This window comes from Narcine bancroftii, chromosome 4 (genome assembly GCF_036971445.1).
Source record: "Narcine bancroftii isolate sNarBan1 chromosome 4, sNarBan1.hap1, whole genome shotgun sequence".
Lineage (NCBI taxonomy): Eukaryota > Metazoa > Chordata > Chondrichthyes > Torpediniformes > Narcinidae > Narcine > Narcine bancroftii.
This window is the reverse complement of record NC_091472.1, coordinates 253,382,600-253,524,244: the sequence shown is the minus strand read 5'-3', so window position 1 is coordinate 253,524,244 and position 141,645 is coordinate 253,382,600. Positions and strand designations below refer to the sequence as shown.

Below are 141,645 nucleotides of genomic sequence, written 5' to 3'. Positions count from 1 at the left end.
TAAGTTTAAATCTTTCATTAAATATTACAGTTTTAGCTGCTTTAGATTTAACTGTTATTCTTGAAGATCCATCTAATGAAGGATCCAAACAAAAATTAAAATCACCTACTAAAATACTTTCAAAAGCATCCACCAAATTTTAAAATATATTATATGAATTCCTCATCTAAATTCGGTGCATAGATATTTAATAAAATCCGTTCCTTAGAAAATATTTGACAATTTACCATTATATATTTACCTGCAGGATCTGTAGTCAAACTCTGAACCTTAATTGGTATTTCTTAAATAAAATTGCTACTCCCTAGTTCTTAGAATTAAATGAAAATTACTTTCTCTACCCAATCTCTCTTCAGTTTTACATGTTCTTTTTCAGTTAAATGAGTTTCTTGTAAAAAAGCAATATCCACTCCTAACTTCTTAATATAAGACAGCATATTCTTCCTTTTTATTTTCACATTAATATTAAAACTTATAATCTTAATTGCTTTATTCTTTTTTCCTTATTTTTTTTTAAAGAAATTCCTTTCCATCACTTCCATCCAGGAAGAATTCCTATAAAACAGTTTGATCCTGAGTGTCACCATCTGCAATCCAAAAATGTTAAAATAATTAAATATAACAAATTGAATTATTAAGAGGAAAAAAAGTAAAGCAAAAATTCCCACGCAATAACCACCATTTTTTAAAAAAGCACCATCTCCCTCCATTTTGCAGGTCACGGCCAAGCTACAAAACCCATGTATCCAACTTAACACATCCTCCAACCTACGCAGAAATAAAACTTGATTTAATCAATCAAAGCATCAATTCCATCTTACTTAATAGATAATATGTTATCAATTCTTCATCCAAAAAAAAAAATCGGTACATTAAGTTCATTGCAACAAATCAGTGTCTTTTGTTACTTGAGCTTTGGACAAACTGAGCATATTCTTCAGCTTGAACAAAAATTGTGAAAAAAAAATCACTGTTGACCTGGTACAAAAATTTTCAGAGTAGCAAGGTAACTCGACACATCTATAACCTTTATTATACAAAACTTTAACTGGATTAAATGCTTTCCTTCTCTTTAACAAAGTTTGACTCAAATCTGGATAAAAGAAAATTTTATTCCATTCATAGTTCAAAGGTCCATATTCCTTAGCCCTTTTCATTGCCAAACCCAGAAGCCTCTCTCTATCCTGGTAATTCAAAAATCTAACCAGGATAGATCGGGGGTCTCTGGTTCAAGCCTGGCTTTGGTCTTAAAGTTCTATGGGCTCTTTCAAATAAAATAAAATGTTCCTCTCCAAATATCTTCAGTATCCACTCTTGAAAGAAGCATATTACATTTTCTCCTTTACCTTCAGATAATCCCATTATTTTAAGGTTATTTCTTCTATTATTTTCCAAGATATCAACTTTCTCCAACAATTTTTCTTTTATGTAATTAAGGTAGTCATCAAATCTTCAGATTCAATAGATCCATCTTCAACACGCTGCATATCCCCCTGAACATCTTGAACCTTATTTTCCAATTTATCAATTCTTTTTGCAATGTTATTCATCACCTTCAAAGCTTTATCTGCTTTAATTATTGTCCATTTAACTTGCTTCAGTTCTTCTGATAGCAATTTAAAATTATTTTCCAAAGTCAAATTTATTTTAATTTGAAGTACATTAATCTTACTTTTTTCTTTAAGTCTTATTTCTCTCTGGTTTGTTCCTTTTCTGAACTTGGAAGTATCTTGTTCAGCTTCATACTCTTCTGAAGCTTCCTCCATTGAACTTGTATCTCCTTCATGGTCTGAAGTTGACACACTGAACTGTTGGAATTTTTTTTCTCAATCTTCTATTCTATTGCACCATGCATGCCAGACTTCTCGCACTGTGCCTTTAAATTTTCCTCTGGTGCCATCTTTGCGGCTTGACCTGAAGAGGGCTCCAGAGGAAGGTCCCTCTCCTCAGTCTTTGCCGGCGGATCCAGAAAGTACCTCAGTGGCCTGCTTCAACACTAAGGTTGGTCCCATTTCTTTTTTCTTCTCTTCCGACTTCTTAGTAGGAGTTAGCTTAGAGGTTTTCTCCTTCTTCAATTATGTCTTCAAAGTTTAATTAGATGCTAAGATACTTTACTTCAAAAAAACTTTTCTAAATAAGTACTTTTTTTAAAACTAATTTCACAGGAGCCGTGAGGTCGTGCATTGCCCCTCACGGCATCAAGTGACGTCCCTCATCATTCAACTTCATTGGTGTTCCACTTCCCTAATGTCAAACCAATGCCAGCTACATTTTTGTTCTTTATTATTATCAAAAAATTCTAGGTAGGCTCCTTTGATACATCATCTGTGATTACAAACTCTTTGCCTCTTCAAATCCACATATTATGGGTCTGTAACTGAAGACAATCTGCTTCTTAATTGCTGTACCCTGGCTACGGCCGGTGTATTAATAAAAATGCACAAGGCTCTAAAAGTAGATAAACAACAGCATAATGACGTAAAATATCAGCACTACATTTGGCATATTTGTGAGGTTCAAAGTGTGTCTGAGCCAATGACATCTGAAGCACATCATGCTGATATATTGGAGCTGCTTCAATAGACCTCAATATTCCTACTCTCTTAGGTGCAGACAGGAAGGAGAAATCATCAATGTTACCATTTGACATTAAAACTATTGCACTTCACAAGTTATAACATACAACCTAATGATTTGCAAAATGGTCAGCAGGGAAGTATTCAGTTGCAACATTCATTGATAGCAAGTGTTGAATTATCACCCATCAACAAAATAATGCTAACTATTTGACAAGTAGGGAAGTTTATCTATAAACCTAACTGTAGCATTATAAGATGTGTCACAAATAAAGTCATTTCAACATGGCCAAATGTGAAATATGACAAACTACTAATTAAATATGAAAGTAACATTTAAGAAGATCACCTACAGCCTCAAACAGGTATGATGTATTTTCAAGAATATGGAATTCATACAAAAGGTACATCAGGGTAAATCTTTCACAATTCCCCAGTCCTCACAGCACTGAGGAGCTGAGATGAGTCAAGTTATTTGTCCCTTGATGGGAGTGGAGCTTATCCTAGATGAAGCCAATCTTTTTCTTATTCTTCTTTTCTTGCTACTTTCCTCTTGTTTCTTGGGAGGGGGTGGGAGGGTTCCTTTTATTTTGTTCTTACTATTATTTTTTTTCTTCCTTTGGTTCAACATGAACACAGAATTTGCATTTTTGTCATATTATTGTAATTTTTCTTTATAATGACATGTTGACCTTTTTCCACTTTAACATCAACAATCAGATTGATATTTGCATTATTTTGTTAATATTGAGGTTTTTCTTTTTTATTATTCTTTGTTTTGACTGCATATTGATTGAAAATTCTCAAAATATTCCAAAAAAGTAATATTTAAAATTATCAACACAACAAAAAATTTAAATATCCAATCAAACATTAAATTTAAAAAAGATAAAGATGTTGATGGAAATATGACCATCTGTGAAAGTGATGAAGCACACATCTTAAATTTCAGTGTCTGAAAACCTTGAGGCTATTTTGTCGAGAAGCCTCTTATCATGGCCACATCAAAAAAATATTTAAATGTTCTTACAAGTTCCAGGATAAAGGATCTTAATGGGTTTATTTACAAACATTTTCATTCCAGCTCTGATCATGAATTATTATATTTTTATTTTCAAATTTGATGTCATTGACTTTAATATCAATATCTTCACTTTTGAAGATGGTGTCAAGTATCTGCAATAAAAACACACTGAAATGCTCAGGCAGTCTTTCAGCATCCATAGGAGACAAAGATATATTGCTGACGTTTCAGACCCGAGATCTGCAAGTCCAATTGTCTTTTTTTTAAATCCTGGTTCATTAAAAGTCTTCATTGTTACTTGAAAGTTTTGACATTGTCCTAATTTTTGTATATTCAACATCCTATATGTATATATACCAAGTAAAAACAATGCTGGAGAAACACAACTGGCCAAACAGTGTAACTTATATAGCAAAGACAGATATATAACCAACATTTCATCAAGGAATGAGCAAAATGTAGACAAGCACCCAAATAAAATGGTATGGGAGGGAAGAGGGGCAGGGGAGGAGCACAGTCCAACAGGGAGAAGGTAATAGGTGGATGAAGGAGGGAGGGCACACCAGTAACAGGTGGAGGGAAATGGCTCTGTGAATGGAGAGGGAAGGGGTGGAGAACTGGAAGAAAGTCAGAGGGATAGGGAAGAGAGGGTGAATGGGGAGTCGGCTAGAAGAAACTGGATAAGTCAATGCCATCTGTTCGGAGAGTTGCTGAATAGAAAATTGGGTGTTGTGTGACAGATTATAGATCGGTTTTAAAGGAGATAAATTGGGATAGGCCCCTGCCCCCTGCCCCCTGCCCCCTGCCCCCTGCCCCCTGCCCCCTGCCCCCTGCCCCCTGCCCCCTGCCCCCTGCCCCCTGCCCCCTGCCCCCTGCCGTGTTCAGAATAGGTTTGACAGGTTCAAATGGGCACACACTCAAAACATATACACAGAAAAAACTACATATTGGGTACAAGTAAATTACTGTTAAACAATCTCAACTCCTGATTGTGAAACAAGGGTTTAACCCACAGGCAGAGTAAACTAATCACAACTAACATGTACATACGCATGAACCGGCTCTCCAGCATCACCCATGGTTTGGGTTCCAGGAATGGCCCATCAGAGTCAGCCCTTCAGGGCTGCCAGTAGCCCACAGAATGGAGCTCAGCAACAATCTTGAGGGACCAGCAAAGAAAGAACCAGCTGCTCTACATGATGAGCTTTTTCAAGGCAGGGCCCATCAATGTGACCTGGAAGAAACAATTGCTCATCAGCCTCACCTGTGGGGAAATTGAACTATTGATTAGCTCGTGGAAGACCAATCACACATAAGCTGCAAGGAGCCTCTCAGGTGGGCAGATCTAACCCTTGATTGGCAGGTGAGGTCACTCCAATCGCTTGCTTGCTGAAGAGGTCATGTGATCCTTTCATTACAATGTTGGAAAACTATTCAAAGTCTTTTCTCAAGATGACCACTTGACTGTGGTACTATTCAATACCATATTCATTTAATCATACCACTACTGGTATACAGTGGTACAAACTGCACTGCTCTTCTACCAATACCTCATTAAACTGCAGCCACTACCACAAAAGAGATTAAGACCATTGCCTTGTAGGGTCCCCTCTGGGACTCATGATTTGAAATTATATTATAATTTCTTCATTGCCACTGGTCCAAAATTCTGGAACTTCCTGACCAACAGTTCAAGAATGTACTCTACCATTTTCTTTAGAGCAGCTGGAAACAGATGATAAATGCTGGCCTTGCCAGATTCTGAAAAAAAGAATTAAAAGGGATATTGATTTTTTCTTCCATCCAGCCAAAACTAAGCTATTCCACCAAGTCATCTGTTTAAATACGACTACCTTGTCAGTTTAGATGTGAAATTAAGCTATATGCCAAGGAAGAACAATGAGCTTTTTCACAGGGCTATACAAATCAGATTTTACCACTTCTACTCTGAATCAAACTTGAAAGTGGCCATGACCTAGCCGAGGCTAATACAGCTAATATCGCTTGTTCAGCGTAATTGGCCCACCTTGGATTGTCCTGTACATATTCAATGAAACATATTCAGGCATTATTACAGCTATCTGCTGACCATAAACTCCACTGAAGCATACACAAATATTCCAAGTGCCTCAAAACTAACCCCTGATCTTTAACCAAGTTTAGAATATCAATAACACTGCTTAATTAAAATCCTTTCCATAAATGGTCATCGATATTTTATGTCATATTTGAAGGAATTGAAAGCAATAGGTGATCCACAGTTCCTCTGAATATTGAAATGCTAATATATTCACAAAATAATTATCACCATATCTTTTTTGAGTTGCTTCATTGAATGTCTAAATTAAGAATGTGTGCGTTCTATGCCAAGAATAGAAACATTCTGACCTTCATTCCACAATATTATTATTTCTATCAGAGACGTCAGATAAAACTAAACAGTAAAAATAATTATATTTTCACTGAGATAGATCCTCCAAAATAATGTGTCAGTTAGTCTCATTATACTGCTTAGATTAGCCAAGGACCGCATTCTGAAATACACTGAGAAAATTATTCAAGGTGAAATAAAATGAAAATGCTGGGAATACTCAGCAGGCCAGTCTGCATCAATGGCTTCCAGTGGCCACCCATTCGCTTCGTTGAGCACCTCAGCTCTATTTCACTGCAATAGTGTGGATCTCCCATTGGCCACCCATTTCAGTTCCCCACCCTATTCCCTTGTTGGCATGTTTGTTAGGTCTCATGCACTGTTAGACTGAGACCAACCATAAATTGTGGAACAACACCTCATATTCTGTCTTGGCACCTTCCAAACAGATGCCATTAACATCAACATCGACTTTTCCTGTTTCTATTAGCCTGCTCCAACCCTCCCCCTCCCATTTATCCCTTTATCTCCTCACCTCTTGCTCCATCTATCTCTCTTTCTTCCTTTTTCCCTCTGTCTCCTTCCCCATAGCTCTGCATTCAGAGCTAACCCCTCCTTCCACCAATTAATTCTCACCTTTACTCTCTCCTAGACTTTTATCCAATGAACACCTTTTGTCTGTTGGATCATTCTCTTCCCCTACCCCTTCTTTGAATTCAGGTCCTGTATGCTTTTTAGTCATTCCTTGAAGAAGAGCTCAGGCCCAAAATTGTCAATTATATATCATTATCTCCTATGGATGCTGCAAGATCTGCTGAGTTCCTCTAACATTTCTGGGTTATTTCTTTCAGGGAGAAGGTCCTTCTTCTGAACTGGGAAAGAGACAAAAGAGTATTATCAAGCCACAGAGAAGGTGAGGGAGGGAGGATGTCTCTGGTTGGTTCAAACTGGGGTGATCACGGTGATAAGTTATGAAGAGTTATTTGGTCAATCAATGAATGGGAGCCATTAGACAGTGAGGAAATGGACAAAAGGATATGAAAGTTGCTAAGTATAGAGATGTGTCTTCCACTTCCAGAAGAAAAGAAGAAAATAAAAAGAGATAAAGAAATAAACAAGATGAGCCAATCTCACAGATTGAGAAATCAAGTTACCTAAGCTTGCCCACTTTAATGAGCAAGATTCACCCACTGCTGCAGGTTAGACATTGGAATAAACATTGAGCCTCTTATGGCCCTGACATATCTATCCACAAATATAACTCAATAGTTATAATATGATCTCCAGAATCTGATCGCTAAGTGTGAGGCACTCTTCAGATATGATGTTCAATGGCCAACGTCCTGATTCAGGGTCTCGACCCACTAAGTTGATTTGTTGATATTCTTCTTGCCTCCACTGATGCCGCCTGACCTGCTGAGTTTCTCCAGCAGTTTGTTTTTGGCTCCAGATTCCATCCTCTGCAGTCCCTTATATCTCATAATGCCAATTGCTCGGTAGTTTGGGATTAATTATTATAATTTTTTTGTCATATCCCAAAAGAAAATGCAACTAAAATAGGGAGTGATGGTCAATATTGTGATCAACAAGTTTGAAATTATGAAATTAAAAAATTGCAAACTGGAATAGTGATTCTTCATGATCAATGCAGAGTTGGTTGCAGGAGGGGCAAGACTGGCAGCTTAATGTTCTGGAACTCTGCTGCTTCAGATGTGACAGAAGGGGAGGGATAAAAAGGGGTAGGAGTGGCATTGAAAGTTAAGGAAAATATCTCAGCTGTGCAAAGTCAGGACAGCCAGGAGGGTTTGCCTACAGAGGCCATATGGATGGAGTTCAGGAACAGGAAAGGTGTGACCACACTGAAATGGCTGACTACCCAATAGTCAGAGAGAACTGGGGGAACAAATCTGTAGAAAGTTTTCTAAATCAGTATATAGAGGAGCCAGTGAGGAAGGACGCAGTACTGGATCTCCTATTAGGGAACAAGACAGGTCAGATGACAGATGTATGTGTAGGTGAACATTTGGGTCCAGTGACCTTAATGTCATTAGCTTCATTAATTATGGAAAAGGATAGGTCTGGTCCTCATGTTTGGATTCTAAATTGGAGAAAGACCAATTTTGTGGAAATGAGAAAGAATCTAGGAAGAGTGGATTGGGATAGATTGTTTTCTGGCAACGGTGTGTTAAGTAAGTGGAAGGCCTTCAAAGGCGAACTTTTGAGAGTGCAGAGTTTGCATGTTCCTGTTAGGATTAAAAGCAACGTTAACAGGCATAGAGGACTCTGGATTTCAAGGGATATTGGTGATCTGGTTAAGAAGAAGAATGAGGTGTATAGCAAGTATAAGCAACAAGGAGCTAATGAGGTACTTAGAGAAGAGAAAATGCAAGAAGATGCTCAATAAGGAAATCAGAAAGGCAAAAAGAAGACATGAGGTTGATTTGGCAGATAACATAAAGATAAGTCTGAAGGGTTTCTACAAGTATGTTAAGAGTAAAAGGATAGTCAGGGACAAAATTGGTCCCCTAGAGGATCGGAGTGGTCGTCTATGTGTGGAGATTCATATAATGGGGGAGATCTTAAACAGATTATGCATCAGTATTTTCTCAGGAAACTGAGATAGTGTATAAGGAAGGAAGGGAAACAAACAGAAGTGTCATGGAGATTAAGGAGGAGGAGATGCTTGCTGCCTTACAGTGAATAAAGGTAGCTAAATCCCTTGGGCCAGATATGATATTCCCTCAGACTTTGAGGGAGACTAATGTAGAAATTGCAGGGGCCCTGGCAGATATATTCAAAATGTCTTTAGTCATGGGTGAGGTGTCAGAGGATTGGAGGATAGCTCCTGTTGTCCCGTTGTTTAAAAAAAAAGGCTCCAAAAATAAACCAGACCAGTGAACCTGACATCAGTAGTAAGTAAATTATCGGAAGGATTTGAGAGATAAGATATATAGGTATTTTGACAGCCCTGGGCTGATTAAGGAGAGTCAGCGTGGCTTTGTGCGTGGTAAGTCACGTTTAATGAAACTTAGAGCTTTTTGAGGTTACCACATAAGAGAATAGTTCAGAAGTTTAAGGCACTAGGTATCTTAGGAAAGGTTGTAAACTGGATTCAAAATTGGTTGTGTGGGACCAAACAGAGTGTGGTAGTGGATAATTGCTTCTCAGACTGGAGGCCTGTGACAAGTGATGTGCCTTAGGGATCAGTGCTGGGATCATTGTTGTTTGTTATCAATATCAATGATCTGGATGATAATGTAGTAGATTGGATCAGCAAGTTTGCTGATGACACAAAGTTAGGAGGCATTGTGGACAGTGAGGAAGGCTTTCAAAGCTTGCAGAGGGATCTGGTCCAGCTGGGAGAATGGGCCAAAAAATGGCAGATGGAGTTTAATGCAGACAAGTGTGAGGTGATGCATTTTGGAAGGGCAAACCAAGGTAGGACATACACGGTAAATGGTGGGGCACTGAAGAGTGTGGAGGAACAAAGGGATTTGGGAATACAGATCCAGAAAGGTGGCGTCACATGTGGACAGAGTTGTAAAGAAAGATTTGGCATCTTAGCTTTTTTATATCAAAATATCAAGTATTGGAGTTGGGATGTTATGTAGAAGTTAATACGAGACATAGGCGAGGCCAAATTTGGAATATTGTGTGCAGTTCTGGTCATCTCACTACAGTAAGGATCTCAATAAAATTGAAAGAATGCAGAGAAGATAAACAAGGATGTTGCTGGATCTTCAGGAGTTGAGTTACAGGGAAAGATTAAACAGATTAGGACTTTATTCGTTGGAGTGAAGAAGAATGAGAGGAGATTTGATAGAGGTTTACAAGATTATGAGAAGTATAAACAGAGTAGATGTAAGTAGGTTTTTTCTACTTGGATTGGGGGAGATAAATATGAGAGGTCATGGTTTTAAGATGAAAAGGAAAAGGTTTATGGGGAACATTAGGGGAAAGTTCTTCACTCAAAGTGTGGTGGGAGTGGGAATGAGCTGCCATGATGTGGTGAATGTGGGCTTAACCTTAATTTTTAAGAATAAATTGGATGGGAGAGGACTGGAGGGTTATAGAATAGGGGAAAGTCAATGGATCTAGTGAAATAGTGGTCAGCACAGACTAGAGGGACTGAATGGTCCATTTTCTGTGCTGTGTGTTCTATGGTTCTAATAAACTCCATTTCATGTTCCATTCAAAGTATTGTGATTATCAGAAAGTATATTTTAGTAAGTCTGTCTACTCTTTTAAATGTGACAGAAACGAATAGGTTAACCAAATATGATAAAGACTTCAAAGAGTAAGAACCTCCTGCAGCAAAGGTTATTCGAGGTAGTCAGTGTGTATTACTTGCCAAGGAATTTATAGAAGCAGCACTATAAACCTCTCAAGAATGGAAAACTACAGCTCAAAATTGATGATGATGTGTCTTATTTAATAACCAATATACCCATGATTTATTGGCAAGAGACACACAATGATGTATTAAAAAATTGAACTAAGATGCCTTGCTCTGACTCCAAATGTATAAAACAGACAGGCATCTCAACATAACTCAGCTTTTGTTATTAATTCATTCATTTCTCCATGATTAAATGACATGTCTGTAATTAAATGTCCTTATTTAATAGAGTTTTTAGTAATATGATTCCAGCATGTTATCAGACTGACCATTCTACTTCTAGCATCCAAAGGTTCGCCTAATTAACCTGTTTCAGGGTACGATGCTACAGCAGAATAATGGTAAGACCCTATCCTTAGTCTGGAACAGAAACCACACATCTCTGGCCTATTCAGTAATCTTATTTTGATTTATGAATGTAAGAAGCAGCCATAATCAATATAACACAATTACTGGCTTTATATATTTACCATCCATCAAGCATTTGTTGCAGTTTCTTGGATAACAATAACTCAGAATCCCACACAGGGATCACACCAGATTGATCTTTGCAGAACCATACTCTACCTTTCTAATAGGGGAAGAAAAACTAAATGATGCTTGCATGGAGAGAACAGTTCAGTGATGCCTGCAGAGAATAACTTGCATTGCAGTCCCAGTTTTCTCAGCATTCTTCCTAATGGCAGACTGGGCAGGTTGTCTCACTTGCCTCTCTCACAGTCTCAGTACTAAGGACCACAAAGCATACCATTCCTACAGTCTTTACTGTCTCTGCAGACTGCTCAAGTGACATTCGCAGTGTGGAACAGATCCTGTAAGCAGGAACTACAAATCAATCCAAGCTTTTCTTGGGCAATGATGATGTCAGTCTTGAGGATGCCCCCTGGGATTATGCAATTGCCGCAATAGCAGCAATAATCAAGTATAAGTGGTGGGTAGGTTAAATCTCCAAGCTGAGATAATAATGAGAAAAGGTATGATTTTGCTTAACAAAACTGTCTTCAGATGTGATTTGCTGTGAAATATAATAAGCAAATCCTCAAGCACACTTCACACCGCATAAATCGATTACTTGTTCCTATATAAAGGCAAAGAACCAACACAAGTTATATTTTCCTTTAGGGAGTAATTGTAAATATTAAATATTGTATTGACAACAGGATCCAGGAAGTCCCCAATATCCCTCTGTGATTAGGTTTTTGATTTATTTTGTTGTATTTTGATTTGATAGGATGTTATCTCAGGCCACATTTGATGCAATTTTAATGATAATTTAATTTGTTTTATTGTTTCCTCCCACTCCCCCCACCCTGCCAAATCTTGTAATTTGCTTCTGAAATTCTGAATATTTTAGTGAATTCAGAAACACTTTGGTGTTCGGATTAAAATAAAAGGATTTTTAAAAAATTGCTAGAAATACTTATCAAGTCAGGCAACATCTGTGAAGAGAGAAACAGTTAATTTTTTCCAGTCAATGGCCTTCCAGCAAAAGTTTTAAACTGCAGAGACCAAGAGGGTTAGAGGGAGCACAGTAAATGTCCATGATGGGATGGAGATCAAGGCAAGGGAATCTGAATGACATAATATAGTACTGGCCCTTCAGCTCATTATATCGTGCTGACCTATATAAACCTACTCAAAAAACAAAACCTTCCCTACCTCATAACCGTCTACCTTTTTACATCCTTGTGCCCATTTTCAATATCCCTACTGTACCAGAGCCCACCACAGCCCCCGACAAAACATTCCAGGCACCCAATACTCACTGTGTAAAAAAAAGTGCCCCTGACATATCCCCTAAACTTTCCTCCCCTCACTTTGTACAGATGACCTCCAGTGTCTGCTACTCTAGACCTGGAAAAACTTGTTGGCTTCTACCTTATCTGTGCCTCTCATAATCTTGTAGACCTCTATTAAGTCACCTCTCATCCTTCATCGCACGAAAGAGAAAAATCCCAGCTCTGCTAACCTTGCTTCAGAAGATATGTACTCCAATCCAGGCAACATCCTGTAAATCTCCTCTGCACCCTCTCCATAGCTTCCAAATCCTTTCTGTAATGAGGGGACCAGAATTGAAAACAATATTCCAAGTATGGTAAAATGAAGGTTTTATAGAGCATTACCTCTGGACACTAGAACTTTCGAAGCCCCTGACTAATGAAGACCAGCATACCATAAGCCTTCTTAACTACCCTATCAACCTGTGTGGCAAACTTGAGAGATTTATGGATTTGGACCCCAAGACCTCTGTTCTTCCACACTGTTGAGAATCCTGGTATTAACCATATACTCTGCCTTCAAGTTTGACCTTCCAAAATGCATCACTTCATACTTATTAGGATTGAATTGCATCTACCAGTTTTCCACCCAACTCTGCATGCAGTCAATATCCTATTGTAAACTATGACAACCTTTCACACTGTCCACAGCACCTCCAACTTTACCTCATCTACAAGCTTACTGACTTATACCTCAACTTCTTCCTCCAGGTCAATTATAAAACTCACAAAGAGCAAGGCTCCCAGAATAGATCCCTGCAAAATTTCAGTAATGACTGATCTCCAGGCCGAATATATTCCAGCCACTACTACTCTCTGCTTTTTGCAGGAAAGCCAATTCTGAATTCACACAGCCAAGGTTCCATGCTCGTAATTGGAAGGCATTCAAAGACAAAATTTTTAGTGTACAGAGTCTGTATGTTCCTGTCAGGATTAAAGGCAAAGTTAACAGTGGAGATTTTTGAGAGATATTGGGGACCTGGTTTGGATGAAGAGAGAGGTGTATAGCAGGTACAGACAATAAGGAACAAATGAGGTACTTGAGGCAATAAAAAAAATGCAAGAAAAACCTCAAGAAAAAAAATCAGGAAGGCTGAAAAAAAAGACATGAGGTGGCTTTGGCAAACAACATGAAGGGAAATCCAAGGGTTTCTACAGGTATATTAAGAGCAAAAGGTTAGTAAGGGATAAAATTGGTCCCCTCGAAGATCAGAGTGGTATGTATGAAACCAGAAAAGATGGGGAAGATCTTAAATTGGTTCTTTACATCAGTAGGGAGAGGAGAGGAGAGGAGAGGAGAGAAGAGAAGAGAAGAGAAAAGGAGAGAGGAGAAGGACAGAAAAGTAAAGAGTCCGGGGCAGGTAAGATAACTTTTAAAAAAGTCTCTTACCAGGGCCTGAGGGGAGGAGTCGGCGTCGGAGGCAGCCATTGGTCGAGCGAGCGTACAGGAAAGTGTGACGGGAAGGTAAGGTCTTTTTAAAGACTCTTACTGGGGACAGAGCCTAGCAGTAGGGAGAGGAGAGGAGAGGAGCGGAGAGAAGAGAAGAGAAGAGAAGAGAAGAGAAGAGAAAAGGAGAGAGGAGAATGACAGAAAAGAAAAGAGTCCGGGGCAGATAAGAGAACTTTTTTAAAAGTCTCTTACCAGGGTCTGCGGGGAGGAGTCGGCGTCGGAGGCGGCCATTGGTCGAGCGAGCGTACAGGAGAGTGTGTAGGGGTTAATTGGTAAAAGGCCAATAAATAAGAGGGACAGCGAGCGGCCCAGCGAGTGAGTGGCCCAGTGAAGGAGTGGGACTTCCAGGCTTTGGCTCATCAGGCTTCGGCGAAAGCAGGCGGAGAGAAAGCTAAGATAGTCTTTATTACTACTTCATTGGGGTAAGGGATGAGTGTTAAGGCTGTGTGTTGTCGGGAGTGCTGGATGTGGGAGGTCCTGGAGTCTTCCAGACTCCCGGATGTCCATATCTGCACTAGGTGTGTCGAGCTGCAGATTGTCAGGGACCGTGTTAGGGAACTAGAGCTGCAGCTCGATGACCTCAGGCTGGTTAGGGAAACAGAGGTAGTCATAGACAGGAGTTACAGCCAGGTGGTCACGCCAGGGCCACGGGAGGATGAAAGGTGGGTAACTGTTAGGAGAGGGACAAAAGAACGTAAGGTGCCAGAGACGAGCCCTGTGAATGTAACCCTCAGCAATAAGTACGGCTCTTTGAGCAATGTTGAGGGGGACATCAAGGTTGGGGGGAGTGACAGTGGCTGTGCTCCGGCACGAGGTCGGCCCCTGTAGCTCAGAAAGGGAGGGAAAGGAAGAGGAGGGCAATTGTGGTAGGAGACTCCATAGTTAAGAGGACGGATAGGGGATTCTGCGGACGCAACAAGGAGAACCGGATGGTGGTTTGCCTCCCTGGTGCCAGGGTCCGGGATGTTGCTGCTCGTGTCCCAGATATCCTAAAGTGGGAGGGACAGGAGCCAGAGGTCGTGGTACATGTAGGTACCAATGAAATAGGGAGAAATAGAGAGGAGGTCCTAAAAAGTGAGAACAGGCAGTTAGGTAGGGAGTTAAAAAGAAGGACCGCAAAGGGGGTAATCTCTGGATTACTCCCTGTGCCACGTGACAGTGTGAATGGAAATAGAATGAGGTGGAGGATTAACACGTGGCTGAAGGGGTGGAGTAAGGGGCAGGGTTTTAAGTTTCTGGATAACTGGGACCTTTTTTGGGGGAGATGTGACCTGTACAATAAGGATGGGTTACACTTAAATCCCAGGGGGACCAGAATCCTGGCAGAGGTATTTGCTAGGGCTACTCAGGATCCTTTAAACTAGAATGGTTGGGGGGAGGGAACAAAATAGTACAGAGTAGTAAGGAGAAGGTTAGAATGCAAACAAAGAAAGTTTGTAGTAAATATTTGAATATGGATGGGCAGGTGATAGAGAAGGGAAATGCTCTGGAAGAAGATGAAGGGCAATTGGCAGGAAAAGTAAATAATGTTGTTATTAAAGATGAGGGAAAACAGGGATTAAAAATTGGGAAATCTCTGAAATTCATATATTTTAATGCCAGGAGTATTGTAAAAAAGGTGGATGAGCTGAAGGTGTGGATTGATACTTGGAAGTATGATGTGGTAGCGATTAGTGAGACATGGTTGCAGGAGGGATGTGATTGGCAACTGAATATCCCTGGGTTTCGTTGTTTTAGGTGTGATAGAGTCGGAGGGGCAAGAGGAGGTGGGGTTGCATTGCTTGTCAGGGAAAATATTACAGCGGTGCCTAGGAAGGATAGATTAGAGGGCACATCCACGGAGGCTATTTGGGTGGAACTGAGGAGTAGGAAAGGAGAGGTTACACTTGTAGGGGTGTATTATAGACCACCCGGAGGGGACCGAGACCTAGAGGAGCAAATCTGTAGGGAGATAGTAGATATTTGTGATAAGCACAGGGTTGTAATTATGGGAGATTTTAATTTTCCACATATAGATTGGGAAACACATTCTGTGAAAGGACTGGATGGGTTAGAGTTTGTGAAATGTGTGCAAGATAGTTTTTTACAACAATATGTAGAGGTGCCGACCAGAGAAGGAGCAGTGTTAGATCTACTGTTGGCAAATGGGATGGGTCAAGTGACGGAGGTTAGTGTTGGCGAGCACTTCGGGTCCAGTGATCATAATGCCATCAGCTTCAATGTCATTATGGAAAGAGAGAAATCAGGGCCAAGGATTGAGGTTTTTGATTGGGGAAAAGCTAGATTTGAGGAGATGCGAAAGGACTTGCAGGGTGTGCATTGGGACAATTTGTTTTATGGGCAGGATGTAGTAGAGAGATGGAAGTCTTTTAAGGATCAGATTTTGAGAGTGCAAAAGCTTTATGTTCCTGTTAGGTTAAAAGGAGGGGCAAAAGGTTTGAGAGAGCCGTGGTTTTCAAGGAATATTGGAAACTTGGTTCGAAGAAAAAGGGAGGCGTACATTAGATATAAGAAGCATGGAGTTAAGGAGATGTTTGAAAGATACATTGAATGTAAGAGGAATCTTAAGAGAGGAATTAGGAAAGCTAAAAGAAGGTACGAGAAAACTATGGCAAGCAGGGTGAAAACTAATCCAAAAGAGTTCTACAAATATGTTAATGGTAAGAGGAAAGCTAGAGACAAAATTGGTCCCTTAGAAAATCAGAGCGGAAAACTGTGTGTGGAGCCTAGAGAAATGGGGGAGATATTGAACAGTTTCTTTTCTTCGGTATTCACTAAGGAGAAGGATATTGGGAGATGTGAGATAAAAAAAAAAGCAAATTGGGTAAATATGGGGAATATAGAGATTACAAAAAGTGTAGTTTTAAGGCTTTTGAAGAATATAAAGGTGGATAAGTCTCCGGGACCAGACGGGATCTTCCCCAGGACATTGAGAGAAGTGAAGGAGGAAATAGCAGAGGCTCTGGCGGTAATTTTCCAAATGTCATTAGATATGGGGATAGTGCCGGAGGATTGGCGCATTGCGCATGTGGTTCCGTTATTTAAAAAGGGTTCAAGGAGGAAGCCTGGCAACTATCGGCCTGTAAGTTTGACGTCTGTGGTAGGTAAATTAATGGAGAAAATTCTTAGAGATAGTACTTATAAACATCTGGATAGACAGGGTCTGATCAGGAGCACTCAACATGGATTTGTGGGAGGAAGGACATGTTTGACCAATCTGATTGAATTTTTTGAAGAGGTGACTAGGAATGTGGATGAGGGTAGCGCAGTGGATGTTGTCTATATGGACTTCAGTAAGGCCTTCGATAAGGTACCACATGGAAGGTTAGTTAGGAAGGTGCAGTCTTTAGGTATAAATTTTAAGATAGTCAAATGGATTGAACATTGGCTGAAAGGGAGAGGCCAGAGAGTGGTAGTGGATAATTGTCTGTCAGGTTGGAGGCTGGTGACCAGTGGTGTGCCTCAAGGATCTGTATTGGGCCCATTGTTGTTCGTTATATACATTAATGATCTAGATGATGGGGTGGTGAATTGGATTAGTAAATATGCAGACGATACTAAGATAGGTGGAATAGTGGATAATGAAGAAGGTTTTCAAGGATTGCAAAGGGATTTGGGCTGCTTAGAAAAGTGGGCTGAAAAATGGCAGATGAAATTTAATGCTGATAAGTGTGAGGTGCTTCATTTTGGTAAGAAGAATCAGAATAGGACATACGTGGTAAATGGGAGAGCATTGAGGAATACAGAAGAGCAGAAAGATTTAGGAGTAACGGTACATCGTTCCCTGAAGGTAGAAACTCACGTGAATAGGGTGGTGAAGAAGGCTTTTAGTATGCTGGCCTTTATCAATCATTGCATGGAATATAGGAGTTGGGAGGTGATGTTGAGATTGTATAAGACGTTGGTGCGGCCTAATTTGGAGTTCTGTGTGCAGTTCTGGTCGCCTAATTATAGGAAGGATATAAACAGAGTGGAGAGAGTGCAGAGAAGGTTTACCAGAATGTTACCTGGGTTTAAGCATCTAGAGTATAGGGAGAGATTGGACAGATTAGGTCTTTATTCTTTGGAGCGTAGAAGGTTGAGAGGGGATTTGATAGAAGTATTTAAGATTATGAAAGGGATAGACAGAGTGGATGTGGATAGACTATTTCCGTTAAGAGGAGGAAAGATTAAAACAAGAGGACATGAGTTAAGAATTAAGGGGCAGAGGTTTAGAGGTAACATGAGGGGGAACTTCTTTACTCAGAGAGTGGTAGCCGTGTGGAATGATCTTCCGGGAGAAATAGTGGCGGCGGAGTCAATTGTATTATTTAAGAAAAGGTTGGACAGGTTGGAAGAAGATGGAGGGTTATGGGCATTGTGCAGGGAGGTGGGACTAGAAAGGGGTGTTTGGTTCGGTGCGGACTAGAAGGGCCTAATGGCCTGTTTCCGTGTTGTAATTGTTATGTTATGTTAACTACTCAGGAAACAGGCTAGGGAAGTAAGGAAAACAAGCAGTGAGATCATTGAACTTTAAGAGATTTAAAAAGGAGAAGGTGCATGCAGTCTTATAGGAAATAAGGGTGGATAAATCCGAAGGGCCTAACAAGTTATTCCCTCAGACCTTGAGGAAGGCAAGTGTAGAAAATGCAAGCCCCTAGCAGAAATATTTAAAGTATCCTTAGCTACGGGTGAGGTGCTGGAGGATGGGAGGATAGCTCATGTTGTTCCATTTTTTATAAAGTAACACAGGAAATTTTAGCCATTGAGCCTGACATCAGTGAAAGGTAACATTGGCAGGTATTCTAAGGGATCAGACAGTCCAGTATTTGGCCAGGGACTGATAGGAATAGTCAACATGGCTTTGTGCATGGTAGGTCATGTTTAATCAATCTTAGGGAGTTTTTCAAGATTACCAGAAAGGTAATGAAGGAAAGACTGTGCATGTTGTCTACATGAACTTTACTAAGGCCTTTGACAAAGTCCCACAAGGGAGATGTCAGAGTACATATATGACATTACATACCACCCTGAGATTCTTTTCCCAGTGGGTGATGCAGAATCACCCTTATTGGTAGTGCAAAAAAATCAGAGGTCTGAGAAAATATCTTGTCAGGGCCTGCAGATTTATCCACCCTTATTTGCTTTAAGACAGCAAGCACTTCTTCATCTTTTAATTCCTCGACTTCACTGCTTCTTTTCCTTACTCTCTATGACTCTGTGCCCATTTCCTGAGTAAATTTCTTCTTCTTTTCTTTGGCTTGGCTTCGCGGACAAAGATTTATGGAGGGGTATGTCCACGTCTGCTGCAAGCTCGTTGGTGACTGACAAGTCCAATGCGGGACAGACAGGCACAGTTGCAGCGGTTGCAAGGGAAAATTGTTTGGTTGGGGTTGGATGTTGGGTTTTTCCTCCTTTGTCTTTTGTCAGTGAGGTGGGCTCTGCAGTCTTCTTCAAAGGAGGTTGCTGCCCGCCGAACTGTGAGGCACCAAAATACACGGTTGGAGGTGATATCAGCCCACTGGCGGTGGTCAATGTGGCAGGCACCAAGAGATTTCTTTAAGCAGTCCTTGTACCTCTTCTTTGGTGCGCCTCTGTCTCGGTGGCCAATGGAGAGCTCGCCATATAACATGATCTTGGGAAGGCGATGGTCCTCCATTCTGGAGACGTGACCCACCCAGCGCAGTAGGGTCTTCAGCAGCATGGATTCGATGCCTGCAGACTCTGCCAGCTCGAGTACTTTGATGTTGGTGATGAAGTCATTCCAATGAATGTTGAGGATGGAGCAGAGACAGCGCTGATGGAAGCGTTCTAGGAGCTGTAGGTGATGCCGGTAGAGGACCCATGATTCGGAGCTGAACAGGAGCGTGGGTATGACAACATTCCTGTCCCATCTCTTTTTGCTCCATACAAGGCCAACCACTCTGATCTCAAGGGGACCAGTTTTGTCCCTCACTATCTTTTTGCTCTTAATATAGCTGTAGAAATCTTGACATTGACTGCCAAAGCAACCTCCTGATTTTTTTCTTGAGTTTTTTTTAAACACTCGTCAAGTACCTCATTTGCTCCAGGCTGCCAATAGCTGCTATAATCTCTTTTATCTTCCGATCCCCAATTTTTCTCCAAAACTAAGGTTCCCTAGGTCTGCTAACCTTGCCTTTAATCCTGACTGGAACATACAAACTCTGTACTCTCAAAATTTTATCTTTGAAGGTCCTCCACTTACCTCACACATCCTTGCTCAAAAACATCTTATCTCAATCGATGCATTCTAGATCCTTACTCATTTCTTTGAAATTGGTTTTCCTCTCAACGTGATGCCCGACCCATCTTCTCCAAAATTAATTTGAAACTAATGGCATGGAGGCACGGCTGTAGCCCACAGTGGCCTCTCCTGACCAGGTGCATCACGAACCCCCCCCACCCCATCCCAAGTAGGCGCTGTGCTCAATCTTTGAGCAGACGAGGATGGAGACTGGAATACAGGGAGTTGGATATTCAAATTTGGGGAATGCCAAGCAAGAGCAGACCTCCAAAAGAGGCCTTGAAGTATACAGACTCGACTGCCGAGGGACGGAGCTTACGTTGTGGACTCGACGGCTGAGGGGATCAATGCTTCTGCTGGGGTGATGTGTCCTTAAGTTTTCAACGCCAGAGTTGTTGCCTGTTGCCGGGGTGGAGATGGTGTGTTTACAGCGGCGGAACCGACCAGAGGAGCTGTCCTGAGGTGTCCGGAGTGGCAGTCATGGGCACTGTTCAGAGGTCTTGAGAATGTGTGTCCAGGATCGCTAGGGCCTCGTGGGCGAGATGCCGTGGCTTCGACCTCGAGAGACGGTGAACCGTGAGGTGGTTTCCCTTTAAAAAAATACAATTGAACTTCCAGAGTCTAGCAGATGCTGGGAAACCTAGCCTTGATGGCAGCGTGGTAGTAATCTGCAGTGGCCTCTTTGGATCGGGTGAACAGTCTCTTGCCAACATTTTGACATCTAAAGACATATTTCAACCACTCTCTTCTGTAACCATGGCCCAGCCTATGAAAATCCATGTATTGTGGGACTGTTCTTTTTATATACATTTTAAGTTGTTGTGTGTAATTGGAGATGTGTGTGTGAGAGAGATCGCTTAAGTCTGTAATATTTCACTGTCCTCTGGGGAGATAGCAGTAGCTAAGGTCTAAGATGCTGGCACTCCCAGCGGCCACTTCAGGACCTGCTGCTTCTGTTCCTATGCTGTTTGTAGATATGTTGTTTTTATGTAGGGTTCGGGGAAACTTTGTCTCATTTTTTTTAAAATCAACAAATAAAGCCTATTACTACTACATTATGATCACTGGTCCCAAAATGTTTCCCCATACATACTTCTGTCACCTGTCCTGTCTCATTCCCTAAAAGGAGACCCAGTAGTGCATTCTCTCTGGTTGGTACCTCTATATATTTGATTTAGAAAATTTCCCTGAACACATTTGACAACCTCCATGCTAACCAGCCCTTTTTCAGTATTGGAATCCCAGTCAAAATGTGGAAAATTAAAATCTTCTATTATCACAACCTTATGTTTCCTGCAGCTGTCTGCTATCTCTTCACAGATTTTCCCCTCCAAATCTCATTGACAATTGGGTGGTCTATAATAGTCATACCTTTCCTGTTCCTCAGCTCATATAGCCTCAGTAGATGAGCCCTCTGGTCTGTCCTACCTGAGCAGAGCTGTGATATTTTCCCTGACAATCAATGCCACTCCCTCCCCCCAACCAACCCCTGTTCTATCATGTCTAAAGCAACGGATGTCCTGAACATTGAGCTGCCAGTCCTGCCCCTCCTGCAACCAAGTTTCACTAATGGCCACAATGTCATAATTCCACATGCCAATCCACGCTCTTATCTCGACTGCCTCTCCTACAATACGCCTTGCATTGAAATAGATGCACCTGAGATCATTTCATTCTGTACTTTCCACCAAGAACATCTGTTCCCAATTTACTATCCCCATTCCTTCCTAACCCCATTGTAATTAGGCCTTCTTCAACACTACCATTTTTTCCTGTTCTTATCCTTGTCCATAGCTATGCAAAAGCTCAGGGAGTTGTGGTCACTTTCATCGAAATGCACCTCCACGAGAGGTCTGTCAACTGACCAGGTTTATTACCCAGTTCTATATCCAATATGACCTCTCCTCTAATCAGCTAGTCCACATACCATGTCAAGAATCCTTTTTGGACTGACCTGATGAATTCTGCTCCCAATTTTCTTCTTGCAGTAAGGAGGTGCCAGTCAATAGGAAGTTTAAGTCTCCCATACAACAACCCTGTTATTTCTGACTACTTATCTGTTCCAGTGTCCTGATGGCTATTTGGGGCCTTTTCGATCACTCCCAATACAGTGATCGCTCCCTTCCTGTTTCTGACTTCCGCCATACTGACTCAGTCACCAATCCCTCCATAACATCCTCCCTTTCTGCAGTCGTGATACCATCCCTGATAAGTCATGCTACTCCCCACCCATTTTACCTCTCACCATTTCACTCTTAAAACACTTAAACCCCAATACCTGCATTAGCCAAGCTTGTCATGACCACAACATCATAATTCCATGTACTGATCTATGCTTTAAGTTCAGCTTCCTTATTTCTAATCTTGTATTGAAATGAACATGTTTCAAATCCTTCAGCTGACTACCTTTATACTTCCTCCACTGCCTGTCCTTCCTCACAAACTCACAGCACATTACATCAACCTTTCCACCACCTTCTCTACTCCTACCTTCACATTCTGGTTCCCAACCCCTTGCCAAACAAATTTAAACCCTCCCAAACAGTTCTAGCAAACCTGCCCACCAGGATATTAGTTCCCCTCTGGTTCAGGTACAACCTGTCCTTGTTGTACTAGTCATACCTTTCTCATAAGAGATCCCAATGATAGACTCATCTGAACCCCTGCCCCAACTCTTCAGCTACACATTCATCTGCCATTAACTTCCCATTCCTGCCTTACTGGCATGTGGCCCAGGTAGAAATCCAGAGATTACCACCCTTGTGGTCCTGCTTTTTAGCTCCTTACTAACTCCCTATATTCCCTCTTCGGGACCTATCTATGTCATTGGTACCAGCATGTAGTATATCATACTGTATAGTTCTGGTTCCAGTTGGGAGAGGATGGTGAAGGTTTGTTAATTGAAGCAGGCCTGTCTGGAACATTCATGAGTAGAGGGAAGTGAATTAATGTGGTGAGGAGGGGAAGAAAGGAAAATGACAAGCTTAAACTGTGAGGTATAGAATGTTGCTGAGAACATGGAACTAAAGAGATTGCTGGAAATAGTAACTCAATTTTGAAAGTAACACTGTTTCATATATATGTGTCAATAAAACTTGTTATTGATGCAGACTCCAAATCAAATTAGCGGGCGTTTTTTTTCTTCCTGAAATTGTAGCATTATCCAAGTAACAAAAATCTAATTTTTCAGATACAGTGTACAAGCATCTGGGTTGAGTTGGCTAACTTAGGGAGTGTTCTTCAGGGTATTAAAGAGTCAGAAACTGCTGATATTGGATAGAAAAGTCTAGAGTTAAAGCAACAGGATCTAAAAATTACAACCAAGCCTTTTAGGATGGAGTTTGAAAATAAATTCTACCACAGTGTGGTAGAAATGTGGAAATTTACTCCAATGGCAATTGATGTTTGCTCAATTGTTGTGCTAAGACATAAAGGTATTTGAGCGTAAAAGCTAATATGCAGTATTATGGTCACAGAATATTATGGTCACAGAACAACCATATTTTCTTTGAACCATGGAATCCTCACCTTCCAATACTCCCAATCATTGGGTTATTTTTTAGGCTTCAGTTATACTGTTTAGTAAGAATTACAATTGACATTGCATTATTTTGCACTTCTCACGACTAAGTTCATTCAGACTATAATATGGTACAGCACAGGAACAGGTGCATCTGCCCAAAATGTTTGCACCAAACATGATACCCAATTAAACTAAAGGTCGACCCAAAAGATCTCCGTTAAATTTCCCCACTGCCCAACCACTTCACTCCCCCACCCTCCTCAAAAGCATGACCTCTAGTGTTTGAGATCTTTACCTTGGAAAAAAAAGTTTGTCTTCCTTATCTATGTCTCTCATCATTTAAAAAAAAAACTTCTATCAGGTCTTGCCTTATCCTCTGGCACTCCAGTGAAAACAAACAAAGTTTATCCAACCTCTTCCCATAGCTCATACCATCTAATCCAGGTAACATCCAGTAAATCTCTTCTGTACCCTTTAAGAAGCTTTCACATCCTTCCTGGAATGGGACAACCATAACTGAATACTCCAAGCACATCCTAACCAAAGTTTTATATAGTGCAACATGACTTCCTGACTTTTATACTCAATGCCCCACCCAATAAAGCCATGCAAAAGATACACCTTCTTTACCACCTTAACTACTTGTGTGGCCATTTTCAGGCACATATGGACATGAACGTCCCCATCCCACTACACACCAATGTTTTAAGATTCCTGTAACTGCATATATTTCCCAAACATTTGATAACAACTCACACCAATCCAAATTAATTGTAATTAATTTCACATTACAAATTATTCAAAACAGTCCATTGCAAGAGTTTATTCGCCATGTAATTATGTGCAATCCAAGGTTGTAAATAAAATTTCCTTAATAAAAATTAAAAACCTGCATAATTTGCAGCTTACAGCTTTAGTGTAACCAAATTTAGTCTTAGCATCCAATATCAATATCAAATAATGACAGCAGTGCAGTTTTTAACAGAGTGCAGTAAATGGTGTCTGTACTCTTGCCTCTGTGCTGGGCACCAATAAAGATGTGGGAGGAGGAGTTTTGAGACAGAGGCTGGTTGGGTGATAGGTGGAATAGATAGGAGAAAAAGAAAATGTAAATAAGGTACAACTTCTCAGTGGTGGATGAGAAATAGGGACAAGTGAAACAAGTTTGAATCTTAAATGTCCTATGAATAAAATAAAATGTTATAAGCAGTTCAATTGTTAAGAAGCAGTGAAAAACTTTGTTCTGTTTGCTATCCAGGCAAGTTAACAGATACTTAAGTACATCAGATAGTCCAAAATAAAAGGATAGAGTATGGTGTTACAGAGTTTTTAAAAATCAGTTAAAACAGTGCAAGGGCAACACCATTTTACCAATGAGAGGTTTATTAAAGAGTGAGAACAGCAGGAAAGAAACTATCCTTGAATCGTTTCATCTTCTACCTGATGGGAGGAGGGTGAAGAGACGGTGGCTGGGATGAGTCATTTAATACATTGGCTGTTTTTCTGTTGTAATATGCCTGTTGCAGCAGAAGTTATAGAGGGATAACTCTCAAGATACTTGCAAGTACCTTCAAGATGTTCTATCTTCTTTATCCTCCTCTTGAAAGTCATCATTTGGAAATGTTATGACATTATTGACCTACAAGCTTACTAATTTATGAATGCTCAAGGCATACATACTCTCAGAGTCTTAGTTTAATGCAATGGTTTGACTCTTTTACCACTTCCTCTCTGTAAAGTTTGGGATCAGTATAGTTACAAATTATTTATCTTTATCCTTGCACCTGACAGTTGAAGACCAAATGCTAAGTTAAAAAATGAAAGGATAACTGACCAGGGATAAGGAAAAGGAAAATAGAGAGACGAGATCAATGGTGGAGGAAGGAGGAGCAACAGGCTTCAGATGTGAGAATAGGAAAGGAAGAAGAGAGAGAGGGATGGGGAAAATGGAAGTGAAAGAGAACTCAGAAGATAGGATGGGATGTTTGCTTAGAGTTTAAAAAGGCTGCAGGTAGATAAAAGGACAGAGTGACTAGTTGGAATTAAAGGGTGTGGTGAACTATCCTTCCATGCTACACAGTGGTGGCACCTTAGCTCTGCCACTGTCCCATCATGGCAAGGATTTTGCACCCACCATGGTTACACCAGGGCAAGGATCTTGCACCAATTCAGTGCTTCCATTTTTTGTCATAAGAAGAACAGTGCAACATTCTGGCTTCTGTCTCGATTCTATCATCCAGTATTCTGTCTTCCTTTGATGCATTTTCAGAGGGATTCTGTGATTTTATTTTTGATTCAAGTTTTAGATCCAAGATCCAGCTGAAACACGAGTGGTAAATGCGGCAAATCTATCTAGACACAGCAAGCAAGAATTTCATTGTATCTTTAGCATGAATCTCATCTCATCTTTGTTGGAGATAGGAGGTGGTGAAATCAAATAGGCACCAAGGTCATGCAAACTAGATGTCAAAAGGTCCCAGATGTGGTTATAACCTAACCTAAGACAGATTACCTTGATGAAGAGCTCAGGCCAAAACGTTGGTTATGTATCTTTAGCTCATATGGATGCTGTAAGATCTTCTGAGTTTCTCTAGCAATTTTGTTTTTACTACAGTCACAGTGTCTGCAGACTTTTGGGTTTCATTTCTAAAAGAGGTGGATCTCTATTAAAACTAGTGACATGAAAAGGCCCATCAATAAGTTCAGTCTGTTATCGTCAGTTGTTCTGTTACATCTTTATTCCTTTTGGAGGGAGGTGGACAAAACCTGAAGAACAAGTTCAGCAGGGCCCAGAGTTTAAGATGTTTTGTTGTCAGGAAGATGAGTTCTTCCTCCATTTAAGTTCAAGAAGCTGGTCCATTCACTGGTTTTGCAATGGAGCTGCATGCTGACATCCATTTTGAACTAGGTTTATGTGAAATGTTATCATTGAAAAGCAGGGTGCTGTGTACGATCTATTGACCATTGGGGGATCAGAGGTGGAGAGGGTGAGTAAATTTAAATTTCTGGTAGTCACTATCTCAGAGGATATTTTCTGAACCCAACACATTAATGTAATCCTGAAGAAAGCACACCAGAGCCTTTACTTCTTCAAGAGTTTGAGGAGGTATGGTAAGAAATCGGAAACATTGGTAAACCTTGATTAACTCGCACCTAAGTAAAGATCTGGACCCTCTGCAATTCACCTACCATCACAATTGCTCCACAGCTGATGCAAATTCACTGGCTCTCCACTCAGTGCTGGACCACTTGTATATCAACTACAGGTCAGCTTTCAATACCATTATTCCCTCAATGCTGGTCAACAAGCTCCAAAATCTGGGCCTCTGCACCCCATTCTGAAACTGGATCCTTGACTTCCTCATTGGAAGACCACAGTCAGAGCGAATCGGTAACAATACCTCCTCCTTATTGACAATCAACACAGGCACCTGTCATGGATGTGTGCTTAACCCACTGTTCTATTCGCTCTATACCCATGACCAAGTGACTAGGCACAATTCAAATGCCACCTTTAAATTTGCTGATAACACCACGGTCTACGGTAGAATCACAGACACCAATGAGGAAGTGTTCAGTAGTGAGATAGATCAGCTAGTTGAGTGGTGTCACAACTTTGCAGTCAAAATCAGCAAAACTAAGAAACTGATTGTGAACTTCAGGAGGGGGAAATCAGGAGAACACAAACTAGTCCTCATCGAGCGGCCAGCAGTGGAAAAGGTTAAGAACTTCAAATTTCTCTGAATATCTGTCCTGGGGCCTCCATTGTCAATGCATTCATGAAGAAGGCTTACCAAGCAGCTATACTTCTTGAAGAGTTTAAGATCTAGTATGACACCAAAGAACAGCAAATTTCTACGTGTCCTGGGAGAGCATTCTAACTGGTTGCATCACTGTCTGGATTGGAGGTGCCTATGCACAGGTCAGGAATAGGCTACAGAGTTGTGAACTCAGCCAGCAGCATCATGAGCATCAGTATTCACTCCATCGAAGCCTCTATTGTCAAGGACCCTCACCACCCAGGCCATGCCCTCTTCACACTGCTACCATCAGGAAGCAGATACAAGAGCCAGAAGACGAACACCCAGCAGTACAAAAACAGCTCCTTCCCCTCTACCCTCGGATTTATGAATGAACAATCAACCACAGACAATACCTCACTCTCTCTTCTTTTGCACTCATTTATTTATTTTTGAATGTAATTTATAGCTATACTGTATTTGCACGTGTGATGCTGTTGTAAAACAACAAATTTCTTGTGATGTGTTTATGACAATAAATTCTGATTCAGATACATCTACAGAAGTGGAGTGGAAAATGTGCTGACCGGCTGCATCTCAACCTGGCTTGGGGGCACCAATGCTTCTGAGCAGAAAACCCTGCAAAAGACAGTGGGCACACCCACTATGTCATAGGCAAAACTCCTACAGCATTGAGGAAATCTACATGGAACACTACCGTTGGAGAGCAGATGCAATCATTATGGATCCCATCCACCCGGGGCATCCACTGTTCTCATTGGTTGCCATCAGGAAAGAGATAATAGGTGCAACAAGACTTGTACCATTCAGTTCAGGAACAGTTGCTCCCCCTCCAGACTCCAAAACAATAAACTAAATCAGATACCCATTTAAGGACTCTTACTGTGTACATTCTTTATTCCTGAATATTTATTTGTTCTTCAATATTGCTGTGATGTGAGGAACAAGTTCAGCAGGTCTGAAAAGCAACAAATTGAATATAACAAAAGATCTTTATTGACCTTGAGGAAAAGTCAATACAGAGATCACAAGCACACACACACTCAGACAAGGCACAAGCAATACAGTCGCAACTGAATAATCAATACTTGCTACCGAGCATTACTTGCAGTTCCCATGGTAAATGCACAGATTTTAAAAAAACAGTAACGGCCACCCTCAACCCGGTACAGTTACAGCACTAAGATTAATCGGAAGATGAGAAATACGTTACAATGATTTGTTAGTGTGCACCACAATATATCCCCCAACCAGTTATTGGTTCATAACCTGGAGTTATCTGCTCTATCAGGTGGACTTTATGCAGCGGCCAGCTGGAGGGGCCAGCTCAGGTATGCTCAGGTGATTAAGGGAGCCAGTGGCGAGGTGTATGTACATTCAATGGAGCCAATAGCAAATGTGTGACTAACTGATTGATATGGGGAAGTGACTTTCGATCTGTCTGCTCAGATAACCCTCCAGGTGCAAGCACGTGGATTGTCCTTTGTTTGGAGCGGTTTCCTGTCTGATCTGTTTGATAATTCTCCAGATAACAATTGCACAGTTTGTTTATATTTCTTTCTTTATTTACATCTTTTCTTGAGTAGTTTTTTGCACAACGAGTAAAGTGAAATTCTGCCTGGTTCCCAAATAAATGAATTTCAGAATTATATATGATGTCATCTATGTATATACTCTTACTGTGGAGAGCATTCTGCCTGGTTGTATCACTGCCTGGTATGGAAGACCAGAATAAACTCCAGAGGGTTGTTAACTCGGCCGGTGACATCACAGGCACCAGACTTCACTCCATCGAGGACATCGACATGTCTTAAAAAAGAATCCTCTATCCTCAAAGTCCCCCACCACCCAGGCTGTGCCCTCTTCAATCTACCACCAGGTACAGGAGCCTAAAGATGAGCACTCAGCGGCACAGGGACAGCTTCTTCCCGCTGCCATCAGATTCCCGAATGGTCAATGAACCGCCTTACATTTTACACACTATTATTGGTAATATTATTTTATTTAATTTTTTTATAGTAACGTTGTAAGATGGTTATAATATGAATGTTTACCCTGTGATGAGGCTGCTGCAAAACAACGAATTTCATGTCTTGTTCATGACAATCATTCCTGATTCTGATAATAAATCTGAATTTTGAACTTTGTGCTATGACAGAGGCCATTGGAATTTCTAAAACTGCATTTTCCTCTTACAAACCCTGACATGTATATTTTCAACGTAGTCTGGAGTGGAACAGTATAACCCATTTACTACTCATTTATCATAAATTATGTACATCAGTTTACAAAATGCAGATCTTACTGGAATCTGCAGTTAATCTCTCAAGAATATGATGCTTGTCAGATCGGCACCTGACACAATGCAGTCCAGCTCAAAAAACAACATATGTTGGGAAGTTTTGAAGTGGTCGAATTTTGTACACAATGAGCTGGACATGTACAACAATACATGTTGTGTATTATAATACAACAAGAAGACAAAGATATACTTACATTTAAGAAGCACCTCTCACAGCTTCAGGGTGTTCCAAAGCATATTGCAGCTGTAACTGAAGTAATCTGAAGTGCAGACTCTGTTGGAATATCGTGAATGTGGTACCCAATTTCATCATGAGAAAATCCCACAGTGATGATACTCAAGAAGTCATTTATTTCTAATGTATTGATCGAGGTATAACATTGACCAGGACACCAGAAGACTTTCCTGTTCCTTTTAATGGGGCAAATAGATGTTTTATATTGTCTTGGGATGGCATTCACAACAAAAAGTTGACACTATACTAAAAAAGGAAAAAAAGAAAAGAGGAAGATACATTCAGCCCATTATGCATGGATATGGAATTTTTATTACAGCAATAATAAAAAGCTTAAAAAAAACTTAAGGAGGATTGGTACACCTGTAATGATAGCCCTTGGGAAGTATGAAACCTATACGTGTGCCTTGCAAGCTTCAGTTTTTTAAATCTATGAATCATTCTCGAGACAGGGGTGCAGAAGGACAATGATTTCATCCAAACCTTTAAAAAGTTATTAGTTTGAAATGCAGCAATTGAGAGGAAAATTGAACCTCTTCATTTTTTTCTAATGAATGAGCATTTTGTAAACTGCAAGAGCCCAATAATCAAGTAGACAAATAGCCATTTTTGAAAATTTTGGGGAGATGTTGTCAAAATACAAAGTATTTATTTCAGCCACAAATTTTGAATCTGACCCTGGAGGATCTGTAAATGTTATGAAACACTTCAAAGTAGGTATGATCTTTTAATCTACGTATTAGTAGCAATAAGTATCACAGTTATTGTGATGTGATTTTGATCTGGTATAAAATCATAGTACCAACAGCAGAAAAGTGGACATTTGGCTCATCTAACATGTGCCAGGGTTTTGAAAGGACAACCATTCTTAGTTTCATTTCTTTTAAGCACTTAGCAGTCTTAGAAATAGCCAACATTGTTTCAATTCTATAGGTTTTCAACAAGTCTTCTGCATGGTACATTATCAAATACCAGAAAAAAATTATGGTAATGTTTCCTGGGGTGAAGGACTACAAAGCGGCAACAGGTCTGGACAGACCAGATAGTGAGAAGCTTAAATCCCCATAATCGAGAGTCTGAAGACACGAGGTCACAGGCATAAAGGGGAAGAAACAAAAAGGAGCACTGACTGCGATATTGTGGAGGCAGATTCCATTGTTTATTCATCAAAGATTTCAGTCAAGGTACAGAACTACAATTTTGCATAATGGATCCCCCTTCATTTCCTGATTTCTTCCCACAATACGCCTATTTTATACCTGATAGTGAAACACAATAGTTTCATTGCTAAGCTTAAACTATAAGATTAGAATCAGCAGATCTTAGAATCATGCAACACAGGTGTGGCCTCTTACAGCCCATCTCGTCCATGATGCCTATCTACACTACTCTCATTTGTCCACATTAGGCTCTATCCTTCTCTGACTTTCATACACATACCTCTCCAAATGACATTTAAACATTGTCAGAGCATCTTGCAGCTCATTCTGAATATCCATCATGCTTTAGCCACCTTCTTTTGCTGATTTCGTTAGGTGAATATACATTGAGTAGATTCCAAAACTCCGAATATATCTGACATTTTATCATTACATATCTCCCTGCTGGATCTATTATTTCCTCTTCTATTTTAATTGGTACATTTTTACTGATTAATATATCTACTCCTTTAGCTTTTGAATTATATGACGCTGCTGTTACATGTCCTATCCAATCTCTCTTTAATTTCTTGTGCTCCACTTCAGTTAAGTGTGTTTCTTGCACGAATGCTATATCAATTTTTTCTTTTTTCAGTAAATTTAGCAGTTTCTTCCTTTTGATTTGGTTATGTATTCCATTCATATTTAAAGTCATATGGTTCAACGTAGCCATTTCATACTTTGTTTATCTTTCCTTTCCGTTTCCTCATCATCACCTTTCCTTCTTATCCATTTCTGCTTTCTTGTTTTGAACACTTTATAAGACAACATTTCTAAAACATCAAAAATTTCCCTTATTCTCCTATCTAAAATTTCTTTAACCCCACTATCCCCTCCCCTTCCTGAGTTGCCCTTTATCCCTTGTCGGGCAACCACATCTCCCCTCTCCATTTGGATTTGCGAATTCACTCCTTTACTGATTTCAACGTGTCTTCCAAGGCAAATTGAAAGATTTTGACCAATGCATCTGCTATTTCTACCTTTTAGCAAATTGGGATCAATTCCCACTGGAACCAATATGTTGTCCACGTAGAATAAGCTTTTTAGTCTTTCTATATCAATTAATCTTCTGCTGGTTTTAGTCACTTGTTTCACCTGCAAAGTAATTGAAGAGTACACAGTTAGTGACAAGAAAAAATTGGAAATCTGAAACAAAACCAAATTATTGAAACCACCCAATGATTTCATGAGGTTTCATCAGAAATATTTTCACCAAATCCATCAGTAGTATATGAAAATTTCACATCGCATCTTTAATATTATCATTGCCTTGCATGGCTGATTGTTTAGACTTAATGGAATATTATTGGGCTCCATTAACAATTATGTGCTTATTGTTGTCTCTGATTAGTCCTTGCATTTACAGTATTGATCTAGCTGGTCAACTTAGTCAATGGTGACCTCCAAGATGTTGATGGTGGAAGATTTAGCAATGGTTATCACTGAATATCTAAAGGAAACAAATACGATATATTCAAAATCACATGACACAGAAGGACATAAAACATTTACATTTGAATTTTAAATCTAATATGAATATACAATAGCCCCTTTTACACAGCCATTTTGATCTGGGATTGTTGCCGCTTTATTGTGCTAAGTCTGTTTAAAAGATATGAACATAGAATGGTGGGGGGGGGGGGTGGGGGGGTGGGGGGGAGGTCATTTCAGTCCCAGCTTTTTTCTAGCACCAGAGGTAGGAACAGTGCAAAAACCATGACTGTGTAAAAGTGGAGATCTGGCAGCCTGAGACCATGACGGGTAAGGATGTGTATGTGTACCATTTTTTTTTTCAGTGTATTTATGGGTAAGTATTTATAACTTGGACAAAACATGCAACCAGGACCACAGGAAATATCTTTTTAATAATAATACCGCTGTCCCGCTCTCTCAAGGTGACCCACTGTCCCGCACTCTCCCGGCAACCCGCTGTCCCGGTCTCTCCTGGTGGCCCGATGTCCCACATTCTCCCAGTGGTCCACTGTCCCACTATCTCCCAGCAACCTGCTGCCTGCTCTCTCCCGGCAGCCTGCTGTCCTATGGTCTCCCGGCAGTCCACTGTCCTGCTATCTCCCAGCGACCCACTGCCTGCTCTCGCTTGGCAGCCCGCTGCCTGTTCTCTCCTGGTGGGACCAGAGCGGGGACCCACAGCGGGCTGCTGGGAAAGTCTCCTGACAGCCCGCCATCAGCCCCCTGTGGCGCTAATAAAAGCTCACAACTGGAGGGAGAACACATGCTTTTATTAGCTTATAACAAAGGGTAGGGTCTTACAATGGTCTTAGTAGGGCTCAGGTTTTAGGTGGGAAACTTGGGTTATATATGAGTAGATAGGGGCGAAGCCTGAGGGAGGAGCCAGCCATCAGCACAACCCATCACCAGTGAATCTCAGTTCACTGAGCCCCCATACTGATCCCACTGCCCTGCTCCCAGCTGTTCCCAGGTGTGTCTAGTCAGTGAGCTGGTCTGTGGGTATGTCCTCAGTTTAAACAGTCTGAAGCCCACTTGCCACTCTTGCCCCCCCTCCATTTGGTGAAAGAAATGGAAGCCTTGCAGTAGTTGGGATCACCCAGATGCAAAATGTTAATGTTGCTGCGGGCTGTTCATTGAGAGAGATGAAGGGAATTACCAATGTGGCTGAGTCCAGCATCAACCCGGCAGGTATCACTCCAAGTATATAATTGATTTGACACTAGGTCTACCAGACTGAGCTGCAATTATACAGCAAAGGTAAAAGGCAGAGTTGATCTGGCTGACACTGAGCAGTTTACTGAGGAAGGTGTGTATGCTCAGTTACTGAATGTATTCAAGACAGTCACTGACAGACCATCAGATATTAACGGAGAGGAGGTTAGTGTTAGGGAGTGGCATTGTGGTAAATGACCATCCCCCACACTGATGCCACCACCTTGAACTCAGCTGTCCCCATGTGTCCCTAGTCACCTTGTGCTGTGAGAACATTGGTCTGTGGGTTTGGCCTCAGTTTAAACAGTCTGAAGCCCTCTGTCCCACTTCCCTCGACAGCCCACCACCAGCCCCCAACGATAGATAGCGGTGATGCTTGTGAGTAACACAGCATTGAAGATCACTGTCAGCGTTACTCACCATTATCGCCCTAATTTCAACTACGCATACAAGACCCAGGGGGAATATTTTTGAACCATTTTTTGGGAAAAAAAAATGGGTCTAACATGCCGTCAAATTCACTTTGTTATATGTGAAACTAGACGCCAACGCTGTTGTGTTATGCTGTTGCTTCCGAAATGCCGGCTTGCTACGTTAAATGATGCACCGACCTGGCATTATGCCGACTTTGTTTGGTTCAGTGTAAATGACCAAAGCTTCTTTAAGGCAATATTGCATGATTTCTGTGTAAAAAGCTCTGATGTTTACTCACAACTGTATGAAGAAAAAACACAAAAGAAATTATGTAACACAGACAACTAAATACTGTATGTGTATAACTTTCATAAAATTTGTTCAAATATACTGTGATAGTACAGACCTATCACCAATGTATATAGTTACAGTATCTAGAGTATGTAATGACTGTGCTTACAGCGATTGGCTGAGAGCTTAGCCACACCTACTGTCTGAGCCTTAAAGGGTTGTGTCCCTAGTCAGGTCGGATCATTCCGGACTGGTCGGCCACCTGTGAAGAGCTCCGGTCTTTTGTTAATAAAAGCCTTGGTTTGGATCAACAAGTCTTTGGTTCTTTCGACGAGCTCTACAATTTTATTAGCAAAAAGAATTTTTTTAAAAAGGGATGGAGCGTCTGACTCGGCCAGAAAAACTTGACATCGACCCACAGTCAGCTACAGCCTTCAAAGCCTTTAAGTTCTGGCTGTTGAACTTTGAAAACTTCCTAAGGGTCATTGAGGTGGAGGAGGATAACCAGCGTCTAACAGCATTGCTGTCTATGGTGTCCTTGAGAGTCTACGAGAACATCCAGGATGAGAACACTTACACCGCAGCCATAAAGGTACTGAACGAACTGTACGATCAACCAATGAACAGAGTTCATGCCCGGCTTGTGCTTGCGTCGAGGAAGCAACAGCCCGGTGAGTCCAGCAGGGCATATTTACAAGTAGTAAAGGCATTGGGCAAGGACTGTAACTGTGTGGACAAAACTGCTGCCGAGATCACAAACGATCTCATCCGGGATGCCTTTGTGGCCGGGCTCTGATCGAACGAAGTGAGGCTGCGCTTGCTCGAACAAGGGGTAGAAAAACTAGAGGACGTGGCCCGGATTGCAATCACGATGGAGGATGCAAAGTCAAACAAGCTCTCTAGGGACTGGACCCCACATTCTGATGTGAGTAGAGTGCCCTTCCACCCTACCACCCCCCGAGATACTGACGGCCTGTCGGCTGCTGCTACACTGCCCCCTGCGAACCCAAAATGTTATTTCTGCAGGAGGGACAAGCACAGCAGGTCCCAGTGCCCAGCAAGAAAAGCCAGGTGCCAGGTGCCTTAAAAACGGCCACTTTGCTGCAGTCTGTAGGTCTAAAATGGCTGCCGGCAAACATAGTGCCTCGTGTGAAGCCCAACTGCCACTATCCCATTCAAACTCTTCTTCCCCAAAGCTCTCGTCCAATGAGAGCGAGGGTTCCCCTGCATGGCAACGCCTGAGATCACAGAGACGCCGAACCCGGAAGGGGCAGCCCACCCTCACAACCATGACGTTGGCCCGCCTCTCGCCCCCATGCAGAACACTCGACCCGGCCTCGGTCCCTATTGTAGAGCTCATCGAAAGAACCAAAGACTTGTTGATCCAAACCAAGGCTTTTATTAGCAAAAGACAGGAGCTCTTCACAGGTGGCCAACCAGTCCAGAATGATCCGACCTGGCTAGGGACACAACCCTTTAAGGCCCAGACAGTAGGTGTGGCTAAGCTCTCAGCCAATCGCTGTAAGCACAGTCATTACATACTCTAGATACTGTAACTATATACATTGGTGATAGGTCTGTACAATCACATATACGATCCTTCACTTTTCAAAATGCAGATACTTTAGGTTAAAGTCGAGAAGCTGATGTACTACATGCTATTGAAAAATTACTGATGTAGTGACCATTTTACATCATCCCTGATGCATCCATAATAATGTCATTCACTTATAGTTCCAAGTTGACAAACCTTGATGGCACAATGAATAATTTATCACCGTGAAGAAATGAATTCAAAGGGCACGTGGATGTAGTGCACTGAGGAGACACAGCAGTACATTTCTTGTTTCCTGGAAAATCTTAATAACTATGAAGAAACCAGTCCAGCATTAAATTTTTGCAAGAACGTCATCATGTTCCTTCAGATTTTAATTATTGTTGAAAATGGTATTCTTGGATCTTTTTTATTTTTCTCTCTCTTTATCCCAACCCTAGACACTCGGCCTACAATGCCCAATTACACCTAATCAACCTACAATGTTTTGAACTGTTGGAGGAAACTGGAGCACCTGGAGGAAACCCTCGCTGACACGGAGAGAATGTAAAAACTCCTTACAAACAGCGTTGGATTCAAACCCCGGTCACTGGCGCTGTAACAGTGTTGCACCAACCACTACGCTAACCGTGCCACCTTCTTTATCTGTATCATTTTTCACACGGGTTAAAGTAACTTTTTCTCATTCGTACGTACCAACTTGCAGTCTGGGCCTCATTGAAAATTCTTCATCATGACTGGTTAGTGACAGCCACTGTTCCTTGTTCTGATTGCGTAAATCCAGACCCCTGTGATGGGTGCTGTACTTTTCAAATTTCCATTGTTTTCAACAGAGTACTGGAAAAGAAATTAGTGCACAAATGAAAGTGTATTAGATTGAGAAACTGATTGCAAAATCCAGGTTAATCGATTATAGATACATACAAGGTAGCAATTAATTCAATGGATAAGCTGTAAAGAATACAATCTGAAGCTTGTGATTCATTACAGGCAAAAGAAAATATAATTGATAACACTGCAAGTTTTCATTTTAATGCATTTTCACTGTCAGAATTATTTTTCTTTAACAACGTTCTATTACCAGTATATTAGCTGGTTTTTTTTTATATACAGGCTGTTGAATTTACAGTGAATTTCAAGCAATTTTTTTTCATCTGCCTTTATATTTGACAGAGATATTTAATTCTTTATAACAAAATAAGGCCTATATGACATTCCCCTCTTTACTGCCAGGCACTATCCCCTTAAACTGAAGGTGTAACAACTGTCCCTACTCTTCCTTCCTCACCTTCATCCAGAAAAACTAAACAACTCTTCCAAGTGAGGGAGATTCACAAGCTTTGCCTCCTATTTCATCTCTTGCATTCTCTGCTCTCGAGGTTGCTTCCTCTACATTGGTGATTCTAAGTGTTACACCAGAGGGAATTATAGATCCACAGAATTTCAATTTTTTTTAATTAAGGCAGCATTCTTCTCTTGCAAAAGCAGAATCAGTATCTGTTTAATTAGTTTAGGTTCCATTGCAATGTTTACATTGATACCAGCAAACTTATTATTCCTACTGAATTAAATTTAAATCGTATCTCTCACAGTTCCTAGGCAACTGCTTTGCTCTGGCCCCCAATGGCCTCTTGATATCCTTGTTGTAAGCAATTTATTCACCTCCCCATCCCCACATAGATCTGACTTTGCTTTCTCCACTGCTAGGATGAGGCCAAATACAGGTTAGATGACAAGCCCCACATCTTCTCTCTAATTCTGCTTGTTTCCAACTTTCATAAAGGTAATGGTCCTGGTGCTCTATCACAGCAGTGGCAATGAAATGCATTACATATGGGGTGCATAGTAGTCTTCTTTGGCTTGGCTTCGCGGACGAAGATTTATGGAGGGGGTAAAAAGTCCACGTCAGCTGCAGGCTCGTTTGTGGCTGACCAGTCCGATGCGGGACAGGCAGACACGATTGCAGCGGTTGCAAGGGAAAATTGGTTGGTTGGGGTTGGGTGTTGGGTTTTTCCTCCTTTGCCTTTTGTCAGTGAGGTGGGCTCTGCGGTCTTCTTCAAAGGAGGCTGCTGCCCGCCAAACTGTGAGGCGCCAAGATGCACGGTTTGAGGCGTTATCAGCCCACTGGCGGTGGTCAATGTGGCAGGCACCAAGAGATTTCTTTAGGCAGTCCTTGTACCTTTTCTTTGGTGCACCTCTGTCACGGTGGCCAGTGGAGAGCTCGCCATATAATACGATCTTGGGAAGGCGATGGTCCTCCATTCTGGAGACGTGACCCATCCAGCGCAGCTGGATCTTCAGCAGCGTGGACTCGATGCTGTCGACCTCTGCCATCTCGAGTACCTCGACGTTAGGGGTGTGAGCGCTCCAATGGATGTTGAGGATGGAGCGGAGACAACGCTGGTGGAAGCGTTCTAGGAGCCGTAGGTGGTACTGTGTATGTATTACACAATGTTCAAGTATGAGATAGCATGCTGCTTAATGATATGATCGTTGTCAAGACCATAATGTGCTTCACAGAATACTTAAGTATCCACAGAATTTATATTTGAAAATCATTAATAGTGGTTAATTAATAACTCAAATATGCTATGATATTCCATTTTTTTAAAAGCAAGATGGAGCTTTGTTTTAATTGTACCTGTGGTCTGCACCCAATGCACTCCAATTTTATGACATTTTTCATGGAACATGGCAGTGAAGTGATTCTGCTGGCATCTGCCTAATTTCAAGAGTCACATTGCTTACAGCCAAGTTGAATAATATAATAACATTATATCTCCAGGAGCATTTAAGAGGTATTCTGAAATCTAGAGTCTTGTTGAAAAAGACAATTCACTCAGTGCTACCCACGTCAATCAAAAAGATCTGAACTAACATCTTCTGACATACAAACCAACTTCACAGTTATTTAAAAGCAATGTTACATAGCATAGAAACTCACATTTTTTCTTAAAGATTTTATTATTGCAGATTTAGTAACCCATTTATTTACCCATTATGCAAACAATATTTTATTCACTCAGGTCTGGAGGAGAAATCTGAATGCATTTTTGTAACTGCCTGGATTCAGTAACATCAAAAATCATGTACTTAATATCCATTACATCTATAGAGTATAGTAAATGACAAAGCTCTTCCTCCCTTGAATTTTTCCAGCAAGTTTTTCAATAGTTCCTGAGTTGTGCCACAGGTTTTGCAGTTTTGCCTCCATTGCAGTTTATCACACTAATTTCAGATGGCTATACGTTATTGATATGGAATTGGAGAAGCACATGGGCAATTCAACTGGTTTGCCTCCTGATAACAATGGGACTCGTACAGAATGCTGGCTCCATTGTCTTGATTTGAGACAATTCTGGGACAAAAGATGAACACTTCTCCGAGGCATGTTGCATAAAATTAAGTTGGTTTGCTCACATCATAGACTATCAGTCTCCTGCATTCTACTTCATGGGGAATTTGAAGGCCAAAATGGGCATCAGTTAACATATCTTACACTTGAAACCAACCATCATTTTACTTTTGAATGAAAGTAGGCTAATTAGTTAGTAAGTAATTAGTTAGTAATTAGCTGAAATGGAGTACAAGGCATAGCATAATTTCCCATAGCATCTAGTAGATCCCACTCCTGTCATGGTACTTGGACAGCTTAGCCTGAGACACAGCTAGTTCTGGAGCATATTTCTACACCAGTGTAGAAGGACAGTGCAGATCGTCTGGTCACAGCCTATGCAATAGTCAGTGATCTAAGCCATTTCTTGGTATCACGTGGATAATATTCAACTGTCTAGTTTATGTGCTGGTGGGGTTCTCAGAAAGAAGATGATTTGGATCATTGGTTTAGCATCTCCGGCTACATATGATTGTTAATGCTTCACTCTTGGTTTTGGTGAACATGCCATGGGCATCACCAACTGTTGGGTTGGGAAGAGTATCAGGTTCAGTGGGTTCACAGAGAGACGAGTCTGGACACAAGTGTTACAATCAGATGTAACTTTTATTAACACGGGAAAATAACAGGGGAGAACACAATTACTAATTCACATGAATGATAATACAAACATTCACCCCGGACATCAGTTAGATGTCCATGTGCTTCTCCAATTCCATTACAATGACGGATAGCCACCTGAAACACAATTTCATTTAAGCGACGATATAGACCCTTGACCTCAGACATCAGTTGGACTCTGACAATGGTACGAAAATTCCAACACACTCACACACTATAAACAAGGATTCTTACAAACAGTCCTGGTTCCCTGATCAATGGGGGCACAGCTCTACTACAAGTATTGATCTATCACAATACAATGGCTCAGCTTCAGTGTAGTTGACACCTTGTGACCCTTCCACCGACGTCCACAGTAGTGACCTGGCATGGAGCACTGTCTGGGGCTTGGAACATGAGGCAAAGAGAACAAATATGCTCTGTGCTGATGCTAAATACAGTGCTAATCTGTGCTGCTAGCCAACGATGACCCAGGTGATTCAAATGAGCCGACAGCGAAGTATGCACTATTTAGTGGCCAGAGTCCAACCTTGATTGACAGGCGGTGACTTCCAAATAAGTTTCAGATGGGGAGGGCACATGACCATCTGCCATACACACATTCCAGCCAGGCAGGGAGGCCATGCTTCCTCCACACACACCAACCATGAGGGTGGGAGTGTTCCTGGCTCTTCAAACCTCACCACCATCCAAAACTACATATGGCAGAAATGCAGGTGCTTGATCTGATCAATCAATTGTGTGGTCACACACCTTTGTCCATTGGAAAATGGTCTAGCTGTTCAGCAAACATATCACCAGGTCAATATGTGACCTTTCGATCCAGTATGTCCTCCTCTACTCTTCAATGAACCATTATGGATACCTTGGTTGGATAGTAAAGGCAGTGTGAGGAATACCAGGGGTACATGGAAATGGTGGTGGTAATGTGAAGGAATTAACAAATGCTTGTAATAAATGCACATCATGAAGTGTTTAAAAAGGTTTCAAGCTGAGTCCATTGCCTGTCAAAAACTTTTCGGGTATACTATGTGTGGCAAAGATTCGGCTCTCTCTTCAACTACTCTCTTCCCTCTTAAACAGGAGTCCACATTTCAAACTTGAATTTATTTTGCATGTGTCAATAAGAACTAGAGAGAAGTTGTTGTCTTTCTAACAAAAATCCGCACGAATTCTCTGAAATGGTAGTGTTCAACTTTTACCACATTTGTAACGTGTCATTGTATTGTGGTGGAAAACCCCACACGTCGACACAAATTCTTCTGAATCCTTATCTACATTTGGCCAAAATTCAGAGTTTTCATGGTTTCAGCACAGTATACCCTGTGTGTAACTCATCAGGAAGCAATTTCTCAGCAAACTCGGAATGAATGTTCCATGTCCACTCTTCAAGTAATGTCAGTCAATGGAAAATTTAAATCTTCCGTTATGGAGTTGTGCAGTTAAACGTGTCCAGACTGCCTAATCTCTTGACAGTATGTCAGTAGACTTGGTGCATAGGACATCCTGTTGTGGCACCTGAACAATTTGTTCAGCTATGTCTAGAAAGTCATCTGTAACTTGAGGATCAACATTTCATTACCCATGTAAGAGATGTCATGTGATAATCTGGATAAACCATGTGGTTGAGCAGATTGGTTGGTTTTTGTCACCCAGAAACAAGACCTTTGGCCCACTATGTCACCATCAAAGACCTATCTACGTTAATCACATTTATCAGAGCTTGGTTTGTTGCCTTCTATGCCTTCTTAATCCAAGTGCTTTTCTGGATATATTTTCAGATGCCGCGAGAGTACCCATATTCAACACTCACTCATGAAGTCTATCCCAGATTCCAAACATCCTATGGATGGAAAAAGAAAATCCTCAGATCCCCTATGAACCTCTTCCCCCTTACCCTCAACTAATGCCTTCTTCCTTTTGACATCGCTGAATGGGGAAGAATTTCCTTTGATCCACTCTGTCCACCACCCTCATAATTTTGAACACCTCAGTCAGGTTTCTTTATCAGCCTCTTACTCTTCATGGTAAACAAACTTAGTCTCACCTTGTGACCAAAACGATCCATCCTGGTCAATATCCTTTTGTACCTCCTCCAAAGCCTGTCCAATGCCACAACTTCTTTCCACAATCATGGAACATCATTTGTATTTTACCCAATTCCTTCAGAATAAGAGTTGAGACAATGCTTTGTGCTAAGGGTAAGTGACTGAATTTCATGACAAAAATATCTTTGTCCCTCATACAAGAAAGGATTGGATCAAAATCGGAGGGGGCATTCTTTTTTTTAATTTTAATGATTAAAAGGTAAAATATTTCTGACTATTAAACCTTGTGCTGGCCAATAAACCTACCAACCCCATAGGTTTTTTGGAACGTGAAGGAAACTTGAACTTGACCTGTGGTCATCTGAATAAGTTTATACCCTTTCATTTATACTTTATGGCCTGAAATTATGTTGCAAGAAGATCAAGTAATCAAGGAACCTCCATTTTATTTTAAAATTTCTTAATTGTATCTTTAGTGCATTTGATAGACAAATATTTGCTTTATTCTTTCATAGGCTTTAAAATTTCAAAGTATTTAGACTTATTTTTCAGATTATTTTTGTTCCTTCTTGAAACCTGCTGAATTTTTTTTTACACTCTTTTTGTCCAGTGTAACCGGCAATAATAAAATATTTAATCAATACATCTAACACAACATATTTTGACATTGGCCTTCAACATCTATCATCGCTAACCTTCACAGTTCAACCTCTTGTAGAGTAAATGGGGGCACTGTTGAATTCTTGACACCCCTGAGAGCATTGAACTCCTACCTGTAAGTGAAGAACAGAAATGATGTGGCAAGAAGATACCTTTATGCTCCCCAAAATGAAAGCAAAACGAGTGAGCAAAATATGATCTGCTGGAGTAACTCAGCAAGTCAGATGGAGGCAAGAGATGGTTGATGTTTCAGGACAAGACCCTGCATCAGGACTGATGCCAAACATGTCTTTGCCTCCACAGAAGCTGCTTCAAAGTTTAAAGTTCAAATTCATTGACCTAATGCTTGACCTGCTGAGTTCTTCCAGCAGGCTCATATTTGCTCCAGATCCCACTATCTGCAGTCTCTTGGGTCTCCAATACAAATGATGCAGTGGAATTGTTAAAATGAGCTTGTCCCTAACAGGACCCATCTAATATTCAGGTAATATGCAAGAACCATATTTGCCAGAAATCAATTCAGTTGCTTTCTCCAGAGATATATGTGGTTTAATATTACTGGTATTAAATCATTAAAGTGAGGGATGAACATAATTTTGACTTCAAATGCTTTTAGTGGAGAATTTAGAATTTCTACACATCAATTTTCTGAGTAAAATACCATTCAACATCAAACAGGCTGATTATCATATCGTTGCTTTAGACCTCATACCCCCACTTGCACTCTTCTTTCCTACCCGTATTCCTTTACTGAGATGTGAAAATGTCGAACTAGACCTTGAAGGATCTTGAAGAAAATTCCCCTTAACCTTCAGGGCTTGCCAAGGTTGAAAACAATTAATGCACAACGGAGCACTGAAAGACAAACTATTTACTACCACGAGCTGCCTCTCTTTCTTCTTCCAAGATGATACACAAGTTGCCAGCAGCAAGCATTTAGGCTAGAATTGTATTTTATTTGAGATTGCCATGTTCGAATGGGCAGTTTAAATTGATATTTGCCCCTTTTTATTTCAAGCCCTTGGTGCTTGCTTCCACACTCTGTTAAGCACCTGGTTTTCATTTCCCATCAGGGATTATCTGTCATTCATTTGAATTCACACTTAATGTGTTTGGAGAATTATGAGTAGAGTCAAGACTGACATTTAACTGGTCTGCCTGCAGGAATCTCATAATTAATTTGTAATGCCCGTCAGTCAGCGCTCGTCCAAAAACACTACTTACTTGAAATATCCTCTGAATATCTAACTCTGGACAGCACACATCAACAGAGCATGCCAGAAATAGCAGGGAAGATGCTTTCCTGCAAAGTACATCCATGTTACATTGTTCTAAATAATCAGTTGAGAGAAGCTAAATTGAAGCATGATCATAACAGGCTCAAAACCTGACCATTCAGGTTTCACATTTCATGCATTTGTTACAGGTTAACTTGACCCTCAAGAATTGTGAAGCTACTGATCAAATATTTAGCACTGTATTATGACTAGACTAATTCAACAGAGGGGTGGGAAGAAGAACAGCAGTGCTGCAGGTGGGGAGAAATATGTAAAGCAGATAGCAAGAAAATCCAATGGACATCTCAGGCAGAGCAGGTTAAGGCATATGGGGTGGTTGGCAAGCTGAACAATGCTTATCACAATTCAAGCATGCACACAGGTAAATCAGATGAGCTCAGAGCACAGATTGGCAGCTGGAATTATGACATTTTTGCAATCACAGGAACATAGCCCAGGGATGGCAAGACTGGCAAATTAATGTTCCAGGGTATAGAATTTCATTCATGGGAGAGGAGAAAGCAAAGAGGAGGGGGAGTAGCAGTACTATTTTGGGAAATCATAACCCTAAACAAGATCTCTCTTCGAGAGCATATTATGGCAGGTTTGGCTAATATGTGAAAAAGTTAGGAATAAGAGGGAAGCAATGAATTTGTTGGTGGGGGGGGTTAGTTATACTACAGGCCTTCCAACTGTATAACCTCAGCAAAGTTAAACCAATGGCTATGTGAGTATGTCATAGAAAGGTGATACAGTAATAAGGTTATAATAGTGCAGACTTTTTAACCTTCCTAATGTTGACTGGGATTGCCTTGGAACAAGGACTTAGATAGGGAAGAATTTATTGTGTGCCTAAGAATGTTTTCTGAGACAATGTGCAGAGAACCCTACTTAATTATTCAGCTTTTTTTTTAAATGGACTGACCAGTTGGTATCAGTGGAGAAAGACTTCTTGAACACTGACTAGTAGGTATTGTGCAAGTTTTAAAAAAAAACTTTATTTAGTATTTTTTCAATGAAAATAAACAGACTTTTACAGAATAAGTCGTCTAATAATAAAACAGTAAAACAAACCCATCCCCTCCCCCTCCCACAACAGATCCTTAAAAGGAAGCATTAAAAATAAACAAAAACATTCAGTAATTTACAATATTACTAAATTCATATTCTTCATATAGGGTGTCCACATCTTAACCAAAAAAAATCATAATTATTATGTAAATTATGTTATTTTCTCCATATAGATACACGACTTCAACTCATGATGCAATCGAACTACATTTAACTCCACTTCATCTTTCCAAGACACAGCAATTCATTTACGAGCAACTGTGAATGTTAGATGAACAAACGCTGTCTAAAACTTATCCAACCCCAAGTCCACTAATGGAGTAAAATAACCTAACAAAAAAATGTTTTGGATCTAAATGAAATTGAATTTTAAACAAATTTTGAAGAAAAATCCTAATTTTAAACCAGAAAAGGATGAACTTTATCACAAGTATTATGCAAGTTTGAAGATAATTATAGAAAAGGACAAAGTTGGTCCTCAAGTTAAAATCATGAATTAGGGGAAGAATGATTAAATAGTGTAAGAGAGGACCTGACAAAGGGAAATTGAGAGCTGATGTGGGTAAAATAACAGCTGATAAGTGGGAGTCTTTTAAATGAGAGCTAAGAGTTCAGGGCCAGCACATTCCCGCAAGGGCAAAAGTCACACATGCTACGATTATGACAAAGAATATTGAACATTTGATCAGAAATTTAAAAAAAGAAAGCTTATGGTAGATATAGGCAACTAGATTTGAGAATGTCACGAGGAAAATTGAGTGTACAAGAGGTCATGAAATATTTTTGACAAGATTATAATACAGAGCACACTGTCAGGAGCAAGAAAAAAGTGGGTTCCCTAAGAGACCAAATGTGTATTGATGCATGGCTTGTGGGCATTCCCAAATGAAGGCTATCATCTGTATTCATCAAGGAGAAGGACATGAAAGATAATGAGTCAGGGAGAGTAGATGGAGATTAAGTATCAAGAAGGAGGAGATGTTAGATGTCATAGTAAGCTTAAGGGTTGTTCAGTCTCCGAGACCTGATGAGATCTTACACAGGTTGTAATGGAAGCAAGAAAGGAGATAACAGAATCAGTGATTTTTGCATCTTCATTAGTCACCAATGAGGTGTCAGAAGACTGGATGATAGCTAATGTTCCTTTATTTAGAAGGGCAGCAGGAAAAGGTCAAATGATTATAACCAGTGACTCTTGTATCTGTAGTATGGAAACTATTGGAAAAAATCCTAAGGGATAAGCTTTGTGTACATTTGGAAAGCAGGGATTCATCAGAAATAATCTGCATGGCTTTGAGCAGTGGAAATCTTGCCTCATCAAATCGATTAAAGTTTTAGAGGAGGTAACTAAGAAGATTGATGAAGGCAGGTCAGTAGATATTGTCCATATGGATTTTGTTAAGGTATTTGACAAAGAGCACAAGGTAAGCTGGTTCAGAAGATAAAGACAAAAGATCCAAAGTGAGATGGCTGATTGGGTCCAAAATTGGCTTGGTGGATAGGTTACAGAGGGTAGTGGTGGAAGAATGCTTTTCTGGTTGTAAGTCTGTGACCAGTAATGTACTGCAGGGATTGATGAATTGGACTGTCTTGTTTGTGAATACATATTAATAACTTGGATAGAAAAGGCATCATTTTTAAGCATGGAAATGACTCAAAAATTGCTGTATGTGGACAACAAGGAAGGTAGTCTAAGGCCACAGTAAAATAGACAGGAGGACTTTCGTTATGGGAAGAGATTGTATTGGTTTGATCTGTTTTCCCTGGAGCAAAGCAAACTGAGGGGTGACCTGAGAGAGGCATATACAATTATGATAGGACCATCAACAAGACAGAATAGGTTTAAGGTGAGAGGAAAGAGTTTCACAGGGAATTTTAGGGGTATGTTATTTTACACAGAGAATAGTTAATAGTGAGAATCTACTTTAAAAAAGGTGGTGGGATCAAATACAATAACAATATTTAAGAGGCATTTAAACAGACACTTGAATAGGATGGAAGGATATGAAACTAATGTGGACAAATGTGATTTGATGGACATTGGCAAAAAAGGTGGTCTTAAGGGCCCATTTCTGTGATTTGCAACTCTATGACTCTTGTCCACTCACTTTGAAATCTGCAGCTGACAAGGATTCAACGTTAAAGAGATGGCGGTAATTATGTATGTAAAGTGAAGCTGTGTTGCTTTCTCATCACTTGAACTCTGGAAAATAATTTCATTGCCATGGTTTTCATCCTTAAATATGAAGTACAGTCTCCCTTATTCAGTAAGTTCAGTGTGCTTGTGCAGGGAAATTATATTTCTTTTGATAAATGATATTAATGCTCGGAAACTTACTTCAACTAATGTGAGAACATCTTCCCTGTGAAGCTAAATTTGCTTGCTCATTGTGAGAGGATCCTAATTTAATGCATATCAAATGTCTGACTACAAGGGTGTCATCTAATGAAGGATGCAAAACACATCTTCATAACCCATGGTCTTGAAACTGTACTCTAGAATATTAACAGATACTCAGCAAATTTACCTGAAATTCCTTGATTTTAGTGAATCTACTGCTTTGCAGCTCAATAGTGTGATTATTTCTCTCTACTGATTCACTGGTTGAGGGTTCAAGTTTCATTGTAGTATTTAGAATTATACGCTCATGTTTCTATAACTGGAAATGCTGCCTTTGGTACGAGACATGGCACTCATTGGATAGAATAGATGCTACAATGATATATCAGACAGAAGTGGTGAGTAGGTTTAAAAAGTTTTAACAAGAGCGCAGAGCGGGGACTTGGGCCCTTGCGATCTCGGGACCATCAGAGCAAGAGGAGGAGTGAGGGACTAGGGAGAGTGGTGAGTGGAGGGAATGAGCCTAGGTGAGTGAGGTTTAAAAAGTTTTAAAAAGAGCGCAGAGGGCAACTGAAGTGTTAAAAAGAATGTTGATTTGTGGGACTGAGTTCTTGAGATAATTGGTAGCAACAAGTAAAAGGAGGGGAAGCTGAAGAGGAGAGGCCAGTGTGTAAGTGGCCCAGTGAAGGAGTGGAGCTTTGAGGTTTTGGCTCAAGAGTCTTTGGTGAGCTGAGGCTGAGGAGGAGCTTGCTTTCATTGAGGTAAGACCAGGTGAGGTCATTTAATTCTTTAAATAAATTAGGAGCAGATAATGGAGTCAGCTACGGCAGTGAATTGCTCCATTTGTGAGATGTAGGAAGTCTGGGACAGAATGATTTTCTCTGATGACTACTGTCACATTTGTGGCCCGAAATGTGAAGTTAATAACACTAATGACGCAGGTTTTACCAGTTAAACATCTCCGTGTCTTTATTCTCCAGTTTTCATTGTTCCTCCATTTCACGCTCTTCTCTTTATCTCTCATACCATGTGACTTCCGGCCAGGGGAATACATCTCATGCATATTCATTATCATGACAACTACATCTGCAAAAGGTGCATCCAGCTGCAGCTCTTAACAAACCTAGTTAGGGAACTGAAGCCGGAGCTAGAGCTAGAGCTGGAGCTGGATAAACTCTGGATCATTTGAGAGGCAGGGGGATAGAGAGGAGCTTCAGGAAGTCAGTCATCCCAAAAAGTCAAAGGCAGATAGCTGGGTGAGTGTCAGGAGCAAAAGGGAATAGACAGAGAGAGCAGAGCACACAGGTGGTTGTTCCCATCAACAACGAATATATATTGTTTTTATGGGGTTGACCTACCAGGGACAAGTTGTAGTGGTCAAGTGTCTGGCACCAAGACTGGACCATCAGCTCAAAAAGGAAGGAAGGAAAAGAGGAGAGCAGTAGTGTTAGGGGATTTGACAGTTAGGGAGAGAGATACGAGGTTCGGTGGGAGATATCAAGAATCCGGTATGGTCTATTGCCTTCCTTGTGCCAGGCTCTGTGATATCATCAGATGCATCACATAGTGGGCTCGGTGCAGTCCTTCTGCAAAAATATGATGAATATGCATCACGCCCAATGACAGACACAGAAACGCAATACGCTCAAATTGAAAAGGAGCTGCTCAGCATCACATACATCAGTTTGGGTCAGGACAAGCAATCAGAGTAGAGACTGACCATAAGCCCTTGAGTGCATTGTTCCAAGTCATTAAATGAATGTCCACAAATAATGATGATTAGGCTGCAATGCTATACACTGAATGTGGCGTACAGTCCAGGTAAACTAATAGCCATATAACCATATAGCCGTTTACAGCACGGAAACAGGCCATGTTGGCCCTTCAAGTCCGTGCCGGTTCACTTGAACAACTCTACTAGCTCCTCCGCAAACTCCTGAGGAAGTAGAGGCTTTCTTCATGATGCCATTGGTGTAATGTAGACAGCAGACACGATGTCTAGAGCAGTTGACACAAGAGAATCTGCAAAAACCAAAATGGATGAAGACGTGAACATCTTCATGGACATGATCACAAGTGCACTGCACACATAAGATGCAAAAATGGAGCTCATAAAGTCAGAGACAAACAAAAATGATCCACTGAGACAACTGAGATAAAACATCTCAGATGGATGGCCTAACATGAGGCAGGACTGCTCACCTGACCTTTCAGAGTACTGGAACTGCAGGGTGGAACTATCAGTGGTTGAAGACATCATCTACAAAGGAAGCAAAATCCTTAGCCAAAGATTCTGAGAAAAGAGATTCTAAAAAGGATCCATGGAGGACATCTCGGAATCGAAAAGTGTAAGAAAAGAACACGAGAGGTGATATACTGGCAAAAAATCGACAATGATAAAACAAATTAAGTGTCAAACTATACAATATACCAGAAATATCAAGCAAGCAATCCTGCAGAACCACTAAAGCAACACCCAGTACCATACAGACCTTAACAGAAGGTAGGCGCTGATCTATTTGAATGTCACAGACTATTACTCCCTGTATACAGAGGTGTGTAGACTGAACACCTCATAACAGGTCTGAAAACCATATTCTTCAGACATGGTGTGGCAAGTGAGGTCTTCACAGACAATGGACCCCAGTTTTTCAATTTAAAGTTCCTACAGCTTGCCAAAGAGTGGGACTTTGTTCACACTATGTCAAGTCCTCATTTTCCACAGTCCAATGGTCTAGTGGAAAAATCAGTACAGACAGTGAAAAGACTGAAAAACAAGGCAAAAGACAGTGGAACAGACTTCTACCAGAGAATGTTAGTATACCGCACAATACCGCTCGAGTGTGATATGTCACCAGCACAACTCCTTATGGGATGTAGGCTAAGATCAAACCTCCCATTCAGGAGAAAGTGAGGAAAGTCAAAGAGCAACAGGAAGAAAAGCAAAATTATTACTTTGACAGAGGAACAAAAAACATACCGGAACTCCACACTGGTGACCGAGTAAGGTTAAAAGACAAAACAAACTTATGGACCCAGAAGGGAACTGTCCTTCGTGAAGTCCAACCAAGATCATACACCATTCAGACAGATGAAGATGCTGTTCTGCAAACAAATCGTTGAGATCTTCAAATGGGACCAGCCACAGTAGATGGAAAGCCGGATACTGTTGATCAACCTGAATGCACAACTGAGAAGACATTGTCTGAGGCAACAACTCAGATTCAAGGACAATCAATCAGGAGATTGTCAAGACACGTGAATCCTCCTAAGAGACACATTGAGCAAGCAAATTTAGTGCAATCTTATTCGCTCTTCAAGTTTTAATGTATGTAAATGTAAACACACAAAACAAGTTTTAAAAATGTTAACAATGTTGATAATAATGAAAATGTAAGTTCCTGATGTTAAGTTAAAATTGTTGAGTTATGCAAAGGAAACATGTTCGTTAAAAGTAAGCTACTTTGTTTTAAGAAAGGGAGATGTAACGATAGTGCTCATGTTTGCAAGGCCTTGATTAAAGTTCCTGTTTGATTAGACTTGACTGCCACCAAGCGGCTGACACAGAGCAGGACACAGAATATGTAAGATCTGTAATGGAGGCTTGCAGCCTCATGATGTGCCTCATGGTGCTGTTTACAACAGCTTAAAGTGTTATCTAAGAACTCAGACATATGAATACAAGATGAAACAAGTAGTAGGTAAATTATTGGAGGATGTTCTGAAGATCAGATTTACATGTAGTTGGACAGCCAAGGGTTCATTCAGGATAGTCAGCATGACTCTGTGCATGGTAGGTCGTGTTTAACGAATATTATGCTGAGACCATTGTTTGTTGTCAATGATCTGGAAGATAATATGGGAAATTTGCTGATGACACTAAGATTGGAAGCATTGTGGACAGCCAGGAATGTTTTCAAATCTTGCAGAGGGATTCGAAGCAACTGGAAAAATGGGCCAGAAAATGGCAGATGGAATTTAATGTAGACAAGTGCCAAATGTTGCATTTTAGAAGAACAATCTAAGTTAGGACATTCACAGTAAATGGTAGGGCACCAAGGAGAGCAGAGGAACAAAGGGATCTAGGAATAGAGATACATAATTCCCTGAAAGTGGCATCACAGGTAGACAGGGTTGGTGTTATGGGGTACATTTTATATTATATATATATATATATATATAGAGAGAGAGAGAGAGAGAGAGAGAGAGAGAGAGAGAGAGAGAGAGAGAGAGAGAGAGAGAGAGAGAGAGAGAAAGAGAGGGAGAGAGAGAGAGAGAGAGAGAGAGAACAGTTCTACAATGGCCTTTGAGGCTTCAACATGACAAGTTCACCAGCTTGTTGAAACCCCCATTTTGAAGATGGGTTGTGAGTTCTGAGTTCAGCCTGTTCAAAACCCTTGTGGTCCTTATAGAGGAAATGGCTGGCTAGAGTGTTTCTCCTGAAATAAGGGAAACAAGAGGAACTCTGTGGTAAGCTGAAAGAAGACATTATCATTTGGAAAACCCATGATGGACCAAGTTTCTTCGGCAAGACACTGAAGTTACTGGTTGGTCCAAATCAATTTGTGTGCATCCAAAGAGCAACAAATATCTCTCTGAAACCAACAAGAACCTTCCTAAGCAGTAAGCATTTAACTTTAAGCTCCAGAGCCTGGTGAAAATTCATAAATGTTAAATTCTGTGCACAGTATAAGAATTGCCTGATACTGGTAAACTTGGAGAAGTGAGAAGTGAGATTGGACTGTGAATCAAAGAACTTTCCTGAACTTATATAAACATTACAAACATGTGCGCTTAGAATTAGAAGTGGGTTAAGTTAATAGTAATAAGTTAAAGTTTGAACCTGTTTTTATGTTTAAAGAGAATTAAACACAACTTTTGTTTAAGTAACCATTTAACTTGGTGAATTACTATTGCTGCTGGTTTTTGGGATCCTCTGGACTCATAACAGTTGTAAAGAAAACTTTTGGCATCTTGGCCTTCATAAATCAATTATTGAGTAAAGGAGTTGGGATGTTATGATAAAGTTGCATAAGACATTGGTGAGGCCAAATTTGGAGTATTGTGTGCAGTTCTGGTTGCCTAACTACAGGAAGAATATCAGTGAGATTGAAAGAGTGCAGAGAAGATTTACTAAGATGCAGCTAGATCTTCAGGAGTTGAGTTACAGGGAAAGATTAAACAGATTAGGAGTTTATTCCTTGGAGTGTGGAAGATTGAGGGGAGATTTGATAAAGGTTTACAAAATTATGAGGGGTATGGACACAGTAAATGGCTGGGAGAGATCTGGAATGGGTTCAGATCAATGGGATTAGTGGAATGATGTTTCAGCACAGACTAGAAGGACCAAATGGCCTGTTTTCTATGCTGTAGTGTTCCATGGTTCTAATTTTTCACTGGTCCAGAGTCTGGGCAACAGTCAACCTTCAACTAATATCACCCATGTTGGCTACCATGTTTCACTATGTAACATGCAATACCTTTTAAAAAGCTCTTCATTGACCACAGAGCTCCAAATTAACTGGCTTTCTTCCAACAATTATCATTGCAATAAACATTCAGCTGTAATCCAGCCCATCCTTCATCAGATCATCCCCGGATATGGCTCAGGTGTTTCTTCATACCCACTGGGAAGAAAATGTTTGTGAATTGTATGCAAGTGACATATATTCGAATAAAGTGTTTATACAAATTAAAGATAAATGACATTGTCTACACTACACACCTTATTGTGGATAAATGGTTATTGGAATTCTGATATTGTTTTTCTGTGATCCTTAGAGAATTAATTCATTGAATGTGGAAACTAATTCAAAGCAAGAAATTTATACAGCTGTGGTCGACATCCACCCTGATTGGCTGCTGAATGTCACAATATATTCCAGTGTTGATCATTGTAAACTGGATTCAAAGTTGAACTGTGACAGCACTTTGAAGGAAACTAAGTCCATAAATCTGCAGGGTTATCTACTATATCTGATGCTCCTGATGAGTCCTCCTCAACATCGGAGGGATTGGACACAGACTGAGAGACTATTTCGTTAAGCAGCTTTACTCTGTCTTCTGCAGTAATAGGGATGTCCTCGAAGCCAACTATTTCAATTCCACACACCATTCCCACACTGACATATCTATCCATGGCCTCATGCAAACCGAGGCTGAAGTAACACCACCTAATACTGCAACAAGACGGCCTTAACATCAAATTCCGTTTCAATAAAACCCCTACCCTGGATCACTCTTTCCTATTCCTCTGTCCTCCAGCTCCTCACCCCCTTCCCGTCTCTCTCAATTCAGAGAGCTAACACCTCCTGTATCATTTCTCAGCTTTTTTCTCTTCTATCCTGACACCTATATCTACCTATAACCTCTTAGACTGCTTTTTGCTCATATCTTGACAAAAGGCTCAGGCCCAAAGCATTGGTTACCCATTACTTCCTATAGATGCTGTGTGATCTGCTGAGTTTCTCCAGCACTTTTGTGTATTGCCCTACACATAAGTGCTGGAGAAACTCAGCAGATCACATAGCATCTATAGACTTTCTTGTTTAATTGCATGGAACTTGTTCTACCTCATGTTGGCATTGAAGTGTTGTGATCAATGAAAATTCCCCCCTGTGCCCCCCCAACCCCCCCAGCATTAGACCTGACTCCCTGCTGTTCTGCTACAGGACAGAAAAGCTCCTAGAATTTTCTGCCATCATAGTAAAGACAAAATAGGAACTTTAATTAGATTCTCACTATAAGGTAATTATTTAACTTCATAAACAACTGCTCCATATCCCAGTATAGGCATGGCTATTGAAGTCTACTCACTCTGATAGCCAGTCAAGAATGGTGAAGGCTAACATATTGTGCTCTTGAATTCATGATTGAACTTGGTAGATTAATTAAGACATCTCATTTTAATATGCTGTCCTCCTGACAGCCAGTCCAATTGTACTATTCATCCCATTAAAATTATAATTGCAGATCCTAAGATGGGAATCTTAATTGAAAAACGAGAAAATAAAAGACCACAAAATGCAAAGATTTATTCATTCATTCATTCTCTACACTTCAGTAGAGGTAATAAATTGGTATAACGGAGCACCAATGCTATTTTTAGTAGTTTTTGAGAAAGAATGGCAGATTTGAGCAAAATAAAACAATTTTGTGGTGAACACAAGTAGAACTTGTTTCAGAAGTTTAAGGGATAATAATTATAAAAATTTACATGATGATTCTATTCCCCGAGCTGCAAAGAACATTGGGAATACAAACAGCACCTAATAGTCTGAATATGCATGAGATTGTCTGATCTCAGAAGCTAAGCCGGCTCAGGACTGGTCAGTACTTGGAGGGGGAACACTTAGGAACACCAGGTGCTGTAGGTTTCTGTGAGAGGCACTGGACAGAGGTCTACCTTATAAAAGATAAAGAATTTCATGTATGTTACATTCTAAATGTAGTATTATGTGACAATAATGGAACCTTTAGGTTTATTTGTATGCTGTCAAGAAAATCAGGAAAGATTTGGTAATATGCTTTTGAAGCTATAGAATCCTTCCAGTCAGAAATTAACACAAAAGGCATGGTCCCAAAGTATCAGCATTACAATTGAATATGTGAAGAATAAGATATTTATGTATATAATATCAATGTTTATTCAAACTAGTATTTCTTCATGTCGCACAATTAATTTGATGCCAACCAATATACTGTATAATTAAAGAGTTAAAAACAATCTGCTGACAGAATTTTCAACCCAACTCCCTCCTCTCCCCATTTTCTATCATTTCAAAACGCTCATCTCCCTCCGTCTCCTTCCCAGGCCCTTGTTCTGTCTTCCCTTTTCTCTTCCTCCCTTCCTGTGTCACTGGCTCCCTTCTTTCCTCTACTCCACTTGCCTCACTACCTCTATCCTGCTTCTCAACTCACGTATTAGTATTACCACCTCCCCATCCACCCTTTTTTCCATCCAGTGCATCTCTTTCATACTTTCTCTCTCCTCCCCTCAGACGGAAGTAGTTGAGTTGAATATTACTTTAAGGACAGTAGTATCACCATCGCTTTAAAGAGTATAACACACAGTGAATCATTGAAATAATGTTGGATCATGCACACAGTTCATGAGAAGATCATCTGGTACAATAAATAATCAAAATGCTGCACATCCAAGAAAGATTCTCCCCATTCTCTCTACACACCTTTGCTCATTCCTTCTCTCCTTTCATCTCTACCCAATATCTCTCTCCACTCCCTTTCTTTTCCCATACTCTCCTTCCCTTCTGTAACCTCTGTTCTGTGCCCTCTTCCTGCTCCTCACTTCACACTTTGTCTCTCCCTTTCCACATCTTTTCCCCGATTGCCCTCTTCCTCTCGCCCATCCCTATCTTTCTAAATGTCCTCATTTTAGTCTTCTTTCTCCAGTCCCCCTTCACCTGGATCCATTTCCCCTCTGTCTCTTCCACAAACATTGGAAATCAAGGACAATTAATCCCAAACCTTCTTGCATATTCCCTTCACAGGCTTTTCAGTTATCCCCCTTAATTATTGTATTGTGGCAGCCCGCCACCGCGTATAGTAAACAACAGCATAGAACACTATAGCACATCCTTAACACAGTGAACCGGCGCGGTTGAAAGCTGGAGCAGTACAAGACCAGCAGCCCTAAAATGGCGCTGGCCAAGCTGCCCAGCTAACAAATCAATAATAGGCTGGTGAAGAAGGGTATTCACATGCAAGAATGTTCCCGCCCACTATTGTTATCATGCAGCTGATGTCAGCCAATCAAACAAATGGCGGGAACTCCAACTATATAAAAGGAAACTTTCCAGCCTCAGTAAATCTCAGAGCTTAACCTCCCACACTGCGAGCTTGTGATTTTCTTTGTAGCAGTTGGCTTCCACAAAAAAAATACTGTTGTCTTGGAGTAGATTGTCACTAGCTATTTAATCGTAAGTCACAACATTGGGGTAGGGACATCAGGGATATGCAAGAGGCTACAAACAGATCAAAGGTAATCATTACATAATATTTCCATGCTACCTGTCCCTGAACCTTTTGGCGCCTGGTTAGCACTTCCTTTCAATTGCTTTAATGACACCATTTGAACTACATGGATCAACTTTAACCTAAAATCTAAAATAGACTTCACATGTATATTTACTGAGACCTTTATGACCATTCAATATGAAACATTGTCTTGTTCTCTCTCAGCAATGGCTAGAATTTTCCAATCACCTGCTGTGAAGTAGCTTTTATTGATTTCTGTCCCTGGTCTTTAGTTTATTCACAGTCCAAACAACTTTAAAAACAAAAGCCCTGACCTTTCTTTCTTAGACCTAAAATGAGTGATGTTTCACCTTCCTACATTGAACCTTCCTTTCAGAATGTTGCCCTCGCACTCAATCATTCATTGCTATGATACAGCATTTACATTAGCATTAGACAAAGATAAGCGTATACAGAGCCGTTGTCATACCCACACTCCTGTTCGGCTCCGAATCATGGGTCCTCTACCGGCACCACCTACGGCTCCTAGAACGCTTCCACCAGCGTTGTCTCCGCTCCATCCTCAACATCCATTGGAGCGCTTACATCCCTAACGTCGAAGTACTCGAGATGGCAGAGGTCGACAGCATCGAGTCCACGCTGCTGAAGATCCAGCTGCGCTGGATGGGTCACGTCTCCAGAATGGAGGACCATCGCCTTCCCAAGATCGTGTTATATGGCGAGCTCTCCACTGGCCACCGTGACAGAGGTGCACCAAAGAAAAGGTACAAGGACTGCCTAAAGAAATCTCTTGGTGCCTGCCACATTGACCACCGCCAGTGGGCTGATATCGCCTCAAACCGTGCATCTTGGCGCCTCACAGTTTGGCGGGCAGCAACCTCCTTTGAAGAAGACCGCAGAGCCCACCTCACTGACAAAAGGCAAAGGAGGAAAAATCCAACACCCAACTCCAACCAACCAATTTTCCCCTGCAGCCGCTGCAACCGTGTCTGCCTGTCCCGCATCGGACTTGTCAGCCACAAACGAGCCTGCAGCTGACGTGGACTTTTTACCCCCTCCATAAATCTTCGTCCGCGAAGCCAAGCCAAAGAAAGAAGACAATTTCAAGCCAGGCCTCCGCTGGAGACCGGGTACAAGCACAGAGGGAAAACATAAAACTTACCTTTCAGAGAGCAGCCTTCCTGCACTGCAGTCATGTCGAGCAGCGCCTCTTAACGCCCTCCGGAGCAGATGGAGGCGGGGCAACTAGTTCTGTAGCACTACCTGTCATAAATATGTAGCAGAGCAATGGCCACCATCCCTACCGATAATCTCCCATGTGGCTGGAACCGCTCTGTGCTTCCCAGAACATTTCCAGCTGCGTGGGGAATTATGGGAAGGGAAGACAGTCATTGTTCTGCCACGTTTTGAGCCACAGAAAGTGGCCCCAAAGGCTGAAGTGGCCCAGTGAGGTTGTCACAAGCCCTCACCAACTGTGTCCTGATGGCCCCCACCAGCCGCCCTGCCCTGATGGTTCCCACTGCCTGTCGACTCCGGCCAACTGCACCTGACTTGACAGCCGCTGCTGCCTGATGGCTCCTGCTGGCCCCCACTGCCCCGAAAGGTCCCACTGGCCCCCATTGCCTGATGGCTCCTGCCCACCGGCCCTGCCTTGAGGGAATCATGGGCTGGCAGCATCATCAGCCTTCCCCTAACCAGCCGCTGTACATTCATATGGGGCAGCGGAGCACAGCGCTCCGCCGATTATCCTTCCCCAAGAAGGGTTGCATTCAGCGCCTCAGACCCAACTATTCAGAAAAGCAAGTCTCTAGGCGCAAGGGCAGAGAACCTCTGCCTCGACAGTCGGGCATTTGGCCCACCCACACTATATCAATGCCTCAAAATATTTCAATAAGACTATCAAATACTTTCTTTCAGCAAAGAGTACAGATGTACATCCATATACTTGACCAAGGAGTAAAAATAAGTGAAGTAGCTTGGAAATGGTAATATTTCCAACATTTGATGAAGAACTTGTGTAAAAGGTAGTTGATAGTTCATGTCGATCAAATAGGCTGTCTCTATGATGTATCTCTCTATATGAGTATTACCAATTTAAACCATTTGTTCTAACCACATCAGTCATTTAGTTACTGTTATCCCATACCAGCCAATTTGGCTTTCTTCGATTTGATTCTGTTAATATAATTATATGACCAGGTTACTGGAATGAAGCTACATTCAATAGGGAATCTTCCCATCTCATTAAAATTCAGTAGTGTGTTCTCCACTGTATTCCTTTCCATGGTAACATCCTCAAGTCTTTAAATGCAACAAATAAAATAAGCTATTCTTTGCTATCTAAATCCTGACAAGTATTACCAAGAGTACTCTAAATGTCTGATAATGACTATTATTACAAACACATTTGAAAAACCATTCACTGCCAGTTCAATTCACTTGGCTCCTTTTAATTTTAAGGTCTTTTTTTTTCCCCGAGTCCCAGACTTACCTCAACAACTTTTCAATGTAGTGCCATATTGCAAGAACAGATGTCAAATGCTCCATGCATAATCAGGATTAGTATACATGGTGTACAATTTATCAACTTAGTGGGTGTGAATTGTTTCTTTTGCCAGTGTTTAGTACAGTATAACTGCTCCCATTCCTGACCTGCTACGCCTTTGGAAAATAACACAAATATATTACACAACAGCTGCTTGTAAGGGTTTTGGTTTAATTCAGGGTTGTTCCATCCAATTTATCCCCAATAGTGAGAGCAGAATAGCCAGAATACTGGCAAACAGAAGCCTCTGCAAGTAATAGGGTCATTTTCCACCACTGGGACAAATAACAAAATGTGTTGCCTTGCAGGTGGCAGCTTGACCTTAGTGATCCATTTGCCCTTGTTCCCAATGTGGGGACACTGATACTGAGTGCCTTGAGAAATTGGCTATGAATTGCTGGGATCTTAAGCAGTTGCTGAATGAATCCACAATTTGAGGAAGCACCGTGTAAAGAGGGCCCATAATCTCTTCAGTATTCAGCTCAGTTCTCATGGCCAGTTTGATCACTTTTCAACTTTGATCAGTTTAAAATTTGCAGAAGGAATGTTTACATCAGAATGTATGAATCTGAGCTCTAGCATGGAATAATATTTAAGGAAAAAAATATTTTAGTATGTATTTTCCCTCTGCTGGCTTTATATTTCAAGCTTTCACATTTTATTATAGGTTTTAAAATCACAATAAAATAACACCACCAATTTAAACTAAAGGAGTGTAAAAGTCACATTGAAGTAATGGCCAAAAAATTACCCATATGATTGGTTCAAAAAAAGTTATATATTCATTATTTAGAATTCCAATTCTGAATTGGAAAGAATTTGGAAGAACATTTTCTAACCAGAATCTTTGAAGTTTTTGACTGCAAGAATGACTGTTAAATTCTATGAACAATTGCATTTTCTTCCCCTTTATTACTCAGTGGATCAATATTAGGATTTCAATCCTATACCAGGGGTCTCTAAAGTGCTTGATATTGAATCCTGGTGGTCGATGAGTCTATCCAAGCAGTCAATAAATGCCAGGAGGTTGAAAGAGTGTCAATAATGCTGGTGGGAGGATCGACTGAACTTTGGAAAGCAGGGGCGGATCAACAAAAAAATAGAACCTATGGCAGTGGTGGCCAACCTCTCGCAAGAGTGGGCCTTGGTGGCCGTCATGTTGTATTTGGCTTCGGCCTTTGAATAAGTTGAGAGTGAATGGGAGGATGGACTTAGCATAGAAGATGTATGTGTTTCTTGTACCTTTGGTAGTCCCCCCCCCCACCCTGTCCAGCACTGCTGCCACCACTCCCTCTCCCCCCAGTCCAGTGCCAGAATTCCATGCCTGGGGGTCGATGAGGGATCGAGTAAGAGGACTTCTGTTCTAAACAGTTAATTATGTTTTTTTTTACATAGAACTTACATTTTCTTTTTGTTCTGAAGTGTCTCCCTACTTTCCGAGAGTGGCCGTTCACACAGGAACAACCAAAACTCCAAATATCCTATCACACCATGAATTTAGACTGAATATCTGAAGTACAATATTTCTTTTCTTTGGCTTGGCTTCGCGGACGAAGATTTATGGAGGGGGTAAAAAGTCCACGTCAGCTGCAGGCTCGTTTGTGGCTGACAAGTCCGATGCGGGACAGGCAGACACGATTGCAGCGGTTGCAAGGGAAAATTTGTTGGTTGGGGTTGGGTGTTGGGTTTTTCCTCCTTTGCCTTTTGTCAGTGAGGTGGGCTCTGCGGTCTTCTTCAAAGGAGGTTGCTGCCCGCCAAACTGTGAGGCGCCAAGATGCACGGTTTGAGGCGATATCAGCCCACTGGCGGTGGTCAATGTGGCAGGCACCAAGAGATTTCTTTAGGCAGTCCTTGTACCTTTTCTTTGGTGCACCTCTGTCACGGTGGCCAGTGGAGAGCTCGCCATATAACACGATCTTGGGAAGGCGATGGTCCTCCATTCTGGAGACGTGACCCATCCAGCGCAGCTGGATCTTCAGCAGCGTGGACTCGATGCTGTCGACCTCTGCCATCTCGAGTACTTCGACGTTAGGGGTGTAAGTGCTCCAATGGATGTTGAGGATGGAGCGGAGACAACGCTGGTGGAAGCGTTCTAGGAGCCGTAGGTGGTGCCGGTAGAGGACCCATGATTCGGAGCCGAACAGGAGTGTGGGTATGACAACGGCTCTGTATACGCTTATCTTTGTGAGGTTTTTCAGTTGGTTGTTTTTCCAGACTCTTTTGTGTAGTCTTCCAAAGGCGCTATTTGCCTTGGCGAGTCTGTTGTCTATCTCATTGTCGATCCTTGCATCTGATGAAATGGTGCAGCCGAGATAGGTAAACTGGTTGACCGTTTTGAGTTTTGTGTGCCCGATGGAGATGTGGGGGGGCTGGTATTCATGGTGGGGAGCTGGCTGATGGAGGACCTCAGTTTTCTTCAGGCTGACTTCCAGGCCAAACATTTTGGCAGTTTCCGCAAAGCAGGACGTCAAGCGCTGAAGAGCTGGCTCTGAATGGGCAACTAAAGCGGCATCATCTGCAAAGAGTAGTTCACGGACAAGTTTCTCTTGTGTCTTGGTGTGAGCTTGCAGGCGCCTCAGATTGAAGAGACTGCCATCCGTGCGGTACCGGATGTAAACAGCGTCTTCATTGTTGGGGTCTTTCATGGCTTGGTTCAGCATCATGCTGAAGAAGATTGAAAAGAGGGTTGGTGCGAGAACACAGCCTTGCTTCACGCTATTGTTAATGGAGAAGGGTTGTTCACGGATCACTTGTAGTTCAGTTTAGACTGCAGGAGATCTGTGAAAATGTCTGGAGGTCATGGAGGGAAAATTTTGGAACGGGAATTCTGTTACAATCTTTATACACAGGCTGCATTCTGGAAAATTGGAGATAATTTCCTGGAACACAGCAGCTGTGTAAAAAAAAAAGGTAATGATTTGTTTTAATGCAATTTATTACATTTATTGCTGCATTTGGAGTCAAAGGTGACCAGAATGCCCTATTTTTTCATAGTGCTTGAAAGGCAGGTTTTGTCTGCCTTTCGAGCACTTTGTGAAAGCATTGAAGGTGGATTGGGAGGTCTAAACTTACCTGTCCTCAATCCACCAAGGTAGGTACTCTCAGCAGTGGAACATATTGATGTGGGACCTATCTAAAATGGTCAACCAGTGTTTCCAGGTTGAAATGCCAAGGGAAGATGATGTTGTGATGTTGGGTCCAGAAAAGTTTCATAGTTATAGATGCACAGTGAGTAGAGCAGGGGAATCTCCTTAGTGCATAGTGGGTGAATGTCATTGGGTCTGGACACAAGGGTTTGCAATCATACGTAGCTTTTATTTTAAAAGACAACAATTTGTTCAAGATTGCGGAAAAATGTTGACGGGAATAAAACACACATGCACACAATTTATAAAAGAACATGGGAAAATGTTAAACAGTACACAATTACTGAAATGTTTAACATTTTCCTACATTCACGTAAATTGTATGCATGTGCGTTTTATTCCCGTTTTCTCATGCTCTTTTATAAATTGTGCGCCAGTGTTTTATTCCCGAGAACATTTTCCCATGCTCTTCTATAATTTTATGTTAATAAAAGCTAGATGTGTTGGCAAACCCTTGTGTCGAGACCCACCGAATTGGATTATTTTCTCAACACAATGTCGCACTAGGCATCGATGCTGCTGAATTACACGTTTCACTTTTTTTGCTTCAGGAACCTGGCTTGTTGTGTAAAAGGACTCACAGAGCTGGCTGATTTTTCTGTTCTGTGCAAGCCGGCTTCCAGAGATGGGCCATGTATATGGCAATAACATGGCTTTTCAGTGTAAAAAGGGCTCTTAAGAGCCAGAACCAACCTCTACACAATGCATTAGACATGTATTTGCAATGAAGAGATTGCTTTTAAATAATTTATTCAAATACACACTCTGCATGCTGAAAATTATTCATGTGCAAATATAAAAGGATTTCAATCTAGGTTAACCAGAAGATATTTTGAAGCAGTTCACCTGCAAAAATAATGCTCAAGAGAATAAAGTAACTCTTATCTCAAAATTTATATTTTAAATTTATACAACAAAGCCACAAGTTTAAACAACCTCAACTCGCATTCAATGTGTGTAGAATGAGAGCTGACATTTCAAACTTATCTGATAGTGTTAAGGAGCACATTAACCACTTGATTCACATGAAGGAAATGGAGTTGAGTACAATTGATTTCATACATAATGGAACACGCTGAAAACCCAAAGTATTTATTGTTCCCAGATACACTGTCTGAAATGAATGTTAGAAATTATAAGTGTTGCCAATTAATTAAAAGTTAAAGATCATATCTCGTAGCGTTTCCTAATCCCCAGCCTTGTGCTGTATTTTTTAATTTTATCACTGCTATCTATTGTATTAAGACATTTTTCATGAAAATATGTTTCAATTTTGGTTTCAAAACCACACGCCAGTTATGCTCAAATTGTTACTGTGCAGTTATATTTTCAATTTTGAAGAAAAATGTGAAAAGAACGAACACTTTTGAAAATGATGTCTGTGCATTCCAAAAATAGTTTGGTTTCTATGTGCACAGCAGTCACATGGGAATCACATAGGTGTGAGGTGTAATCATCCAGCAAAATCACAGCCTACATGGATTTAAGCTATGCTGATATAACATCCAACATGGTTAAAAAGTGCTAACCTTAAGTTAGAATTGTGGTAAATCTCCAATCTATAGCAAGTATTCATTATGTTATAATATTTCGAGGAAATCCAATTTCCCAATTTCAGAAAATGTCATCGATCATCTTCTGTGGTACTGATCTTTTTTTAATCTGATGAATCTGTCTATCACTCTGGTCATTTAGTGTCACAAAGAAAGGCAATTAAACCGGTAATTGAAGCCGCAACTGGGAATCCCAATCCATTTGACAGAGCTCAATCAATATTTTCTGAACACATCTGTATATTCCAGGTGAACTGCTTCCTGAAGCACTAATACTTCTTTTAAACTTCAGGAAACAAAATCAGACTTGGTAGTTGACAAAGTCAAATGTCAAATACCCACAACTACCTGTCCTCTAGGATTCCATCCCCCTCTTAATTTCTCCATCTCAGCCGCATCTGTTCCCAAGATGAGGTCTTCTAGTCCTGATCTTTTGAAATGTCTGCCTTCTTCAACAAACGTGGCTTCCCCTCCACCACCATCAACTCAGACCCCATCCACCTCTCCTCCATTTCCCACTCATCTTCCCTGTCCTCCTCTGCCTACCACCCCATCAGCCTCCACACTAACACATTATCTGCTAGAATTTCCGACAGTTACTACAGGATTCCACCACTAGACACACTTTTCCTTCTCCTCCTCTCTCTGCCTTCCACAGGGGATGCTCTCTCCATGATTCCCTCTTTCACTCATCTCACCCCACCCATCGCCACCCCTCCCCCCCAGCCCGGCATCTTCCCGTGACTGCAGGAGGTGCAGCACTTGCACCCACACCTCCTCCCTCACCACAGTCTGGGGCCCCAACAGGCCTTTCCAGTGAAGCAACATTTACTGCATCCAGTGCTCCTTTTGTGTTGTTCTCGACATCAGAGAGACCAGTCACAGATTGGGAGATCGCTTTGCTGAGCACCTCCTCTCCATCCACAACAACAGCTTCCTCCCAGTAGCCATCATTTCAATTCCGAGTCATATTCCCAGACACACATGTCTGTACTATCCTAGCCAGACCACCTGCAGAATGGAGGCATTCTCCAGCCAGATGGCATTAACTTTGATTTTTCTGCTTTACTGGACCAGCTCGCCTTTTCTTTCCCCTCCCCTTTCAAGTTCTCCCCTCCCTTCCCCCTCCACCCATTTTCCTCCCCCTCTTTGCTGCTGTCCCCTCCCTCCTTTCACCACCTATTGTTTCCTGCCTTTGCACCCACCCCCAACACTTTTGTTTGGAAGTCTGATGTAATTTTTTCATACCTTGATGAAGGGCTTAAGCATGAAACATTGGTTATGAATTTTTACCTTTGCTACATAAAGGAGACTGTTTGACCTGCTGAGCTTCTCCAGCATTTTGTGTTTTTACAGCTGACCTCAAGCTGGGTGCAAACTGGTTTAATTACAGTGCTCCATTTTAGAATTCAACAGCCTTTCTTAATCTTACAGGGTTGAATTCACATTGATCAGGTGAAAGTACCTATCCACCAGCATTGCTTAAAGGAATCATCTATCACTTGAACATCAGGCTTGTTTTGTTGTAAGTCACATACATTTGACTCTATCTGGGGCTGATTCATAACAAAGATTGCAGGAAGCGATGTCTCAGCTGCAAAAGAATTAGTTGTTGCCTTCAGGCTTTCAGAAACAGAGTTACCAGGTAGCGAAGCACTAGTGGCCACTTGTGCTGTAATATTTTGGAATGGGGTGAGGTGGTGGGGGGCAGGGGGAGCAAAGAGCATTCAGGCCAATACAGACTGCTGGAATTTGGCAGACAAGTAGGAAAGAAGGGCTAACAGCAGGATGCCCTATTCACTCCAGGTGTTCACATTCTCCACTATGACCTGCAGTGAAGAACTTATGCAAAAGTGCCATTGACCTTGGCTATAAAAGATGTAGATGGGAAACAGACTTGAATATTATAATAGATCAACAGATGTGGGAAAATTTATGTATGGATTGTATGACAAATATTATTAATGTAAGATATAGATTAGTTCAATATAATTTTTTTACATCAATTATATCTTACACCACACAAGTGGAATAGATCGAAATCAGATTAATCAGACCAATGTAGGAGTATTCAATGAGGTCTTGTCCCAATGTGAGACCCTTTTGGGCCACTTTACGTAACTTTTTGGAACAATTTACAGAAATTGCTTTTCCACAAAATCATGATTTATTTTTATTAGGAAATATTGAAGGTACAAGCCCTAACTTTAGACCATCAAGTTATCAAGTGAAATTTGTTAAATTAGCATTAGTGGTAGCAAGGAAATGTATTGCAACTACTTGGAAATCGGATACATGCCAAGGTGGCATGCTGAAATTCAAAGTTCTATTCCTTTAGAAAAGAAATACTCATAATTTAGGAAATATGATTTTTTTTACAAATTTTGTACCTGTTCACTCAAATAATGGGATTAAATTTGTAGTGATACCCTTCTTATCTCTCTAGTCCTTCAGGATTCTCCACTGTATATTTATGTTAGAACAGATGATTTGAACTGGACGACATCTCTTTCTGCAATCTAAAGATCTCTTTTCTTTTCTCTTTTTCTTTTTATACCTATAAAGTTTTTTTTTCAGTTTGAATATTGTTTCTTCGAGGGGGGGGATTGGTTGGGTGGGAGGGAGGGGTTTTTAGAAGGGGCGAAAACCATCATGAATGTAATCAATTTGTTCCTTTTTTGATTTCAGTAGTATTATAACTACAGTTACTACATGTATGGAATATTAAATAAAATATTCAAAGACAATGGCTATAAAGATATTAGTCAAGATGCATTCTTTCAGATGAGCAGATATATTGACTACATCTCAAAGTTTGCTATTTAATGCTGCAGATCACCAACTACATCATGAAAAAGATAACTGCATCCTATTTTTCTCTTGCTTGAAACCATCAAATGAAGATGCCCCTTTGTGTGGCAGGGGTAACAGGCTTCCTCAAGAAGCCGTGGCTCCTCCAACTCTATGTGAAGTATTGATCACTCGGATCTTTGTTAAATTTTCACCTGTCACCTTGATCTGTGCCCTCTAGTTCTTGATTCCTTTGCCCTGATTTGGGTTATCTATCCTATCTATGCCCTCATAATTGTATATACCTCTGTAAGGTCACTCCGCAGCCTTCTATTATCCATTAAGAATAAATCCAGCCCACCTACAATCCAGTTCTGCAATGTCCTGATGAATCTCCTCAGCATCCCCTCCCTTACTACCACACCTTCCAATGATGAGCAATGCCTATAGTGTAATGCATGATACCACACAAGATCAGACATAAGAGGAACATTGGCAGAGCAAGTATTTCCTTTGTTCCAACTCATCATTGTGAAGACTTGCCCCTTCCTATTGTAACATGGTGAACAGATGATTGCCAAGCAGAAGAAATGTAGGATCTGTTAAAGGAGAACAAAACTCATTTGTTAAAATGTTTCACATTTGGGACAGGGATCAACCACAGAAATGGCCACCTTCCCGGCACCAATGTTACTCTAGCATTGGACTGGGGAACATTCAGTGGACAAGACTGTAGATAGCCTTGCTAGAAAACCCCAAGCAGTTCAGAGCCTGAAGGCCAGTGTAGAGCTCGTCGAAAGAACCAAAGACTTGTTAATCCAAACCAAGGCTTTTATTAGCAAAAGACAGGAGCTCTTCACAGGTGGTCGACCAGTCCGGAATGATCCGACCTGGCTAGGGACACAACCCTTTAAGGCCCAGACAATAGACGTGGCTTAGCTCTCAGCCAATCACTGTAAGCACAGTCTAGATACAGTAACTATATACACCATGTACATTGGTGATAGATCTGTACTATCACAGCCAGCAAAAGAATGAACCCTCTGTGTGAGCAGCAATCTGGGCAATACACAGTCTGAAACCCAGGAGACTTTAGCTCCCATTTATCTTTTTTCCCCCCAAACAGAGGCTGAAAACAAATGTACATCCAAAACTTTAAAAGACTCTAAATAAATGACAAGGTATTTATTTTATTCCTATATTAATATATTATGACCTTAAGGGGACTCAACTGTGACTACATCAGACAAACAAAATTAAGGAACAAAAGGAGCCAAAGTACCCCTCCCCCAACCAGAAACAATTTTTTAATTGAATTGTTAAGACCCTCATGGTGCCTGGTTGTCTGAGTTCGTCTGTCTGCCTCTGCTTTCAGCTAATGTTAGTTGGGGCGACTCTCAGTAATTGCTGCTAAACAGATAATGCTTTCACAAGAACTAACAATGCATATTCCTTGTTCATATAACTTCTGATTTACACCGATGTTTACCCAAAATGAGGTCAACATTTAATTTTAATATGTTTCTGATGATTTAATAATCTTGCTAGTCTTGAAAAACAGCTATAATAATTACTGGCAGATTGAACTGACTTTACACATACTCCTTAAATAAAAAGTAATGCAGTTTTTCTTCACTATATTCTGCATTGGATTTTGCTATGACCAATTGCAAAGGAACTCCAGGTGTTTTAGTATGGATTCTAGGTGTGAGAGATGAGTAAAACTAATATGAAAATATGAAAGATGAAGAAAACTAGTCTGGATATATGTGTAATGAATAAAGAGCATAAGGATAGATAATAGAATGTAGGAAGTAAAGTTTGTGTGAATAAGATAAGGGTCTTCTAGCCTTTTAGACAGAATTAGCAAGTTCTGCATATAAGAAGTTAGTAAGCCCTGAGAATTGGGAAGGTGTGAATAAGGACAATGACATGATGGGACACCGACAGGATACCCCCTGGTCCTCCAAGTTCACAGAAACAGCATGTAGGCAGACAGGATTGCCTAATGCCAAACTCATCCAGGAGGCAGAAGAATGTAAGGGGGAGGGTACTTCTATACTGAAATAAACTGTATAAAAGTTGGGTGAGACCCAGTGTATGTGTGTATTCCCAGGGTAAGGGGAAAGCACCCAACTTTGCATTGTTGTATAATAAATGTTCTTTGTTCTCAATTTTTGTCTCAAGCAATTTCTGTGAAGGTACTTCTGTTTCTCACAGATGCATGTTGCTGCTCAGACAGGGCTGATCTGCTTCAACACCAGCCTTTCAAAACACTTCATCACTGTTGATGTGAGTGCCACAGGTCAGTAGTCATTTAGACAGGTTACCACTTTCTTCCTGGGCATCAGTATGACTGAAGTCTGTTTGAAACAGGCAGGTAACATGCCATGTCAGAAGGAGATGTTGAAGATGTCCATGACAACATTAGCCAGTTGTTCAGCACAGGATTTCAGTACTTGACCAGGTTCTCCATCTCGATCATTCATTCTCTTGAAGGCAGCCCACACGTCATCCTTGAATGCATTCAGTAGAGAATCATCAGGGATGTAGTAGTAGTTCTTCCTTGTTCTGGTGGTCAAATCAAATGTTCTTTGTTCTCAATTTTTGTCTCGAGCAATTTCTGTGAAGGTACTTCTGTTTCTCACATAGGCCATTAAGTTCCTAAACCAGCCCTTTTATCCCCTGGCTATCTCACTAACCTACAATAGCTATACCCATGAAAATGCCCCTGGGGTAACAGTTTCAGCTTCTCACAAATTTCTGTCATTCACAATTAAAAAGCAAATAACAGGAGCTGGAAATCCAAAATCAAGATGAAAATGCCCAAAATACTCAGCCGTAAGACAGAAACTGAACTCGTCATGTCTCAGTTTATTGGAAGATTATTGGCATGAACTACTTCTGTTTTTCTCTCTAAAGTTCCTGCCTGATTGGCTGAATATATGGAGCATCTGGAAAAAAAAGCTAGAAATCAAACAGAGTTCCAGGAAGAGTGTGGCAGTTCAAGAAGGCAGCTTTCCACCCCATCTTCTTTAGGCTAGTTAAGGAGGGCCTACAGAAACTGGTCTTGCTAGCCACATTCAGATCTAAAAAAAAGTATTAAAAAGTGAAGGCCAGTTTGCAGGGAAAGGGAGGAAACAGTGTGAGTGTCTGTAACAGAGTGAAGCCAGGAGAAATGGGATGACAAAAATGGTAGTAATAACAGCACTGGTGTTGAAGGCTTTGTTAATCAAAGCCAGTTTGTTTTGGGGAGCTAGCCAACTGCCCTTTGAATGCGGTAATTATATCCACTTCTATAGCTTCCTCTGGCAGCTTGTTCCACATACAGACTACCTACCTGTAATGGGTTCGTATAGGGCACAGAAAAAGAGTCGACTCACTGAACTGTTTTCTAGCATTTAGAAGGCAAAATAACACAAGCATTGTCTTCTGAGTTTTCTTTCTTTTCTGGCCCTTTTTCTCTTTAGCCAGGTAACAAGCAATCAGAGACAGGAAGGGAGGGGCACAAGAGGTGTGCACTGCTGAACTCATTCCCACTAGAAACATTATTAAAATGTAATAAATACAAGTAAATCATTGTGGCCACTGGAGGATCAGAAGATATTTTGAACTGAGGTACTTGACATATCTTAGACCTCAGTGAGAAAGGCTGTATATGGCTCGTGCGAACATTCTCCTTGACTAAAGGTATGCAGCTCATGGCATCAGCTACCATGTTCTATCAATCTGGGACATTATATCAAAATTGTAACTTGCCAACCTGTCTATCCAGCATTGCTCACAACACTCCAGCTTTGACTTCATTAGAATGAGTCAACGGGTTATTGTCCGTCCAGACTGTGAATTTGTGCCCCTTCAGCCAGTAATTGAACTTCACAGACTGCTCATTTCAAAACCAGAAACTCAAATCGGTGAGCTAGGTAGTGATTGAGATAATGACTTGCTAGCAAAAACATTAAGTTTGGCTCATTCTCCACCCTCTAGGATTTGAGACACGACAGCTCCTATGCCATCCAAAGATGCAACAGTTGAGAGCATGAAGGGTTGGGTGAAGTCTGGATGAGCCAGTATGATGTTGCAAACCAGTGAAGACTTCCGTTTTTCCAAGGCCTGTACATGCTCCAGTCTCCAGATGGATGCACACAACTTCCTGCCTAACAGTTTGTTTTTAAGATGTTTGCCTTTCCTTTTTACTCCTTTTAGTAGATCAAAGACCATTTTAGTGATGGCAGCAAATCTGGGCATGAAGTGTTGATAGTCATTTATGATCCTCACAAAGGATCTCACCCATCTCTGGGATGGGGTCACACCATCAGGCTCCATGGGGTCACTGTTTGTCAGGTTAGTGATGTTTTCCACCTTACTGGGGTCAGTTGAAACACCATTAGGCTCCATGGGGTCACTGTTTGTCAGGTTAGTGATGTTTTCCACCTTACTGGGGTCAGTTGAAACACCATTCTCATCTATTATTTGACCGAGAAACTTTAAAGGCCTCCTGAGGAAGAAGCACTTTTTGGGGGCCAAATTCAACTTTTGGCACCACACCCTGTCAAACACCATCTCCAGGCACAGCAAAGCTGTCACCTCGTCGGGGAAAACATCAACAAATCATCCATATAACATGCAGACTCAAATAATTTTGGTCCCCAAAAGTGCTATTCATTATGTGAATAAAACCCAGAGCTATTGCAGAGGGTCTGAGGCAGACGGTTGTACTCATACAGTTCCATGTGAGTGGTAAAGGTGGAGTACTTCCTGTCCTCCTCATGGAGTAGCATATTGTAAAACATGGTAGTCAAATCCATCGTATTGAAAAGGTAGTTGCCTCCTAGTGCTGCCAAACAATTGGCCTGATGGAGAAGAGGGTGAGAATCCTTCAGTGTCCTTTTATTCAACCAATGAATTACATTGTTAAAAGTGCAGAGTGAGCCCCAGGTCTTGAAGTTTACTGTTTAGTTCTGAGGGGACAATGATGTTGAATGCCAGACTGCAGTAAATAAAGAGCATCCTGATCAATCTGTCTTTGCTGTCCAGGTGTTCCAAGTTTTGTGAAGAGCCAGTGAAATGGCATCTGCTGTAGATCTGTTGCTGCAGTAGGAAAATTGGAATGGATGTGTGAGAGATGAGTAAAACTAATATGAAAATATGAAAGATGAAGAAAACTAGTCTGGATATATGTGTAATAAATAAAGCTAGTATGAATAGGATAAGGATAGATAATAGAATGTAGGAAGTAAAGTTTGTGTGAATAAGATAAGGGTCTTCTAGCCTTTTAGACAGAATTAGCAAGTTCTGCATATAAGAAGTTAGTAAGCCCTGAGAATTGGGAAGGTGTGAATAAGGACAATGACATGATGGGACACCGACAGGATACCCCCTGGTCCTCCAAGTTCACAGAAACAGCATGTAGGCAGACAGGATTGCCTAATGCCAAACTCATCCAGGAGGCAGAAGAATGTAAGGGGGAGGGTACTTCTATACTGAAATAAACTGTATAAAAGTTGGGTGAGCCCCAGTGTATTTGTGTATTCCCAGGGTAAGGGGAAAGCACCCAACTTTGCATTGTTGTATAATAAATGTTCTTTGTTCTCAATTTTTGTCTCAAGCAATTTCTGTGAAGGTACTTCTGTTTCTCACAGATGCATGTTGCTGCTCAAACAGGGCTGATCTGCTTCAACACCAGCCTTTTAAAACACTTCATCACTGTTGATGTGAGTGCCACAGGTCAGTAATCATTTAGGCAGGTTACCACTTTCTTCCTGGGCATCAGTATGACTGAAGTCTGTTTGAAACAGGCAGGTAACATGCCATGTCAGAAGGAGATGTTGAAGATGTCCATGACAACATTAGCCAGTTGTTCAGCACAGGATTTCAGTACTTGACCAGGTTCTCCATCTCGATCATTCATTCTCTTGAAGGCAGCCCACATGTCATCCTTGAATGCATTCAGTAGAGAATCATCAGGGGATGTAGTAGTAGTTCTTCCTTGTTCTGGTGGTCAAATCAGCCATGGAAGGCATTGAGCTCATCTGGGATTGAAGCTTTGCTGTCTCTATTTCATCAGATTTGGTTTTGTAGCAGGCTACATCATTCAAGACTTGCCACAAATGCTGGGTATCCTTCATTATTTATATTTCCACTGCAATGTCTACTTGAGGATCAGCATCTCACCTTCTGTCTGGGCACAATGAAGCCTTTGATTTCAAAAATTTCAATAAACCACTCAAATTTATTTGTGCTAAAACTAAGCACTTTTAATGCAAGATTTGTAAAATTCACCCTCCTCTGAAGCTATCTGATCTATTGAGTATCAGATAAACAATAACTCCTACATTTCCAGCATATTTATTTTCAGTCTCTTGAACCTGCCACACCCATCTTTTTCATAAAAAACCTGGATGAAGCTGCCGATGGATGGATCAGTAAGTTTGCAGATGTACGAAGGTTAGAAGAGTTGTGGATGGACCTGAAGCTTGTCATAGGTTTCAAAAGGATGCAGGCAGGAGGCAGAGTTGGGCCAAAAAATGGTACATGTGGTTCACTGCGGATCAGTGTGAGGTAATGCATTTTGGAAGGTCAAACCAGAAGGCTGATTATAGAGTTAATGGTCGGATACTGAACAATGTGGAGGAATAGAGGGACCTTGGGTTCGAAATCCATGCATCTCTCAGGTTGCCACGCAGATTGACAGGATAGTTAAGAAGACCTATGGGTTGCTGGTCATGATTATTAGGGAGATTGAGTTCAAGAGTCAAGAGATCATTTTGCAACTCTACAAATCTTTGGTGATACTGGATTTACATTATTGTGTTCAGTTCTGGGCACCTTATTATAGGAAGGCTGTGGAAGCTATGGAGAGGATGCAAAGGAGGTTTACCAGGATGTTGCCTGGATTGGAAAATAAGTCTTATGAGGCAAGGTTAGCAGAATGGGCTTTTCTCTTTAGAATAAAGAAAGTTAAGAGGTGACTTAATAGAGATCTACAAGATTTTGAGAGGCATAGATAAGGTGGACAGACAGCGCCTTTGTTCCCATAGTGGGAGAAGTAAACATCAGAGGACATCTCTACAAAGTGAAGGGAGAAAAGTTTAGTGGAGATATCAGGGATTTTTTTTACACAGTGTTGTGGGTTCCTGGAATGCCTTGCCAGGGATGGTGTTGAAGGCTGAAACTTTAGGGGCATTTAAGAGACTGTTAGACAGGCCCATGGATGAAAAAAAATTAGAGGGTTACAATGTAGCAAAGGTTTCATTTTTCTTTGGTAGGAATATATAAGTCAGCATAAGATTGAGGGTTGAATGGCCTGCACTGTGGTGTAATGTTCTATGTTTAAACTCCTGAGGACTGTTCAGCTTTGATGAACTTGTATTGAGTACCATCTATCAGATGACACTAAAGCAACACTGTCTCTTGGACAATCTAGCTCTCCACTCTGTCAGATAGTCCCTTTGTTCTCTCCATTCTGTCACCTCTTTGGAACATAAATTTCTCTGGTTTCCTCACTTTTATACTTTCAATGAAGAAATTGTCCTTAAATATTAATTCTATCTTTCTTTCCACAGATATTTTCTGACTTTCTAAACACCCTTGCATTTTGTTTAATAAAGTTTTACTTGCTTTGTTCTTGAGTTGGCTAAGAAATTTTAGAAATCCATCCAAACAAGAGCAGAGAATTCTCTTGATCCAGGATGTGGCCATGATAAGGATCTGAGCAAATATGTTTTGAAAGAGCTCTCCAGAAAAAGTATTAATAAAAGACTGTCTGAAAGCTCAAAAACCAGAATTTTATCATCAAAATGGATAAGGCTAGTGCTAAACAACCCACAGCAACCAAAAACAGAAACTGAAGAAGCAGCAGCTCAGCCAGGAACATCGAGGGGAAGCCTGATGAGGAGTGGCTCAGGAGGGGCCTTCGGAACATTTGAACCCAGAAGAGCCGGGGGTGGGGTCGGCATTGGCCCAAGATATAGCCACCATCCTAAACAAGATAAAAACTTTGTTCATGTTTCACAAGTGTTGAATCAATTATAAGATATATTGGAAAATATATCAGAAATTAAAGAAATCGTGGAAGATTTAACAGAACAAATGACTCAAGTGGAGGCTGAGCTGGACAAAACAAAAGACAGCCTAAAGGCTCTAGAAAAAAAAAGCAAAAGCATGGGTCATAGAGAAAAAAAGAATGATGGACAAGATTGATCATATGGAAAATTTCAGCAGACACAACAATGCAAGAATCATTGGACTGAGAGAAGGAATTGAGGGAATGACCTGGTGAGCTTCTTTGAAACATGGATCCCACAAATGCTGGGACAAAACAAGTTAAAAGCAAAGCTACAAATTGAAAGGGGTCACTGGACCCTCAGACCCAGAAGAATCAGTGAACGGTGACCTTGACCAGTCCTGGTAAGATTTGTGATCTTGGGAGCATCATACAAATATTCAAAAAATAACAATGGCCATTAGTGGTGGAAAATGCAAAAGTTATGTTTTTTTTTCCAGGGGTTTAGCACTGCTTTGGTCAAACAAAGAAAGGAATTTGGTGAAATAAAGGAACAACTGCAATCTAAACAAGTACCTGAAAACATTGCTTGAGGGACAAATACCCTGGTGAAACCATTCACTATGTTCGTCACTGATTGCACCAAGATCAGTAGGGACGAAGTCCATGTGCGAATGCAGAAAATTAATTGTCAATGACACGTGGCACTTCATAGTTGTGTGTGCTTTAAGCATGTGCATCAACATGACCTCAATCTCTTTCAATGTAATGCACAACATCAGTATATGTGAGCTGCTTTTATAGCCTGACTACATCAATCCTGACTAAGTCCGGCCAGGCCTAAGACATCACTAGCATAGTACTTGCACTGAGTCCATGTCCAGGCATGCCTAACTGACCAAAATAGCTTGCTTTGTGGGAAATAGACTTAAAATAGGACAGAAGGTCACACTGCTGGTGTGGTTATTGTCAGTACAGGTTGTATCTTTAAAAAAAAACAGTACGTGATAGGAAAATTTTAATGTATTTTTGTAATCAGCAGTCTAAAATCCACAAAATCACCCAAAGTCTTCAGGAAGAAAAATCTTTCTTGTTCAGTGATATCAGCCAGACCATCGAGAAGGAATTCATCCATCTTTGGTGAAGTTGAGCCATCAGATCTATAACATCCATCTAAATAACTCCCCATTCAGCAAGCAAGAGAAAGGCTCTTCCACCATACAAAACGTTCATGCTGTACAAATCTTTGGCTGAGCTCATCCAACAGTGGAGTAGTACTCCCTCAGTAGTGCATCAGAACCCACAGCCTTGGGGTTTGTACAAAAGTCTCCAAAGTACGACTTGACCTACAACTCTGATACGCAAAAGTGACAAATGTTATCATATCAGCCACAGTTAAACCAGTGGTTTTCAAACTGCCCCCCTAAACTCACATTCCACCTTAAGTAATCTTTATGCCATTGGTGCTCTGTGATTGGTAAGGGATTGCTTAAGGTGATTTGTGAGTGGGAAGGAAAGGTTGAGAATCACTGCTCTAGACCCAATTATTAGTGAAATATTCTGCTTGAGAAAAATTGTCATTGGCCTATTTTCTTCAGAGTTATGAAACCATGCACAAAACGATTAAAACAGTGGTTTTCAAACTTTTTCTTTCCACCCACATACCATCTTAAGCAATCCCTTACTAATCACAGAGCACCTACAGCATAGGGATTACCTACGGTGGAATGTGAGTTTAGGGGGGCAGATTGAAAACCACTGAGTTAAACTGTTTAGGAGCTTGAGATTACAATGTGTAGCCTACCAAAGGAGGGATGGAAGCAATGATAATGAAAATGAAATCACTGAGCATGAATGCATTAGTGATGGTGCGCAGTAAACAAAGAACAGATGAGGCTGGAAATACTCAGAAGATCAGACCACATCTGTGGGAAGAGAAATAGTGTGAGCGTTTCAGATCAGAGATCCTTCGTCAGAACTGAAAAGACAAAGAAGCCTATAAAGGTGCTAGGAGGGTCAGGAGTAGGATGTCACTGATAGAGTGAAGCAGGTTATCTGGTCAGTTGAGTGAATGGGAGCAACTACATGGAGTTTGTTTCATTCCTACGTTGTTCAGGGTTTATTTGATTGGTGCAGAATAACCTATTCAAATTCTTTCCCCCACCCATATATTGTCAAACATCAACCACTGTTCTTTGTCTAACTTTGAAACAATGCACAACATCACCACAGATCTACACGAGCTGTAAAGCTTTCGGTACTTCCCAGGGTGGAGTCATTTGTCAGAGGCTGGTCATGAACATAATTAACATACACATAAGCTGAACTGACAATAACCTCACCAGCAGTGCGAATATAAGACAGCTGTAATAAACTAATATGTACACTAAGAGGTCTTGTCTGTCTGCAAGACGAACCTGGAAGGCTAGTCTGTAGCTCTGGACTGCTTTAGATACAAGGTCACCGGGATGACCCCTGGTGACCTAGTGGTGTAATTACATATCACCACATAAGCAAAGGTCTGAAATTCGCCTCTTCTCACAATCGCTCCACAGCAGCCGCAATATCGCTGGCTCTCCACTCAGTTCTGGATCACCTCAAAAACAGAAACACACATACAGCTGCTTTTCATCGAACTCAGCTCAGCTATCAATACCATTATTCCCTCAGTGCTGGTCAGGAAGCTACAAACTCTGGGCCTCCGTACCCCCTCCCCCCCACCACCACCACCGGAAGTCAGTACGAATTGGAAACAACATCTCCTCTTCACTGACTATCATACAGGCGCATCTTAAGGATGCATGCTTAGCCCACTGCTCTACTCATTATACACTCATTACTGTGTGGCCAGGCACAATTCCAATTCAAATTTGCCTAAACAATCTTTTTATTAAAGTTTCAGGTTAATAATATAGAGATCAGGATTGCATTAATAACTTTTAACATATAAAATCACAGGCACTGAGTAACATATGTAAACTGAACCTCCCAATTTGTTAAAAGCCAAACATGAAAAGAATCAAATTTTATGACAAAAAAAAATGCCTAAACTAAAAAGGAGAAAACAAAAGTTGGGCTACTATATTTCACTGGTTAAACAATTAACTCCACTTCTCTACACTCAAATAAAAGTTAAGAGGATTCAGAAGGATCGACTTACTGTACTGACAATAACCACAACAGCAGTGGGAGTATAAGACAGCTTTAATAAACTAATATGTACACTAAGAGGTCTTGTCTCTCTGCAAGACAAACCTGGAAGGCTAGTCTGAAGCTCTGGACTGCTTTAGATACAAGGTCACCGGGATGACCCCTGGTGACCTAGTGGTGTAATTACATATCACCACACTTGCATCATGTGAAAGTGTTAAATGAATGGTCTCCATGTTTCTTCTAACTTAACCGAAAGGTCATCAGTGCCACTTCTGATTTTTTTCTAAACATGCTAAAGTATGGCAAAACCATTTGATTGGTGGTAGGTGATTTAGGATCTTTCCATTTAAATCAAATAGATCTCCTGGTTATTAAAGTAACAAATGCAATCACACGACAAGCTGAAGTAGATAAGTGGCCAGATTCCAAAACTGATAGTCCAACAAGTCCAGTAATAGGATGAGGTTGTAGGTCAATGAGTGAAACTGCTGAAATAATATCACAAATATCTTTCCAATATCTTTTCATGGAAAGGAAGGACCAAAATATATGCATAAGGGAAGCCATTTCAGAATGACATCTGTCACAGATAGAGTTTATATGGGAGTAAAAAGGAGCTAGGTTAAACTTAGACATATGGGCTATCTACAAATTTGCCAATGACACAACAGTTGTCAACAGAATCACAAACAGCAATGAGGAAGCGTACAGGAGGTAAAGGTTCCATTATTGTCATGTAATACTACATGTAGAATGTAACATACAAGTAGTCCTCAACTTATGACCAATGTCCATCCGCATATACGACAGAAATTTAAAAAGAAAAAAACTGTACATATGCTGAGAATCTTCATTAAAGGTTCATTTGACGAAAATATTTTTGAAAAGTTGCTTTAATACCTCGTTAAGACATGCAAATCTTACTTAAGGTCAATCTGAGTTATGACCAATCCTTCAATCTGAATTAGTCATAAGTTGAGGACTACCTGCACATGAAATTCTTTAACTTTGTCTACCATAAGGAAGTCAGAGAGTCGTCACTTTGTCCAGCACCTCTCCACGCCCCAGTGAGAAACAAAATCGTGACGCCTGGTTTACAAGGCCAGTGCTCTAACCACTGAGCTATCAGACCCTGAGCTATCGGAGGGAGATAGATCAGCTCGTTGAGTGGTGTCACATCAACAATCTTTTGCTTAATGTTAGCAAAACCAGGGAGATGATTGTGGACTTCAGGGGAAGTCAGGGGAACATAACCCAGTCCTCATCAAGGTCTCAGTAGTGGTGAGGGTCAAGAACTTCAAATTCCTGGGTGTGAAAATCTCCGAGGATCTGTCCCAGAGCTTCCATGTCGATGCAATCTGAAGAAGGCACACCAGCAGCTATACTTTGTGAGGTGCTTAAGGAGATTCAGTATGTCACCGAAGACCCTCATAAACTTCTACAGGAGTACCTTGGAGAGCATTCTGGCTGGTTGTATCGCTGCCTGGAATGGAGGCACCAACTCTCAGGACAAGAATAAACTCCAGAGGGCTGCGACATCATAGGCACCAGACCTCACTCCATTGAGGACATTTACAAGAGGTGGTGTCTTAAAAAAGCAGCCTCTATCCTTAAAGACCTCCTCCACCCAGGCCATGCCCTCTTCACTCTGCTACCATCAGGAAAAGGTACAGGAGCCTAAAAACAAGCACTCAGCTGCATAAGGACAGCTTCCTCCCCGCTGCCACCAGATTTTTAAAAATTGTTGTTAGGTGCTTTATATGAATGTTTGCACTATGATACGCTGCCACAAAACACTGAATTTCATGACATGTTCATGACAATTAATTTTATTCTGATTCCTTCAATTTATTTGGATGTCCCATTGAAATCTCACAAGGAGCCCATTTTGCTATTGAGTGGAATCATCTTTTAGTTGCCCATCTGGTAACATGAACACTCTTATCATTCTCCACTATTTAAAAGGTCAAAATCCAACAGGAAACATCTATGTATTCCTCTAACTTGAATCTTTGGACCATCTTCCCTTGAACTCCTGTGCCTGGAATGACCCACATACTTTACAGTTTACCAAGAAGTTTTCAAAAAAGCCTGCAGAAATCTGTAAAAGGTCTTGTGGATAGATAAGACCAAGATTAATCTGTGTCAGAGTAATGCCTAGAGCCAAGTGTGGAGGCATAAAGGAACTGCCCAAGATCCAAATGATACCATTTCATCTGTGAAACATGCTGGTGGAGTGTTTTAGCCTAGGCATGTATGCCTGCTACAGGTACTGGCACACTTATCTTCAGTGAGTGGAAGATGGCCGTTGTAGAGACCTGGCAGAGCATCACCAGAGAAGATACTCGGCATTTGGCGATGTCTGTGAATCACAAACTTCAAATAGTCACTGCATGCAAGGGAAATGTAATGAACACGACTACTTTAAATATACATAATATAATGGCACCCTGAATGAGGGGTCTATGTATAAAAAGTGCTGTAATTTCTGCACAGTCAAATCAAAATGTACACAAATAACATATAGAAAATGCACTTTAATCTCATGTGAATTGTTTGATTATAATTTTAAAACTGTGGAGCACAGAGACAAATAAAGGAAAAATAAGTATCTTTTTCCCACACATTATGGAGGGCACTGTATACATACACATACACATACAAACACACACACATTAGAAGCAGGAGTAAGGCTGTCAATCCTACTTTACACTTTCATAAGTTCAAATTCATCTGACCATCAGCATGAACTCCATTTCCCTACCTAATCTAGTCACCCTAGACTGCACAGTAGTCCACAAAAATTTGTCTCAGCATTAGATGTACTTAATAATTCCATTATTGGAAGAACAAACATCCAAAGATTTACCTACAGAATGAAACATCCTTTCGCTTTGCAAAACATGTCAGAATCTTAGAGGTTTCAATGATGTCAAAAGGCAAATATTGCAGTAGGACTGAGGGCAAGGTCTTCAGCAAGGTACAGGGTGAAATCATGGAATATATAATTTCAGATTCCTGCAAATCTGAATCCTGCCAACATGAAGATCAGATCAAGGAGGTGGTCTCCATGGGAACAGAAGAAAAGAACCAATGTGATACACTCCAGGCAGCAATTCTGGATTTCAGCCATTCCACACTGAAACTTTGAAGTCTTTAAACTGCCAGTTGCAATTCATCTGTCAGAAATTGTCATAAAAGTTTCTTGCCAAATAGTTGTGCGTGGAGGAAACATTGCCTCCCTGCCTGTCTGGAATAGGTGTATTGTGGGTGTTCACGTGTCCTCCCTGTCTCAAACTTATTCAGAAGTTGTATCACCTGTCAATCAATGTTGGACTCCGACCACCCATTAGTGCACACCTTTCTACTAGCTAATTTAAATCACATAGGGTAATTATTGGCTATAAGCACAGATAAGCACTGTATATAACACCAATGCACACACATCTCTCTGCCTCATGGCCTAAGCCCTCGATATTGCTCCACACCAAAGTCGCTACTGTGGACATCACTGGAAGCGTCATGGGTAAGGTGTGCATTACACTGAAGCTGAGCTGCAGTATTGTATTAGAATAGATCAATACTTGCAGAGAGCCACACCCCTGTTGGTACAGGGCAATAGGTGTGTGTAAGAGCCCCTATTTGTAGTGTGTGAGCTGGATAAGTATAGGTTTACTATTGTTGGTGTCCAACCGAAGTCCAAGGGGAATATCCATATCATCGCTTGTGAAATATTGACGAAGTACGTTTAACGGTCTCTCGTTTGTTTTCCATATGTCATTAAAAGTCACATGTGATTGTAACACGTGTATCAAGACTTGTCTCTCTGTGAACCCACCGAGCTTTATAATCTTCTCAACATGTCAATAGCATTGTCAAAACTCTGTGTGTGTGTGCATGTGTGTGTGTGTGTGTGTGTGTGTGTGTGTGTGTGTTTGTGTGTGCTATTATTATATAGTTAAGAGTGCAGGGTGTGACACACATGCCAGAATTATTCAATGTCTCAAATAGAACAGTAGGGGATTAGTCAACCAGACATAAACTAACGTGGCTTTCCTCTCAAATAATTAGTGCAATGTGGCATGACTCTCAGAACAGAAGGATTAAAATGGAGGTTCTAAATTATGGATCTAACATGGCAAAGAACAATTAGAATTGAAAGCTTTCCCATGTTTTTAGAAGTGATTGTGTTCTCAGAGCTATCAACAGTCTTCCTCGGTGGACCCTCCCAGTCTCACTAATTTCACAGTACTCTTACATTCCTATCGTTGCATATTAATTTACTAATATTTCTCGTGACCCCAGGGGTGTTGGCACAAATGATTGCCAACCACATTGCTTGCTGGGAGACTGAGGGTGCTGCTGACAGCATACACAGCAAACATTGCTTTGGTACTGGTTCCTGCTAAGATCTTCCTCCCTCCTTCTGAGGTTTTTTAATTGCAGAAAAGTCTTATTGTCACAAGGCTTGTCACTAACTGGGTGTTTCAGTACAACACAGGCCCATGAGAGCAACTCTTCATTTTCTAATTGAGTCATTCTAATACTCAAGTGAACAGTTGTTTGAAATTTAATGAATATTTAACAAATACTCTAATTACAAGAAACATAGTCAGTCCTGTTGTTTTTATTTATTTTTGTTAGCACAGTTTGTATTTGAATGAGTGTGTAGAACCTTAATAACTCTCAGCAACATCCTAAAGTTTTTTTTCTCTCAATCTTGCTGGTGAGTAAAGCAAATAACAAGAATAGAGCTTCTTACAAAACATCCTTCATTGTTAACAAGCAATGCTCAACTAACAGCAGCGGCGATAGGCCATTTCATGCCGGGCCTCCGCCTTGAGACCAGCTACAGAGTGGATAGAAAAATGGGATCTTACCTTTCAGGCAGCAGCCCTAGCATCCCATTCATATGCAGAGGTGCCTCATAGCGCCCCCCAGATGCGATGGAGGTGGGGTGACTGGAGCTGTAGTGCCACCCATCATCAATACGCGGCAGAGCAATGGCCGCCTTCCCTACCCATAATCCCCCATGCAGTGGAAACCGCTCATGGTTCCCATAACAGTTCTGGCTGCATGGGGGATTATGGGTAGGGAAGGCAGTCATTGCTCTGCTGCATTTTGAGCCCCAGAGAGCAGCCCCCACTGCCCCAAGGTCTCCCTGCTGCTCCTGTATTGGAGGGGGTGAGTGGGGAGGTGACGGCCTGTCCCTAAACAGTCGTTTATCACAGCTGTACATTCAGATTGATCGGCGGAGGGCTGCACTGCGGAGATTATCCCTCTTGGAGAGGGGTTGGAGCATGTGGCTCAGAGTCTGCCTCCGCACATTCAGAAAGGTAGGTGATGTGTTTTGGTGGAGTTTCTCTGTCTTTACATCTCAACTTTTGGGTTATCTGAAATGGCCTAAATAGACCAATCTATTGGAAATCATATCATATGGTGCTCATGATTCTTAAGTCGGTGTACACACAAAGCATCTAATCCTTTCCTTTGTTGTTTCACCCATTTGTTTCTCAATTGTACTCCTTTGAAATAGTTTGAATGTAGGGACCAGATGGGCAGTAAGAAACACACCCATCCCTTACACTCAAGCAGAGGACAGCGTGATTTCACATCCAATCACTTGCAGCGAGCGCCAGCACTGCTCCGAGATGCAGGGGATTTTGCTGCAGGGAGGCCTGCTCTTTGTTAGCGTGTGATTTTTTTGGGAGTACTGCGTGGAGGTTTCAAGAGCACAGGACAAAAAAAGCGTGGCGGCACACGTCTTCCACTCAGCACACAAAGGGAATTGATGTGCACTCATTGACGAAGCCTACCATTTTAAATGCATTATACATTTTTATTTGGAATTTAACAAAAGCAATTACAGTAGCCTCTTTCATCTATGCTTCATTCTAGCAAAGCTCAATGTACCATCAGGAATCTTAAGCCCTTCCCCACTCTCTCCTGCCTAAAGTCCCACCCCTCCTCCCTCCTCTCCATCCAGTCCCTTTTCGCTTTCTTCCCTTTTACATATCGTCCTTCCACCTCTCCACAACTCACTCGCTTCTCCTCCCTCCCGCACCCATCCACCCCTCCTCCCTCCCGCCAAGCATGCCTGTACTTGCCCAAATGTCACGAGAACATTAAAACCTTTCTCTCTGCGCTAGAACACCAAAAGGCACCACGTGGCTCATTTAGTCCTGATTACAGTAAATTCAGCTATCGTATTTCAGCTGACCATCAGCTGTTATTATTTCCGAGCCAGCTACGCTTTACTGAATACCCCACTGATAATAATGAAGTCCTTGATGCTGGAGGCTGCCGGCACCTTGATTGCCTTCACATCCCTGTATGGAACAGCAGGATGAGCATCATCAGGGCTGGGGCCCTCCATCTCCCAATCAGATGCCACAGACCATTCCCCGCCATTCCAATGGCGCCTGTCTCAGGGCTCACCACGTGGCTGCTCGTCAAAACTTTGTTTTTCTAAAAGTTCTGCTGGGGTCCTACGGCTCACTTAGGGTTGACTTTGCACTTTAATAAGATGTCGGGATAGAATTGGTACCAAGTGTTCAGAATGGAATGCACTTTCAAAATGCTCATTATTACTTTGGTTTCCTTTGTCAACGATTTGGTTTTCATTCTGTGTTTTTGAGAAGTGTGATCAGACACGGCTGAAGCTGCTTCAATGGGTCCTGAGGACAGGCTTGCCTGTGGCTGGAGTTGGTGTTACTGGTGTGTCTGGTTCAACTTCCATGATAGTACAGCACATCAGCTATTGGGGTTTATTTTTGCAATAAACGAGCAGAGTTTTCCCCACATAGACCACAACACCATTTTTCTTTTAGTTGTGGCCATTTATTAAACATTGAAATCTTGTGTAAATCTAGCACAATGATTATTTGTGGTGGTGGGGGGGGGGGGGGGGGGGAGGGGAAATCTGCTTCAGAAAGCTTTCTGAGTTAGGTTAAGTCCCACACCGCTCCTCCCTCCTTGTCTCACGGAAATATCAGGGTAGGCTTTGAAACTGTCATCCTTGTTTCTTCCACTAATTCAAAGGTATCCATGGAGCTCTGTGTGGCTATTTTCTCACTTTAACAGACAGGGATTGAGCTGTGTACCAGGAGTGTGATAAGTTCTTACTCAGTACCATCAGTGGGATCCAAAGGGTGCAAAGTTTGGTTATTTTATTCTGGTTGGAGCCCCGGTTATCATGGGAAGGAGACCCACAACAGGAGACCACAATGTTTAAAAAAAAGGGAAAGATTAAATATTTATATTTATGATTTGATTTAAACAAACCTTCCATAAATTGGAATAGTTGCCACACCCTTTTAAAATAGTAGATCTAAACTAAAGAACATTTACAATGCTCCACTATGTTTTCAACACCACTTTGGGGGGGAAAAAATGATAAAGTCACGTTACAATTAGAATCTAGTTTGCTTTTGGCATTATCAAATTTAAAGTCAGTATCTTGTCCGTTTGTGAGGGAGGGGCAAGCGAAGGAGCCAGGTGTGGACCCGAAGGAGCAAATATGCGGTGCTGGAGGACCGTGGGCTCAGGGGGTGCTGGTGGGCTGAAAAGGTGGAGGAACTGTCGCTCCCCCCATCTATGCCCCTGCTTAGGTAATGCTTGTTAGTCCTTGTTAAGTTTCAAGGCAGGTTTTGATGTATACTGGGAGTGGAGGTGCAGAAGGAATGAGCGTGGATCTTCAACAGCTTTGAAAGCACTGCGTTGCTGGTAAACTTTAAATTTAAAATTTTTAAATTTAGACATACAGCATAGTAGCAGGCCATTTCAACTCAGGAGGCCAAGCTAGCCAATTACATGCAATTGACCTACAGTTCTCAGTACATTTTGAATGGTGGTAGGAAACCAGAGCCCCCTGAGGAAACCCATGCAGATACGGGGAGAATGTACTCCTTACAGACAGCAGGGGATTCAAACTCAGGTCCTGATTACTGGCATTGTAACCATTAATCTAACCACTTGGAGTGTAGCGCAGTAGGGAGAATGATGAGGTGGTGGCTAGTGTAACATAAGCTGCCAGAAGAGGAGCAGGAGGGGAGAAGTGCCCCAAGAAGGAAGCAAGGTATTCCTCAGGGAGGAGCATCACTTGAGCAGAGTTGGATCCAACACAGGAGTCTTGACAGAGATGTGCCATATGTTGCAGCAAGAGGAGCAGCAGTGGAGTAAGGCTGGGATAATTTTGTCCGTAGTTGTGAAGATCACAGTGACCACCATCTCTCATGCTCTTTGTCTTTTCAGACTGGAACAAGACATCTGCTGTGCCTCGCTATCTGCACCACATGGTTGCACTAAGTTCAGAGATGCTCTGTAGTCCAAGAGAGCAGAATTTATCTCCTTCTCCCTTGGAAAAGAGCAGCAGGCAGCAAGACTACATGGATTTGCCAGGCTGCAATCTGCTAGAGAGTATAGGGTGGCATTGACTGTGCTCACATGAAGTATTGTGCTTGAATCCTGAGATATACCATAACCAGACAATCTCCTACTCCCTGAGTGACTATGTCCAAAAGTTCATGTAGGTTTATATACAACCAGCCAGTGGAAATGAGGAGGTGGAGGAGCAGCAAGTGGAAGAAAAGGAAGAAGCCCAAGTTAAATTCTCCCTTCTGGCTCAATGACTGTCTTCAACAACTAGTTTCTCATCCATAATTGTTCCTGCTTTACCTCTCCTCCTACATAGGAGAGTACAGGCCCTTTGGCCCTCGATGTTGTGGTGACCCATATATCCCTTCCTAAAAAACAAGCTAAACCCCCCCATCTCATAACCCTCTATATTTATTTCATCCATGTATCTGTCTAAGAGACTCTTAAATGCCACCAATGTTTCAACTTCCTTCCTGACAAGGTACTCCAGGCTCCCACAACTCTCTGTGTAAATAAATAAATAAAAAGATATACAGATAAATAAATAAATAGCTAGATAGATAAACAGAAATTACCCCTGATGTTTCCCCTAAACTTTCCTCCGTTTACTGTGTACATATGTCTTCTGGTGTTTGCTGATCCTGTCCTGGGAAACAGGTGTTAGCTTGTCCACCCTATCTATGCCTCTTGTAGACCTCTATCAAGTCTCCTCTCATCCTTCTATGGTCCAAAGAGAAAAATCCTAGCTTTGCTAACCTTGCCTCCTAAAACTTGTTTCCCAATCCAGACATCATCCTAGTAAGACTCCTCTGCACCCTCTCCATAGCTTCCACTTGGTAATTATCACAGCAACAATTAACTACAATGAGAGAATGAGCAGCAACATATTTCATATTCCAAGCCATTCTTATCCAACTGGTTTTTCAAGAATATAGAAAAATGTATTATTACTCTTGCCTTCAGCTGTGCAAGAGCGGTTGTGCAGTGCTACCTGAGAGATTGCCATGGGTTTGGTGGGAGGTTGCTGGCTTTCAGCTGGGGAGGTTGCACAAAGCCTAGGGGGAAACCTTGAGGTCCTGGCCTCAGACAGCACCCTTTTACCATGAGTGGCAGTTGCCTGGACTGGCTGGATGAATGATGGCAACAACAACTTGGATTTATGGTGGGGTTGAGTCACTGTTACCCTGAGAGAAGAGAAACATGGAAGATAGGAGCAAAGAGAAGGCCATTCTGCCCTTTGATCCTCTTCCACCATTCAATACGATCATGGCTGATCATATGACTTCAATCCCCTGCTTTCTCTCCATGCCCCTTGATCCCTTTGACCAATAGGGCCACATCCAACCCCCCATTGAAGCAACCTGATAAACTAGCTTCATAACTTTCCGTGAATTCCACAAGTTCACAATTCAGAGTGAAAATAATTCTCCTCAGCTCAGTCCTAAATGGCTTCCTCCTTATCCTCAGACTGTGACATCTTGTTCTGGACTTCCCCAATATCAGGAACACTCTACCTGAATCTTCCATGTCAACTCCCGTCAGAACTTTATGTTTCAGTGAGACACCCTATTTTTCTTCTAAATCCCAATGAGAATAACCCTGGTCTATCGAGTTGTCCTTCCTACCCAAGTCTTGCCATCCCAGGAATCAACCTGGTTCAGAGAGTAGATTGGTGCTGCATGGAGATCCATTGTGGTTCACTCCAGCAATCCTGGTGGCTGACTAGAAGATAAATTGCCAAGTCAGGTGCTTCATTAAAACACTTTTAGCACAGGTTTTACAGCAGTCTGACCATTACCTTCTGAATACCTCCTTCCAATGCCACAAGAGAAGCAAATGTGGTTGGATGTGTAGGTGTTGAAATGGACTGGCCCCACCTCCATGGTGGAGAGAATGAGCTCCCGGCACAGTACAACCCCAGTGCTTCCTACCATATCCATCGAGCAGTTCATTGTACATATCTATGGCCAGTCATTTTATGGCAAATCCTCATCCACATCCTTCCAGAAGAATTCAGGAGGCCTTTCTCTCCATGGAGCTGGCAATTCCCTGTCCTGACTGTTAGTCATTCACACTCAGATACTCACCAAACACTGTAGGTACCTGGCAGCTGAGTCCTTCACTTTTATTCTGTAAGTGTCTGGTCTGCTAGCTATGTTTGAGCCATTCCACGAATGAGGGTATCCTGGGTGACATGGCCTAGCATTACACAAGCAGAGTGTTTGCAATGGCAACCAAATGCCACCTGAAATCTAACTGTTGGACTAAAAATTAAGACCCACATCCTGTTCTGCTTGGAAGTAACTGGGGGTGTGGGGGCTGTTAAAGTACATTGCCTGCTGAGGATTCTTGGGTCAAATCATGTCACTTTGCATGCAAAAATAAAGAGATTCCCTTTATGCATGCCTTTCGTTCCTGCCATTCATACAAAGTGCATCCCTATGGATTATGAACAGCTGATGGAAGGGAATTGCTCTTTACTGAGGGTAACACAGAAGGCTTGAAAAGTAATCTCAAGCAACTCCAGAGAGAGTCAAAAGGCATGACTGGCAGCATTCTGGGCTGGCTGGTCACCGAGCAACAGCAGTGACATCATAGAAGTGGGTAACAGGATAAATGGGGCCTTCCTGAAAAAGCACAGCAACATTGGAGTCCAGGAGGTTCCTGTCGTTTCCCTAAGGGGTTGCCTCAGCAAATCTAGTAATCTTTGGAAGGGGATACTTGAAGTCTACCTGCACAACGTGTTACAGGCTGCTATCCAACTCCATCAGGATCCCTGAACATACATTTTGGAGGCCATTGAATTCATCTCCCAAGATATTTTATTGGTGCATAGCACTACTTTGAGAATTTCATAGCCCAGCACTGCTGGCACTAAAATTTAATGAGCAGAACTTTTAACCTCAGTAAATGATAAAAGATCGACAACGAGATAGACAACAGACTCGCCAAGGCAAATAGCGCCTTTGGAAGACTACACAAAAGAGTCTGGAAAAACAACCAACTGAAAAACCTCACAAAGATAAGCATATACAGAGCCGTTGTCATACCCACACTCCTGTTCGGCTCCGAATCATGGGTCCTCTACTGGCAACACCTACGGCTCCTAGAACGCTTCCACCAGCGTTGTCTCCGCTCCATCCTCAACATTCATTGGAGCGCCTTCATCCCTAACATCGAAGTACTCGAGATGGCAGAGGCCGACAGCATTGAGTCCACGCTGCTGAAGATCCAGCTGTGCTGGGGTGGGTCATGTCTCCAGAATGGAGGACCATCGCCTTCCCAAGATCGTGTTATATGGCGAGCTCGCAACTGGCCACCGTGACAGAGGTGCACCAAAGAAGAGGTACAAGGACTGCCTAAAGAAATCTCTTGGTGCCTGCCACATTGACCACCACCAGTGGGCTGATATCGCCTCAAACCGTACATCTTGGCACCTCACAGATCGGCGGGCAGCAACCTCCTTTGAGGAAGACCGCAGAGCCCACCTCACTGACAAAAGACAAAGGAGGAAAAACCCAACACCCAACCCCAACCAACCAATGTTCCCCTGCAACCGCTGCAACCATGTCTGCCTGTCCCGCATCGGACTTGTCAGCCACAAACGAGCCTGCAGCTGACGTGGACATTTACCCCCTCCATAAATCTTCGTCCGCGAAGCCAAGCAAAGAATGCGGTCCAGTCATCAGCTAAGTCCTGTAGCAGGTAGTTATTTAACATAAGACAGAAATATTTCATCTGTGATTTTCTCCACAATCAATTGGCTTCCTCGCATCTAATTGTCTTAATATTTCACTACAAGAACAAAACCTAGGTTCACAGTATGACATTTTGCAAACTCAAACAAAAATACCAAATATTCCCTTCCAAAGGCAACCCCTTCAGGGAGTGGCAGGAACCTCATGGAGCTCAATGCTGCTGCATTTTTTAAAGAAGACTGCATTTATCCTGTTGTCCACTTCTTTGATGTCACTGAACATGGTTAAACCATAACACCATAGACATAGGAGCAAAAATAGATTATTCAGCCCATCGAGTCTGCCCTGCCATTCAATCACGAGCTGATCCATTTTCCCACTCAGCCCCACTGCCCAGCCTTCTCCATATATCCTTTGATGTCCTGGCCAATCAGGAACCTATCAATCTCTGCTTTAAATGTACCCAATGACTTGGCCTCCGGCAACAAATTCTACAGATTTACTATCATCTAACTGTCAAAATTCTGTTCTATGTCCTTTAATCCTGAAGTTGTGCTCTCTTGTCCTTGACTTTCCCGCCATGAGAAACAACCTTTCAATATCTACTCTGTCCATGCCTTTCAGCATTTGAAATGTTACAATATGATCCCCAGATCTGTAGATTCACTTCCTTCACTGCACCTATAATATTCTCCTTCCCTTGTATCCCATAGGGTTCAACTTTCTTAATCTGTCATGTGTGTTTGACAGATTTCATGCACAATGAATTCCAACTACACAGACTGCATAAGCTCAAACTAATTTAAAAAGGATATGAGACGTAGGAATGAATATAGACATATTACTTGTAGTAATTTCGTTACTACCGTGGAGCAGGATTCAATTCCTTTTTGTGATACACTGATCTCTGCTTTCCTAATGAAATTGTACACCAATAGCAGGCAGTGCTTTTTCAGAACTTATAATATCTTTATCATACAGACATTAAAAAAAATCCTGTCCCACTCCAATGGTCTTGTTACTTAAGATTTTCCAAATACAAAACTGGCAAATGATAGCTCCACACATTAACTTTGCCACAGAAGATGAGTAAAATCACATTTTGCTTGTATTCCTTTAGTACAATGCTCTAAGATTTTCTTGAATTATTTCATTAAAAATTAACTGGATTTTTGAAGTCAGACCTATCAAATTCCACATTAATCTTTAATCAATAGCAATTTATTAATTGTGCAATAAATGCAAAATTTAGGATATCTATCATTCAACATATATTAATGGCCAACCCTTTTAAACTCTGATAGGATCTTTTTCTGTTTATCAACTCACCTTCCACCAAGGCCCTCTCAGAGACAGAGCCAAGCTAAACTGGTTTGATTTTGCCACTGGAGCTTCAATTCATCTGGAGATGGATGGATGAACACAAAGAAACTTCCACAAAATTTCCGCGCAAGTTGCCTGAATGTGGTGGATTATTCAATGCTTTTAATTTTTTTTAGGCACAGCTGTTGCAAGTATTTTGAGCACAGTTTACAGCCAAATTAATGTCAGCTACATAAGCAATTGAACGCAGGGAAGAGTGATCTAACCAGTGATTAACTGTCTGTAAAATTAACAAGTCTTTAATTCAACACTTCCATTGGCAGAAACACTCAAAACAGCTGAACAACTGGAGCAGGAGATTAGGTCCATAATGTTAAGACTTTCTAGGCTATTTGTGGATACAATTTCCTTTTTTTTTTTGGATCATTTATTTTTATACTTCTTACTTGTTCCTTCCAAAAAAAGGTTATTCAGCACACTGAGTCTATGCCAGATTCCAGCAGAAAACAATCAATTTGTCCCATTCCCCCTCTTATTTCCCTTGAACCTATTCCCACTGACGTCCCCATCAGTTCCCATTTAACTTTTTAACTACTTGCCTAATTTTGGAATAGTTTCCAAAAGCCATTTAACCTTCTAGTGTGTCTTTGAAATGTGGGAGAAGACGCTAGTACCCAAGGAAAACTTTCAAGGTCACAGGGAAACTTTGAATGCCCACACCGACAGCACCTGAGGTAAAGTTGAAGCCAGGATCATTAGAACTATGAGACAGTGACCCTAACAGTTACACCATGAAGTAAATTTGACCAAGTGCATACTATAACTTGACTGCCAAGTTGTTTACCACTTTTAATACTGATGCCTAATTAACTGCAGAAAAATGTAACATGACTGTCAAATCTTCACTTTTGTTGATACCATTTATTGCTTTCACAAATGGCCCTCAGATAACCTTCTGACTGGCAAAACTATTGCATTGAATGGAGAGAGGATATCTTGAACACACACAGGTTTTGTGCAGATGTCAGCCAATACCCATTTGATAATATGAATTCACCTGAAGATCACAGACATGTTGAGATTCTGGCTCACTGCTGGAGCAGGTAGAAGCAGAAGCTGCTGTCCAGTCCCTTGGATTTACTTTACCGTTCAATTAAATGATGACAAAACTTTTACCTCAGGACCACTTCCATGTGCTGTTCCCATATCCCTCTATTGCCCGAATATCCAAAACCTAATTGAAGGTGCTCCGTGGCTGAGTATTCTCAGCATTTTTACATCCGGTACCGCACGGATGGCAGTCTCTTCAATCTGAGGCGCCTGAAAGCTCACACCAAGACACAAGAGCAACTTGTCCGTGAACTTCTCTTTGCAGATGATGCCGCTTTAGTTGCCCATTCAGAGCCAGCTCTTCAGCGCTTGACGTCCTGTTTTGCGGAAACTGCCAAAATGTTTGGCCTGGAAGTCAGCCTGAAGAAAACTGAGGTCCTCCACCAGCCAGCTCCCCACCATGACTACCAGCCCCTCCACATCTCTATCGGGCACACAAAACTCAAAACGGTCAACCAGTTTACCTATCTCGGCTGCACCATTTCATCGGATGCAAGGATCGACAACGAGATAGACAACAGACTCGCCAAGGCAAATAGCGCCTTTGGAAGACTACACAAAAGAGTCTGGAAAAACAACCAACTGAAAAACCACACAAAGATTAGCGTATACAGAGCCATTGTCATACCCACACTCCTGTTCGGCTCCAAATCATGGATCCTCTACCGGCATCACCTACGGCTCCTAGAACACTTCCACCAGCGTTGTCTCCGCTCCATCCTCAACATTCATTGGAGCGACTTCATCTCCAACATCGAATTACTCGAGATGGCAGAGGCCGACAGCATTGAATCCACGCTGCTAAAGATCCAACTGCGCTGGGTAGGTCACGTCTCCAGAATGGAGGATCATCGCCTTCCCAAGATCGTGTTATATGGCGAGCTCTCCACTGGCCACCGTGACAGAGGTGCACCAAAGAAGAGGTACAAGGACTGCCTAAAGAAATCTCTTGGTGCCTGCCACATTGACCACCGCCAGTGGGCTGATATCGCCTCAAACCGTACATATTGGCGCCTCACAGTTCGGCGGGCAGCAACCTCCTTTGAAGAAGACCGCAGAGCCCACCTCACTGACAAAAGACAAAGGAGGAAAAACCCAACACCCAACCCCAACCAACCAATTTTCCCTTGCAACCGCTGCAACCGTATCTGCCTGTCCCACATCGGACTTGTCAGCCACAAACGAGCCTGCAGCTGACGTGGACATTTACCCCTGCATAAATCTTCGTCCATGAAGCCAAGCCAAAGAAGAGAAGACTATTCCTCAACGAATTAACACCCACTGTCCTGAATAATGGATTCCTTCTTTTCAGATTAAAATTCTAAAGAAGCTATTCATACCAACAAAAACAGTTGTGGTTGGAACTTCATTATCTCTGTAAAGATTTTCAAATAAGAATATTTGTCAACCTGCAAGCAAATGAAATTCTAAAACCACCAAATATGCATTTACCTCCATTTGCCTTTGAAAGTAATAAACATCAGAATCATCCTAATTTCTTTCATAACGATGACCTGGTTCATTAAATTGGATTTACCGCAAATAAATAAGATAGAGATAGCACAATAAGATTCAAAGTGTGGTTGGGGTTGAATCAAATTACATGGGTGTGATATTCATATCATAAAATAAGAAGGGTTCAGGGCAAACGCTGATAACGTGTAAAGAGCTGCTGAGAGAATGGAACATATTCCTTCAAATGATGGATGGGATGAATTATGCTTTACAGTTAATGAGCGAGTAAAATTTCATTGAAAGAGCTGCATGAAAGAAAACTTAGCAGGGGTTATTGCCTGTATAAGTGGAATAGGTTTTGCAGGTGATTGTCAAGGTGCTGTTCTGTGAATAGAATTAGAGAGAAGCATGTATAAGTTAGTTATAGATACTAATAAGGATTAAAGTTATGTAGGTTCATTAGAGTACAAAGGACTGGTATATTTTACTGTTCCTCACCATATACTTTAGGTCGTTTCTTGTAATATCATGTGATTTTTCTTTAACGTGATTATAATTATATTATTTTATCCACGGCACAGCTTTAAATAAGCTTCTAAAAGCACTTGTGGGCTGTGCCATTGACCGTGTTAAGGCTGGTTTTACCATGCTAGATTAATTCAAGATAAATTTATAGAACAGTTGCCAAAGAAAAACTCCCTCCAAGAATGTGCTTGATTTCTCTTCACAAAATAACTCCTGACACCTCTTTCCCCAACCCAAGAATAAATGTAGTAAATCTTCATTTGCACTCCTTCTATTGCAAGTATATCTTTCTTTAGTTAGAGAGAGCAGACTCCAGCAGGACATGGAACCCACCTGTTACAAACAGGCATCAATTGTACAGGTACTCAAGAAGAGTGTGGTCATTTGCCTAAATGACTATCGACCAGTGACACTCACATCAACAGTGACGAATGAGTTTTGAAAGTCTGGCGTTGAAGTGTATCACCATCTGCTTGAGCAACACGGATCCATTCCAATTCTATCATGGCCACAGGTTTACGGCGGTTGGCATCTCACTGGCTCCACATAAAGCCCTGGAAAACCTGGACAGCAAAGATGCATACATTAGGATGCCCTTTATCAATTACGTCTCAGCATTTAACACTATTATTCCCTCAAAATTGATCAGCATACTCTATGACCTGGGATTCAACACCACACTCTATGATTCGATCCCGAATTTCCTTCCTGTATCGCACAGTCAGTAAGGATTGGAAGAACGTCCCCTCCACAATCTCCATAGTACTGGAACACTACAGGGCTGCGTTCTTAACCCTCATATATGTACTCTGAAAAAATAAATCTGCAATCTGAATCTAAATCAGACTTGTCTGGTCAGTGAAACATTTTTGCTCTTGTACTTAAATGTTTTTGCAGTAAAGACCATCATCTCATTAACAATTCTCTTAAAACCAACTGCACATGAAACTTTCAGTGAATGTTATTCCAGGTCACCTAGTTCTCCTTGATTACCAACAGTTGCCAATCTCTCAACACTTAAAAATATTTTGCTTCCTTATTTTGCTTCCATATTGGATGACCTTACATTTTATACATTATATTCCTTGTTCCATGTCCTGCTACATTTACTTAGCCTCTTAATATCTGCCAATGTCTCTTAACCCACCCAGCTTTGGATCACCAAAAAACTTGGATATAATGCTTGATCCTCCTCAATTAAATCAGTGGTACAGAGTGTGGAAGCTGGCACCTCAGCACTGATTCCTGCACCACTCACTCATCACATCCTCCTTTGTCAAAAACAACCTGTATATTCCTGCTCTTCATTTTTTGTCCATTAACCGCTGTGAGGTCTTGTGTGGCACCTCATTTATTTTTAAAATCCAAGCATGTCACATCCTCTTCATCTACTCCGCTAGTTACAACCATGAAGGACCCAGACAGATTTGTCAAACATGATTTTCCTTTCATAGATCCATGTCGACTCTAGTCAACCCTATTATTATATTCTAAATGTCTATCACCACTTCCATAATAATAGATTCCAACATTTTCTCTGCTACTAATGTCAAGCTAACTGACCTGTTTTATCTCGCCTTTCTGTCTTAAATTATGGGGTTATGTTTGCTCTTTTCCAATCTGTGAGAATAGAAATTGAATCAATGAAAAGTTTTGAACATAACAACAGTGCATCCATTTTCTTCAGAATATCTCCTTCAAAGTCAGAGGATGAGGTCCTTTCAAGTTCATCCTAATTCGTGAGGTGATGGGATAGAATGCCAGTTCAGGTTGCCAGCGGTCCCTTTGATCACATACTAAATAGAAGAAAACTTGAAAAGCAGTGTTGTCTATGGCAGTGAAGTGACTGAGGCTGATAATGAAAAGAAGAGCTGGAAATATTGGGTTGTTTCTGGCCAATTACAGGGCTGTGTAATTAAAACCACTGAATGATCGAGGTACACCATCAGAAACACATTATTTAATTCCTTTCCCTAGCTCTGTTCTGGTGGTTCCTTTCAGTAAATTTTTCATGTGGTAATAGGGTAGAAATTATATTTATGTGATTAAAAGTGTAACATGACTTCCATTTAAATATTTGGCAGTCATTTTACTCACAATTAAATTTTGAAAGCTTTTTTTTATTAAAATTTACATTGTCAACTTTTTAAAATGTAAAATGTATATAATTAGCTCCTTAAATCATTTTCTATTAGCAATTCAAATATTATGACTTAATTACTGTAAGAAATGAATATCACAAACATACAACATAATCTAAATATTAGAAAAAAAGACTTGCATTGAAGATTTTTGTTTCCAGCTTTCTTATTCTAAACTGCAAATCATTTTTAAGTGCCATTCCTTTTGTAGTATTTTTAAAGAGAGTTTGTACTTGCCTTATTTAAATGAAAACAATTGATAGTTAACACTGTCTGTTTCTTAGCTTGAGAGCATTTGTTTGATGCTGTTTGTCAAAGCAACTGCACTGTTGTGCAATCAAATACAGCTATGTTTTCTTCCTTGTATGAAAACTTTGAATGGTGTATTTCTCCTGCCCTTTTTTCACTGGCATCCCAGATAATTGTCTGTTCAGTGTCCCTGTTAAAGGAGTCGTTTTTGCTGATCTCACTGGGCCACTTTTAACCAGGACTTTGCCTGCTTTCACATTGACCACACATCACCCCCGGGGAAAGGAGATTCTGCCTTCAATATTTTTGTCCCAGGATGCGGCTTGCCAATTAATCCAGTGAAAAAAGGTCATGCCTGCATCAGCTGACACCGGAGATGTGAGTAGGGGTCGAGGCCGTCAATCCCCAGCGTGATTCGATGTTGGCGTGCCGATTGATTCGCTTTCCCACTGGACTCTTAACCAGTAAATTGGCCGCCAATACCTGTGGTAAAGATGCCAGTGAAAAAGGGGCTGTTGATCCTTTGGTTCAAAAAATGGCAGAAGCAAATTTGTGACAGGTACATGTAGTGAAAGAATTTAAGAATATAATAGTAGTTGCCACTTAGTTAAATTACATTTTATGTCCTGAAACTCTATTCTGTAAGGGTTTTGGAGCGTATAAAAAAGGGAAGGTTTAAGCCTGTGCCTTGGACAGGGGTGGGAAGAAGGCCCAGTGTTGCAGATCAGGGAGAGCAGCTGTAGGATAGAGATCAAGGTCTCTATCAGGGGTTAAGAGGGTCAGGGCCATTTCCTCAGCAGGTCAGGGGTGGAAGTATTCTGGGAAAGAGGGGGGCAGGGTACCACAGCAAGTTGATGGAAGGGGTGTGCATGACTGAATTAACTGGCAGAAGTTCAAATCCAATTACACACTGTAGGTTGTATCATCCCTGTCATCTGATGGCGCCTGCATGCCAATTAAAGAGCTTTCACACTGGACCCCTTAACTGGTAGATAGGCCGTAAATTACTAAGACAAAATGCCAATGTAAAAGGGGCTATCGAGACATCCAGATAGTTAAAGAGTGCTCAGAGTAACATGATCAAAGTTTCCTCAAGATGCCGAAAAGGAGAATTGGCGGGGAACAATATCACCCCATCCATCCTTCCCCTGGAATTCATCTTGCAGGGCAAGGTTAACACTCCACAAACGCCAAATCAAATCGAGGTAAAAAAATGCAATTTCCTAAGGTCTTCTTTGGCTTGGCTTCGCGGACGAAGATTTATGGAGGGGGTAAAAAGTCCACGTCAGCTGCAGGCTCGTTTGTGGCTGACAAGTCCGATGCGGGACAGGCAGACACGATTGCAGCGGTTGCAAGGGAAAATAGGTTGGTTGGGGTTGGGTGTTGGGTTTTTCCTCCTTTGCCTTTTGTCAGTGAGGCGGGCTCTGCGGTCTTCTTCAAAGGAGGTTGCTGCCCGCCAAACTGTGAGGCGCCAAGTTGCACGGTTTGAGGCGTTATCAGCCCACTGGCGGTGGTCAATGTGGCAGGCACCAAGAGATTTCTTTAGGCAGTCCTTGTACCTTTTCTTTGGTGCACCTCTGTCACGGTGGCCAGTGGAGAGCTCGCCATATAATACGATCTTGGGAAGGCGATGGTCCTCCATTCTGGAGACGTGACCCATCCAGCGCAGCTGGATCTTCAGCAGCGTGGACTCGATGCTGTCGACGTCTGCCATCTCGAGTACTTCGACGTTAGGGGTGTAAGCGCTCCAATGGATGTTGAGGATGGAGCGGAGACAACGCTGGTGGAAGCGTTCTAGGAGCCGTAGGTGGTGCCGGTAGAGGACCCATGATTCGGAGCCGAACAGGATTGTGGGTATGACAACGGCTCTGTATACGCTTATCTTTGTGAGGTTTTTCAGTTGGTTGTTTTTCCAGACTCTTTTGTGTAGTCTTCCAAAGGCGCTATTTGCCTTGGCGAGTCTGTTGTCTATCTCATTGTCGATCCTTGCATCTGATGAAATGGTGCAGCCGAGATAGGTAAACTGGTTGACCGTTTTGAGTTTTGTGTGCCCGATGGAGATGTGGGGGGGCTGGTAGTCATGGTGGGGAGCTGGCTGATGGAGGACCTCAGTTTTCTTCAGGCTGACTTCCAGGCCAAACATTTTGGCAGTTTCCGCAAAGCAGGACGTCAAGCGCTGAAGAGCTGGCTCTGAATGGGCAACTAAAGCGGCATCATCTGCAAAGAGTAGTTCACGGACAAGTTTCTCTTGTGTCTTGGTGTGAGCTTGCAGGCGCCTCAGATTGAAGAGACTGCCATCCGTGCGGTACCGGATGTAAACAGCGTCTTCATTGTTGGGGTCTTTCATGGCTTGGTTCAGCATCATGCTGAAGAAGATTGAAAAGAGGGTTGGTGCGAGAACACAGCCTTGCTTCACGCCATTGTTAATGGAGAAGGGTTCAGAGAGCTCATTGCTGTATCTGACCCGACCTTGTTGATTTTCGTGCAGTTGGATAATCATGTTGAGGAACTTTGGGGGACATCCGATGCGCTCTAGTATTTGCCAAAGCCCTTTCCTGCTCACGGTGTCGAAGGCTTTGGTGAGGTCAACAAAGGTGATGTAGAGTCCTTTGTTTTGTTCTCTGCACTTTTCTTGGAGCTGTCTGAGGGCAAAGACCATGTCAGTGGTTCCTCTGTTTGCGCGAAAGCCGCACTGTGATTCTGGGAGAATATTCTCGGCGACACTAGGTATTATTCTATTTCGTAGAATCCTAGCGAAGATTTTGCCTGCAATGGAGAGCAACATGATTCCCCTGTAGTTTGAGCAGTCTGATTTCTCGCCTTTGTTTTTGTACAGGGTGATGATGGTGGCATCACGAAGATCCTGAGGCAGTTTACCTTGGTCCCAACAAAGCTTGAAAAACTCATGCAGTTTGGCATGCAGAGTTTTGCCGCCAGCCTTCCAGACTTCTGGGGGGATTCCATCCATACCTGCTGCTTTGCCACTTTTCAGTTGTTCGATTGCCTTATATGTCTCATCCAGGGTGGGAACCTCATCCAGCTCTAGCCTTAGGGGCTGTTGAGGGAGCTGGAGCAGGGCGGAATCTTGGACTGAGCGGTTGGCACTGAAAAGAGATTGGAAGTGTTCTGACCATCGGTTGAGGATGGAGATCTTGTCGCTGAGGAGGACTTTGCCGTCTGAGCTGCGCAGCGGGCTTTGGACTTGGGGTGAGGGGCCGTACACAGCCTTTAGAGCCTCGTAGAAACCCCTGAAGTCGCCAATGTCCGCGCTGAGCTGGGTTCGTTTGGCGAGGCTAGTCCACCACTCATTTTGGATCTCCCGGAGTTTGCGCTGAAGATGGCTGCATGCGCGACGGAAGGCTTGTTTCTTCTCTGGACAGGACGGCTTTGTAAGGTGAGCCTGGTGGGCAGCTCGCTTCTTTGCCAGCAGCTCCTGGATTTCCTGGCTGTTTTCGTCAAACCAGTCCTTGTTTTTCCTGGAGGAGAAGCCCAGTACCTCTTCAGTGGATTGCAGTATGGTAGTCTTCAACTGATCCCAGAGGGTTTCAGGGGACGGGTCCGTGAGGCGGGTTGCAACGTCGAGCTTTGCTTTGAGGTTTGCCTGGAAGTTTCCTCTCGCTTCGTCTGACTGCAGTTTTCCAACATTGAACCTCTTTCTGGGGGCTTTATTGTTCCTGGGCTTTGGCTTGAAGTGAAGGTTGAGCTTGCAGCGAACCAGCCGGTGGTCAGTGTGGCATTCCGCGCTAGGCATGACCCTGGTGTGGAGCACATCTTGTTTGTCACTTTCTCGCACCAGGATGTAGTCCAGGAGGTGCCAGTGTTTGGATCGGGGATGCATCCAGGTGGTCTTAAGACTGTCCCTCTGCTGAAAAAGGGTGTTTGTAATGACAAGCCGCTGTTCTGCGCAGAGTATAACACTGAAAATGGGCAACTTGCCCATTCAGAGCCAGCTCTTCAGCGCTTGACGTCCTGCTTTGCGGAAACTGCCAAAATGTTTGGCCTGGAAGTCAGCCTGAAGAAAACTGAGGTCCTCCATCAGCCAGCTCCCCACCATGACTACCAGCCCCCCCACATCTCCATCGGGCACACAAAACTCAAAACGGTCAACCAGTTTACCTATCTCGGCTGCACCATTTCATCAGATGCAAGGATCGACAATGAGATAGACAACAGACTCGCCAAGGCAAATAGCGCCTTTGGAAGACTACACAAAAGAGTCTGGAAAAACAACCAACTGAAAAACCTCACAAAGATAAGCGTATACAGAGCCGTTGTCATACCCACACTCCTGTTCGGCTCCGAATCATGGGTCCTCTACCGGCACCACCTACGGCTCCTAGAACGCTTCCACCAGCGTTGTCTCCGCTCCATCCTCAACATCCATTGGAGCGCTCACACCCCTAACGTCGAGGTACTCGAGATGGCAGAGGTCGACAGCATCGAGTCCACGCTGCTGAAGATCCAGCTGCGCTGGATGGGTCACGTCTCCAGAATGGAGGACCATCGCCTTCCCAAGATCGTATTATATGGCGAGCTCTCCACTGGCCACCGTTACAGAGGTGCACCAAAGAAAAGGTACAAGGACTGCCTAAAGAAATCTCTTGGTGCCTGCCACATTGACCACCGCCAGTGGGCTGATAACGCCTCAAACCGTGCATCTTGGCGCCTCACAGTTTGGCGGGCAGCAGCCTCCTTTGAAGAAGACCGCAGAGCCCACCTCACTGACAAAAGGCAAAGGAGGAAAAACCCAACACCCAACCCCAACCAACCAATTTTCCCTTGCAACCGCTGCAATCGTGTCTGCCTGTCCCGCATCGGACTGGTCAGCCACAAACGAGCCTGCAGCTGACGTGGACTTTTTTACCCCCTCCATAAATCTTCGTCCGCGAAGCCAAGCCAAAGAAAAAGAATAACACTGAAAAACAATGTTATGCATCCGCACACATCGTGATATTCCCATAAGTATTCTTTTAACTTTAAAAAAACCCAGTGTTCATTGACATTCTTCCATATACATATTTTGCTCCCCAGACTCCCTCCCACCCCCACTCTAAATAACATCAACACATTTACACAGGCTTCCGAATGATTTGGAAACCTTTCGACCAAATTTGCAATGTAACAAAGAGGATGATAATCAATGCCAGCTCAATGTATTCTATTATTAGCAATTACTTCACAACCAGCTCAAGCTGCAAAAGCCAAGGGCTGGCTTGGCAGCTATCAGCCACGTGAATCACTCCTCTCAGGAGAATCATATAATCATTTGTTGCACAATGCTCCAAATAACTCTTTAAATAAACAACAGAGAGAGCCAAGAGCAGAATAATTAATTAATAGATTTGCTTTCTCCACGCTGGTGCTGTCTGTTTCCCACCCTGATGATTTGCAAGTCAATTCGTTGAGAACAATTGCAAAATGAAGACAACAGTGTAATGCCTCAGAAGATAATTGTTTAAACTCTTTTCCTGAAGATGCAAAGTATGGTTAGTTCCAAATGTAACCATGAAACAGCACTGATAAAGACACACCATTAAATGGTAGCCATGAGGAATGAACTTCCTAAGTAGGGGATAAAGGATAATAATTTACAGCTTGATGATTTAGGCTCCCTGGAGTGCCTGTTTTGAGATCCTGTGAGACAGGATGACAGACAGACACTGCTGTGAACCGACTACGCTCCACAGACCCTCAACATCCATCGCTAGGATATTAAAATGCACTTGGGGTTGCAATGGCATTAATAGCTCAATGCTAAAAAAAAATTCAGCTGTTTTTAAAAACCTCACAAGGGATTGCGTGAAATCCCATTTTTCTTCTGAGAGATTAGTCTGAACACCTGAATCCATTGTCTGTCTCAGTAGGGAAACAAATTTAGGGAAACAGCCAGAAAGACTCACAGATGTGAAAAATCAAAAAAATATGGATATGGCTTCCAGGGATCCTTAGACTGCCAATTAAACTGAACACTTGTACTTTTCCTTTTGTAATTACTATCTTCCAATTCATTGCTGCTTGAGCAAACGGAGCCTGCTGTGACCTCATGTTAGAGCATTATGGCTTTTGTCATTGCTCATTAAGCTATTTGGTTATGCTGTTTTAAAAAAAATGTAAACTTTAGCCTCAGCCATTCACTGCAATAGTTTGAAACCCACTTGGTCTTAATTTAAAAAAAACTTCCTGACCAGACATACATGCGTGCATATTGTGTTCACATGTGTAATATAATTTCTAATAGAATTTTGCCTAAATATTCATTGCTGTCTTTCAGTATTATAGAATTGAAAATAATTCTTTCTGGAGTGAGCCATGGTAACAATTGTTTCCAGAATGCTTTGTTCCACTCTAAAAGATCATACAAGCATTTTTGGGCATCACTCACATCTATACTCTTGACCTCAATATCAGGAGGCACATGATACCTCATTCCCAGTACATCACTCTTCTGAGAGCGCTGCAAAAAAAACCTTGGATCATACTGCACTGAGTTAACCCATTGTGAGGCATTCCAGAGACAGCAGAGTGACTGTCAATCCTTGATGGAATAGCCTGTCAGGCATCATTCCACTCTCCTCTTTCACACACACTGCCATCAATAACCTACCTCTCAGTCCCATGATCACCAAACTGCAGCCTACAACCTCCAATCTGCTGCCACACCCTCTACACTGGCACCCTCAATTTCCCTGACCCATTCACTATTCACTAATTTGTGCTGCCTTCCCCAATCCTTCCTGCTTTCACCCACAAAGTATTAACCCATTGCTTTAGTACAGGCTGAAATGGGCCTGCAGCTTTGACCTCTGGCCTTGTACTATTCTGAACATGGCCTCAGAATGAAGAACTGAATAGTATATTTCTCAATTTCAAGATGTGCTGAACTAAGTTGCTCCCAAAGACTTGGTCCTGATCATAACTGAAGCTTTCAGTGATGGGTGAGCTGGTATGGCTAAGTATAGTGGTGGGTACCAAGGTTGTTCCCATTGGGATGCATTAATGAGATGACATAATAGAGTCCCCTCTGATGTAGGTATTAAAGTTGAGCTCCTGTCAAGATACAACTGTTACGAGCCAAGAGGACCCCAAAACCCAGCAGCAATAGATATTCACCAAGAAAAATGGTTACTTAAACAAACATTGCTTTTAATTATCTTTAAACATGAAAATAGAATCAAACTTTAACTTATCACTATTGACTTACTTAACCTAACTTAACCCCCTTCTAATTCTAAGCGCACGTGTATGTAATGTGTGTGTAAGTTCAGAAAAGTTCTTTGGTTCACAGTCTAATCTCACTTCTAATTCCTCCAAGATCATTGGTTGCAGGCAATTCTTATACCATGGACAAAATTTAACATTTATAAAGTTTTTGAAGGGCTGACATGGCCTGTTTCCATGCTGTAAACGGTTATATGGTTATATGGTGCTTGAAAGGTAAATGGTTACCGCTCAGGAAGTTCTTGTCGGTTTTCAGAGAGATTTGTTGTTCCAGTAAATCCACAATTGATGTACATCCATCAGCCACTCCAATGTCTTGCTGATGAAATTTTCCCCTTCAGGGTTCTCCAGATGATAACCTCTTTCTTTCAGGTCACCACAGAGTTCGTTTTTGTTTCCCTTATTCCAAATGAAACATTAGACACCCAGTCCTCTCCTCTTGCATGAACCACAAGGGCTTTGATCAGGCCGTCTTCCACAATGGGGCTTTCCACAAGCTTTCCAGCTTGTCCTGTTCCAGTCCCAGCTACTTCTTCTGGCTGTAACACTGTACAAGTGATCTCTCTGTGTGTGTCTCTCTCTCTGAGTGAAGTCCTATTTGACTCTCTCTGCTTGCAAAATCACATGACCCTCTTAGAACAACAAATTCTCTTCCAGACAATCTGCGGCTCCACCAAGATCTTTTATCCATTGCCTTTTGTGAACAACAATCCATTAGTGAAGTCTCTTGAGCACTCTTCAAAGCTCTTGCAAAAGCTGTGGAGCCGATATGCCTAGCATGGGGCAGAGCTCCAGTATTTCAAATAAGATCTGTTTTACAACCAAACCACACAGTACAATTCAAACAGACTTTATTCGAATAATGTTAACGGGATTTAGTAGTCTGTAGTGTTAGGTAGACAATGTCACCTCATTAAAACTGTTTGGTCTCATTCAAAGAACACAGTCATGGGATACAATATTTATGGCATTTTCCTGCATATAAATTGGATAACATTTTTTAAAGGTATTGCTACAGCTTATGTTTTACATTTTGCATATCCTCTTCCTAAAGACGGGGAAATTGATTTGTTGTTGGTCATTTAATCTACTGTACCAGTTATAATTAAGAACATCCTTCTGGTATACAAAAAAATCAACAGAAGTCTGGAAAGGTTGCTCACAGTAGACATTAGTAACTATTTTCTGGTTCCTAATTTGTGGTTTCCAATTTACACATGTAAATGTCTAGTTTCATAATGCTCTCAGATTCTTGAAGTTGACCATGGTGATCAACACTTCAAAGCAGAAACAATGCTATTCAGGGACTGAGTGATGCTGGATGTCTATCTAACAGATAGTAAGTAGTCAGTTAGTACTATTGTGTTAAAGAGATCAGGCAGGTATTAGGATATGGCTCAGAAGAAGAGGAGAGAATTGATTCCAGGCTGGAATGTCCTTGGTTACTCTCTCACTCTCTCCCATCTTACTTACAAAGTCTGTGTGATGCTTTCTTCATCATAATTCCCATAACTAGATACTCTATAGGTGGGAGGAGACTGGGACAAGATTGGGTCAATGTATGAGGAAATAGATCAGTGAGGCAAGGACAGGCAGAAGCAATAGGTCTACCAGAGCTGTCCTGTTTGTGAATCTTGGTAAGAAGATAGAATCAGGCATTGCAAGGTTGGGGAACTATCAGGTTAGAAACTATGGAGGGGAGATCTCTTGAAGTGATGAGATCAGTGATGGTCTGGTAGACAGTGGCCAGGTGATAACTGGTGGGGTCATGGCCCAGGGCCAGGTATAAAGAGGTGTCTGAGAACTACTGTCCGGACTCTGCAAGATAGAGACCAGTGCACTGGACAATAATAGCCTGGCCGCATGATCATTTTGCATTTCAAATATTGGAGCTGCAGCAATTTGAATTGAACACAATCTTTTATGATGTTTAGATATTGGCAACTTCATAACCAGGCAGTCAACCCGTTCCAATGAAGATGACTGAACAAGGGGAGAAACCACTCAATCCATGAGTCCACTCACACTCCAGTCTTTCAATGTGCCAAGAGTTGTCAATTCTGCTCTCCAAGAGCTCCTTGGTTGATTATATATCTTCCCTTCTATTTTACCCAAAGATATTGAAATAAATTACAGTCATGCATTGCATAACATCGATTCAGGCAATGTCCGACCACAAATTTGTCAGTGGTCCCATAGGTTATAATAGAGTTCAGAAATCCCTTTTGGAGTACAGGAAGTAGCATGAATCTCATGTCTTTTGTATACAAAGCGATCGCGCTGCCAGATGTACAATGGTACATTACACATATTACCTATAATACATATGTCTTGATAGTCATAAAACATGACTATGTTACTATAATATGGTGCTCACATATTGTCCAAGTCACATACATCCTATTTCACAGAACGTATCATGGATGTTAAGTGATGCATGACTTTATTTTATATGATTTCCAATGGGGGACATTATATTTCAGCATGGACCATTAAATTTTTTTCCTGCCAGCCATTCACTGGAGAAGACTCCTCTAAGTCTCTGATGTAATCCCTGTGCACCTATGATTGTATGGACAAACACAACTCTAACTCCATCCATAAATTTGTGGATGACTCCATCACCGCAGGAAAGATCTCAAACAATGACAAGTTGCACAGAAGAGACACAGAGGGGGTTTTGGTTGGCTGCTAGGATAACAATCTCTCTTTGGTCAGCAAGACCAAAGAGCTAGTTATAGACCAGGAGGAGGGGTAGAGTTCACTCTCCCATCAGATGGTGCTGATGTGGAGATAGTAGACAGTTTTAAGTTTTCATGAGCAAACATCTCAAGTGTCCTGCCCTGGTCCATCCATTTTGATGCAATGGATAAGAAAGCACATTAACATCTCTACTTCCTCAGAAGGACAAGGAAATTTGGCATGTCACCAGCATCTCTTAACCACTCTACGGGTGCACCATAAAAAAAACATCCTATCAGGATGGACCACTGCATGATGCGGGAACTGTTCCGCCCCGGACTGCAAGAAACTGCAGATAGTTTTAAATGTGGTACAAGGCATCACACATTATCCCCCTTCCTCTCCATTGACTCACTATCTCCTGCTCCCTTGGAGAAGCAACCAACATATTAAAAGACTCATTGCAACCTGGTCATTCTCTTTTCGCCCCTCCTGAAAGGAAGAAGAATCACGAGTATGAGATCATGCGCCATCAGATTCAAGGGCAGCTTTGTTCCTAAGCAATCAGACTCCTTGAATAACCTCCAAAATAATAAATCTATGTTGCCTTTGCTCTGTACCAACTGATTTGTCTCTGTAACCCTGCATTTTTGTTCTGTGTCTCACTTGTACTATGTTTAACTGGTCTGCTCACAAAACAACCGGCATCTTAGTACATGTGACAATAAACTTGAAGTCTGCTCAAACAAAAAATTAAAACCTGACCTGAAACATGATTAAGCCAAACCATCCCCACACCTGTATTTTTATTCTGTATCAAAGCCAGCTCTTTCCAAAGCAGGAAGGATTTGCAGAAGAGCAAAAAAATAGACTTTGTTCACTGTACACATGCTGTTGTTGATAGAGAGTGGACTTAAACAGACCTAGACAAAAGCTGAGCTGATCTTATGAGGTATGAACCAAACTAATTCAAACTCAAATGTTCTACCAGAACATACGCCTGACAGCACTTGAATTCAGCCTTCAGTCAGGTTGCGCTGGGACAGGTTGCAAAACTGGTTCTAATCCACCAAAGGAATTGTAGACCAGGAACGTTCAATCCCTTCCCATTTGTTCTTTAAGCTTCTAAACTACAAAATATCATTCAGTTGTGACCATTCTATCTCACATTGCCAAAAAAAAGTGCTAGTTTTTTTACAGATCAAGCCCATAGATTTAAACCCAATTAAATTTCCCAGCCAGTGGCACACTATCATTTTCCTGCACACAATTCACAACAGTAGAAATAATGGAACTCCAATTTTGTGCTTGAATATTAAAGCATTATGACATTATAGAAAGACGCTGACATTTAAAATTAAGCAGAAGTGGTTTTCCTTGATATATGCCGATGAAAACCAATCTCCCTTTGATAAGTGGAATGAACAAACATGCCCATACTTAAAATCTCTGTGCTATTTCATTAACTTTGAAGCAGGAAATAATGATGAAAATTCATACCTCTGACATGCATAACCCAGCAGAATATACTCAAACAAAAATATGTCCTGGAGGTTCATCTAAATCTGGATCATCCAATTATAATTTGTATATTATTTAGCACACAGCAGTCTGTCTTAAAGAAAGTTGAACATATGATTTTAAAAAGAGTTGATTGGACTATATATATTAATAAATTTAATTCGACAGCTGTCTTGACAACCACTAGCATATCTAACTAGCATTTATACAGAAAATTCAACAGTACAAAGTAACACCAGCCTGGGATGTTTCATTATGTTCAAATTGCTTTATTAAGGCATTTATTTTGTCATTGTGACATTCAGATTCAATTGCATAAAATTTGTTTGGGGCAGTTATGTTAAGCATACTATACAGTAATACAGCTCTGCCTCTCAAACCTTAACAGGCAATGAATTTCTTTCACTTGTATTAATCATGAAAGGGAAGGCAGACTACTGAGTCATGGCGAGATAATTCACTTTCTGAAGAAAGCAGATTGCATCCTCTTGAAGGTTAGGTAATTGTGTTACTTTATTCAGCATTTTGAAATGTATAATGAGTACATTTTTTTTGCTAAAGTGGTCGATTTTGATTGATTTTTGCTCAAACCTATATATTCTTTGCCATTTAGAGAGAAATTATTCTTCTTGACATTTAAAATTTTCTCTCAGCACCAGTAGATAACTTGATGCAGAGAAAATAACTTAAAAATAGCTAAACCAATTATTTTTTGGTCTCCATCAATTTAAGCTGATAATTCATGCACCCTATTCACAATGGACATTTCCTAGGAAATATTCCGCACTCTGCATTAAGTCATAGTACCATATTTCCACCCTCCCATCTTTGCCTGCTCTGTGCTTTCATTTCCTTTTTCATTTATGGCTTCTTCCTTTAAATTTTTTGATATGGTGAATGATGGAATTGAAAACACTTTATATTTTTTCAAATCTCTTCCCTTCTCATCATCCAAGGACCAAACAATTCTTTCAGATGAAGCCACAATTTACTTGCACTTCTTCCAATCTCCATTATTCCATGTGATACTTAAAATATGGTCTCCTCCACATTGGAGTAACCAAGCACAGGTTCAATGACCTCTGCATTGGCCCACAAGGGGAATTTTGTGCTGCCTATTCCCTGCTGCCATCCCACTTAATTCTCCATCCCACTCTGACCTACAGTATCTGTGGTTTCCTGCACAATTATAACGAGGCCAGCTATGAGCTTAAGGAACAGCACCTCACCTTCCATCTTGGAAATTGCAGCTTTCCAGGTTCAATAAGAAATTCGGCATATTTAGGCAATTTACTCACCCGCTTCTATCAGAGCAGGTTGTTCTGCTGCAGACAATTCACCTGTCGTGTTGGGTCAGTTTGTCTTCCTCCAATACAGGACCTGGCCTATTGATCATCTCCTGCATTTTGCAGCATTTACATTCTTTCATTTGTGTTCTCCAAGATTCCCCTTAAATAATCAATAAGATGACTTCATCCACAACTTATCCCAATGGCAACCTTGGTCTCACTCTGTCAGCAAGAGTCACTCTGTCTTGTTTATACTTTCTCCACCTTCGCTGCAATGCCAACCTAATTTATTTTCTCACCGTCTCCCAGTTTTGATAAAGGTTCTTTGCACAGTATCATTTTCTCTGTCCACAGGTGCTGCCTGACCCAGCTGAATGTTTCCACGATTTTCCATTTTTATTTCAAATTTCCTGCATGATTTTTTTTTTACATTTTAGTATCAGAGGCTGTTTCCCTTGCTGGAGAACCAAGAACAGGGAATGGCCCAGGATAAATGATACTCATTTACAATGAATTAGAGAGATTATTTTTGATCAGAGTTATCCTTTGACAGGATAGAATGGAATTAATTATTCAAAGTACTACAGAAGTTCAACCAACCAGAGAAATATATTAATTGGATTCTTCTTTGGCTTGGCTTCGCGGACGAAGATTTATGGAGGGGTAATGTCCACGTCAGCTGCAGGCTCGTTTGTGGCTGACAAGTCCGATGCGGGACAGGCAGACACGGTTGCAGCGGCTGCAGGGGAAAATTGGTTGGTTGGGGTTGGGTGTTGGGTTTTTCCTCCTTTGTCTTTTGTCAGTGAGGTGGGCTCTGTGGTCTTCTTCAAAGGAGGTTGCTGCCTGCCGAACTGTGAGGCGCCAAGATGCACGGTTTGAGGCGATGTCAGCCCACTGGCGGTGGTCAATGTGGCAGGCACCAAGAGATTTCTTTAGGCAGTCCTTGTACCTCTTCTTTGGTGCACCTCTGTCTCGGTGGCCACTGGAGAGCTCGCCATTGAACACAATCTTGGGAAGGCGATGGTCCTCCATTCTGGAGACGTGACCTACCCAGTGTAGTTGGATCTTCAGCAGCGTGGATTCGATGCTGTCGGCCTCTGCCATCTCGAGTACTTCGATGTTGGAGATGAAGTCGCTCCAATGAATGTTGAGGATGGAGCGGAGACAACGCTGGTGGAAGCGTTCTAGGAGCCGTAGGTGATGCCGGTAGAGGACCCATGATTCGGAGCCAAACAGGAGTGTGGGTATGACAACGGCTCTGTATACGCTAATCTTTGTGAGGTTTTTCAGTTGGTTGTTTTTCCAGACTCTTTTGTGTAGTCTTCCAAAGGCGCTATTTGCCTTGGCGAGTCTGTTGTCTATCTCGTTGTCGATCCTTGCATCCGATGAAATGGTGCAGCCGAGATAGGTAAACTGGTTGACCGTTTTGAGTTTTGTGTGCCCGATGGAGATGTGGGGGGGGCTGGTAGTCATGGTGGGGAGATGGCTGATGGAGGACCTCAGTTTTCTTCAGGCTGACTTCCAGGCCAAACATTTTGGCAGTTTCCGCAAAACAGGACGTCAAGCGCTGAAGAACTGGCTCTGAATGGGCAACTAAAGCGGCATTGTCTGCAAAGAGTAGTTCACGGACAAGTTGCTCTTGTGTCTTGGTGTGAGCTTTCAGGCGCCTCAGATTGAAGAGACTGCCATCCGTGCAGTACCGGATGTAAACAGCGTCTTCATTGTTGTGGTCTTTCATGGCTTCTTTCAGCATCATGCTGAAGAAGATTGAAAAGAGGGTTGGTGCGAGAACGCAGCCTTGCTTCATGCCATTGTTAATGGAGAAGGGTTCAGAGAGCTCATTGCTGTATCTGACCCGACCTTGTTGGTTTTCGTACAGTTGGATAACCATGTTGAGGAACTTTGGGGGGCATCTGAGGTGCTCTAGTATTTGCCAAAGCCCTTTCCTACTCACGGTGTCGAAGGCTTTGGTGAGGTCAACAAAGGTGATGTAGAGTCCTTTGTTTTGTTCTCTGCACTTTTCTTGAAGCTGTCTGAGGGCAAAGACAAATTGGATTAAAGCATTATATAAGGGACCATTGGTGAAGGTGACAGTAAATGGATATATATCGAACCAATTTAAATTAAGCAGGTCAACTAGGCAGGGATGTCCACTATCTCCCTCACTGTTTGCTTTAGCTATAGAACCCTTGGCAGAACTGATAAGAACAGAAAATAAAATAAAAGGGATAAAAATAAAAGAGAAGGAATATAAAATCAGTCTATTTGCAGATGACGTAATTGTATACTTAACAGAACCAGAATTATCAATAAAAGAATTACATAAGAAATTGAAGGAATATGGAGAAGTATCGGGGTACAAGGTCAATGCAAATAAAAATAAAGCGATGCCAATGAATAATGCGGATTTCACAAAGTTTAAGAAAGAATCACCATTTAAATGGCAAACACAAGCAATCCGATACCAAGGTATTAGACTAGATAATAATCTCGGCCATCTATACAAATTAAATTATCAGCCATTAATGAAGAAATTACAAGATGACTTAGAACATTGGAAAGATTTACCACGAACACTGATAGAAAGGGAAAATTGCATTAAAATGAATATCTTCCCAAGGATACAATACCTATTTCAATCATTACCAATTCCCTTAACAGAGAAATTCTTCAATGAGCTAAAGAAAATAATAAGGAAATTCTTATGGAAAGGGGAGAAACCGAGGATACTGCTACATAAATTAACAGAATGGTTCAAACAAGGGGGCTTACAGCTACCAAACTTTAAGAATTATTATAGAACAGCAAAATTAAGATATCTATCAGATTTTTATCAAACAAGGGAAAAACCAGATTGAACCACGTTAGAGCTAGATAAAATAGGGGAGAAGGTACCAGAACATATACTTTATAAGTGGGATGAAAAACTGGTGCAACATGGAAGTTCACCAGTACTGCACCATCTGCTTAACATTTGGAAGAAGATTCACGTAGAAAGGAAAAAAAACAAATTACCAATTACCAAAATTATTATTGACGCAAAATCAACTAATCCCTTTCACAATAGATAACCTTTCCTTTAGAGAATGGGAGAGAAAAGGGATCAAAAGAATAGAAAATTGTTTTTTGGGAAATAATTTATTATCTTTTGAACAAATGAAGTACAAATATGGTATAACTCACGGTACAATGTTTGCATACCACCAACTGAAAACCTACTTAAAGGACAAATTGGGAAGCAGGCTGAGGTTACCAGAAGGAAGCAGCTTTGAATATGTGAATTCATACAGAATGATAATTAAAAGATTTATAACAAACATGTACATCAAACTGCAAGAGAAAGTAAATGATGAAATAAGCTGTAAACCCAAACAAAAGTGGGAACAAGATCTAAACATAAAGATAAAAAATGAAAAATGGGAAAAGCTATGCTCTGGAACTATGAGAAATACAATAAACACGAGGTTATGCATGATACAATATTATTGGTTACACAGGCTATATATCATGCCCCAAAAGTTAAATAAATGGGACCCAACAATATCAGATAGATGATTTCACTGTAAAAAGGAAACGGGAACAACAGTACATGCAATTTGGGCATGTGAGAAAGTGGAAAAGTTTTGGGAAGATCTAAATCAGGTATTAAATAAATCACAAAAAATAACATACCAAAAATCCAGAGATCTTTCTTCTAAGTAATATAAGAAGTAAAGAACTTGGCCTCAGATTGGATGAAGCACAAAAAAGATTTATTATGATAGCCTTAGCTGTAGCAAAAAAATGTATGTCAACCTGGAAATCAGAAGAGACCCTAAGAGTACAGCAATGGTACATAAAAATTAGTAAATGTATTTCATTGGAAAAAATAACATATAATTTGAAAAATAAAGTCACAGTATTTGAACAAATTTGGGAACCGTACATGGAACACAACAGAGAGGGCCTACCACGGACCTCCACCCCCTAAAATGATAGAATGAGAAGAAGACGAAATGAACTGACCCAGTGTGTAAAAGTAGATGACACAATTTTCTTGTTTATTTTCATTGTGTGATGACATTGTTTAATGGGTTTATTGTATTGTATATGTTGAATGTTTAGTGGGTTGGGACGGGGGGTGGGAAGAAGCAAAGGAAGGGAGGGGGAAAAAGGGGAGAAAATGACACTGTGCATATTCAAGAGAGAAATGTTTATGTATATTTTGGTTAATATGGTTCATAGTGTGAAAAATAAACATTTTTTTTTAAAGTTACCTATCTCAGAGACTGCACCAAGAGCTGATGATCTTGAAATATTCAACATTGATTTACCATTTTAGGCATTAAGGCAATCAAGGCATAATATGATGTAGAAAAGTGAAGCTGATACAGATGTTCACCTACAATATTGCATGGTGAATGTTTGCAAACAAAAACAAGATGCAGTGAACTTAATGAATATATTTTAGTAAATCACTTTTGTCAAATGACCACTTCTCCAATTGGTCCCTCACATAAAAACTCCAAATATAATGAAAATTCACCCAGGAGAGGCTGTTTTATTTACAAAAGAAAGTGGCCTTCATTCCAATCTTCATTAAGACGTATTTATTTTCAGAGTGAAACACAAAAGTCTGCAGATGCTGCGATTGTAGTGAAAACATACTAAAATTCTGGAGAAACTCAGTTGGTCCATTGGAGGTAAGGATGAATTACCAGCATTTACAGCCTGATCCCTTCTTCAAGGAATAAGCAAACAACAGGAAGGCATAAGAATACAGACTGAAGACTGGGGAGAGTCCAGACCAACAAAAGATGCTAAATGGATATGATAAGGAAAAGGTGAGAATCGAATTTGGCTCTTTGAAAGAAGACAGAGGGAAAAAGAAAGACAGAGTTGGGGGAAAGGCGTCATGGAAAAGAAAAAGGGGTGGGGGGGTTAACGGAACCAGAAAAGTCAATGTTAATGCCATCCAGTCAGAAGATGAGGTGTTGTTCCTCAATTTGTGGGTGGTCTCAGTCTGGCAGTGCCTGAGATCATGGACAGACATATCATCAAGGGAATGGGACAGGGAATTGAAATGGGTGGCCACTCGGAGATCCACGCTATTACGGTGGACAGAGTCAAGGTGCTCAACAAAGCAATCTCCTAGTCTGCGTCCAGTCTCTCCAATGTATAGGAGACCACAATGGGAGCAATGGATGCAATAGATGACCCCTGCAGATTCACAAGTAAAATGTTGCTTCACTTGGAAGGACTATTTGTGGCCCCAAATGGTGGTGAGAGAGTACATATGGGTGCTAGTGGAGCATCTCCTGCAGTCACAGGGAACAGAGTGGACAAGGGAGTCATGGAGAAAGCAGTCCCTGTGGGAGGCAGAGAGGGGAGGAGAAGGAGAATATGTGTCCAGTTGTGGATTACATAATGGGTGGTGGAAATGGCAGAGGAGGATATGTTGGATACAAAGGCTATTGGGGTGGTAGGTGAGGCTAAGAGGAATTCTGTCCTTATTAAGGGTGGGGGGTGAAGGGGCCCTGGGCAGATGTGCAAGTATTAGAAGTTATGCGAGTGAAGGTGGTAGATGGAAAGTCACATGTTTGAAGATGGAGGATACCTCTGATGATCTGACATGGAAGGCCTCGACCTGGGAACAGATATGACAGAGACGGAGGAATTAAGAGAAGAGAATGGAATCCTTACAGGACGAAAGATATGAAGAGGTGGAGTCAAGGTAGCTGTGGGAATTGCTGGGTTTGTAGAAGATGTCTGTTGAGAGTTTGTCTCCCAAGATGGAGACAAAGAGATCAAGGAAAGGGAGAGTGTTGCTAGAGTTGGACCAAGAGAATTTGAGGTTGGGGTAGAATTTGGCAGTGGAAAGTTGATAAAGTCGACGAGCTCATCCTGGATGCATGAGGCAGCACCAAAGTAGTCGTCAATGTAGTGGAGGAATAGTTGAGGGGAACTGGTTGGATCTATTCTCCTGAAAGAAATGAAGGACTTTGAGGCTTTCAGTATGCAAGATGGAGATGTATAGTGATTGGATGTCTGTGGTAAATGAGGGAATCAAGTTCAGGGAACTAGAATTTGTTGAAGTAATGGAGGGTATGTGAAGTGTCCTGGATATAAGTGGAAAAGGATTGGACCAGGGAGGACAAAATGGAGTCAAACAATTCAGCAGGGCAAGAGCACATTGGATACAAGGGTCTGTCGTGACAATATTTATTTTCACCTTCATAATACATCACAGTTCTTCTTTAATTCCGTTGCTTTCTCAGAAAAGGACCAAGAATGTTTTTTTTTATTACTTTTAGCCTCATTTTCTTGAGTATCTTCATCTCTGGCCTCCATCTCTCAACTTTCCTAAATCCCTCCTATATTTTTCCGTCCACTCATTGGTGTCTCTTATAGATCCTTTAAGTGTTTAATATTGACTTGCCCTCCCCTGTTTGAGTCGCATTTTTGTCTGTCTTTTCCATACTAAGTGTGTGAGATACCTCTTTATTGCTGAATCTTTGCCTCAAAGGTGTGATTGAAGTATAAAGAATGGCCAGAAGAAATTACTGTAAAACGATATGACCAACTTTCTATGAACTCATCAGGCCAGTTGCTGTTCGCTCAAAAGGCTTTTTAATCATGAATGCTTTAGAATTTAGAGAAAAGGGTTCCCGCCTACAACCTGTCACTCCCCTCCTAGTGAGCTCCTAACGTGTAACAGTGGGAAGCTGCCCGCATCAGTGCCTCATCACAGAAAAAAATAATGATTGCTTCATTAAATTATTCTGCTTTAATAGGATCTTGTCTATTATGTCTATTATGTCTATTATGTCACCATCTAAGAGGTTTTTTATTTGTCTCATTTGCTGTAGAGAAAGGAGAAGGGAACATCAGAATGGAGCCCCAACATCTTTGTGACTTTTCACAGGCATACAAATATGAGCAAAGTCCCAGATAGGTATAGAGGTGTGGAAATTTAAGGAAAGCATGTTGAAATGTTTCCGAGGATATATTTTGAAAACCTGGTGTGGGTTGACTCATTAATATATGAAATAAAATATAACTTACTCTATAGGTTAATGATCAATACCATTTCAAGGCAAAGAAGGGGTGGGAGGGGAAATAAAAGAGAAAAGACTGGGAGAATGAAAGAAAAGGGAGAGGGGAGAAAGAAAGGGAGAGAGGAAGAGATGGACGTAAAGAGAGAAAGATAGTGAAAATCTGCTGTATATTGTTTTTCTGCCCTGATAGAAATGAGCAAAGAAGAGTTAAATCCAGGGGATGTCCAGTGATGTAGAGGAGGAAGGAGGGGACCTCTTGAAGCTCTCAGGTAATTATAAATGAAGGAAAAATGAAATAATTTACTGTAACTCGAAATGGAAGAATATACCTTTATGGCAAAGATGTCAAAGAAGAATCAGCAATTGTCAGTGATCTTGAGCTCCCAAGTGGAATTTTTCAACCAAAAAGGGCCTACCTACAGGAAGAAGCCAGGGGTTGTGGCTTGTGTTACTCCCCGTGCAGACAGCCCAACACCTGGGAGGAATGGTGGAGCGTCCTCGGCGTTGGAGCCAAGAGACACTCTGGAAGAAGAAGAGTAGACTGAACATGTGCACTGTTGCACGATGTGAAGGAGCACTGGCAGAAACAAGAAGAAGGAGCTCTCTCCCAAAATGGCCAAAGTACAGAGGAAGAGGATGAACTGGTAAATGTTAAATCAGTGAGTGAAGATAAGAAAATTACAGTGCAAGCTAAAGAAAACTATACTAAGGAAGATATAATGAAAGTACTCCTATTGAAAGATCAGAACACAAATAAAAAACTGGATCCTATTTTAAAAGTATTAACCAAGTTATAGGCAGAAATTGGGATCTTAAATGAAAGCGTGACAGAAGTGAAAGAAAAGGTGGATGGGACTACAGAAAGAGTGGTTAATGTGGAAAAAGAATTAAATGAGTGGGCTACAGAAAAAAAAACAAAATTATGGGAAAAGATGGATTCTTTAGAAAATTTTAGTAGATGTAACAATGTTAAAATAGTGGGACTCAAAGAGGGCGAGGAGGTGGAAAATCCTATTCGCTTCTTTCAAGAACGGTTACCAAAAGTCCAGGGAGCACAAATTGTCGGAGCAAATATAGAAATTGACAAGGCTAATAGATTCCCCTTTTCATGCCCAGAATTAGATGTGTGAAATTTAAGGATCGTGAAAAAATATTAAGATCTTCAGCGAAAAGGGCCAAGGAAAGAGAAGGAAAACCACTGGAAATTGAAGGTGAAGACATTTTTTTTTATCCTGATGTAAATCCTGCGCTATTATTGGGCAGACGGGAATTTAATCCACTGAAGAGCACCCTTTGGAAAAAAGGTTACAAATCTGTGTTGCATCAACAAGTCAATTTGAAAATTATGATGCCAATTGGACAAACTAAGTTTTTTACTGATATTGAAGTAGCAAAGAATTTTGTGAGCAAAGCTACCAACATTGAAGAAAACTGAAAGAGAAAGAGAGAACTTCCTTGAACTTGATTTTTAAAATTTGAATAATGATACTTTTTCTTCCCGTGGTCTTGTATTTGCTTGATATTAATTCTTTGGGGGAAAAAAAGAGTAAAATTTTCAGAAATTGATTTGCCTGGGAGTTCAGAATCTAGACATTTAGTGGGTTTTCCCACTTCCCGTACAATGGGGGTGCGGAGAGGTGGTGTTTTGTCGATTTTACACTAAAGAGAGGGTTTTTACCTTTTAGTAATAGTAGTTTTTTATTTTTTCATATCTTTTTCTTGGGAAGTATCGTTGGTACTGGGTCCTATCTTTGAATGAAGGGAAAGTGGTCTCTGAAGGGAGTGTGGGGTGGAGGGACAGAAGGAGAGATAGGGAACAAGTCTAACAACAATAATAAGAAGATATATTTTTTTTTCTTTGGAGTGTGATAATTAAAGATTTTAAATAAATGTTGTAAACTTTAGGGTACTTTCCTATATTTTTGAAACCCACACTGATGCCCCTTAGATCTGGTAAAGTCAGAAAAATTAGATCCCTCTTGTGAGGATGGTAGTCCTCAGACATTTCTTTCTATTTTCTTGCTTTTTTTTGAGATTATACTTTTTTTTATTTGGGGGAAGGTGGGTGGGGTAGATTATATATGGGTTTTGAAGTCAACATATAGCATGGTTTATATATGCTTATATTGTACAATGAATTTTGAATATGGATGAATGTGAGACTTGAAATATTTAAAAAAAATTAAAGTCATTACAACATATTCCTTTCTGCTGTGTTGATCTGGGAACAAGAGTAGACTATTCAGCCTATTTCATTTAAAACTAGCTCCTCCTTGCATTGTATATCTACAGTCTTTCTTCCCCTCCTCATGGTCCACTGACCTGACTTACCTTTATGACTTACCCCTGCTGTTGTCCCTGTCAAGAATGCTTTAAAAAAGAATTGATGGCGTCCTTGGGGGAAATGTTTTGAGTCATGTATGAAATGATAGGCAACAGTACTATTTGTCAATGCCTTAAAATAGATAGTAATTCTGAAGGGAATCTAGCCCTTTGTCTACTCAGTTTTGAAATCTCATTATCAGCAAAAGTTGGAGAGAACAGCACCACTAGTGAAGGATTTTCCCAACAGAGAAAGATATGGACGTGACCATTTCATGAATCAAACACTTACTTAAAGTAAGGAATGTATGTGCATCATTGGAAACATGAAGGTAAAATTTGACTGAAAGAAATCATGACAGAATAGGAAAAACAAGCTCCTTGCATTCCTGGTAATGTGCACCAGAATTAACATCCAAGCCCTTTATTTTGCGAAAAAAAATACTGTAAATTTTCTTTGCTTCTCTTTTCTACCCCTGTTGAAGCAAAGAAATTAATCTTGCTGAGCGATTCACTCCCTGCTGCCACCAGACAAGAATACTTCATTTGTCTGCATTTACCACAGCTGTTCTACTGATTGGAGCCTGACGATTTAAATCTGGTGCATGCCTTCATTATATCAGGATTATTCTTTTATAAATGAAACACAAGAACTGCAGATGCTGAAATCTTGAACAAACAATAAGAAGGCAGCAGGACTCAATGGGTCAGGCAGCATCCATGGAGAAAAATGGACAGTCAACTTTTTGCCTTGATAAAGGGTCCAGCACCCAAACTATTTACTGATCATTTCTTTCCATGACCTGTTTAATTTCTTCAGCTTCTCATTATTCTTTAATAAAGGAAATTTTTTGCATAGCCATAAAATTTATGATCTTAAAAATATATTGAAGTCCTTCAATAAAATGAATTTACTCAGAAAGGAATTACAGTACATTTCGGATTATCCAAAAACCGTTCTACCAAAATTCTCAAATATCCGAAAAAATGTTCAGTTGAGACAAGTTGAAAGAAATGATTTTTTTTTTACCCACCATGCTCAAATGGGGCTACAGGGAATCCTTTTACAAAGGAGACATTTGTCCACAGGTGGCACATTGAAGGAAAGAATAGCGCTGATTGTTTACTTTTAATTTTATGGGCCATAGGACCCCAAAACCCAGCAGCAATAGAAATTCAACAAGACAAATACTTACTTAAATCAAAATTGCTTTTAATTTTCTTTAAACATAAAAACAGGATCAAACTTTAAATTATTACTTTTAACTTAATTTAACCTAACAACCCCCTTCTAATTCTAAGCGCATGTGTATGTAATGTGTATAAGTTCAGAAAAGTTTTTTGATTCACAGTCTCTTCTCAAAGTTCACCGGTATCAGGCAATTCTTATACTGTGCACAGAATTGAACATTTATGAATTTTCATGAAGCTCCAGTGCCTAAAGGTAATTCATTACCACTCAGGAATGTTCTTGTTGGTTTCAGAGAGAGATTTGTTGCTTGTTGAAAACACACAAATTGACTCCCTCTGATCAGCCACTTTAGTGTCTTGCCTAAGAAACTTGTCCCATCATGAGTGTTCCAAATGATAACCTCTTCTTCCAGGTCACTACTGAGTTTCTTTTGTTTCCCTTATTTCAGATGAAACACTCTAGCCAGCCATTTCCTCTTGTATGACCACAAGGGTTTTCAACAGGCTGAACTCAGAACTCATAACCTGTCTTCAAAATGGGTTTTCAACAACCTGCCAGCTAACCATGACTGCAGAAACCAGTTTCTCTCTCTCTCTTAGAGAAAGGCTGTTTGGTCTCTCTCTCTCTCTATTTGCAAAACCACATTACCTTCTTAGAACAGTAAACTGCAACCAGACAGACTGCAGCACCGAACCCAAACTTTCAAAACAATAATCCATTACTCCACAGCATATCTAATTAACACCTACTTGTGAAGTTGCTTGAGCTCAGATTCTTCATTTGAGCAAAGCTCTGGCATTTTAAATGAGATCTGTTTTTGTTTGTTTGTGTGTGACCTACGCTACCCCCACAATCTACCTCCTTCAAAAACATATCTACGTAAACTGATATAATCCAACACAATAAATTGTCATTTTTTTTGCCATGTGTTTCTGCAACTTTGTGATAAATGTGGCATTCTCAGAATCTCTCCCAGCTTGCCTGCCCGAGCCATGTTCTCTCCCTGCTCCCCTGAGCCACAATCTTTCCCCGCTCCCCAGATCCTCTCTCTCTGTCAAATACCCTTTCAGTGGGGTCGCTGAAATTTTGCTGGAGGACAATCCCTGGGACTCTTCGTGCAATCTCTTACCACTTACAGGTGAGGTGAGACCTCGGGCTCCTGGGCAGGAGCAGGAACCTCAGGCTCCTGGGCAGGATTGGCGACAGTGATGGGGTGGTGTCGGGGATCGGCGACTGCCCCAATGCAAATATTCTGCTGATGGTACTGGGCTGCTTAAAAAAAATTCTCAATTATCCAAAAAATGTAGGTCAGGTCCCAAGTATTTTGGATAATCGGAAATATACTGTAGTTATTTTGATGCCCAAAGTCCAGCACATAACAGAATAAATAAATAATATGAGGAATAAATCTTGCTGAGAGCTTGAAGCTTGAAAAGGGTTTAGGTAAAGCATCCTAATAAAGTAAAACCGTTCACTACAACAATAAAAATAAGAAATTTTGAAAAAGAAATGCAGCAAGAACAGCCATCACCCACATGCAAAGCTGAAACTAATGGTTAAATTTTTCAGTTCATGAAGGGTAAAAATTACTTCTGCATGGTCAAATATGCTGATACTGCAAAGACTATTTACTATGACAACCAAATTGTATTGGTGCTTGCCCACATGTACAAACCCAGGGACAATCCAGCACAGAGAAATCACAATGCCTCTTATCTGTTTATTCGAGGTGAACCAAAGTATCTCAAATAATACAACAGGGCAGCTTTATTAATACAGAACAAACTATGAAACTTTAAAATATATGAATTGTTCAACACTTGCACAAGAATATTCCTCCCAGCAAGATCTAGAGGAATTCATCACAATTAAGAAAATGTGACTTATTTTCTTGGAATTTTCATTTCAAGATGGTACATGTTAGCATGGTGGTTAATGCTAAAAAAAAATATCTCTTTGGCTCATAATATTTGCTCCTGGCTGATTGGAAGCTTGAACCCTTTGCTTTGAGGAAGAGGTGACTTTATTTTTGTTTACACATTTCAGGAACTTGCCCAGCTTTGTCATTGCGCCGGGAGAGGCTGGCAGGTCCAATTGGACCTTCCAACACTTCACCACACAAACTTCACCACATTGAAACATCACATGGCACCTGCAATTAGCCATGTTTCAATGGGGCACAGGTTTGGAAGGCTAAGGGAAAGTTACTATTTAAATGCTAATTTTACCTTTGTTTTCAATTACAATAATTTTTAAATAATTTTTTTTCAATATTGTGTAATGATTCTGATAATTTAACGTGCCTCTGAATGGCCACCGAGACAGAGGTGCATCAAAGAAGAGGTACAAGGACTGCCTAAAGAAAGCTCTTGGTGCCTGCCACATTGACGACCACCAGTGGGCTGATATCGCCTCAAACCGTGCATCTTGGCGCCTCACAGTTCGGCAGGCAGCAACCTCCTTTGAAGAAGACCGCAGAGCCCACCTCACTGACAAAAGACAAAGGAGGAAAAACCCAACACCCAACCCCAACCAACCAATTTTCCCTTGCAACCGCTGCAACCATGTCTGCCTGTCCCACATCAGACTTGTCAGCCACAAATGAGCCTGCAGCTGATGTGGACATTAACCCTCCATAACTGTTCGTCCACGAAGCCAAGCCAAAGAAAAGAAAGAATGGCAAAAATGTTTTTAAAACTTTAAGATGTCTTGCAAGTAAAACTTTGCTCCTAGTTTTGCTGGCTGTCAAGGAGTGAGGAGTGACCCAAGTGTCATCGGTATTATCACACTGGACTACTTCAAGGGGCCAATAATGAATTTTGTTATTTTTAATCAGGATTTATATAAATCAGAGGTTCAACAAGATGTTGATGGAGTAGATTTTTTTTTGTTGACTGGATTAGATCTTCCATTTTTGAATGATTTAGAAATTCAGGATTTAGATTCTTCTTTTACAGATATGGAAATTAAAGAGGTATTACAAATGATGCCGAATGGGAAATCTCCAGGAGAAGATGGATTTATGCTGGAATTTTAATGATTTATTACTTCCGGTATTTTGACAAGTATTAGAGCAAACAGCAGAAATGGCTTCTCTTCTGGAATCTTTTTCAAGAGAACTGATTACAGTTATTCCAAAAAAAGATAGAGATTCATTAAAAGTAGCTTCGTTTAGACCAATTTCTTTGTTAAATGTAGATTATAAAAATGTAGCTAAAGTGTTTTGTAAATATTTTGCTATTCTATTTGCCAAAGTTAATTCATGTAGATCAAGCAGGATTTATTAAAAATCATTACTCAGCTGTTAATGTTGTTAAATTAATTATGTTAATTAATGCTTCTAGAGAGCAATGTGATTTACCTTTGGCAGTGGCTTTAGATGCAGAAAAAACTTTTGATCATGTTGAATGGTATTTTTCATTTAACATTTTGGAACATTTTAAATTTGGAGAAGTTTTTATTGGATGGGTAAAAGCTTTATATAATAATTCTTCAGCTAGGGTAGTAACAAATGGATTAATTTCTCCGTCATTTACTTTATCAAGATCAACTAGACAGGGTTGTCCATTGTCTCTTGTTTTATTTGCTTTGGTGAAGGTTCAATCTATTAGACAGAATATTAATATTAAAGGTATTATGGTTGGTGAGGATGAATATAAATTAATCTATTTGCGGATGATGTGTTAATTTATTTAACAAATCCTAAAGAATCTTTAGTACATTTACAGACATGTTTGGAACAATATGGAAAGATCTCTGACTATAAAATTAATTGGGACAAGAGTGAATGTATAGCAATAACATGGAAAGATAATGTAAAGATTAGTATTCAAAAATGGCATAATGAATTGAAATCTTGTATCTATTTAGAAAAAAATAACATATAGATGACATAATAATTATTTTTTTTACTAAAATGTGGGATTCATATTTAAAATATATGGGTCTTAGTAAATGTTAATTAAGATATTTTTATTATTCTTTATATATGTTGTGTTGAGGCACTTTTAAACTTCGTATAAGGCTCCTTTAGCATGTAGAAGTAGGGGTAGTTTGGGGTTTTTTAAGGGGGAGTTCGGGGGTGGGGGGTTGTTTATTAATTTACTAATTTAAAACCATGTATTTTTGTAACAGGGTTTTTTTTATTGTATTATCTTTTTAAAATATTATAAATAAAGTTTTAAAAAAATCAGATTCAAGTCCGCATATGGTGTCTAATAAACACCTCCCCTAGTGGAACTCTCTGATCTGGGGAATCTTTCCTGTTGATCAAAATGCCACCATTGCATACTAAGCATAATGAAACAATCATACATTCCTGCATCCACTAAAGAAAGTTAAGTGAAATAAATTTTACCTGAAAGGTTAAATTAAATGTACAGAAAATAAATTGAATTATAATAAAAGCAAAACAGAAAATGCTCAGCAAGTTAAACAGCAACGAGGGAGAGAGAAATAATATAAACAGTTTGAGTCAATGAGTTTTCATCAGAAATGGGAAAAATTAGTGGATCAAACAAATTTTAACTTTAGGCAAGGGTGGAAGGGAAGGAGAGAGCAAAATGGAGGCTCTGTGAAGGGGCAACAAGCTAGAGAGGTTAAGCAATAAAAGAGATGACAAAGTTAAGGTGCAAGAGATCAGTCTGGAGGATGTGTAAATGGGGAGCAGAATTGGTCTTTGTGGTTGCGGAAGAAAAACAGCACAAAGTCAGAAATCTGAGGTTCGAAAACATGAAATACCTGGTTATCGGAACTTGTTGAAATCTTGATGGATGTATATAGTGCCTGCTTGTAAAATGAGGTGTTATTCTTCAAGCTGATTCTACCTTCACTGGAACAGTGCAGACAGCCAGGGACAGAGTGGTTCAAGTAGAAGTGGAATGAAAAATTAAATTAATAGGTAATGAATATATAGGGTCATGCTCATCTAACGACATTTTCTAGGCTTTTTTTCTGCTTCATAAAATAAACTCAGGTAAAATTGTGAAATACAGTGAAGGGAATATTAGGATCAACTCAAACAACCCATGCTTGTTATGATTTTTAGTCTGAATAAAGGTCAGTTTTTTTCTCTCTCTACACATTTGATAAATGGGATCTAGAGAACACATTGTAAGTTATGTATAAAACAAGATGATATAATTGGATCAATTCAGTCCCAACGCATAATGTATCAGAGTTTTTCTTTAGTTCAGATGAGTCTTAAGATAAAATGGAATATAAATCATAGCTAAAAATAAACATATTTTTTGGATAAACACAGTATGAATTATAGGCCTTAATCGAACATGAATGGTGTGCCTAGCAGGGTACTGAAAATCTGCATCAACCAACTAGCTGGAGTGTTCATGGACATTTTCAACCCCTCATTGCTACATTCAAGGGTTCCCATCAGCTTCAAAAGGACATCTATCACCCCAGTACCCAAGAAGAGTAGTGCAGGCTGCTTCAATGACTACAGCATTAACTTCTACTGTGATGAAATTCTTTGAGAGGCTAGTCATTGCCAGAATTAACACATACCTAAGATCTGGACCCATGCAAGTCACCTGTCATCGCAATCGTTCCACAGCAAATGCAATATCGATGGCTCTCCACTCAGCTCTGGATCACTTAGAAAACAGGAATTCATACATATGGCTGCTCTTCATCGACTACAGCTCAGCCTTCAGTACCATTTTTTCCCTCAGTGCTGGTCAAGAAGTTACAAACTCTAGGCCCCTGTACGCACTCTACAACTGGATCCTTGACTTTCTCATCAGAAGACCACACTCAGTATGAATTGGAAACAACGTCTCCTCCTCACTGATTATCAACACAGGAGCACCCCAAGGATGTGTGCTCATCCTACTGCTCTACTCATTATACACCCATGACTGTGTGGCCAGGCACAATTCCAATGCCATCTACAAGTTTGGCGATGAAACCACAGTTGTCGGCAGAATCTCAAACAGCAACGAGGAAGCGTACAAAAGGGAGATAGATCAGCTTGTTGAATGGTGTAACGGCAACCACCTTGCATTCAATGTCAACAAAACCAAGGAGATGTTTGTGGACTTCAGGAGGAAGTCAGGGAAACACGACCCAGTCCTCATCGAGGACTCAATAGTGGAGAGGGTCAAGAACTTTAAATTCCTTGGTGTCAACATCTCCAAGGATCTGTCCTGGAGCCTCCATGTTGATGCAAACACAAAGAAGGCTCACTAGCAGCTATACTTTGAGGTGTCTGAGGCAGTTTGGTATGTCACCAAAGACCCTCATAAACTTCTAAAGGTGTACTGAGGAGAGAATTCTGGTTGCATAAAATAAACATATTTTTTGGATAAACACAGTATGAATTATAGGCCTTAATCGAACATGATGGTGTGCCTAGCAGGGTACTGAAAATCTGCATCAACCAACTAGCTGGAGTGTTCATGGACATTTTCAACCCCTCATTGCTACATTCAAGGGTTCCCATCAGCTTCAAAAGGACATCTATCACCCCAGTACCCAAGAAGAGTAGTGCAGGCTGCTTCAATGACTACAGCATTAACTTCTACTGTGATGAAATTCTTTGAGAGGCTAGTCATTGCCAGAATTAACACATACCTAAGATCTGGACCCATGCAAGTCACCTGTCATCGCAATCGTTCCACAGCAAATGCAATATCGATGGCTCTCCACTCAGCTCTGGATCACTGGTATGGAGGTGCCAACTCTCAGGACAAGAATAAACTCCAGAGGATCCTTAACCCGGCCTGTGACATCAGACTTCACTCCATCGAGGACATCTACATGAGGCAGTGTCTTAATAAAGCAGCCTCTATACTCAAAGACCCCCACCACCCCTCTTCATTCTGATAGAATAGGTGAAAAAGGTACAGGAGCCTAAAGACGAGTGCTCAGCGGCACAAGGACAGCTTCTTCCCCACTGCCATCCGACTCCTGAATAATCAATGAACCAAAGACACGGCCTTAGTTTTTGTTCATTACTGTTATTATTATTTTATTTTTATAGTAATATTGTAAGGTGGTTGTAATTTGTACGTTTGCCCTATGAGATGCTGCCACAAAACACAAATTTCATGTCTTGTTCAATGCAATAAATCCTGATGGTGATGTTACAGACCAAGAGTTGTGAAAAGGGAAGATGTTAGATATTGTTTTTATTTTGGCTGGCAAGGACATCCTGAGATAAATGGCTTCGTTCTCCGTATAATTGTCAATGAATGAAGTAAAAATATCAATAAAATGGAATATAAATCATAGCTAAAAATAAACATATTTTTCAGATAAACACGGTATGAATTATAGGCCTTAATCGAACATGACGGCGTGCCTGGCGGGGTACTGAAAATCTGCATCAACCAACTAGCTGGAGTGTTCATGGACATTTTCAACCCCTCATTGCTGCATTCAAAGATAGAAGTTAATGCTACTGGGCAGTAGTCATTGAAGCAGCTCTTCTTGGATACTGGGGTGATAGATGACCTTTTGAAGCTGGTGGGAACCTTTGAATGCAGCAATGAGGGGTTGAAAATGTCCATGAACACTCCAGCTAGTTGGTTGATGCAGATTTTCAGTACCCTGCCAGGTACGCCGTCATGTTCGATTAAGGCTTATAATTCATACTGTGTTTATCCAAAAAATATGTTTATTTTTGGCTGTGATTTATATTCCATTTTATCTTAAGACTCATCTGAATTAAAGAAAAACTCTGATACATTATGCGTTGGGACTGAATTGATCCAATTATATCTTCTTGTTTTATACATAACTTACAATGTGTTCTCTAGTTCTCATCTATTAAATGTGTAGAGAGAAAAAAAAACTGACCTTTATTCAGACTAAAAATCATAACAAGCATGGGTTGTTTGAGTTGATCCTAATATTCCCTTCACTATATTTCACAATTTTATCTGAGTTTATTTTATGAAGCAGAAAAAAAGCCTAGAAAATGTCATTAGATGAGTATGACCCTATATATTCATTGCCTGTCAACAGGTATTATCAAACATGGAGACTATTAATTATTTTAAACCAATCCTAACATTTTTTAAGAGACGTGCATTAGTTCTTGATACACAGCACCAACATAGAACATTTCTGGAAGCCCTAGGGTGAGTCAGTTAACCTTGACCCAATTCTGTGTGAAATGGTGTCCTATCACTCAAACCTGCTGCATTCATTAGAACTCGGCAGTGCTGGTCACACAGAATGTATATTAAATCCCCATTGTATAAAGCTGCCCTTGAAATTTCTACCTTTGTACAAACCACATTCTATCTAACTATCAGTGAAATGTTGTAAGGTGGCCTTGATTATTTGATGGACAGTTCATTCAGGATGCTTTTTACAAAGCAATCTCTACCTTATTCAGGAATAAGTAAAGAAACATGAAGGCAGCAGAATCAGAAATTGTCAGAGCTCTGAACAATGTTTGATTGATCTTGCAATGCAAAATATAATAGTGATTGCATTCACAGATAGCAATCTGCTGGAGTCTGGTTAATAACATTCTGATTTTACAACTCTGCCGAAAAATAGCTATCAGTCAAAATATCAAGAATATTGATACCACATTACTTTCACTAATAGTCTAAAGCCATTCTTAAAAATTGAATTTTTTTTGGAAATAACAATTGACTAAATGCCTTGTATTATTAATTGTGATTCAAAAACAGATATTATTCTTTCCATTTAGTTTATACAGTGCCAAGATCAACCCCCAGACTATCTTAGTTGACATCTGCAGAAATTACATTTTAAAGAAAAGGCTTGGTTAAGATTTCAAATTTGAGGATTGTGCCAATCCAAGAAATTTGCCTATCCCTGGTACACACTGCATCCAGAATGTCACCTCCAGCACGCAATGAAAATTATTTCTGTTTTACAGGTTGTAGTTCCAATAAAATGCAGTGTAAATGGCTCAACCCGTTTTAGATGGAGCATAATGAAGATAGAAAAAAATCTTTTGCAGTTTTTTTTGATGGCTTCAACTTTACATAGCTGGATGACGAAAGCATGGATGAGGGAGAGGCAGAATCAGTTTCTGATGGCATAATGTTTGGAAGCTTAACTCAGGTTCAAATATGGAATGAAGGGAGGGAATGAACTGTTCACGGGGGAAGTTGCAGTTAATGGTGGGAACAGTGGATTTTCATTCCTTCATGTAAACATCAGATTGCTGGAGGAACTCAAATGATCAAATGTAGAAGAAAAATTAGATTTTTGAGAAGCGTAGTGAGGCATGAACTCACTGAATTCCTCTAGCAGGCTTGTTTTTGGTAAATTTGCAGTTTCTCGTCCTTTGTATTTTCTAACGCTTAGGGTGCTTGGCATGTAGTTAAGGGGTACTGATAAGGTGGAGCCATACTAATAGAGGGGCAATGCCAAAGGACTACTCAAGTCAGAGTACAAGAGGCAATCAATGTAGTGCTATTCAAAGATGTTAGCAGGTGCCAAGCACACAAGTGAGAGAAAGAAAGGAATGAAGGCTAAACATAAAATTGAAGATGTTAGAAGGGAAGCTAGTGCATGAGACTTGATGGCGATGGGTGATACATCAGAAAGTACAGAGCTAGATAAAAAGCAATGGAGGTGGATTATCTGGTCAACTGTATAAAATACAGTAAAGGTCTGTGACCTACCCCATGCAGGTTTTGATAGATGCTGCTTAATGGATTTAGCCACGCACCCCCTCGATACTATTTTGCCATAGCCTGAGGGTTCCCAGAATGCTGTTCCTCCTTCAGATGAAGGGCCCCTTTCCTGCTTGCCCCCCTTTGACTCAGGAATATCCATGTAACCACCAGTTATGAAAATGTGGTAGATATTAGATATATAAAAGCTCATAATATAATTAGGTCTACCGTTAATGATATTTTTAATTGTTGCAGCTTTTCTTCTAAAAAAATAACAGTTTTATGGTTTATTGGATATTCTCAAAGATATAAAATTATAGTTAATACAAATGCATCTCTTACTAGGCAAGGAAGCTTATAATAGAGACCAATTAACATATTTTAGTTCTGTTTGACAATAGAGGGCATAAATAACCTCCCAGAAATGTTAGCAAGCATATAGTTTGAGGGGGAAAAAATGAATGGCATCAGTAGGGAAGATGACACACAGATGACCTGAAGGTTGGAGGAGTTGTGGATGGAGCTGAAGGTCATCAAAGATTACAAGAGGATAGAGACAGGATGCAGAGTTGGGCAAAAAAGTGGCAGATGGATTTAAATCCGGATAAGTGTGAGGTGATACATTTTGGAAGGACAAACTAGAAGGTTGAGTAGAGGGTTAATGGTTGGTTACTTAAGAATGTGGATGAACTGAGGGTCCTTGGGGTGCAAATCCAAACATCACTCAAGGTCTCCGCATGTGTTGATAGGATAGTTAAGAAGGCCTATGAAGTGTTGGGGTTCATTAATAGGGGGATGTAATTCAGATCATGTTACAACTCTACAAATCTTTGGTAAGACCATCCTTACAGTACTGTGTTCAGTTCTGGTTACCTCATTATAGGAAGGATGTGGAAGCTATGGAGAGGGTGCAGAGGAGATTTACCAGGATGTTGCCTGGATTGGGAAACAAGTCATAGGAGGAAAGGTTAGCAGAGCTTGGACTTTTCACTTTGCAGCATAGAGGATGAGAGGAGACTTGATAGAAATCTACAAGATTAAGAGAGGCATAGATAGGTAGGCAGCCAACACTTGTTTCCTAGGGCAGGATCAGCAAACACCAGAGGACATATGCACAAAATTAAGGGAGGGAAGTTTAGAAGTGATATCATAGGTAAGTTTTTTTTTAACACAGAGAGTTGTGGGAGCCTGGAATACCTTGCCAGGATGGTGGTGGAAGCTGAAACATTGGGGGCATTCAAGAGACTCTTAGATTGACACATGGATGAAAGAAAAATAGAGGGTTATGGAGAAGGGAGGGTTTAATACTTCTTTTTGGATGGAATATATGGGTCAGCACAACATCAAGGGCTGAAGGGCCTGTATTGTGCTGTATTGTTCTATGTTCTATGTGTTTGGATAATTAATGAGATTAAAGGCCAAGAAATCCCTAAGGCCTCAACATCCACTTCCCAGGGATTTTAAGGAAGTGGTTCTGAAAATAATAGATGCATTGCCAATCATTCCCGAAGTTCTATAGATATTAGAACAGATTCAATAGACTGGAGGGTAGATTGTGTAATCCCAAATACTTGATTTGAGAATTACATCATGATTTCAAAATACTCACCATTCCTTCACTTTTAGATCAAAGTTTTTATATTCCTCTGAAAAGATGAAAGACAAGGAAAAATTCCTTCACTCTCTTAAATCACTTAGCCCCTTTCACATTGCCAACCCTCCTAGGGAGGGGGTAAACTTACGAGGCATCCTGCACCCGGGGAACCTTTCCCACTACACCATGATTTACCTGGTCATTGGGAACCTGGAATTTTAAGGGGGATCCCGCCTCCAACAGTGACATCTCGAATGAAGATGTAATCACAAGGCAATAATCAGTTATGTTTCACAGTATAGCTGGCTGCACTCTGACATTCCCCGCCAGCCACTCTCTGTCAGACTGTTGCAAGCACGCAGGCACAAATGGTATCCGATAATTCAAGTAGACCATTCACACCACCACTGAGCGATTGATGAGTTAACTCAGCTGAGCTCTGTGGTGCACTGTTGGACAGAACCAGACACACACAAGGTAAAGACTACAATAGGCTTTAATCAACAAAGATTTACACAGAGCCAGGCTGGCTGTTGCTGCAGTAACTCTGAGTGAGACTTCGGAGGCCGGCGCAGGCTTATATCCTGGAGGGTGATTGACACCCGACTGGGTGGGGCTTGATCCATTCAGGCTGACTGAATGACAGCCGGCCAGATGTTGTCCTGTCCCCCTTACACTCCTTCAGGTACAGAGGTCGCCCCCCTGCAGTAGGCCGGTGGTGTACCACCACAAGCTCTGATACTTTCCCCCACCAAGAGTCAGAGCCCAGTTGATTTTTTCTCACCCTGCCCACTGGAACCTTTCACACTGCCAGATTACCTGCTCCGGACCCCCTAATTTTGGCCCGTTCAACCCACATGTATTTGGCAGGGTGAAAGGGGCTAGGCTGAGAAGGAGCAGACCTGAAAATGGGAGAAAAACAGTCTTTGAAAAGCCATTTGCAGAAAGAGTGATAACAGATTAAGTGTTTTACTTGCACTGTTCTAGATGCAGAACTATTGACAATGGAATGACACTTAATATAAAAATGCACTCCAGTATTTTAGTTTGCATATGAAAGACTTATGAAGAGGATTGATTGTCATCATTCTGCTTAATGGGTTGGAGAGAATGGAGTAAAAGTTATATTGGAACAGTGATAGGATTGACAGATTTAGCTGCAGTGTAATTGGCTCTAATCTTTGGTACCATGGCAACAGTGGCAATTATCAATGTATTAGCCTTGCATTCTTTGAATAGACACTTGTCTAACATCTTTTAGTACTTGCATATCCTACTGTTTCCAACAATTTTTTTAGAACTTTTAAACTTCCCCAACTCACTCATATTAAATACCAACTTTATAACGTTCAAGTGTGACAGCTCCAGCAATCAGTGCATGTTGGTTAGAGAGCACATCAGTGCCACACCTGTTTCTCTATTAATCTTTTTATTAGGTTTAATAGAACAAGCACACATTGTATAGAGAACACAAGGTTACCAAATATAAAGAATATATGTACATTCAAAATTAAACAATAGCGATATCCCCCTTTCCCATACAATGTTGTCAGAATGACAAACAAGAAAAATAAAGCAAAAACAAAGAACTCTAACCCCCACCAAAAAAACCTGGGATATTTTGACATGAAATTAAAGATAGTATAGTTCTGCTGAATCTCTAAAACATTACTAACTGAAGGAAAAACCATGTACATAAATAAATGCATTCAATGATCAAGACAAATAGATATAATGAGCACAAAATTAGCCCATAAAAGGATTCCTAATTTTATGAAAATTAGTGTTAGCGTACAACATGGAACACCTGATCCTTTCTAAATGAAGGCAAGAATGATGCGACATAACCACTAAGTGTTAATAGGTGGAACAAGATCTTACCATCTAAGTAGGATAGCTTTTCGTGCCATAGGAGTTGTAAATAGAATGAGTTGATGATCAGATGAAGAAACTAGCTCATTAATATCATAGTCCAAATAAAGCCATTACAGGATTAAGTTCAAGATTAACATGTAATATTATTGACAAAACATGAAAAATCTCCCTCCAATGAGGTCCAAGAGCGTGACAAGACCAGAACATATGTATCAAGGTTGCTTCCCCATCATTACATCTGTCACTTTGGGGATTTAGATCAAGAAATATACAGGATAATTTGTCTTTAGACATGTAAATCTGATGTACAACCTTGAAATGAATAAGAGAATGATGAGCACATAGTGAAGAAGTATTAACTAATTTAAGAATCAAATCCCAATTTTTGTCTGAGATAGTAAACTATAGATCATGGTTTGTTAATCTTATCAAGGGAAACCTGGTGTGATTTTGAAAGCATATTGTATTAAAGGCTATTAATCCCTACTGGGTGAGTTTTAATTTGAAAATTACATTCAGCATGTTAGAGTCATATGACATGGGAAACATTTGGTAATTGAACCTGTAAAAAAAATTCTGATCAATAACTGATCAAAGCATATAAGACAACTGTCAACAAATAAGTCTCAAAAACACTGAATAGAGTCATCACACCAATTGACAAACATCAAATCATATGAAGAAGGAGGAAATTATAATTAGATGATATTAAACTTGATAAGGAAAAACCTTTTAAATCAAAAAATTTCCTGAATTGAAACCAGATATGCAAGGAATGTTTTACTACAGGGTTGTATATAATTCTGTTAACGTTAGCTAAAGAAAAAGGAAGTGTTGCGCCTATAAAAGATAAAATGGAAAACCACTCAGCCAACCTCAAATCCAAAGGGACCCAAAGTGGACAGTCCAAACTATCAAAATATTGAATCCAAAACAAGATATTGATTTCCCAGTAACTGTATCTACAATTTGGCAATGCCAAGCCTCCATTCCTTTTCGATCTCTGCAAATATTATTCAGCCAAGGTCATTTGTTTTGCCAAATATAGGAAGAGATAATAGAGTCAAGGGAATTAAAAAAATGACTTGGGGATGAAGATTGGAATTGTATAAAAAAGGTATATAAGTTTGGGTAAAATTTTCCATCAATAAATGTTTGTGGTTTTTACTGACTATAACTCCTAGGTAAGTAAACTGATTCTTAACACCTTAAAAAGTATATTGGCATATATAGGCACCATAGTATTCAGGAGAAAATGTTGTCACTCCTATTTCTCTCCCATTAAGTATGCTGGAGCCTAAAGGTCCAGGAAAAGCTTCGGCTCTCCCACAAAACCAATGTGTTTATAAAAGGACACCAGTAACCCCAAGACTTCAGAACACCGATCTTCAGCTCCAGACCCCAAATTCATTCCAGAAAGCCCACAGATATTTAACACCAGCATCTATGGTGCTGCGGCATGGTTGGCATAGCGGTTAGTGCAATGCCTTTACAGCACCAGTGATAGGGACTGGGGTTCGAATCCCACAATAACCATAAGGAGTTTGTACATTCTCCCCACATCTGCGTGGATTTTCCCCAGAGGATCCTGGCTTCCTTCCACCATTCGAAATGTACTGGGGGCTTGTAGGTCATTTGGGTGTAAATTATATGGGACAAACTCGTGGGCCAAAATGGCTGTTACTGTGCTGTATGTCTAATTTTTAAATTAAAATTTTAAATTAAAAACATTGTGCACATAAGAGTAATTTTGTATTCTCTCGCCTCTACAGATATCAATTTCTCCCTTTCCAACTGAGTAACAATCAGGATTTGTCCTGTCATACAGTGAAACTCCAATAATTTGCTGTCTCATTATTTAGAAGTGGTCAGTCAACATTTCGGATTAGGACCCTTTATCGGTGATTGGGTTCCCACCAAAAACATTGACTAAACATTTTCCTCCATGGATGTTGCCTGACCAGATCAGTCACTAAAGCCTCTCTTTATTCACTCAAGATTGCAGCATCAATACCTCTTGTGCTTCTCCATCTCTCACCACCCCTTTTAAACTCACTCAGGTTTTTTTTTCCTATTTTACTCCAATGTAATATCTACACTCAGTGAATTAAATGTATGTAAAAACAGAATGCTGCAGTAACTCAGCAGGTCAAACAGTATACTTTATCTAGCAAAGACCAACATTTTGTGCTTGACCCCTTCATCAAGGTATGGACAAAATGTAGGCAGGTGTCTGAACAAAATGGTGGAGGGGGGCAAGGGGAGGAGCACAATCCCAAAGACAGGGGGTAATCAGTGGATAAGGGAGGGAGGACACACCAGCAAACAGAGGGAGGGGGTATGGCTCTTGTTTATCTTGTATTTGTATGTATGAGTTCTTAGACAACACATGGATGAAGGAAAAGTTGATAGAAGCACAATGAAGCCAGAAGGCTGCAACCCTCCATTACAGATCTGTATACTGTGCATCAGCCCCCTGCTGGCAGCCAAGTCTAATTAAACAATAAGGCATTACTAGTTGCATTGCATCCATGATCTCTATCATTACAGCTCTGTGAATGGAGAGGGAGGGGCTGAAGAGCTGGAGGAAAGAAACCAAAGGGAAAGGAGAGAGAAGAGACAGTAGGCTAGCGGAAACTGGAAGTCGATGTTAACGCCATCTGGTTGGAGATTGTCCAGATGGAAAATTAAATGTTTCTCCTCTAATTTATGGGTGGTCTTAGTGGGCAGTACATGAGGCCACGGACAGACATGAAAGCATGGGAGTGCAGTGCATTATTTAAGTGGTTGGGCACTGGGAGATTCCTTTCACTGATGCAGACAGAACGAAGGTGCTCAGCAAAGCGATCTCCCAGTCTGCATCTAGTCTCTCTGATGTAGAGAAGGCCACAGCGGGAGCACCTGATCGGGCAGATAACTCCCGCAGATACAAAAGTGAAATGTTGCCTCACTTGTAGGGTCTGTTTGGAGCTCCAAATGGTGGTGAGGGAGGAGGTGTGGGAACAGCCGTGGCATTTCCTGCAGTCAGAGAAGAAGGTATCAAAGGGGTTTTTCGCTTCCCCGCTGCTTGCAGGTGTGCCATTCTCCCACCCCGGATCTTATCCACCTAATACCTCCTGTGTTTCTACCCCTGCCCCTCAGCCCCCACAACCATTTTGCTTGAGCGCCTGCCTACATTTTGTAGGACCTTGATGAAGGTCTCCTGCTCAAAGTGTTGGTAATGTATCTTCCTCTTTGCTATCTAATGTACATTGTTTGACCTGTTGAGTTTCTCCAGCGTTGAGATTTTACTTCAACCACGGTGTCTGTAGACTTTTGTGTTTTACCTCGAATCAAATGTATGTTTCGGTATTAATCAAGAGTAGTAACCAATAGTTCAGAATATTTACTGGTCCATTACAATTAAAGGACTGAGGATGCTGGATGATTGGGTCTCATTGTACTGTTCACAATGAGCTCAAACTCCCTCTGATTTCCTGTCAAAAATATCAGGACCAGGTTAGTATACAATAAAACCCCTGGTATCTGGAATTCAACCAAATGAAGCCTCAAGAAACTGGCAAAAAAAATCAAAGAAAATAAATTAAAATAAAGAATAAATAGGTAAAACATGTGAGTTTAAAACTGTAAATTTCTTTGAAGTAACACATTAGTCTTTTGTGAAGATGGGAGTAATCAGCAGAATGCCTTGATCATGCTTTGCTTGAATAAAGTTGTGTGAAACAGCAATGGCATCGCCCAAGACGACGAGCTGGTTGATACCACTCACCATTGGGGTGACTCACTTAAAGTGTCTCCTTATCCCTGCTTCATAAGAGCAATCCCAGTCAGAGGCTTTATCTATAAATTTGGGAGAGGGGGGAGGTTAATTATTTATAAGGTTATTGTTCATCTTAAGGGTGGCTCCCTGGAAGGGGAGGAACTGGAAGATGCAGTTTTAAAATAATGTAACTGAAATGCTTTAAGTTAATATATTCGTGCAAGTGAAGTTTGTTCAGTGTAAGTACAGTGTAGTATTTTTGATTTTTAACTATTTATACTTAATGCAGATATAAGAGGAAATCTCAACCAACAGGAAAATATGCTTATTCGACATATAACTAATCCCTATAAAAGCCGGATTCCAGGGGTTTTACTGTATTCCAATCTCAGATGGTTTAGCCAAAATTGGGAACATTCATGCAGGAATGCAGGGACATAAAGCAATGAATACATTCCATACAATTACTTTTTCTCATTTTGAAAATTGAATTTTGTTTTATCCTGTAATATAAATGCTTAAATATCCATGAATTATTGTCACTGAAATACAGCAAAAAAAAACTTCCCTTTATCAAAGCATGAAGTAAACTGCAAAGCAAAAAAGTAATAAGTAGGTCATTTCAGTTCGGGCCTCCACCTGGAGATTGGCTACGGGCGGATCGAAAATCTGGAACATACCATTCAGACTGCAGCCCAAAAAGGCTGCTCCAGCGTCCCATTCAAAGGAGAGGCACCTCATAGTGCTCTATGGTTCCCAGAACAGTTCCAGCTGCATGGGGGATTATGGGTAGGGAAGATGGCCATTGCTCTGCCATGTTTTGTGCCGCAGAGAGCTGCCCCGAAGGCTGATGTGGCCCGGTGTGGCTGTCCCAGCCCACAGTGGCTGCCCCTGATGGTTCTCACTGCCTCATCGGTCCCCACTGACAGCTCCTGCTGCCCTGACTGCTCCCGCTGCCCAGACTGCTCCCACTGCCCCAACAGTCCCCGCTGCTCTGACTGCCCCGAGGGCTCCCCGCCGTCCCTGACTTGGAGGAAGAGGGATGACAGCATTATCAGCCCGTCCTCAAACAGCGACCTAACGTAGCTGCCAATTTAGATCGATCGGTGGAGGGCTGCACTGCGGGGATTCTCACTCTCAGAGAGGGGTTGGATTATGCAACTTGGAGACTCCCTCTGCACATTCAGAAAGGTAGATGATTATGCGTTTTGAGAGTTTCTCCACCTTTACATCCTGACTTTTGGGCTATCTGAAATGGCTTAGTTGATGGAATCAAACAGTAAGGGTGCTTTGCAGGAACCTTTAGAGAAATGAGGTGGAATTTCCATTGAACCCACTGTTGTATTACCACAACACATTTCACAATAGGTTGGGTTAAGTAGTTCAAGTTCCACAATCCATTTGAATAAGATCAAGGTAGATTCTATCCACAGATACAGATAATAGATTTTGTTAATCACTTCTAAATTGTGCTGTCCACGAGGTTCAGAGCAAAATATTTTCCTCTGTTAATTCAATGGTTCTCTGGCAGTCAAATGCACCACCCTCAGTTGAACGAACTTTGTCCATTCTTCGCTGACTGACGGAGACTTTCTATTATAGAGGGGAAGCATAATCATCATTTTCCCTGGTGGCGACATACTTTTCACTAACCAATTATCCAACGTTGAAAGCAATGATGGACAATTTCCAGAGTCCCAGAAAAAACAATTGGGAGGAGACAGCCAGAAAGAAATGCAAGAAAAAACTTGTTCTTTATGCAGATTATTACACTCTACTTGGCCTTTTTTCCGTGTATGTACTGCTCTATCCTTATAAAACATTCACACCAAAGACATTCCAAGTATTGTAGTAGGGAATGAGTTACTTACCAGATGGATGATAAACACAGCAGCATCCCATATTTTGCAAGTAACATCGGCTTTTTCATCATCTCATCTTATTATTTTGCTTCTTTACTGCATTGTTCCCTTTGTGACCAATTCCAATTACTCTGATTGATTGCCTTTTGGTCTATACATTTTATCAGCTTTTTTAGCATTTCTATCCTATGTTTAAGCTTCATAAACCTTTTCTGACTGATGGAAAAATAAAATAAAGTGACATTTTAAAACACAACTCTTTTTCTCCCACTAGCAATTATTAAAATACTTCTGCTGCAGGGTAAAATCTGATACAGGAAATGAAACACACTCATTGAAATGACAAAACGCATCAATTAATACAACATTGGTGTTTGGTAACATAATTTTCACATTTGATTACAAACATCTTTTATGAGAAACATTAGGGGCAGCCTTGGTAACTATACTTCAGGCCTGATGCACCAACAATCACTCAGAAGTCTATTGTGGAGAAACCAATAGGCTTTAATTCACTTGAGAATATAGCATATCCCTGCTGTTTGACTGCCCGGCACTGAGTTGCAGGGGGCTGTGGAATAGTTACGAAGCCCATAGGGAGGGGCCACAGGTACAACTAGCCAATAGGTATGCTTGACCAAGCTATACCACTTTATACATTACAGTGGTTTACCACAAGGCCACAGTGCTGTATGACAAATTCACTGCAAATGTCATCAACAAGAATCAGAGAGCGGCAAATGATGACTAATGGACAAGAAAAATATCTTAAATGAAAGTATGTCAACTTTTTGAGTGTTTGAATAACAATCTGTTACAGATGGTGGCTCCAATCTCTGGTGTCAGCATTATGCTAAAAATCTTTATCTATCTGAAGAAAAACAGTGTTCATTAATTTCAGATCCAGGCAACTCAGTTGCTCCAGGGAATGCTTTTCAAATTGTGTTCAAATTTGGAAAAGATACATACGCATCCACCTAAATCACTAAAATATTATAACAATGGTGTCAAAACAATTTGGGGATTATTCTATCTTCTAGATGACAAGAAAAAGTTTCAATAAAATATTCATCCAAACAATTTGACGTGTGCAGACATTAAAAATATGCAAGATATGCAAAACTAGATGGTTAACGTTAACAGTATGAATTTCTTTCATACACATCATACAGAGCATATAATACATGCAAGCTATGATCAAAAATGAATCAATTTTTTCTGAGCAGTTAGTAGATGGAGAGCAGATGCAGGTTATGTCAAATCTTTTGGTGCTCACCACACAGCTCTTGCTTTCCTAATGACGTGGTTCATGGACGTCAAGGATAATTTGCTTTCACTCTGGTTTTGGGGGTTCGAGTTTCAGAGTTGGTCAAGGAGGACTCTCAGAGTCTGCCACAAGTCCAGCTGGAGCGTTACAGGGCAGATACTTGTGGCAAACACTCCCTCCAAGTGCAATGATTAGAGGTTTTTGATGTCATCCTGAATGCTTCTTCTTCACTTTGAGTGGTAGTGGGCCAAATATTCCCATGGATCTGAGGATTTGTCACTTCTTCAAGGAGGCTCTGTGAACTTACTGAAATCTTTGGTCTCATGATTTGCTTGAAATCAGAATAGAATGTCTATTCCAGGATCGAGGTCATCCAAGCTATACGACTTGCCCACTGGGCCCATTTGAATGCAATCTGGCCTCAGTCCTAAGGCTTTTGGCCAAGGGTAGGACACTGACATTGGTTCCCTCATTATGCCAGTGGATTTAGAGAATTTTGTAAATGTCATTTTAGTACATCTTTCTAATTCTTTGAGGTGCCTAATGGAGAGACACATGGAAGGACAGAGACAAGAACTGCACGGTAGACCATGGGTGTAAGATCTTGATTTTCAAATATCCATCAGACAATCAAAGGATGTGCTGGAGCCCCAAAGGCGATGGGAAGATTTTTATACCATTTGCCTTCCAATCATTGGAAACTGCCCCCCTGAGGCAATAAGAGAAATTGTGGAGGCATCCCTTGGACAATGTTTATAGTAACAACATCTCAGAGATTGCTGATGCAAATGATAGTCTAGCAACAGTTCCCTCATCTTGTGTGTGAGATAGCTCAGAACTGAATTTGATTTAATTTATATCTAAAGCTGGGAAATTTTTCCCTCAGATTACTTCCATTTGAAATGACAACATGAGAATCCAATGAAAAAGAAGCAATTAAGTTAACCAATCCTGTTTCTTAAATATCCACACATGGCCTGGGTGCAACCTTATCTATTTAATCTCCCTGGATTCAACAAAGACAAGCCTGACCTGAAACATCTATATTTCCAGGTACTCCTTACTGATGTCCAGATACAAATATTGTCCCACAGAGGAGTCTTAAGATTAGAATCTCATATTTCAGCCAACAACTGATATTCTTCTATTTCATTCCTTGGACATGTCTTCACCCATCAGCAAAACAGAGCTCATGGAGGTAGACCATGTGATATCAGGTTGATAGGGAGAGGTCTTGGAAGACTTCATGAATCCTGTGATTTTAGGTTATCATGTTCCATATGGACCAAGTGGTTGATAAACATGAACACTTTTTTCTCAGCTGATGAATCAGTTCTCCTCCTGTTAAACACTACCCTAAGAATACAGTAATTGAGAGAAATGATAAATGCTCAATTCCTGTGGAGATGAAGGGCATGCTGCCATGAAGAACTGTGCTGCAACTCTGTTAAATAAGGTAGACTCACAGCAGCTCAGAGATGGGCACAGCAACAGATCATTGTCACAACCTGCAACCACAATATTTGGGATGTTTGGTCTACCATTTTTCATATAACCCTGGACCACTACTAGATCAGTTAGGGATGGCGGAGACCAGCCGAGCAGCAATACTAAACATGCTCTAAAAGATGGTAACAAGCTGGTGAAGCTTCATTGAATTATATACTTGTTAGATCATAGAAACAGCTTGTAGTTGACAGAGTTAAAAAATCCCACATTTGAAAGGACAAACTGGAACCTTGCCATTCTTGCTTTATTCAACTGTGACTTGTGTTTTCTATCTGTAAGATGCTTACAGTAACCAACTGTGGTTTCTTTGATGGAACATCCAAAACACACATCTTCTTCCACTAATGATGGCAGGAGCAGCAAATTCATGGGAATTCCCATTGTCTTCAAGTTCCTTGGATAACACAGCATTATAAACTGGAAATATACATCACTTCTGATTACATTGGGGGTCAAACTCCAGCGACTCCTGGCTTACAACATAGTGGCTATACTTTCCTATGGGCTATGACTGTTCAAGAAGGCTAATTCACTGGCACTTTGTCAAGGGCATTTAATGGCATCTCGATCTTGATGCAGACCCTTGACATAAAACTTATCCATTCTTCT

General features: G+C 40.9%; 1 long non-coding RNA gene across 2 annotated transcripts; it reads right to left on the bottom strand.

Moving 5' to 3' along the window:
• Positions 1-28,012: 28,012 nt before the first annotated feature.
• On the bottom strand, positions 28,013-88,298 carry LOC138760098 (uncharacterized). 2 transcript variants are annotated; one of them, XR_011355400.1, is made up of 6 exons: positions 87,869-88,298; positions 36,501-36,641; positions 34,156-34,258; positions 31,843-31,957; positions 29,623-29,909; positions 28,013-28,084 (listed from the first exon to the last, which is right to left on the bottom strand). It is a non-coding gene; the product is annotated as an uncharacterized lncRNA (long non-coding RNA). The 2 variants fall into 2 exon arrangements; XR_011355399.1 differs by lacking the exon at positions 87,869-88,298 and adding an exon at positions 42,563-42,642.
• Between the last annotated feature and the right edge of the window lie 53,347 nt (positions 88,299-141,645).